Source organism: Ursus americanus, chromosome 28 (assembly GCF_024610735.1).
Source record: "Ursus americanus isolate L20-20 chromosome 28, mUrsAme1.1.p, whole genome shotgun sequence".
Classification (NCBI taxonomy): Eukaryota; Metazoa; Chordata; class Mammalia; order Carnivora; family Ursidae; genus Ursus; species Ursus americanus.
The window spans coordinates 6,203,160-6,346,947 of NC_142154.1; the positions used below are offsets into that span (position 1 = coordinate 6,203,160).

The window sequence follows — 143,788 nt, forward strand, 5'->3', positions numbered from 1 at the left end:
GCTTTCCAAGCTTCCCGGGTGGCCCAACTACGCGCCTGCTGCAAGTCCTGTGTGTTGACATACGGAGGGAGTGAGGATATGGGGGAAGCCACTCAGACCGGTTTTAATATCTAAGGATTTAAAAGCAAACTTTGCACGTGGCTCTTTTTCCTGAGCCGAGAGGTCAGAGCAGGGCTGCAAAAGCCCCTGTGGGAAGGCAGCAGCTGATGCTGGCTATCTGTCCCAGAATCAGAGCCACTTCCTCCCTGGGGCCTGTGCCCAGAAGCTGCCCTGTCTTTAGGCGGGTCCACTTGATTTCTGAAGGTGACCATATCAAGGACGGAAAGGATTGGGATCGGGGTTTGAGGGTGCATCTGTGTGGCTGGTCAGCACTGCCAAGCCCAGGAATGCTTTTGAAAACATATCCAGGCCCAACTCCGCTTTCCCCGTGGGCCCAGCAGTTAAGACACTCCAGTTGGAGCCGCACATTCTTTTCTTCTGGTTTCTACGCTGTCCCAGGAGATGATTTCTGAGTGGGAACCAGGCAGACGAAGCCAAAACCATTGCCCAAACTAACACTCAAACTTTGAAAAATATTCTTGTATTTGATCCTCTCAGTATCCGGAGATAGGCATTCTTATAATTTTTCCCATCTTACAGGTACAAACAACAACAACAAACACCCGAGGTTAAATTTGCTCAGGATCAGAGATCCGGGAAGTGACTAGGATGGGACCTTGACCAGCAACTCTGGCTCCAAATCCTTTCGGCCCTATCACTCCTCAGGCTTTGCATCAGAAGTTCATTTCTGGGGCTGGCGGAGGTGCGGGTAGGAAGGGGAAGAGGGACGATGACATAGAACTTCATTTACTCCCGGTCCGTTTCACCAACCATCATCAGATAGAGGAGGCAGTAACTCTAAGAGGAAACCAAACTGTCTTTGGTAGAGATGCTGGGCATTTCTAAATGGGGTAGAGAGCATGAATCGAAAGGAAGTTTCTGGGTGCGCACAGCCACAAGGAGAGGGGGGTTTAACTTAACCCCTTTGGGGTAGAGATTCCGCAGTTCAAGGCCAAACTGTATGGACTGTCTTCCTAACCGCACAAATACAGGTAAGCCCCTCAAAGCGGCATACCTGAGAGAGAAGTGAGGAGAGAGGCTGTCATTCACGTGGACACCCAGTTAAGTGTTTGGTCCTTACCATGGGCAGGTCTTCCCCCACAGGGCTAGAGCAGAGGGGCCCGCTGATGAAAGCTGTAATGAACTACAGCCCCGTTGGGATGGCGATTGATTGCAGGTGAATGTCACTGAGCCACAGACCTATAGGGTTGCCTCAGGAGAGGTTCAGCTAATGTGCCGACCACCTTAGCAAGCTGCCAGCATTGACCAACCCGACTTCCTGGACCTGAGATCCCTTCCGTATGGTACTTTTCATAGGTGGTGCTCTTTACAAGTTGGTTTTCTTGGATCAAAAGAATCTGGCTGTTTTGTGGGGGAAAGGAAGCCGGGGAAGCTTGCTTACTAGAGAGGGGTGCACTGGGGAATCTGAGAGTGGGCATTCTTAGGTCATGTTAATGCACATCCTCCAAAACCAACACTCCCCCCCCCGCCCCGCCCACCCAACTGGTCAGAGGTTTTGCAGAGCCAAGGAGGGAAGAAAACTGCGTGCAAAGCTCTTGGGCGGGAGAGCATGGACTAGTATCTCTCTCCTGGTGGGGCCGGTCCCTGGCCCTGGAAGACCCTTAGCTTGGATTCAGACAGATACAAAGGAGAAGAAACCACCACCATCAATCAACCAACCCAACAGAATTTTTTTCCCAACCCAATATAATCTTTGTATTATTTATTTGAGAGAGAGAGTGAGCAGGGGCTCGATCCCAGGACCCCGCGATCATGACCTGAGCCGAAGGCAGATGCTTCGCCGACTAAGTTACCCAGGTGCCCCCAACCCAACAGAATCTTAATTTAGGCGATGTTCTCTCAGTCTTTTCAAAGAACGTTCTTAGAAAAAGCATGCAAATCACGCATGGCAACTACCATTTCTGCCTCACCTCACATTTCCTCTGCAAGGTTCACTTTGGAGAGTAGGTGATTCCAGTGGTGGGCGGTATCTCACGCTCTGGCTTTCTTGTCTGGAGAGGTTGCATGTGTGAAGACAGCTGCGGGCTGGTCATTTCTTTGGTATTTGCTTGCAAGGCTGGGATAAAATCAGTTGTGATTAAGAACTTGGTGTTGTGCCCGCTTCCTTCAAGCTCACGTTCGGTGAAGGCACAGGAAGAATCCTTTTAGACAGAAACTCCCACTGTACAAAGGACACACAGCCACGCCACATTTTTAGCCTTTTATTTAAGTAAAGAAATTCCATTGAATCAAAGATAACAAAATTACAGTTTTTGTTTGTAATGATCTTCGTTTACCACCAACACACAGAATCAAAATAGAGCCAAAAGTCAAATGAGAACATAAAATGATCAAGGACACCGGTGTTTAGTATAATTTCTTAATAAAGGTAAATATCCTCATATTTAGAAAAAATTGCATTGCTAGTTGCAAATCTTAAATGCCCCTGTGCTGGAGGATCCTGTATTTCCCACCACCACCCCCCAAAATCCGGCGGCACGGAGGCTTTCAGAACACAAACTCAAAAACACGTGATTTTCAGGGCAGCATCGGATGTTTCAGAAAATCAAAGAAAACAAAATCAAGCTAAACAAAAACATGAGGAATGTGAGAGTGATGGGTCTCAAAAATCAATCTGGAAGCAGATCTGCCAACAGAAGAGTGCGGTTGAGCAAGTCCAAGCAGGGGAAGGAGAGATGAGCCGCCCCCACGCCGCCCCCCAGCCCTGGTGTTGCTAAGGCAGCCGCAGTGGCAGAAGTCGAAAGCTCGAGTACAGTGAAGGTCTTCCTGAGGCAGCGGGAGAGACCCAGACCATCCGGAACTGGTGCGGAGAGGTGACAGGACTCTACGCGGACTTGTGCTTAGGACAACGGAAGAGGCCAGAACAAAGCCAGACAAAACCTAAGTCCTACCCTCAGGATGGACCAAGTCCCCGGGAATGGTCTGGGAGAGAAGTGGCTGGCACGGGGACCGAGGGGGTCAGCAATTCTTCTCGGTGACTGGGGACTCCTCAACGTGGGTGGTCGGGAAGGAGCTGGCCTTTGAGAAGAACGGTCTTTCTACAGGTGCTAGAAGTGGACTGTCCCCCATTTATGGCAATAGATTTCTTGGCTAGTGGGGACCAGAACGGGGAGAAGGTAGGTTCTAGATTTCCTTATTAACTGACCGGAGTCAAGGTAGAAGACTTAACCCACTGGTTAGAAACGGACTCCAGCTTGTTCATTAGATACACGAACGCTCCCCCCACCCCACATACATATCAGGAAAAACCGTTCAGGGGGACAGGGGGAGGCTGACTCTTCCAGAAGGGGCAGCTGTCTACTGTCTGGGAGGCTGAGAATGGCTGGCAAGCCGGACTCTCCAGCCTGCCTGCCTCCCAGCGCCACTTGGGGGAGGATGCCTGGACTGCGGTGTCTGGAGGCCGCAGCAGCAGTGAGACAGGCAAGAGGGAGCATCGTTTGTTCTGGATAGCCTTCCGGTTCTCACGGCCAGCAGGGGCCCGCTCCCTTCCCCTTAGCTTTGAGGACAATTTGGCAAAAGCAATCCCACCTTATGAAGAAGGGGGTCCTTCCTTCTGCTTAGATAACAGCTTGGCCTCTAAATGCCACAGACAGGCCACATTTTGTGGCTTTTTGAAGCCTCCCAGTGATCCAAAGCGGCTGTGAACAACAGAGCGAGGCCGAGAAGGAAGAGAGGTGTCGGGGGACAAGACATTTGGCCAGTCCTGAATCACACGTACTGTTGGCGGGGGAGTGCCTGACGTAGCGAGGAGCACACAGGCCACATGAAGAGATTCTCTGGCTTTGCTGTGGCTTCGCTTCAAACTTCCACAGCAAGAGAACTTGAATTCCAGTGCCGCAACATCGTTGGGACACCTGGGGACACTCTAGGGGCAAGGTAAGGCTTTCTGGGCACAGAGAACAAAGCCAGATGATGCTGTGTGCGGTGCTCTGGTGGGAAATGCTCTTTCATAACTCTCCTGTCCTGCCTGGAGGACAAAGCCCTGAGTTCTCCTGACTCCACGTGACGTTTCAGGGATCTTTACTTGAGCTCTAAGAATCGATGGCACAGGCAAAGAAAAGCCCCTCACATCTCAGACATCTGCTTGCCTGGCAAACACAAACGAGAACACAGGCATTGTTTCTCTGGAGCTGGCAAAGGGGATCTCAAGTCACACAGTTACAAAGAGAGCTCTCATTCAGATGCCGGGCATCGAAGCTCAGCTATCCAGAAGGCTCGGCTCTAATGAAGACTGTGGTTTCAGAATGAAAGCCTGAGAGGGAAGGATTTCTGCCCTGGGAAATAGGACTGTGAATCTCAGTGCTCTGCCCGAGTCCCACGGAAGACTGGGGACATTCGCTTTGTTCCGAAGGTCAGCACCTGTCCCGGTCACAAGACCACCCTCGGGGAAGCAAGGCTATTGAGATGACAACAGAGATTCTAAAGAGAAGCCAGGCAAAGACACAGGGTTTTGGGTCATATCAAGGGTCTTCACTGGTAAAGGCTTAATGCAGAAGCTCCCTCTCTCCAAGTCCCCCCAGAGTGAGGCTTGACAGACCCGATACCACCCGTGAGGGCCCTGGAAGGCAGGTGGGAATGCCGAGGCAAACAATGTGCAAATAGATGAACGGTCTTCAAGATGGTCTAAGGTGAGGGCCCTGGGGCTCAAAGAGGTGAAGTGATTGCCTTCAATCCAATGTGAATTAGAGACGATGGGGATGAGAACCCAGGTCTCTTGGACCCTAGCTCCCTAACACCAGGTCAGGAAAGGAATGCTCCTCTTTCAGGCATATTTCCCTTACGGGATGTCACAGGGATCCCTGCCAGTGTGTCGTGCTGCAGAGGGGTTAAGAGAATCTAGTGACAGCAAACAACTTTCTTGCTTTCATTCTGCCCTGGAACCACTAGCGCAAACTCACAGCAGAGAAGAGAAGAGCTTTATCGTGGAGTCTGTTAAACTTCCTTCTAACGGGACGTATCAGGGAGACGTGACATCATTTTCTACATAGTCTGAATCTGGCTGGGGTCCGTTCCCCACTAGCTGTCTTCACATTGTTTGAGGTACAGGGAGCACGGCCAGAGGAAATGTGGGTGCTTTTCCTCTTTGGTTCTTCACGTGTTACCCCTGCGATAGGATTGTCTAGGTCTACGCAACCTCTGTCTGTATTCTGATTTTTAAAATATTCCAATGCTCTTTGAGAATTCGGCCTTGTGTTAGGCCAGAGAGGACCTTCACAGCAAGAAGAGCGCTCCCATTATCATCAGAAATGAATGACTTCAGGAAGAAAAGCAAAGAAAGCTGGAGGAAGGAAAAAGCTGACCTACATATAAACACCGCTCCCTTGTTTATTAGGCAGGTTTGCATCTCTGTAAATTCAATGCCTCTGTGCTTTCATTCAGGGACAAACAAGAATTTTCCTGTAAGACCGCCACGGTCACATTCTCATTTCCATGCCTGAGAGCCTGAAGCCCGAACAAAGGACTTCAGTTGATTTCATGTGAGCCAAAATGGAATGTGAGTGCCATTCAGAGTCACACGCTAGAAAGATTTCAGCTGGGAAGTGGCCCCCACAGTCCCGTGGGGTAAATTCTGGTCGTGTGGCGACAAAGGCCAGGCCCCAGGCCCTGCCTCTCCTCCACCACTGGACCCCAGGGACTTCTGGTCACCCACCAGCCCCCCAGTGTGCGACAACAGGACTGGCTTTTCTCTTCCTGAATGGAGCTGGTACCTGGCCACTACTCTGTCAGAACAGGTCAACAGATGTGACCTAAGGCAAAGCCAAGGCACCTCTTGCTTCCTGGGATGGTGATTCGGCCCCATTCAGTTATTGCTTCATTTACCTACTTTCACAAAGGGTCTGTAGGAAAGAAACAAGACTACGAATCTTCTAGATTACAGCTGTGCTGTTGGGTGGAGGGAAGAGCAACGGCGGGGAGGGGACCAGCTTCCAAATTGAGGGGGTAGATGATAAAGTGCCAATTTGTGCTAAAAGAACATGGAACGGAAATGCACTAGAAAAATAACAGCTGGGGGGGGGGAGTCACAACCATGAATTTGGTGTACATGAGAAATTACAACAAAGCAATGGCGGGGACCACGGAAGTCTCAATCTTTTGAGACAGCGGCTTTCTCAATGGTATTAATTAGGATGATCGGGCGATTGTCAGAACACAACTTCAGGTCATAGTCATAGTCACTTGGACCGTCATAGTCACTTGGCCCAACACTCAAACCACACCCACCTGCGGCCGTGAGGGGCATACTCTGGCCCTCAGGTGGCTCCCTTTACCCCTGAAACATCCACACAGACCCACTATTTCCAATCCTATCTGTCCTGGAGCAAAGGAGATGAAGCAAGGACATTAAAAAAAAAAAAAAAAAGTGTATCCAGGCAATTTCATTCATAGTTCCGTTTAGTTCCAGAGAGCAACTGCTGATTTTTCAAAGTGCAGGGTTTTTAGATATTCGAGTACCACAGGATTGGAGAAAAGGAGTACTTGAAACCTCGAATAACATTTTCATTTGAAAAGACATACTTTGGAAAGATCTATCCAACAGACTATAAATATAGGCTATTAAATTAAAAATCTGGTTTCAAAATAATACCCTTTTCGGTTGGAAAGATCTTTCTCCAAACTCAGATCCAGCTTTTGAATTGTTTGGTTATCAAAAGCCAGGGCTAGAAAGACTTGGGTTAAAAAAGTAAAATTATCATTGAATGTTTAAAAACAAAACAAAACCACCCAAAACACCTCTATGAAAAGGAGGGGCAGGAAAAAAAAAAGGCAAACGATGACATCCACAGGTGTAGACAAGGAGAGTAACTCCCAGGCTTCCCTGGAGGGACGTTCTCTCAAACCTCAGCAAGCTGCGTTTGTCATGGATCTCTAGAACTGGCAGCGGTCTCGGCCATCCACCGGGTCCAAGTCCCCCCTTTTATCGGTGAAGAAACGGAAGTTCAGAGGGACCTGTCCAGGGTCATACAGCCAGGGAAAAGCAGAGTCCGGCATCGCCGGAACTCTTCACTCCCCATCAGGCCCTCTCCTGAGACATCACGCTGCGGCCACTCGAGGGCAGCTGGACAGGACAGACACTGCTGCTTTGGAGGCCCCTGGGAGCTAAGGGACACGCCTACCTATACATTTCCATAAAATGAGCTACCTCGATGTTTCTCACTGAAAGGCCCTGCAGCAGAACGGCGTTTCCCAGATCTGCCTGGTGATGAGGATCACCGGGGGCACTTGTCAAAAATTAAAATCCCCAGACCCCTTCCCAGACCCACTGAATCGGCCTCTCCCAGGGGAGGGACCCGGGAGGCTGAATTTTTAACAAGTGCCCCCAGTAACTCTCATCGTTGGCAAAGGTGTGGGGAGACTGTCTTAGAAGACTGTAAAGGAGGAACCTGGCTCCTGACTCCAGGGAACTTTCTTGGCCACGTGAGGAGGACACGGCCGCGTGGGAGGCCCAGGTGCTTAGGCTCCCATGCTGACCGGCCTCTTCGGCATCAGCCTGGATGGGCGAGGGCTCACCACGTTCTACGTAATGACGCACAGGACCACCACAAACAGCATACGTCCTTCACTGCTCTTGGGGACAAGCCTCTTGATTGGCAAAGCGAAACTGCTGTTCAGACACATTTTTAATAGGGAAACTAGATGTAATTGGCTTAAAAGCAATCAAATGCTGAAAGTGGACAGGAGGGTGAGAACCCTGTCTCTTGTCACCATGGATAACAATGCAATGGAGAAAACCAGTAACTAAGCACAAAAATAGCCTGGAGCTCCCAGGGACGGCAGCCTACTCCGGCAGGGGTGTGCCTGGTGGGTCGTCCCTGCTGATGGCGTGAGGTCAGATCCAGGTCACTGAGGGAGATGGGGGACCTGAAACAGCCGGTGAGGGACGCGGGTTCCAGGGGAGGCGGCTGGACCGCGTCAGAGTCCGGGAGGCCTCACTCCAGCTCGGCCTCCACCTGCTCCGTGTCAGAGCACTGTGACTTGTTACGCTCCCACTGGCAGATGGCGTTGGCGTACTCCACCACCAGCTTATCCATCCACGTCAGGGGCTCAGGGAACAGCACGGAACCCTCAAAGAAGCCCAGGTGGCCTCCGTGCAGAGGCAGCACAAACATGACGTTCTCCCGTTTCTCTGCGGGGGAAAGGCAGCGGGTGAGTCACTGACTGGTTAGCTCCAGGGCAGGACTGTCCACGGCGAGCTGACCGGGGTGGCCCAGGCTTCCCCCACAGGTCCAGGTCAGCTAGAGGCCCTCTGACTCCTGCTCGGCCTTGTTCACCAAAGCGGGAGGGAGATCAGGTGGGCTGGGCAGGGCGGTGGGATCTAGCAGGTCCTGGAGCAGCAGCCTGGCTTTGGCACGGAGTGGGCACCAGCTTGAGAAATACTTAGAAATCTAAGTGGTTCTCAAACTTGGATGTATGTTACAGAGAGAGAGCGCGCACGAGCGAGCGAATCCAGGCACTGGTATTGCTAAAGTTCGCCAAGTCATTTCAATTATGTAGCCAGATGTTTCCCAAATTTCACTGCGCCTCCAACATCACGGGGCTAGCACCTTAAAATGCAGATTCTGCTTTAACAGCCCCAGAGAAGAAGCTGAGGTTTTGCATTTCTAACAAGCTCCCAGGTGAGGGCCATGCTAGAGGCTACGGGTGGGGGCCAGGCTTTGAGTACGGATTCCTCGAATTTACGCTTTTACTAGAGAACAAGGTCAATTGAGTGGAGTCGATGTTTTTTCCTCACAGACACTTATCTTTTAAGACTAAACCAGAACTTAAAGCTGCAGATTGTGTTTAAGATGCTTGACATATATGGAATGGCCATGCCGAGCGCCGCGAACCTGGGGCCTGACTTCGGAGTCCCTGTGTGGGTTAGCCCCGCATGGCTAGGAAAGGCCACTGTTGGAGATGTGGTCAAGTGGGCAGCTACGTGCGGCCGGGGAGCACCGGACACATCTGTCTTTCCAGGGGACAGACTGACAGGGGCCTGGCTGCTCCGGGCCTTGGAGGCGCCTCCTGGCACGCATGGTTCTGGCTCTGCGGGGCCCTTTTCTTGTCTGATCCCCCCCATTCTTCCTTTTCAGTTATTATATCATAAATTCTGCGGGACAGCATGAGAGCTACGGGTGTTGCTTTGGACCTCAGAAGGAAAGAGCGCGGCGGCTTTCTCTCACTGCTACGCGCGGCCGAGCGGGTTGCTTTTGAGCAGCCAGCCCACGGTTTGCTAGCGGGTTGACGAGAGCCGGCTTTTATCACCCAACACACCTGCATCTTATGCAACATCCACTCGGAGCAGGGCCCTGAGCTCCAGCTGGGCGTGGGGCTCTGCCTGCTGTATTACATAGTCCTCTAGCTTGGGGGAACCAGGAGTGCCCCCTGCTCTGGTTGATACAGGATATTTACAAGAGAAACGTAACCACAGAAGGCTACGGGGGGTATGGGGGGAGGAGAACGGGTCCCAGGGATCTGATTTGCAATGCAAGGTGCCCTTGGAATTCCCAAGTGTTTCCCTCTGCTGCCCACCCTTCTCATTCCCCCCTCAGCTCCTCTCCAGGGTGCAGCGAGACCCAGCCGGCCTGAAGCACAGCGACATTCCCATGAGCCATGTTCATGGGTTCTTTGCTTGTATTTTTATCCTCAAAGCAGATGGAGAGGCTATCTGTCAGAAGAAGTAGCAGAACTGGCTTTTTTTGTTTTGCTTTTCATGTCAGGTTTGAAGTCAAAATATCTCTTTAAGTCCAACTCTCAGACTTAATGGAACTCTAACCCTGAAACAATAACTTCAGAGAACACCAGGGGACTCCCCCAAACCCCTCCTGGCTATGGATATAAACTCTTTGGCATCTCTGGCAGCAGGACAGGACACGAGAAGGCTCTCTGCTCAAGCCCCATCACAGCCCCAGGACTATCAGGCCAGGCGGAAAGAGAACTCTGCCACGGGATGTCCTTCCCCATAGACGCCGGCCTCCGGGAGGTGACAGCGGGTGGAGGGGACAGAATTTACCATGGCAATGTGCTGAGTGGCTGAGGGAGCAGCAGGAAGGAACACTTACCTGAAAGAGATTTGGGAATGGTTAGGAGGCTTTCGTGCACCAAGGGGTCATCGGCTGCATTAACCAGCATGAGAGGCACATAAATCTGCAACAGGAAAATAAGGCAGAAATAAACGATCGAACCCCATTGATTCAAGGCTCAAATTCACTCCCGGCCATGTCTTTGAAGCAAAGGGAAGAGGGTCACTGCTCAGTTTGCTGCAAGGGTGGATTGAGGGTGCCTTGTCTTCCCGGGCAGCGGCATGAATCAGAGGCGCGCTCTCGTGGCAGCCTGGCAGGTGGACGCAGGAGCAAAGCTCCTGGTATTCTAGATGACCCCCACGCTCTGAGGGAGTGAGGGCAGGGCTCAATGGGGCTCACAGTATCTCAGGTTAGCCCATCTTTCAGAAAAATGATCTTACAAAGAGTTATGTAAATATTCATTCCGTTTATATGGTGGGGGAGGAAAAATGGGAGTGTGCTCCTCTCCAGACAAGGGAGACCTTCTAGAGGAATCTGAAGGTGAGAAACAGGAGGAAGCTGATGGATCCTGGGAAGCAGTCAACATCCATTTTAGTAAGACAGGCCTTTTCGCTTTAGTAGACGGGCTGATGGGGGGCACTCAGGCCCGGGCAGTGCAGCGGCTGGTTGTGCTGAGCTGGAGGCCTCTCCCGAACACCGGCTCTGGGCAGCTCAAGGGCTCTGTAGTGGCTTAAGGGAAGACGCCCAAAGCCTGAGGATGATGCTAACCGGGGGGCAGTATGACAGACGGCAGAACTGCAATTCACCATCACCTGCTTCTGCTGGGCGAGCGGAGGGCCCAACCACCAGGTGGACACTGATGGGGATAAATGCGAAGTCCTGTGTTTGAGTAAAAGGAGCGATGGTACAAAGACAGAATGATGAGAGACTGGTCTGGCGGCGGTGCAGGTGAAAACCACAGGGAGTTCAGGGCTGGCCGCAGGCTTCAATGACCCCACTCCGAGTTTACTGCAGCTGCTGAAAACTGCGCTCATATAAGCTGGTCTACCTGGTCAACAGACCTGTTCCTCATTTGGACACAGAAATACATCTGTTTTCCTCTGCGCTCACGATCGCGGCAGGAACCTTGAGATTAGTTCTAGCTGCTACACTAACGACATGCACAGGGGCCAAACACGGGGTCAAAGACCAGGACTGCAGGAAATCTACCAGATCTACGGGAGCCGAGCAGGAAGCGGGCAGAGGGCCGAGGGAAACATGGGTGTCGTGGTAATTTCGAGGGCTTTTACACAGACCCAGCAGCAGGCTAGTCCCGCTCTGCACCGAGGGGCGGCTCTGGGATTAATACACGGAGGTCACACAGGGACAGAGTTTGGTTCAGAAACGAAACCCAAGCCAATAGCTGCCGGGGTCCGAGCCCGATTCTGGCTGAGTCTCCACCAAGGACGTTGTGGAGTGTGCTCGATGCACGTGTGCGAAGCTGGAGGAAGGGCCACTGGTTCGGAGAGGCTGCTCGCTCCGAGTTCGCGCCGCCACTCACCCTGTGCAGGTATCGCATGCAGCTTTCCTCCTCGTAATATTCCTTCAGGGAGTTATAGCCGTGGAACTTCCTGCGAGACACACACACACGCGAAGGAGAAAGACAAAGCAATACTCGTCACGAGATCGGACGCTGAGCTGACTCGGCCACCTACAGGCTCTGTGACCTTAGCAAACTCTTTAACCCCTCTGAGCTGCTCCCTCTGTAAAATGCAGCAAGAGACGGGAACCTTCCTTCATGGCACTGAGACTGGTGGCATTAAAGTGAAAGCCAGCACAGGGCCTGGCCCAGAGGCATTACTCGGTACGTGCTATCCACAGTATTTATTAGCAGATGTTACACCCTTCGAGTCAGGATAAAACCAGATGTCACTGTAGACACTAGGAAACTGATATTCAAAGGCATTTACGGGAACTTTCTCCTCAACAGAATTCTTCCTGGCAGAGGAACCCCGACCACTGTGGACTGGAAAGTTAGCAATTCTGTCCACCCATGGAGCAGCAGTCAGAGATATTCAACAGAACCTTCCATGCTCCCGCACGCATGGAAGTCCAGCAATTCAGCTCTGCCCTGTGCTCTGTTCAGCCTGGAGCTCTGGAAACCTCTTTCTGACACACAATAGGGCCTCTGGTTTCTGCGTGGCGGTTTTGTTCTATTCTGACTGGGGTCTTCACAAGACCACGCCTCCCTGAAGCTGTGGATGTCGGGTGTCTCTGCCCAGGAAGGACCCAGAGAGCTCAGGCTGCACTGTGAGGGCCCCCTCGAGAGGAGCCATCAGCTCTGGGGCACCTGGGGCACCTGTCCTCATGAAATCAGTCCCTTGTGGTCTCAGTGGGCCGGGGAAGCGCTCCAGCCCTCCAGTATTCCTGGTGATGGGTTAATGAGCATCTGCCCAACTGGTCATGTTCATGGAAAATGCTACAATCCAGCACTATTCAAAAGGGGGGCTTTAGGGACAGTTGAGGAACTCTTCTCTTTGGGGCTTACACCAATTCAGAAGATGAATGGGGAATTTAAATGTTCCGTTTCTTATAGATACCACAATAAAGTCGCACGATCCAGTGAGGGTGAGCAGAATCTAGTCTCACCTGCTGAATGTACCAGTGATTTTATGGCTTCTGTTTTCTTTGTGTAACTGTTAACAGGCATATTTCAAAGTCACCTGGTGTAAGAAAGCTACTAAAATCCCATCAGGAAGATAAGAACCCTCAGGTCAATATCTGCTTACCTATTGGATGGACCCTAGCTTGCTTTAGACCATGCCTGAATGTATCAAATGGTCATTAAGTCAAAAGAATGAGGTTTTTTCTTTTTTTAAAAAAAGATTTTATGTATTTATTTGATAGAGAGAGAGACAGTATGAGCAGGGGAGAGGGGGAGAAGCAGACTCCCTGCTAAGCAGGGAGCCCGACATGGGGCTTGATTCCAGGACTCTGGGATCATGACCTGAGCCAAAGTCAGATGCTTAACCGACTGAGCCACTCAGGCGCCCCAAGGATGAGGTTTTTAAAGAGAACAGTGAGGTCAGAGATCAACGGTCGCTTTTTCCAGCTGAGGCTAAGCTCAGTAAGCTCAATCAGAAAATATGTGTACCAGGAAAGAGGACATTGTCAGGGTAGCAGCCTCGGGTGGCTGAAGGGGGCGGGCAGGTGAAGGGTAAAGGGACAAAGTGGGCGGGATTTGCGCAGGACACTCACAGGAGAGGCTTCCCGCCCCCAAAGAAAGACGCTCTTGTTTTCTTGCAACAGACAGCCTTCTTGGTCTATTTTTTGTTTTTTTATTTTTGATAGAGACATAGATCGAAGAAATATTTCCTTTTCCTGCCAATGCAGATTATGTGGTATCTGATCCCGGCCCCAGGGTCAGAGCACAGCAGGCAGGGTAAGGACTGTAGACCGTAGGGTGTATGCACCCCAGCTCCCCAGTTCTGGCTCAGGCCACACAAGAGTGCAGAATGAGTGGTGAGATCCTCTCCTTGTTTTCTAAGAGCAACTAGAAATTTGGATTTTTCTGTGCGAACTTCAGTTTTTAAACACTAGATACTTATTCAAAGAATAAAAAAAGCCCTGGTGGCACCTGGGTGGCACAGTCGGTTAAGCGACTGACTCTTGGTTTTGGCTCAGGTTATGATCTCGTCGTTCGTGGGATCAAGCCCCATGTCGGGCTCCACGCTCAGCAAGGAGTCTGCCTGAGTTTCTCTCTCCCTCTGCTTCTCCCCCCGGGGTGCCCTCCCTCTCTCTCTCTCTCAATAAATAAATCTATAAAAACAAAAACAAAAAACCCCTTAACACTAAAGTGGGCGAAGAAAAACCTCGTGCTGGGCAGTGCTGGCCTGCAGCCTCCCGCCGGGCGCCCCGTCCCCGGGCATGTGCACACCTCATCACGTTGTCATCGATCTGCATCAGGGACGTGGCCGTGTAGAGGCGGCTTAGGTCTGTGTCCTCCAGGCTCTGGGGTTTCTTAACATGGTCTCCAAAAAGAGCTTGCCTAGAATGAGACACAACAGCAGACAGAAGGAAAAGCAGACGATAAAGCAAATCATCATGCTGTACACGTGAAACATCTGACGATTTTGTCAGTTATACCTCGATAAAGCTGAAAAACGTTTTAAAGAACAGAAGATAAACACCGACAGCAGAGCCTGCTTCCCAGCCCAGAGGCAAGCCGGGAGAGTCTCTGAGAAGGCATATGGAGGCGAGTTAGAAATAGGTCCCTTCAGCCTTCAGAACGTCCCAGAGGTTGAGCCTGTAATGTCGACTTTTGAGTAACTGCAGAAAGATGGTTGTCAAGATCTTATTTTCCTTTTCAGGGGCAGCTAGACAGAAATCGGGTTTGAGCCTAGGTGAATACAGTTGACCCCTGAACAATGTGGGGGTGGCACAGGCAAAAATCCATATGGGACTTCTGGCTCCCCCCAAACCTAACTACTAACAGCCCCCTGTCGACCCAAAGCCTTGCTGAGAACAGAGTCGAGTCACACATATTTCGTACGTGACATGTATCGTCTACGGTATTCCTACCATAAAGACAGCCAGAGAAAAGAAAATGTATGGAGAAAATCCTAAGGAGGAGAAAATACATTTACAGCACTGGCCTGAGAAAAATCTACATACACACGCACCCACACAGTTCAAAGCCGAATTGTTCAAGGGTCGACTGTATTACAAACCCTTCACAGCAGGGGAGGTCTTAGGATGGGCTCTGCGGTGAGGGGTAGGTGGTCAGCCAAACTGTGGGGGGTCCTTCATCTATGGTTATGGGGGCCTGTCTGCACACCGGGGCTGACACTGCTCCTTTCTCTTTAGGAGCTGTTTCTGTCACTTCACAAGGAAGACAGCAGTAAACCCGTTGGGCGCTGGGGCAAGGCAATGGCTCTCCACGTCAGCTAAAAGGCTTACATATACGCAGGAGAGTCATCGTTTCCCTTAAGAAAAAGATCCATCTTGAGAGGATGATAATAAAGGTAGAGATTTAAATGTGCACATTGAGACTTTCATTCCCTGCAAGGTCTCAGGCACACAGCTGAAGGAGGACTGGGTTTGCGCTCTGGCCCCTACGGTGAGAAAGGTCATCACGGAAGCTAAACGTTCTGGTATCTACTCACGGTCGCTCTCAAAGAGGAACACGTTTCTTTAGCATTTTTTTCCCTCAAAAGATTATTAGGAAGATTACAGACCTACAGTTTAGAATTCACAGTTTAAAGTGGACCTAAAATTTCTAAATGTTTGGCTTTCTGTAGTAAATTTTAAAAATGTAAATACACCTAGGAGCACATTCAGAGGACTCTCTCCATTTCTTAAGAATTACATGATGGACCCTCTGGACTAATTAATTAGTGGCAAGACTGGGCCCTGTACCAAAACAAACGTTCTCTGGGAGGAGTTGCTTCCCATTCCAGAGGTGTGGAGAGGCTGACAGAGGCACTTGGTGTCAGAGGCTTGGCTTAGTCCCTTCTGGAACGTCAGTAAACCACTAGCCCCATCTGAACCTCAGCTGAGCCACGCCTGACTCGGGGCCCAAACACCACGAAGACAGTTTGCATCCAGTCAGCCCAGGGGACAGAAGTCTCCTTCTGTCCTCCACCCACCCGTCACGAGGGCCCAGCAGCTTGGCAGCCTGAGGGGCCTGCGAGCACCAGCCTTGCCCAGACTCCCTGTGAACCCCGCCCACAGGAAGCCCAGTCTGGGGTGCTTTGCTGGGATAGGCAGTACCCTGTTTTCTTTTAAGCACTGAAATAAAGAGAATAAGCAGCTGATCATTCAGTCAGATTGCCTTTCCTAGGATGACATCAACCCCCTCCCCTCACCGAAAATTGTATTGTTTGAGCGCCCATGATGTGCCAGGCTCTGGGGGAAATCAAAACCAGCCCGAGCCCTCCAGTGCTTTACAGTTTAGTTCAAGATGCAGGATTCACACTGGGGAAGCGACAGAAAAACCACTTGGGGGTGGAAGAGTTGGCTTCACGGAGGAGACCTGAGATGGACAGACATGGGCAGACATGATGGGAAGGGCATTGTGGGCAAGGCCCCAGTGGTGTGGGAGAGGCCAGAAGGCACATGGGCCTCCACGTGGCCCAGTCCAGCTAGAGGGAAGGCAGGTGTGGGGGCAGAGGGAGGGATGGTATCCATAATAACAACCACAACAATAAAAGCATCGCTAATACTTATTGGCCTCTATTGCACGCCAGGCACTGCTCTAAGCGCTGGTCAGCGGCTACCCCACTGAAGCGTTCTGAGCAGGACTGAGGGAAGACGAGCATGGGAGCGGCCCAAGGAGAAAGGTTCCTAAACCGTGACAGGCCACCCTCAGGATTGCTCCAACTGGGGAAAGAAGGGTGTGGAAGGGTTCCTCGTCTTGGATCTATAGGGAATCGTGAAGGCAGAACTCGATTTGGTGAATCTGGCAGCTCGGGACAGGTCTGTTTCTAGGCAAGTCACGAAGCAACCGGCAGAGAAGCGGCAGCACCCCTGCCTTCATTATGTTTTTCTGGAGGAACCAGAGCTCTGGCTTTCAGTGCCCATCTCCCGGAGAGCGTGGAGGGCGCGGTACCTGTGCGAGAGGATGATCTTCTTCATGTTGTCGGCCATGAGGAAGTTGTAGAAGCGCCGGCACTGATCCCACTGCATGAAGGTCTCCTGCGCCCTGAAAGAACGGCAGGCCAGAGTGAGAGACTGCGCCTGGAGGGACGCGCTGGCGCCCCCACCCCGGAGAAGGTGCTCGAAGCACTTCTACCCCGGAACACGGGTCTCTGCACGTGGACTCAAACTCTCCGTAGAGAGACCGATGGCGACACCAAACAGCCTTGCTGAACGTGAGGCCCCAGCGAGAAAGTTCTCCAGGGGCATAGGCTTTGGGGGGTGACAGTCCCGACGCCCTCCTCCAGCACGGCGGCCTTCTCTTCATCACAGAAGCTGCCAGAACTGGCGTTTAGACACCTCTATGCGGCCTCCTACCCTGCAGGAGGGTTTTTCTGGCTTAATAATGGGAATGTGTAAGGGGGGTGGGTGGGTGTGGAGACGCACAGTACAGGGAAAAATCTAAAAGAACTTCTTTCGTTGCTGTTTGAGAAGCAAAGGGAAATCCTACCATTTGAGCTCTCTCTCTCTTTTTTAAAAAAAGATATTTATTTATTTATTTGAAAGACAGTGAGCGAGAGAGAGCATGAGCAGGGGGAGGGGGAGAAGCAGACTCCTCTGCTGAGCAGGGAGCCCAAAGTGGGACTCGGTCCCTGGACCCCGGGATCATGACCAGAGCCAAACGCAGTCCCTTAACTGACTGAGCCACCCAGGCACCCCATTTGAGCTCTCTTTTGATTAGCCTTAGAACATTCAAGGGGCAAGGAAATGGAAGAAGTAGAGCGGTGATCCACTCCTTCTGGGCATGGCTGCTGGGGCTGGCACGACTTGGCCTACCTGACATGAGGGTCACCGCCTGACCCCCCAGCAGCGGCACTAGGCAGGTAATATTCTCCCCACTCTAGATTAGGAGACCACCATGGACTCAGAGACAGGCTCCAGGTCACACTAGGGCAGTAAGGTGTGACCTTCTCTATGCACCAGCACGGCAGATGTCCTCGGCCACATGGCAGGTGAGCAAATGACAATGTGCTAACCCCCCCGCCTGGCTCGGCCCTTCCCGCTCAGCGCTTCTTCCCTGCGTGTGAACCCACGGAGTCCATGCTAACCCCCACCTTGCAGACGTCTGATCTCAAGGCCTGCTTCCACTCTGGGAATGAATCTGGGTGTCACCATTCCTCCACAGAACCCATCGGTTTCATATCCCAGATGGCCAAAGAGGGGACTGGGTGGTTCATACATTATTTTCTAAAAATCCAGGGAGTTTTATAAAGTCATTTCCCCAAGGCCGCCACATTTCAGCTTTGGAATGGCAAACATTTCCTGTAATATCGTGGTTAAAAAATAAGAGGTAGTGGGAGGTTAAAAGTGAAAGGGTTTGTGGCTTTAATGGTCTGTGACATGCTCCTAAACCATGGGCTAGGCTCAAAGGGAAGACTAAGACTGCCTTCAAAGGTCAAAAGGCCGTTCTATAAATGCATGAGGGACTCCCCCAACGCTGCAGAAACAGAAAGGATGGGCCAGGTCACCGGGGACAGGACCTGGACTGAGGCGCACACTTGCCTCATGGTCTGAGAGAGAAGGGAGGTGGGAAGTCACCTGATCCGAAACCTGCTTTCTCTGCTTGCAACCCCTCCTCTGACCCTGGACCCAGACTGCCCCTTCCTCAGGGAGCCAGCGGTCTCATTGTCCCAGCCTTCTTTGGCTCTTGGCCGTTTCTGGCTTTGCTGACTTCCTAACTGCTTTGATCAGTATGTCCTGCTCCTGCGTATTGGAGGGGATGCAGAGGGAAGGAAGCAGGGGTGGGGGGAGGCGGTCATGCACGTAAGGCATGAAAGCATGTCCAGCACCACAGAGGATGTCGAGATTGAAGACACCGCAGGAGCCCCTCTGGGGACCCCCGGGGTGAGGATGCTGCGCCCACAGTCTCCCTCAATCAGCGCTGGCTGACACGGATTCCTAGCATGTCTGCTTTCCCACTCAGCATAGGCAGGGCTTTCACCACCTTTGGGTATAAAATTACGGAACAGAAACTTAATTTTATATTGGCTTAATAAAACCTAATCAAGAGTAATGTGCTGTAAATACATTCATTCCATATATCTTTTAAAAGGCCTGATTTCTTCAATACCAACAACAACAACATATGGAAGGAAATCAGGGAGGGGAATCTAGAGACTCAAAGAAACTTCGAGACAGATCAACAAATGCCATGCACAGGGATTATGTGGATCCTGATTCAAATAAGCCAACTGTTAAAATACTTCTGTGAGACAATCAAGGAAATGTGAACCCTGAGTAGAAATGGGATATTAGGGAATCATTCATTTCTCGGTATGATAACTCGGTACTGTGGTTATATTTAAGAAAAAGTCCTTAGAGTCCTTCAGTGCAAACTAATGACATATTTTCGGATGAAATGATACGATGCCTGCAATTTGCTTTAAAATAATTCAGTTTCTGGGAGAGTGGGGTGTGCATGAGGTGTAAAGGGAACAGAGCAAGAATCCCAAGCAGACTCCCCGCTGACCACGGAGCCCCATGCGGGGCTCAATCTCATGATCCTGAGATCACGACCTGAGCTGAAACCAAGAGTCAGACCTTCAACCAACTGAGCCACCCAGGCTCCCCAGGAGATGGATTTTTAAATCACTCAGACGAGGGTCCAAATGAAATGGGCATCTACAGTCACATTCAGGGCAATCCACTAGGGCAAGGAAGAGCCGAGCCAGCCGCTTCATGCCGCTGGGGGGCTGCTCAGAGAAAGCTCAACTTCTCAACTCATATTTTGCACAATGAGTGGACGAAGCATTGATTAAAAGGAACTGAAGTCAGAAGAGAATGAGCTGGGGAAAGAATTCAAATCTCCTGACTCGAGTAAGATCTCAGAGTGCTGAGGGGCTGTGAGAATGGCCAAATCGCTTTTCTGGGGTCTTCGAGAAGACACAGAGGGTGACAGTGGGAGAGAGGTTCTGTGAGACTGGGTGCCCGTGACTCACAGTCCAGAAAGGGACAAGAAGGCAGGCGTGCTGCAAATTAAGGCAGGTGATGACTTACAGGGTGTGGACGTAGGCAATATTAAAACACACCTTGAAAGTAATATGCTAATGACACTGCAAAACCATGGTACATTAAGTATTTTCCCAGAATTCTACCACACCAATGTAAGAAAACGGTTTTTATTTGGGGAGGGGAGTTTCTCTTCCAGGCTTTGCTCATCTACAATCTTTTTTTTTTTTTTAGTTTTTACAAATTTTTAATCATGGTGGTAAAAAACACATACAATTTACCTTCTTAGCCATTTTTAAGTATGCAGTTCAGTAGTGTTAAGTGTATGTACACTATTGTGTAATAGATCTCTGGAACTTTTCCATTTTGCAAATCTGAAAGTCTATAGCCATTAAAGCAGGACTTCCCATTTTCTCCACCCTACTAGCATAGTTTCACATAGTTGCCTTCCTCACTACATTTTTTCCCATCTTATTATCATTATTTTTAAGTAGGCTCCATGCCCAGCGTGGAGCCCAATGCAGAGTTTGAACTCACGACCCTGAGATCAAGACATAAGCTGAGATCAAGAGTCGGACGCTTAATCAACTGAGCCACCCAGGCGCTCCCCTCACCACTTTTAATATATACATTCTGTCATGTTACACATTTTCTTGATTGTTAAAAAATAAAATCTTCTTTGTTTGCCACTGTACCTTGTGGATCATAATTTGCGACCATCTCTCACGCTGGACATGGGCTGTTTATCTCTAGCTTGGCCCTACAAGAGAGTCATACCATAGTGGGGGCAAAACCAAGACTGGCCTTGAACAGTGTGGCTTCTGGGAGGAAGGACAGTGGAGCCTCTGGACCTGAGGGACCCAGGCAAGAGGGCTGTGGGGCAGAGAGGTCAGCTTGAGAGTACAGGCAAGAGAAAACCATCTCTGTACCCATCTCTGTACTGGGGAGCAGGCCCAGAATCCTTCACTGCAGCCTGGCTAGGCTTTGGGGCAGGATGGGGCATGGAGCTCAGACAAAGGTAGGGGTGGCCGCCTACTAATCCGTTCTCGGCCTGATCAGAATATTTTCCCTTAGGATGTACTTTAATAGGAATGCAATTACTAAATGAAAGGGTCTGTCGCACGCCCTCATTTTTCTGATAGAAAACAAATCAGCAATAAAAAACAAGCAAAAATCCCCAAGATGCCACGGGCAAGCCATTTGGTCAGCTTCACAGCCCACTGGTGGAAAAGCCAAGCTGTTTCCTAGGTTGGAGTTCTGCCCACAGAGTTTTGTCTACACTCAGCAGATTTTCCCCCTTGGCTTGGCTCTGATACAAAATTACTGATTGTTAAACTGTCATACAGCTCTTCCACTATAAACACAGATTTGATGAAGGGACAACTCTATAGAAGGACTTTATGAATGACATCTCTTGCTCTTGTCATAAACGCATCCACAGTCTGGAGTTTGTCCATTCAAAGCCAAAGAGAGAATATACACACCATTTGGCCAGAAACCTGGGGCCTGGCCTTCTCCATAACAGGAAAGCCTGCTAAAAACACTATGCTAAGACTCAGCAGCGCTCACACACCCACCCAGCCAGGAGCAGGACCACACTTAGGAAGATCTAGTAACTTCTCTATTGTCCTCGAAGGGGGTCCCTATCCCCCATCTGGGTCCTGTGCCACTGACCTCTCTACCTTCACTTCCTTTCCAAATCCCTCCCCACTGGCCTCCCTGCTGGACTGAGGACTCTCTCAGCATCATATGCCTAGTGTGTAAATATTTTATTTCATTTTATGAGTTTATTTGTTTATTTATTGAGAGATTGGTGGGGAAGGGCAGAGAGAGAGAATCCTAAGCAGGCTCCCTGCTGAGCGGGGAGCCCGATATGGGGCTCGACCCCATGACCCTGAGATCATGACCTGAGCCGAAATCAAGAGTCAGACACTCAAAAGACTGAGCCACCCAGGCGCCCCGCCTAGTGTGTAATCCCTTAGTGACGTGTACTCGGTTTGCTGCTTTGCAGACATCATTCCGTTGTCGGGAAGTACCACGAGGCCCTCAGACACAGACGATCTCCTACAGCAAAACTGCAATGAAATGCTGATATTTTGATCATATTTGGTCATTGGCAGATTCTGCAATGCAAGACTGTCGAGCCCATCCTTAGGAATGAAGAACTGATTTTACCTAAAACCGGTCCAAAAAAGCTTCCCTTCCCTTTTCTTTAAGCCCCCTGAGCGCAGGGAACTTTCCTGTCTTGTTGGCGATGTGTCCCCATTACCCAGAAGGGTGTCTAGCGGAAAAAACCAAATGAGTCATGGGATGGCTTAATCTGAGGTCATCTTCTGGGACCACTCCTTTTCCCTCCTGCCTGGCCACTACTCACTGGACGAATTCACAATCAAGAGCCTTCATAAGGAAGTTTCAAAGGATTACTTCGACCAGAGCTGGACTGAGTCTGAGCACACACATTTCCAGGCCTGCGGGCAGCGGTTCGAGCTGAGGGAACGAGGCGAGGTCCACTAGGGGCCCCGGACGCCCCTCTCAGTGGAGCAGCACGTCATGAACGTGAGCTTCTCTAGGCAGCGAGGCTTTGCTAACTACGGCAAGCGGGCGCTGGCTTCGGGGCCTCAGGTTGGCTCTGGCTAGAGGGCTGGCGCGCTACTGGGGTGAGAAGCCAGCGGGAGGGGATGGGTCACTGACAAGCGGTTCCCGGGACTCAGCTAAGAGAGATTTACCAGCAGCATGGACTCCCGTGCGGCCCCTGCTCCGCCTCGGCGAAAAGGAAGCCTGGCTGCCATCGTCCCAGTGCTGAAAAGGCTCATCGCCCTCAAGCCTTGGCAGGAAAAAAAGGTGACACTGGTTTACAGTAAGGCACTGTCCTTCGGTGAGAGGGTGTCGTTACGATGTTGAGGGCACCTGAGCCCCGGGCAGTGCCCGAGCGCACACACAGGGCGGTGGGGTCCCCCTGACCCGCGCCACCCCTTCTGGTGTGTTGGGCCACAGGACGTTAGTTCTTTGCGCTCCAGGGGACAAAGCTGCCTCTTTCTCTCCTCAGTGGACGAGGCTGATATGACAGTAGGTAATTCGGAGGCTGAAGATCTCTGAGGTCTCAAAGGGGGGTGGTGTGGACAGCGCCTCGTAGATTCTAGAGTCCGTGTTTCCTAACCTTAGTTCACCAAACGCGCATTTCACGCGCTCTTGTCAACAGCAGGTGGCGCTCGCGCAGCAAAATGAAACGCAGTTGCTGTTGCTTAAGATTTTGTGCTTTGGGGGTTAAAAATAAAAACAAACTTGTCCCACATCCTCCTTCTTATCAAACGCTGTGTTCTCTGAACACAAATCTGTGCTCACAGTGACTTCACGCGACTGGGTTTAGGAAGGGACTTGAGTGATTCCAATTTTATAGGCGATAGCAGGCTCGCTGAAAACTGGACCATTTGTCAGGTGAGAGCAGGCAGGGTTCTCATGCCAGGCCCTGCTCCCCGGAATCCTGTGGTAGGCCCTTTACTATCCCAGCGACCGGGCAGGGTGGGACTTCGGTTAACTCCGGTTACATAATGGCTATGAGTTGGGAATCGGGCATTTCTAGTCAGGCCAAGATAAAGGGACGTGTCCTTTCAGCTGGCTCTCCAGACACAGAGGGGAACGAGGGGGAGGATTCCCAGCAGGAGGACGAGGGACCAACCTCGTACCGTGACAGCAGAGCTGGAAGGGCTGCGGAGGTCCCCAGGCCCAATGGCTGCTAATGTGACTACATATCAGAAGTGACTTGTGAAATGTGTCCAAATGCAGATTCCTGGCCCCATGCCCCAGGTTCTTGAGTCTGAATCTCCAGGGCTGGGGCCCAAGAAACTGAATTTATTTCTAAGATGATCCCCCAAGTGATTTTTAATGAAGTGAAATAGTCCCCAGTTCACCAGACTGGTCTTTGTGACCCACTGGCCTAACCTACACTTCTTGTCTCACAGTGACTGAGGATAATGACCAGTTATTGACTTTTTACACACCTGTCGCATACGCGTTCTCTCCTTTGACGCCCAAAATGGTGGTACCGGGTAGATACTATTATAGCATTACTGTCATCCCCACTGTGCAGGTGAGGAGACTGGAACCCAGGCCTCGGCCCTAGAACTTGGGAAAGGTTCCATCGGGGATGCGTTTCAAGTCTTCTTTGGGGCACATTTAAATCCTCGCTTTGGCCAGCTTGGCGCCTCGTGCGCACAGCCTGAATTCTGGGCCTGCATTTGCCCTTTGGATGTGCTGGCTTCAAATTCCTGCAATATATATATTTCTGGAACTAACAGGCAGCCTCTACCTCTCAGGAAACGCTGAAACAGGTTGCAACTACACGGTGAGAGATACAGGTGAGGCCAAAAGGCAGGAATCACTTATTAACTATAAGGACTATTTAGCATTAGGCTGGATCAATAGGGGAGACTTTTTTTTTTTTTTACTTTTTTTTTTTTTTTTAAAGATTTTATTTATTTATTTGACAGAGATAGAGACAGCCAGCGAGAGAGGGAACACAAGCAGGGGGAGTGGGAGAGGAAGAAGCAGGCTCATAACGGAGGAGCCTGATGTGGGACTCGATCCCAGAACACCGGGATCACGCCCTGAGCCGAAGGCAGGCGCTTAACCGCTGTGCCACCCAGGCGCCCCTTTTTTTTACTTTCTTATGCAATTCTGGATTTCTTCAAGAGATCTTTAATAACTGGTCATACTCATTTGAAATATAGAAGACGTTATCGTGAAGAGTGAGTACGGGAAAAATGTGAATGCATTTGAAGAGTCTGGAGAGGTGTGTGTGAATGAAGGGGTGTGTGTGTGTGCGCGTGTGTGCGGTGACTCTTGAGAGATCTGGGACAACACTGATCTCCACGGGGAGGCAGAGCAGATGACGATGCCCTCCTAGGGCTCATCCTGTGGGGCTCTGTTGGCAGGAGACTAAGGGGGTGAGGTAAACCTTTATTCGCCGCGTCATCTCCTTTGTGGTGATGTCTGGGATGGCTACAGGAGATGGACACTTGAAAGTGAGGGCACAGACTAAGTGGTTTCCACAGACCCCTTCCCCATGCCCTCGGAGACTCAACGCTCCTGCAGGCAGGGGAGCTCTGTGATAAGGCCCAGCTCTCAGATGCTGGCTCTAGCGTTCTTCCGTAAAACCACGGTCCTACAAAACTCCGGAGCATGAACAGACTGAGTCAGCTCACAGAGACTCCACAGGGAAACTGCAGCTGTTATGGGGGCCTTTGGCTTAGTCAGTTACAGATCAGACCCCCAAATACAGTGCAGATCGGCCTTAAGGAGTCTGGTAAGACAGCTCCAGTGTATGACGTGAAAGCAAGACAGGGTGACTCCAGGACCCACACACCTCTGCTCAGTCCGCCACAGCGTTTCCTCTGGTCTTCAGAGATGTGTGCTGGTGTCCTGGGAGGGGGAGAGGTGGGGGCGCGGACATCACTCACCTTAGAGCGCTATACCCCTGGCACACGCTGACGCAGCACAGGACCTTCTCCTGGTTCGCCTGAGTCTCCCCCAAGTATTTGCACACGATGTTACCGCCCAGGCTGAAGCCCACGACGACCAGCTGGGTCTGGGGATACGTCTTCTTGATGTAGTTCACCATGGCTCCGAACTCCCAGGTGCAGCCTGTGGGCAGAGAGGTAAGGGCACACAATCATTTTAGGGGCAACAAAATGACTGAGCCGGAGAGAGAGCTGGAGGGTTCCTGAGTGAGTGCCAAGATGGTGAGAGAGAGAAGTGTGTGTGTGTATGGAGAGAGAGAGGGAGGGAGGGAGGCATATACACAGACAGACAGAAGACACTTCTCTTCGGTTGCCTGGAGAGAAGTTTCCAGATGCTCCTTGGTATAAGAGGACCCAGCCTTAGTGGTGCCCATGAGGGGTGGTACCATGTATCACACGTGTACGATGCTCTCCAAAGGTGGGTTGTGGAAAAACCTGTCTGGAGGGACACGGAAATCAAAACAGATACTCAGGGTGTACATGGGCACATTCGTTCGCACGCAGATGTGAACAGAAGCAACAGCAAAACCCTTTGAGATTAGTTTCTTTGGCTACAACACAGGATGCTATACCCCTGTGTACAATGACTCATGGTGTTAAGAAAAGAACCAAGTGGATGTTATTTACAGGACCTTCTTGTCAGCGTGGGGGAAGGAAGGAAAGACAAACTTCAGTCTGGAGGGACGGCCAGGATGCTCTATAGGATTAGGATAAAATGTCCTTGGTGACGTAAGGATAGAGCGCTGAGGGAGGCAGGCTCATTGAGACACACACAGAGGAGACCTCTGTGCGGAAAGGGCCTTGTTTGTCCAGGAGCATGATCTCAGTTGGTCCCGCTGGGAAACCCGCAAAGCCGTGTTCCGTTCTCTGCAGCTTTGCTAAGAGGAGGTTAGTGCCATCCAAGGGTGAAGGGATCTGTCACATTCTTCTAAGACCCACCCCAGGCTCCTCGGGGAGCCAACTTAAAATAAAACCTAACAGGGAAAGTTAGGGATGTTGGCAAGACATGTGCACGTGACAGACAGGCAATGAGGGACTATGGGTTTGCAGTGGAAACAGGCTGTTGACCTCAGCACCGCGTCAGAGGTCTGGCCATCCCTCATGAGAGTTGAACAGCTCCTTCCCTAACCAGCAAGCCATGGGGGATGCTGCCTTTTGCGCCTGGGGCAAGCACCTCTTACAGCTTCCTCTCATGGAGGGACACAGCCTCGGCAGGGTCAGCACAACCCCAGGCGGGGGTGGGGGCTTGGTGGTTCTCAAACTACAGTGGATAGAGGACCTCCTGGAGAGGACGCTGGACATGGGCAGCCCTGGGCTTCACCCCCAGATGAGCTGATTCAGGAAGATGGGGGCCAGGCCCAGGAACCTGCATGACTAGTTGTTTTGACTAGGTAAAACACGCATATGGCACAAAATTCAAATAACATTAGAGATGTGGTAACAGGTAATTTCTTATATTCTTTGAAAAAAAAAGTCAGTGGTAGCACACAGATTATTTCGTGCCTTGTTTACTTTTTCTTTTTTAACAATGTCTTAGAAACCACTGTGTAACAATACACAGAAATCTGCCCTATTCTTTTTTTTTAAAGTCCTCTCTACCCCCAATGTGGGGCTTGAACTCACAACCCCGAGATCAAGCATCGCACATTCCACCGACTGAGCTGGCCAGGCGCCCCCGCCCTATTCTTTTTTATTTTTATTTGACGAGGCATAACATAATACTCAGGAAAGTGCACGATGAATTTGTACACGCTTATAACCACATCAGCACTGCCCGAACCATGTAAACCATGGTTTAAATTACTTTAAACAAGTCGTTGTAGCTAAAGACTCGAAAAGGCCAATCTAGGTTTCTAGATTTTTCTCCAAAGCAGTGTTCTTCGACCCAATTGCACCGATCTGACAGCCCATTAAAATCACCCAGGGATCTTGTAAAACACCGACACTAATGCCTGGGCCCTCCCCAGACTCATTAAATCGAATCGTCCGGTGGGGGGAGCGGGTCTTTTACCAGACCTCCAGGTGCCTCCGAAGTACAGCCGCGGCTCAGAACCGCTGATGTAGGAAGAGGGACCGCTCCCGCTCCAGCAAATCTGGGAAAGGGGTTTCTGAAGCCTACTCCGGCTGGCCTCGAGGCCAACCCTGTGCACTTGCGGTAAGCAACCTTCCCATGGGGAGGCGTCACTCCGCCTTCTGGAAGCTTCCACAGCAGGGCTGTTGGCTTGGTAGCAACTTTCCGAGTATCTCCTCAAAGCCAAGTTTCTACAGGGGGAGAGTCCCCGCTCCACTCAACCAGGCATGTCCTCCAGGTCCACCAAACGCCCAATCTTTAAAGCCCCTAATACATACAAGAGCTTTCTGGTAACCTTTCTTGTGAAGAGTGAACCAGAAAAGCAGCATCAAGGTTAAGTCACGGTAAGACTGGAGAGCCAGCAGAGGCCCAGTGGTTCTCAAAGTATGGTCCCTGGGCCAGCAGCATCAGGCATGCAGAGCTGTTCAAAATGCACCTTCTGGTGTCACACCCCATCTACTGACTCAGAAACTCTAAGGGTGGGGCCTAAACAGAGGGTCAAACACAGACTGCTGGGCCCTACCTCCAGAATTTCTGACTCAGGAGGTCTGGTCTGGGTGGGCTGAGAATTTGCATTTCTAACAAGTTGCGGGGTGGGGGTGGGGGGCGATGCTGCTGCTGCTGGTCCAGGGACCACACTTTGAGAACCACTATCCTAGTTGACAAAAAAGGTGGAGGAAACCAATTTTCTGTTTCTTTTGTCTTTTAAAAGGACAGTTGTTCAAAAAGTTGCTTCCTGTCATTCAGACTTAAACACATGCAAATTCAAAATAGGAATCATTTCCCACTGCCCTTGCTCGAAAAGGTCGACTATGCCCCACACTGGATCTGAGGGGTGTGGGTAACAGACCCCCCAGCCGGCCCGCTGATGTGGGGGTGTACTCTGGCCCAGCCTCCAGAAGGCAACGTGGTAGCATCTATTAGTCCTGGTCCAAGCCCAAATCTCTGACCCAACAATTCCGCCTCTAGGGGCTTTACGCTGCAGGTGTGCAGAGGTATGTATGTATGTGCAAAGATACGTGAGCAAGAATGTTGATGGCATCACTGCTGGTCACAGCCAGGGAGTGGAAACTCCGTCAGCAGAAGCCCAGTGAAGTCGCTATGAAAAGGAACGAAGTTGAGTCCAACCCGAGGACAGGAAGTGACTTTGACCACCTCACGGACCAGGGCGGGAGATGGCACGATCTCGTGTGTGCTTGGGCTTTAAAGGGATTATATGCACACACCTCTCTGATTGAATAGTCACTGGAAAACCACAGCAGACAGTGACTTTCTGGAGGGGAGATTTGGGGACTGAGGGTGGGAGGGAGACACAGTTTGACTCACAGACTTTTGCCGTGCTGGAATGGTTTTATTACATACATACACTAGTTTTGCAGTAAAAATTCAGCTAGTAAAAAAACCCAGCAAAAATAAAGAATAAAAAAAATATGTTTCAATCCCTTTAGACCAGTTTCTGCTAGGCTCCAGATACCCAGCGTGTTCGTCACGCTGGAGCAAAGGTTTGTGGGGCTTGTGATGGGAACATTATTTGCCCACATGAGAAATGGTATCAAGGGACTTATTTTATTTTTATTTATTTTTAACAATTTTATTTATTTATTTGACAGAGAGAGAGGCAGCGAGAGAGAGAACACAAGCACGGGGAGTGGGAGAGGGAGAAGCAGGCTTCCTGCTGAGCAGGGAGCCCGATGAGGGGCTGGATCCCAGAACGTTGGGATCATGACCCGAGCCGAAGGCAGACGCTTAACCACTGAGCCACCCAGGCGCCCCAAGGGACTTATTTTAAATTGTTACTAAAATCTTTACTTTTCCACCATTTCCTTGGGGTTCTGCCTAATTTCATTCATCCCTTGATTATTTACAACTCTATGTTTTGTTCTAACATGGAAGGAACCTCTTCTAGGTGATGTGCTCCGTACGACAAAGATATTCTCAGTCTTGTTCCCCACTGTATCTGTGGGGCTAGGTGCTGGGTGGCCACTGGGTCAGAGTACCTAAATGAACGGATGAAAGCCTGGGTGCACTGTGTCCCAGGCCCTGTCCTAGGAACGTAAACACAGCGGAGCAAGCAGATCCGAAGGGATGAAATGACTTGCCCGACCTCACACAGTGAGCCGAGAGGGGAGCACTGGACTTTGCACCCACATCCAACCCCAAACCCAAGTCCTTTGCCTCATGGCACAAACCAACACAAGTAATGGTACCGTAGGGATTTATTTTTTTGTTATTAAAAGTCTTTGCTTTCTCATCATCTGATTCCTTTTAGACCTGTCTTTTCTTACAAATTGTATTTTTTAAAGATTTTTTAAAAAAAGTTTTAGTTATTTATGCAATCTCTACACCCAACATGGGGCTCAAACTCCAGACCCTGAGATCAAGAGTCACGTGCTCCCCCGAATGAGCCAGCCAGGCGCTCCTGGCCCCGTCTATCTTTACTCAGGTTTGAGACTAATTATTTGAGACCTAGAGCAGATGTTCAGATGTCACTGGGGCAGTTACAGAACTCAGATTTGCTACACTACCGAGAAGCAATTATAGCTAATCATGTAAGCACCTGGGGAGCCTCAATTTAATTAAATCCAAATACGCCTAATCTGGATAAAGGGCCAGCCGTGCCTCACGCTGGACAAGCTGTTGGGTGTTGTGGGAAGAGCTGCCATCTCTCCCAGGCAAGGGCACAGTGTCCACGCAGCTCCGGGATCCGCCTTCTGCGAGGCGCTGGGTCCTCCTGGGATTTCCACCTGATGAGTTTACCAAATACCCTCAGTGGCCAGGAGCCGCTCCCTGGACTATTCTACGAAAAGCTACCGCTATCTGTTTTCCATAAGAGAAGGATTTTAATGAGGCTCTGTGTATTTAATCCTTATCGGGATTAGCACCGGTAACAAGATTTGGGTATCTAATCTTGCTGCAGCTTTTAAAGGCAAGACGAAACCTGAGACGCTAACCTGGCTTTGGAGAGATGAGGACCACAGGGCCATCTTGGAAAGGCAACCTGCTGAGAACAGGAAAGACCTTTCCTTCAGCCTCACACCCCTCAAGAAAAATAAGGCTAAGGCTACCTGAAAGCTACTTTCACGAAAGCCTTTTCCCAGGGGCGCTAACATGACTAAGTCGGCTCGAATATGGGGATGCGGGCTCCGTGCTCCTTGTGGATGGAGACTCTGAGTCATCTCTATGTTCCCCGTGCCAGGCCCGGCCGGGAACGCGGTGGGTGTGCCACACGTTAGCCGCGTAAGAAGGAGGTGTGAATCATGCGGCACGAGGGCACACGACACTGGCCAGCATGACGGTGGTGTCTGTGCTGGGGACGGGAAAGAAGTAGCTCAGTATCTTTCCCACTAAGTGTAATCCAAGAGAATGATCTGGACAGGCTAACAACGTGGCTCCTGGCGGGCATCTGGGGGCCAGCAGCCCCCGTCATTTCTCAGAGCTGTGAAAGCCACTGCACAGCTGAGTCCCTCAAGAGGAAAACAGCTGCAGGAATAAAGCGAGAGCCCTCTTTGTGCAGCAGGTAAGCGGGTCTCGTTCTTATCTCTGAACCGGGTTTTCACAAACGAGCGTTTTTAGCTTCATTTACGCAGGCACAGAATACCTAACCTGCCCTCTTCGGGCTGGAAGTTAAGTATCCAGACCTGATCCTGGAAGCAGAACCTGTCCCTGCTTCTCCACAGTTCTCTGGATGTTTAACTGCCCCCCTCACATTCCCTAACGCTGGCCCCCTGTGATCATCTCAACGCGCAGTGACTCCCAGCATATGATCTCGCCAGATGGTTTACCAAGATGCTTGAGCTTCTGCAAATTCACCACCTTCACTGTCACGTTCTCTCTTGCTTCACCCATCTCCTCCTTCCTCCTATCTTCCCACCATGTCCTTCTGCCATCATAACACTCAACTGTTGCAGAGGCCACGCGACTCGTGATTGTCAATCTGGAATCACGAATACGACTCAAAATTGAGTCCACAATTCAAATGGTAGATACGGGAAGCTTATCGAAACATCTATGTTCATGATCTAATAAAAGATCTTCAGATGGACTGAGCAGTATAAAAACAAAATAGAAGTTCCTTAAAAAATCACTGTTTGCACCTCCTTAGGGCAAGATGTCTTGGATCGTGGGTGATCTCCACAGCATGCTAAGCAGGGTGGCCGTACCTCCTAGCTTGCCTGGGAGAGTCCTGGAGTTTGTCTGTCATTCTGATGCAGACATTAGTAAGGTCCTCTTTCACGCTCAGAAGTAACGCAGTTGGGGGGCGCCTGGGTGGCACAGCGGTTGAGCGTCTGCCTTTGGCTCAGGGCGTGATCCTGGCATTATGGGATCGAGCCCCACATCGGGCTCCTCCACTATGAGCCTGCTTCTTCCTCTCCCACTCCCCCTGCTTGTGTTCCCTCTCTTGCTGGCTGTCTCTCTCTCTGTCAAATAAATAAATAAATAAATAAAATCTTTAAAAAAGAAGTAACGCAGTTGGGATGCTAAATTATGGGGTCACCCCAGGTCCAGAACCTCCCTCCCTTCTAAGACTGAAATGCTGCCTTTTTTTTTTTTTTAAAGATTATATTTATTTATTTGACAGAGAGAGAGACAGCCAGCAAGAGAGGGAACACAAGCAGGGGGAGTGGGAGAGGAAGAAGCAGGCTCCCAGTGGAGGAGCCTGATATGGGGCTCGATCCCAAGACTCTGGGATCACGCCCTGAGCCAAAGGCAGATGCTTAATGACTGAGCCACCCAGGTGCCCCTGAAATGCTGCCTTCTAAGCGAGGCAAAGTTTTCTGGCCTTCCCCTGTGCTTCCAAAAGATAGTTTACAAAACAAAAATTTCCAGTATTAAACTCAGTGGGACATTACAGAACTCCTCCTCCAAGCAACAGAAGACAGTGGTGGGATTTCAGACACCTCTTCTCAGCTTGACGTCTGAGGCCAGAAATTCAAGCGTTTAGACATAAGGAAAGGGTCCAGTCCTGTTTATAAACACCCAGGGAAGGCAATTTAAATCTTTTGAGACCATGTTCAATGTCACAATGCCCCAGCTCCGTGTTTGGTCAGAGATGGGTATTAAGTTCTCGGGAGGCTTGTGATCCTAAGGACTTGGTCACCTTGTGGGGGCCAATGCCAGGCTGTTTTAATTTCTTTCACCTGATACAAAAGTGATTTTCTCTTTTATCCTCAAGATCAGATTCATGGTCTCTTTGTCACTTGGCTCAACTTCAGGAGCCATCTTGGAAATGGAGGTCAGAATGACCACAGCTGGACGATGCTGGTTTTTAGTTCTTTCCCAGCTGGCGGACTGGACGCAGCTGTACTCTGCCCTGAACGTGAGTCCTGGACAACTGGGATAAGGCATTTAGCCAAAGACAGAAAGAGGAAACAAAATGTTTCCTACATTCACTGGTCTCCTGCATCACCACCGACAGAAATCCTTACATTCCAAACAGTGCCTGGGTTAGAAAATCAATTCAGTCAATAAAGAGTCAGCCAACATGTCCATTGCTATAGTGTTTCAACTAAAGATTAGGCTCTTTAGAATAAATACACTTCAAAAAACTCTTCAAGACTTCTACATCTTCTATCATTTTTAAGTGTTACTTATTGATCTCGTCCACATGATACGGTTGTGTACTTACTTGGGCTGATCCGGTACAGTTCCCAAGTTCAATAAGAAATCTAAAAGACTGATAAATTTCACTCTTGTGGGTTCCACTCTTGTCATCCTAATGATTTCACATTTTATTTATGGTCAGATCTGCTAATGTCATTTCATTTAATCCAACTTAGTTTGTCACAAAAGAAATATTCAATATTTTCTAGCTTAAAAAAAAAATCTGTGAACTCTAGGGGCGCCTGGGTCAGCCGGTGAAGCGTCCAACTCTTGATTTTGGCTCAGGTCATGATCTCAGGGTCATGAGATCGAACCCTGCATCAGGCTCTGTGCTGGGTGTGCAGCCTGCTTAAGATTTTCTCTTTCTCCCTTTCCTTCTTCTGCACCTTCCCCCTGCTCTTTCTCTCTCTTAAAAAAATTATAAAAAAAAAAAAAATATATATATATATGAACTATATGCAGCAAGTGGTGAGGAATTTTTTTTAAGAATGAAACGAATTTTTAGAAGGCTAAAATACAGTGAAAAGAGCATATGATACAATAAAAACAACTTCCCCATAGTGACCATGAGAGCTGGCTGTGCACCCAGTAGCGTTGAGCTGGAGGTGGGTGACCCCAGCCCCGGGGCCCAGCGCCCTGAGCAAGGCCACTGTGCCAGTTTCAAGGCTGTGCAGTCAGAAAGCACGAACTACATCCTTTGAGGTCATCGCCGGAGCCTGTCTCTTTACAGAGTCATAACTTACAGCAGCACTCTCAAGACAGAAAGAATTCTCTGCTCAGCAAGCACAGCTTCTCAACGGGTCCTTGCAGAAGTTCACATGCAGTCAGCTGCAAGAGGCTGAGGCTGAGGCAGAGGCGAGAGCATTTGACTGCTGAAGTCAACGTCCGCCTTTTCTCCTCTAAGTTGGTTCTCAGAAAACACAGAGCGGAAAGCAGAAAAAGTCATTGCTATTTACTGGTATATGCCGGACTCCGTGCTACACAATTTATATTAATGCTAACTTTCTCGACAACCTGTGTGAACTAGGTGTTCAAAGCCCCATCTGCTGGACTCTGAAACACAGGCTCTTTCCTTACGCGGGCATTTCCTGAGCATCTCTCCTCAAGTGACATACCACCTGCAGGAGACGAATGTAAAAAATCACATAAAAATTGAAAACTGCAATCTGGTCCCTATTCTTAAAAAAGACAATGGCTGGTCAACGTTCTTTTTAGACAGACCTAGCCAAGAAGCTCGGACTGCTTCTCCTGTGCTCCCCGCCTCCCCATCCCATGGCGAGCAGCTCCTCAGCAGCCTGGGCGCTTCGAGGCGGCAGGCACTCCTCTTGCTGCCTACGATCTCCTCACAGGGGCTGGCCCCACGAATGTCTCCTGGAAGCCGGATGAACAAAAGAGCGGAGCCCGAACCCACCAGGCCCATCACTGTGGCCCTGAGAAGCTCCCGGATGTGCTTTTGCCTTAACCTAAAATGTGTCTGAGCGGGAACTCTCCCCTCGCTCCTGAGAGGTACCAGCAGGATGTGGACTCTCACACGGAGAGCCGATGTAGCCCCTTGTTCAGAAGCACAGCCGCTCACCAGCTCTGTGACCTGGAGCAAGTCACGCAACCTCGCTGGGCCTCGGGTGCCTCGTCTGTAGAAGGGGGAAGGCTCATTTAGTACGTCCTACCAAGTACTCAGAACAGGGCCCGCCGCACAACGAATGCCAAGTGATAGCTGTTCAGATAAACAGCAATGACCACTGCCACCGACGTGGGGGAAAAGTCTTTTGAAATGCTCAGCGGCCTCCCTGCTCCTGTCTAGTCCTTGTGAACAACACCCGGCATAGGAAACGTGCACCCCAGAGCCGGTGCCGACCGGGGTTGAGAACCGCACAGTCTGAAGGCTGGTTCTGCCACTTACGAGTGGTGGGCCCCGGGGAAGCCTGCGGAGTGGGGACGCTAGCGCCGACCTCCGGCTGTCAGCGGGGATTAGGCTCAGCGCGCCCTGGCCCCCGTCAGTCAGTGTGAGCTACACGGGAGCTGCTGTCATGCAGGATTTTCCTTAATGGCTTTATCCTTCAAAGGCAGCATGAAGGACTCTACGTCACGAGAACGCATAAGTATCCATTTAGGAATTTCTTCTGTTTGCGAGAGTTCTGTTTTTAACAATCTCTAATCACAGCAGCAGAGACGTTCAATGGCAAGAGACTGGTGCTGATGTGGTCTGGAACAATCAGTCTGATAAGAGGGGAAAGGTCCTCTAGGATGTTCTCGGAGAGATCTGAGGGGGGTGTGTAACAGGAAAAGAAGAATGGAAGGCTTCTTGTTAACACCCTCTTTAGTTTTCCTCTGGTCAAGGTCAGTCTCCAGTGGCCGTAAAGGCGTGTTTGCAGTGACTCAATGGCCCGCCATCTGCTCGAGAGCAGTGCAGTTTGCACAAGGGAAGGCTCTCGTGACCATCAGGGGCATGGGTTTGAGACGTGATTTGCCAAGATCACCTTACAGACAGTGTTTCATGGCCCTCAGCTCGGTCACCAGTCAGCACCGACGCAGCGAGCACGTTCTAGGGGCCGAGCAGCATTCTGGGCACGGGGAGCCACACCAGGGAGTACAGGGGATTAGAGAATGATTGGGGAGTGAGGGCAGGGGACAAGGACTCTCTGGGAAGGTGACATGTTAGTTGAGACCCGAAGAACAATAAAAAGCTAAGTGAGGACTAGAGAAGAGCTATCCAGACAGACCTGGGGCAGACCTGTGATCAATCGGCAGCCCTCAGGCCAGGGCCTGGTGTCGGCGGACGCTCTGCATGTCCTGGGAACCAGAGCCCCCTTAACGTCACAACCAGTCCTCCCCCACGGACGAGGCTGACATGGTTGGGGGTCTAAGGAAAGTGAAGGGAAGGAGACTCAAAAGAGGCTTAAGATGGCTCTGCTTTCTTTTACCTTTTCCACTGAAAAGTAGGGAAGGAAGAAAGAGGGAGAGACAGTAATACTAAAAAAATAATAATGATGAAATAAATAAAAGAGGCTTAAGAAACCTGTTGTCCACCTGCAATGTATGGAACTGATTTGGATCCTGAATCAAGTACAAAGAAAGAAGTCAGGTGGGGAAGCTGAACTGTTATTAAGGAACGCTGGTGTCTTAGGTATGACGGTGGCCTTGTGCTTATGTTCTTTTATAAGCTGAACCTTGTCCTCCCCAAATCATATGTTGAAGTCCTCACCCCTGCTGCCTCAGAATATGACTGTATTTGGAGAAAGGGCCTTTATTTATCATTTATTTAAGATTTTATTTATTTTTTTAAGAGAGAGTAGGAGAGAGCACAAGCAGGGGGAGCAGCAGAGGGAGAGGGAGAAGCAGGCTCCCCGCTGAGCAGGGAGCCCAATGTGGGGCGCGATCCCAGGACCCCGAGATCATGACCTGAGACGAAGGCAGATGCTTCACCGACTGAGCCACCCGGGCGCCTCGATAAAGGGCCTTTAGAGAAATAATTAAGGTAAAACAGGGTCATTAGGGTTGAGCCCTAATCCAACCTGACTGGTGTCTTTATAAGAAGTGGAGAGACCAGGAGACAGACGGAGGGAAAAGCACACACGTCGATGCACAAGACAAGGAGAAGAAGGTCACCTACAAGCCTGGGAGAGAAGCTCAGGAGAAACCAAGCCCGCCCACACCTTGAACTTGAACTGCCGGCCTCCGGAACTGCGAGAAGATAAAGGTCTGTAGTTTAGGCCACCCAGATGGTGGTATTTTGTGAGGGCAGCGCTAGCAAACTAAAACAGTTTACAAAGAGCCTGTGTAGCTTAGCATCATACACTAAAATAATCACAGATGGAAGGAAGGGCTCTCCGGGACAAGCTCCCAAAATAATCTTCGAAAGGGAAGGAAAGGGCAGGAAGGGGGTTGTGGATGAAACGGGATTGGCCCTAAATTGAGTAACTGTTGAGGCTGAATGGTACGCACACAGAGGCTCATTTTACTACTCTCTCTACTTTTGTATATTTTGCACATTTCTCCAACAGAAAGGTTTTTTAAAAACTAAAGAGGAAACATCTTCTAGGTCATCTGCCTTTCTGGAAAACTACTGGAGTACAACAAACTACAGGAATTTACTTCTAAAATTCTGATGAAACAAACTGTAGCAACAACAAATGAACAGAAATGGTTAACTGACTTTGAAACCCTTGGGGGGCAGAGCTCTGCCTGGACGGGCTGACTCCGCCCCGTGGATTCTCATTGTTGGGATCCACACTGCGCTCTTGCGAGGCATGCCATCTTCCCCCAGAGCCTGCTCCCTTCTGTTTATGAGCTCCAACCCTTGGGATCTGAGGACCCTGTTCAAAGGCTGCTCTTGGAAGAATCCTTCCTTCCGCAACACCACTGCTTGGCTACGGAGGCAGGCTGGTTTCTCTCTGCTGCTGCCTCACCCATCACCCCCGTGGCATGACGATTTACTAATGGAATGTATCTTGTTTATCTGGGCTGCAGAGAGCACGGCTAATCCCTCACTCGCATGAACAGATCTTCAAGTCTTTGAATAAGAATGAACTGAACTTTTAATGAACGGCTACGATGTTAGGCACTCAGCTGCCTCCTAAGTCCTTAGTAACCCATGTTTCATTGTACAATTGGAACCCCCATTTGGGGCTATTGAAGAATCTGGAACTGAGGTTAAGTCAGTGGCAGGGCGGGGGGGGGGGGGACCGTCTCTGTGACCACATGCCACACTGAGCCTACTCCTCTCTGCTCCTTCAGCCAATGCCCCCAGCTTGTGTGCGAATGTCTCCCAATCAAGTGTCCCTTCCCCACGGCCCCAAGCACGGCGCTCCTGGGGCCAGGGGAACTGGCCCTCCCACACCCAGTGCTTTCACTGGCTCTGAGATGATCCTGGACCCCGGAGCAGCCAGACCAAGGCTCTTCTCTTAGCTCTCCTGCTTACTGGCTCTATGCCTTGCCCCAACTACTTAACCTTTCTGCACCTCTGTGCACCGTTTCATCACAATTTCACTAAGTGTCCCGCTGGTTGCTGTGGAGATTCAAGGGATTGCATCTGTGTGAGACATCAGCACTGGGTCGGGACACGTTAAGTGCCCTCACTGGCATTTCTTGTCTTGTTTTTGGCAGACCGTGTGGTTAGATAGCACTCTCGAGTCTGTCTCTGTCTGGGGTCCTGAGTGAGGCCAAGCCATGCCTCGCCACCTTCAACCCGTGCAGACGGATTTTTATATCCAAGCACAGGACCTTATAATCATTCCCCGTTGTTTTCATTTTTGTAAGATTCTGCCTGTTTCTGCCTTTTGGATCCAACCCTGTCTCCCACATGCTCACTATTCTCCTGTATCTGAGTTATCTGTAAATCTGGATCTTCACCTACATCTTCAGGCCACCGACCAAGCTGTTGAACAGAAGAGTCTGTAACATGGTGTCTTTAGTCGTGGGAGTGAGTGCAGAGAAGCAGCAGGGCACGGGGCAGCCAGGCTGGCACAGAGCAGGTGCCCCCGCTCACGCTTCCCTACCCGCGCCCTACGTACGCATCGCCAGTAGCAGCACAAACCAGAACAACCTTGCTGGAGGACAATCTGACGGTATACAAATAGGCATACAAAACGTCGACTCTGAAATTTTCTAGTCCTGGAAATTCAGCCCCAAGTAGTCATTAAAGAGAAAAACAAATTCTGTGCAAAAGATATTTACAGCATCATTATTTAAAATGCTGAAAAACTCTAAATAAGCTAAATGGACTACAAAGAGGAATGGTTAGATAAACAATAACGGAGTAATAACAGCAACGTGGCTCTTAAAAAGATTAAATGTAATGACTACACACCTTTATGTTAGTGAATGTAAGATTATTTAAATTAAGTCACCACAGATATACACGCTCTGACTGCACCTAAATAAAAACAATGCATACACAGATGAAAGAATGGGAAGATAAACAAATAGAAAATTATAGCTATGGTGAGATCGTAGACGCAATTTTCAGTTGTTTCCCATTAAAACGCGTAATAATTTATTTGGTTATAAACAATCCCAGTGTTTGTGCATATTCAAACACATACTTTATGTGTTTATTATTTATGTGAAGGGAGATTTAAATAAGATCAAGAGCGGGCAGTCTGGAAGACAGAGCCTTAGCTAACACAGGACTTCAATTAAAGGCAAGCATTTGTCTCAATATAAGATCCAGTTCCTCTCTTCAAGGAACTTGGAATCCAATGAGTTGTTGATGTGCCAGATTTCCTTCCCACAGACATGCATGTGCCTCATTGCAACCCCTTCCCGCCAGTCACAAGGGTCCTGAGGGATGGGCGTCAGGATGGCACAGGAGTGCAGGGCATGGGCTATGGGGCTCCTGGCCCTGCTCTGACACCTACCTACCAGCAGGGGGCCTCGGCGAAGCCCTGCCCCTGCGACTTTCACTCTGTCTCTAGGAGAGGGATGAGCTGGGGGTGGCTCGGGTGCCCATGTGATGCGTGGCGTCATAAGTGCCCAGCCCACACCGGCTGCTGGTATAACCACGTGCCCCTCTGCCTCTCCAGACGGCCATCAATTCTGAACTCAGAAAGGTACAGCACGACAGAAGTAGCAGCACCCTTGCAGCGAGAACCATCAGGGGGATCCCACTTGGCCGCGCCGGGACTTACCGTAGGTGAACATGCGCGGTGAGGTCAGCTCAATGTTGGGCAAGGCGCCCAGGTGGTTGAGCACGGCGCACCGGTAGCCATTTTTCTGGGCATAGTCGACGAAGGTGCGGATGTACTGCTTCTCGCTGTGATTGGCAATTCCAGGGCAGATGACCATGGTCACGTCATCTACAGGGTGAAGAAAGAGATCCCGACATATCCCATGAATAGTGATGATACATGGCCACGATTACACATCACTGGCTTAGAAAACAGTAGCAGGGAACCTGACATACATCTTTTCACTCAGTTCTCTGGGAAGAATCGTCTTCCCTTCTAGCTGGAGTTGTCCGGATCAGTGCTTCCCAAACTATTTATGGTGAAGAGTCAGTTGTTAAAATTCCTGATCATGGACAGCTTGTTTTGAAAAATGTGATAAAAATTAATTACTAGAAAGATGAAAACAATTTAAATCTCAATTTTTTATTAGATTTAGCAGATACAAAATTACTCTGCCATACTTCTGTACAAGTTTCAAATCTCATTCTTTATTTCTGTGTGAATGATGGGACGAATGAATAGAAAAATACAAGGTAGTGTTTGCACAGACTTCTTTTTTTTTTTTTAAAGATTTTTTTATTTATTTATGTGACAGAGAGACAGCCAGCGAGAGAGGGAACACAGCAGGGGCAGTGGGAGAGAAAGAAGCAGGCTCATAGTGGAGGAGCCCGATGTGGGACTCGATCCCGGAACGCCAGGATCACGCCCTGAGCCGAAGGCAGACGCTTTAACGACTGCGCTACCCAGGCGCCCCATGCACAGACTTCTTAGATCAAGGAGTTTTACTTCCAGGTATTTGCCTACAGACAGCCCTGCACATATGCAGGACAAGGTATGTACAGTAGAGGTGATAACGGCTACAGAATGAACACAAGCTAAATGCCCAGAATCAGACATCTGGTTAAATAAATTATTGCACAGCCAAGTAATGAAATGTTATGTAGCCCTTAAAAATAATGAGAGACATCTTTACATGTACTGATAGGGAGAGCGCTCCAATGTGTATTAAGTGGAAAAAAAATGCAAGGTGCACAAAAGGGTTATGATATGCTGCCGTTTGCATGGAGGGAAAAAAGACATCTATGTTTAGAAATGTATCCCCTAGCTCTGGAATCATACATGAGAAACCTAACGGTGGGTACCCCTGGGGAGGAGCAGGGGTGGGGAGTAGGAGTGGAAGAGAGACTTCTACTTTCTCCGTATAGCTTAAAGGTACCTTTTGAATTTTCTATCACGACCATGAATTCCCTGCTGAGGGAGTGGCGGGTACTCTGAAGGACAAGGCAGGAAGGTGTGCTGGATTTACTGGGAAGGGAACACTAGTGAAGGGAGGCAGGGGCCATCCCTCTGAGGAGGTGACATCTGAGTTGAGACCCGAATGATGAGGACGAGGCAGCCGTGGAGGGTCTGGGGATGAGTGTTCTGGACAAAGGGAACATCAGCTAAACCCTCACTAGCTTGTCAGCAGCGCTGGTTACTGCAAAGAACTGAAAGGTACAACAGGTTTTCTGGAATTTCCTCCCAAGTAGTTATCCAGCTCCTGTAAAAACCAAGGTGCCTTGGGTGCCTGGGTGGCTCAGTCTGTTGGGTGTCTGACTCTTGATTTCAGCTCAGGTCATGATCTCAGGGTCGTGAGATCAAGCCCCGCATTGGGCCCCACGCTCAGTGGGGAGGCTGCTTGCGATTTTCTCTCTTCTGCCCCTCCCCCACCACTTGTACGTGTGTGCTCTCTCTCTTTCTCTGAATAAATAGATAAAATCTTCTAAAAAACCCCACAGAAACCCCAAACCTAGGTGCCTTGCATACTACAAAACTGAAAAGACATATCCTCCTCTGCTAGGAGCAGCAGTCATCCTAACCGCCACCCCAACTCCACTCGCTCGTGAGTCCTCCCTGCGAAGCTCTCTATAACGGCTGCTCACTATGGGGGCTGAACAGAGCAACGCCGAATTCCAGCAGCGACAGCAGTCGGAGTGCTTTCTGACAGACAGGTATCCCAGACCCTTGCATAAACGGACCCGAATGTGTCTTTTTGTCCATGGCAACCTATGCAGAGAGTGCCCGAGAGCCTCTGCTACCTGCTATTACCCAACAAACAGGACCAGCTTATCCTGCATCTCTGAGTTTTAGTTTCTTCATCCGTACAGTGGGAATAATAAGGCACCGACCTCTCGGGGCTGCTCTAAGGCTTAACTGAACTAACAGTGTCCACAAAGCACTTAGCAGAGTCTGGCTTCTATTGCTGTCATCAAACCTGAGGCCTGGTCCTGAGGGGCCTGGGCTCCCTGTGCTCCCTCAGCCCCTTACACCGAGCTTCTGTATTTCACGAGAGGACTGACAACTGCGTCCAGCAACGCTGTCTGAGGGGCCCAACCTGATGACTGGCAAGCATGTGATAGCTTGCGGGCTGCCCCTGAGGGAGGTACTGCAGCGGGGTCCTCCCAGCCCCCGAGTGTGATGCTGAGTCGGTGGCGTAAGTGTGGACACCGTGCTCCCTCACTGCCCAGTGTTCCCTTTCCTGTTGTGGCCCCATCGTAGACCTACGCTAGCTCACCTCCAACACAGTGCTCTGCCAAGGGCTCGAAAAGGTCAAAGGTCGAAGTGGCTCCGTCGGACATGGTGATGAACTTGCGGTGCCCGTAGGGGTGTGGCGACCTCACCCTTCCCATCTTCCCATACAAGGCTGTTTGGATGTGTCCACTTTTCCCCCAGATCAACGGTGGAATGTATCTAAGAAAGCAGGAGAGGAGAGGTCAATTTCCGCCACACTCCCTCAACGACGCATGGGAAAATTTTTGAGCAAACGTCTTTCGACCTATTTAAGTTCTTTTCGTGACAAGTTCTGTATACTAAGCGTAAATGTAGGATTTTCTTTGCCTTACATCCATGCCATGATTGACCTCCTTCCCCCATTTACTAGTACATCCTGTATCAGATTAGCTTTAGAAATCACCCGGACATGCTTATACAGACAGGATTTCAAATTTACAGTGTTAAGTAATTCAATATGAGTTATTTCTGTAATGTAGATGAAAAAGAAAGCAACTAATACATCTTGAACACATGCTACGTGACAGAGTCAGCCTCATTATCAAATGAGCTAATGTATATAAAATAGCTAGCACACTGCCTACACTCACTAAATGCTCACTTCTGTGCCTTCCCCGAACAAGATCGGCCGCAGCTACAGCGGTTCCCCTGCTAACCAAACTTGTTGCTCGCTCGTAAGCGCCTGGTGCAGGTGTTGTGGGGTGCACTGTACGCTCTGGAGAACGTGCTGGAAAGTGTAAGTATTTGTTGGCTTAAATGAAGGATAAAGGCTTGTTAGCTGAAGCAAGTCATGACGCCACCCTAACAACCTTCCTTCGTGAAAACGTGGAGTGACTCTGGTCCCTAGGAGTAAATGCAAAAATCCCCAACTAGTTAATTACTGGGAAAACAAGGTACTCTGTTACAACTAAGAAATGATTATAGTTCACAACCACAGGGCAGGATGATCCCGCTTCCTGAAACTGCCGCTGGTTTCTCTTGCTCAGCTTTGAGCCCAGGCCTGGTGCTTGGCCAGGATTTGTGTTCTATGTAAACTAGAGTCATAGAACATCAAATATGGCAATGACATCCATCCTTCATCCCTGTATTATATCATGGTGGTGAGCATTTTTTTTTAAGTTTTATTTATTTTGAGAGAGAGAGAGAGAGAGTGAGTAGGGGTAGGAGGAGAGGGAGACAAGCAGACTCCCTGCCGAGTGGGGAGCCTGACGTGGGGCTCAATCCCAGGACCCTGAGATCATGACCTGAGCTGAAACCAAGAGTCGGAGGCTTAAGTGACTAAGCCACCCAGGTGCCCCGGGGTGAGCATTTTCTTAAGGGTTTACCCTAACCTATTTCCCAACTCATGCCTATCATTTCTATCATACCAGTTGATCCTAAAAACCGTCTTTAAATTAAACCAGCTTTACTTTTTTTTTTTAAACTAATTCAATAAATCTCCACAAATTTAAGAGAAGTGAAGCTATCACCTTAAGCAAGCCAGTTCCCAGACAAACTTCCTCTGTATGGGTGGGGTGGAGAGGAAGATTATTTTAAGACCTTAGGACATGAAGCCATTTGCAAGCATGCCACCACAGGTGCAAATCTTAGTGCCGAGGACACGGCATTTGGGAAGCAGACCGAAGCGTTTATAAGAGATGAGTGGATTATGACAGCAAAAAGAGTAAGCCTATAAAAATAACATCAACTGGACAACTCAGTATTACGCAAGATTTAGATACAGCATTTATAAAAGGTTTCAGACAATAAAGCATGCATAGGGGAAGAAGAGTGATCCAAGAGACCAGATTCCTGGTTGCTCCCTGAGGAAAATTCAGAGATAATTTTGTTTATAGTATAAATTTAAAATAGAAACGTGCTGTGAAATATGAATTAAATTTCATACACTGATCTTCTGATCTTGTTCAGAATGCAGTATCATCTCAGAAAATGACGAAAGAATAAAATAAACTCTTCTCTTGGTTAGTCCCAGATTTCCCATATAATGATGACACCTGTGGTCATCCTGATGCTGCCCCTCCCCCGCCCAGATTCAGCGTCATGTCACCTCTCTGAGGTGGCCTCCAGCCTCCGCCTGCCCACGGAGGCAAAACAAAACACGTGAGCCCGGCCATCGCCGTCCACCGCACGGGTCCTAACTTGGCCTAGAAGGCCCGCCATGCCCTGCCCGCTTACATCTTTCTGGGTAAGTTCCGATAAACCTGAGCCACTGGCCGCCTGCACTCCAAAAAGGCACACCTCCTTCTGTGCTATTTTTATCCCAAGAGTCTTTGCTCAAGCTGTTGCTTCTGCCTGGAATATTCTCCTCTTCTCCTTGCACACCCAATTTTTCTGCTCCCCAGCTACTACCTGTCTTTCAAGACTCCCTTCCAGTTAGGCTGCTGGGGGAGCTGCCTTTCTCTATGCCCCCCGCAAAGCACCCTATGTATAGCTCCGTCCTGGGATCCAGGGGGCCTGATTGATTTGAGGGCTCTTTTCAAGCACATTCCTCCCCACCACATGCAGGAGCCAGGCTTGTTCATCTTTGTGTCTATCTCCAGGGTAAGCCACACACTGAGCCTGAAGGGAGGACTGCTGGATGAACAGAGAGCAGACCCACATACATCTCAGAAGGCACAGAAAAAATAATATGCACCCTAATGATGTGAGTTGGGCTGTAGCATGATTGGTGTTTGGTTACTGTCCCCTTTCCAGGCCACCCAGCACCATTCTCAGAGAAAATCCTGAGGGTGTGTATGTGCGCGTGTGTCCGTGTGTGTGCACGTGTGTCCGTGTGTGTGCACGTGTGTGCGGGAGAATACGTGACCACTTGGGGACTTTCTTGCTTCAGTGTGAGGTCAGTCGTGCACGTTGGGTGCCCCAAATCTTTCACTTTATGACGATACCACCTACCGATAAACCGCCATTTCAGAGAACGTCACAATAACACAACACCAGCGTTTACCAAATCGAATTTTTAGACAGCATTTACTGGGGCGAAGTTTTGCTGTGTGTTTTCATTTGTTTATATAAGTTATCCACAGGTCACATGAAAAAACAAAAATGAAAAACCAGAATGGGTGTAACTAGTAATATGGTTTGGGTCAAGGAGGAAACATGGACCAAAACAATAGAATAAACATAAAAGCACTTAAGAGATGCTGGAAAGTGTACACGGAGGAATCTGCTTTACTCTGGGTCTGGCCCTTCAGAGAGAAGCCTGGCAGCTTCTGCCTTTATCTCCTTGGAAACCTGGAGCCATGCTCTAGGGGAGCCGGGGCTTGACTGCCAGTGAGGAGAAGCATCCCCTAGGGGAGCCGGGGCTTGACTACCCAGCGAGGAGAAGCATCCCCTGGGGGGCTAGAGACACAGAACTGAGCGCTGGGTGTATTTTAAATCCTGAGCACCACCAAACTGTCTTCCAAAACAGATGGACCAATTTGCAACAGTTTTGCACGGAAGTACCTGTCTTCTTCACCCTCATCAATAATTAGCACTGTCAATCTTTCAAATTTTGGCCATCTTGATGGGCAAAAAATGGGTATTTAACTTCAATCTGTGTTTCTTAAGATGGATCCAATCTGTGGAAAACAAGTTTCTTATTTGAATTTGCATCTTCCTGATTCATATGTTAACTGGTCATTCCTATTTCTCTTATGTAAACTGAACCCTTTGTCCATTTTACTGTTATATTTTTTCTCTTTTTCCAATGGATTTGTAGGTACTGTTCTTATCACCTCTACACCATGGCATTTTCTATTATATGTTGCAAAGTTTTTCTCCCATTTTGTCGCATACTTTAATTTTATCTTATATAAATTCATATTTTGTGGTTAAATTTGTTAGTTATTTTTTTCTTAAAAAAAGAGAAATTTTTTAAAAGTAATCTCTCCACCCAGCATGGGGCTTGAACTAACGACCCCGAGATCAAGAGTCATACGCTTCTCTAACTGAACCGGCCTGGTGCCCCAAATTTGTTAGGTTTTTCTACTAAAACCTTTGTGTTTTGCATTTTGTTTTAAAAAGAGCTATTCTAGCACCCAATTTTAAATATATTCTCCAGTATCTCCTTCTATTATGCCTACAGTTTTAAAAATATATATATTACCCTTAAATCTGCTTATTTTTGTAAAGGACGTAAAGATCTAATTCATTTTTTCCTGACAGTTGGCTAATTAACTTTATACTGTAAATGGTTCATCCTTTCCCCACTGATTTTTAACTGTCATCTTTAATATACACCAAGTTCCCAATTAAATATTTGGATATTTTTCTGTATTTTCTGATTCATTGATCTATTTGTCTATCCTTGTGCCAATATGACTCTGCCTTAATTAATACAGCTTTATGGACTATTTCGAGTGTGGATAGTGCAAATTTTCACTTTTCTTTCTCAAAATTTTCTTGGCAGATTTTCGGCATTTTATTTTCCAGGTGAATTACAGGATTAGCTTGTTCCATGAAAATTTTGGAATTTCTAATTGTTAACACACCAAACTTATATATTACCTTGGGGAAAACTGACATCTTTACAGTTTTTACTTGTCCCATTAAAAAACATGTCGTATCTCTCTATTACTCGGGTATTTTTGTCCTACAGTAAAACTTTATAGCTTGCTTCATGTTGTAATACTCAGTTTTTATTACACTGATTTGCATGCATTTCTACATTTTTAAAAAAGCTATTCTTAGAGTTAGCATCTGGGCATGTTTTACTCCTAGCTCCCTGAAAGCAGGGGCGAAGTCTTTTGTACTAACACATATGCTAGTCTGTCCAATGTTGTGCTGTGGCCAGTGATTAATAAATGCTTGTTATAAATAAACGAATGTTACTAAGCAAGAAGCTAGACCACAAAAAATATAGAAGCCAGCATGTCCTGATCTTCTGAACCTATCTGTAAGCAACACCTGGCTATACTAACGGAATTGCCCGATGGGAATGCCCACAAGGGAAAATCAGGAACCCCCCCTCCCACCCATGTCCCTCCATATACACATACACAGTGCATTTGGGCAGATGGAGTTCACATCAGCAAGGACAGATGGTGGCTGGGCTGTTTTCAAAAATGCTGGAAAAAAAAAAAAGTTGACTAATGCTTATCTCTGCCCTCAATCTGTGAGTGACCAACCCATTCTTTCCTAGGGGACCCGGGTTCTTTGGTTGACATCAAACTACTTTGCAGCAGTTGGATCCAGACTTAGCTGTCATTCCCTCTGCTTCTCTCCAGCAGCCCTCTAGCACCCTGGCACAGGGCTGCCACACACATGGCATCTGAGACTGCGCCCCCACCCCCACTCCCCGCACACGGGTCCCTTTCAGTGAGCCAGACACTCAGCAGCAGCTACTCCTTGGCTAAAACTTTATGTTGGCTTCACACAAGATGCTAGGGTTAAGGTAACACAATGCAACCCCAACTAACTTAAGAAGGGACTGTGCTGGGCTGCTCACCGAACGGACAAGAGGCTGGAGGAGCAGGCTTGAAGAGGGCAGGTTCTAGGAAAGAAACTGGGGCTGCTATATGAATTGCTGGACCCCCCAGGAGGCAATGCCCCAGGAGTGGGGTGTCTCGAAGAAGGGAATTGGGGGGGGCGGGGCATTACCTGCATGCAATGGGAGAGAAGGACTTCCCCAAGAGGAAACATGTGCCCCTGAAGAGGAAGAATGGATGCTGGGCAGCCAGAAAGTGACAAATGCTCCCCACGAGGTTTGGGACTAGACTTGTCTTTGCTTCAAGAGGCTGCTTTAGTGCCCCTGATATCCCACAGCCCTCTTCAAACCACCATGTTCCCATCTAATTCCTCCAAAGTCTCTTCTTTCTGTCCTTGTTCCCAACGTTGGTCCCGACTCAGCGTTTCCCGTTAATTCCCAAATGTATTTACTTTGAAGCGTCTGCTTCACCTGTAACACGGTGTCGATCAGAAGCAGGCCCCTCACTTGCTCATATGATTTCTCTCATCTATGGAACATAAGAACTAGGATGATCGGTACGGGAAGAAAGGGATAAAGAAAGGGGGGGTAATCAGAAGGGGGAATGAAACATGAGAGACTATGGACTCTGAGAAACAAACTGAGGGCCTCAGAGGGGAGGGGGGTGGGGGAATGGGATAGACCGGTGATGGGTAGTAAGGAGGGCACGTATTGCATGGTGCACTGGGTGTTATACGCAACTAATGAATCATCGAACTTTACTTCGGAACCCGGGGATGTACTGTACGGTGACTAACATAATATAATAAAAAAACATTAAAAAAAAAAAAAAAGAAACAGGCCCCTCACTTGCTCAGGTGGTCTTTTTTCTCTCACACCCATCTTTCTGAAAGCAGACTTTATCACATACAACAGTTTGTGCTGTTTCCTTTAAAGGAGAAATCTAGAAAAGTAGAGTTTTTATGATTCCTGGGCAATGATCTTTACTGGTCTGAAAGTAGCACATTTCGTGCGACCCATCATTTTGCCCCGTTATTTCTTTGAGGTAAAATTCACAGAAGATGAAATTAACCACTTTAAAGCGCACGGTTCCCTGGCATTTGGTACATTCACAATACTGCACAATCGTTGCCTCTGTCTGGTTCCAGAACATCTCTTCGCTCCCAAAAGAGACCTCCTATGTGTTAAGCAGTCACTCCTCATTCTGCCCTCCCTCCCGCCCCTGGCAACCACTCATGTGCCTCCCGCCTCTATGGAATTACAAATTCTGGATATTTCACATAAATGGAATCACTGACTTTTTGTCTTGTGATTTTTCACTTGGCATAAAGTTTTTGAGGTTCTTCCATGACGTAAGATGGACCAGTACTTCATCCCTTTCTACGGCTGAATAATACTTCATCGTATGCACATACTGACCACATTTTCCGTATCCATTCATTAGCTGATGGACATTGGGTTGTTTCCACCTGTTGGCTATTGTGAACAGTGCTGCCCTGCACATTTGTATACAAGTTTTTGTTTGAATACCTGTTTTCAGTTCTTCTGGGTTTATCTAGGAGCAGAATTTCTGGGTCATATGGTCATTCTATGCTTAACTTTTTGTGCAACCTCCAAACTTTTTTCCATAGTGGCTGCACAATTTTACATTCCCGCCAGCAATACACGAGGGTTCCAATCTTTCCACATCCTCACCAACCTTTGTTTTTGTTTTTTTTAAATTGTTATAGCCATGCTAGCAATATTGAACATCTCTACTGTTTTGACTCTAGGCCATTTCCTTCCACTCTGTCTCTATTTCCATCTCTACTTTTAATATTTATCACAATTTAAAAAATGAATTTGTTGATAAATAAATACACACCATCAGTCTTGTTCACTTCACAATGGCTATTATCGGTAGAAAGGATTGAATTGGAATAAAATTGGCAACAGTCAAAACTGCATGCGGTATAATTTAGTACTGTCTAAAAATTGACAAAAGAATCCAGTCTTCAAAAAAATATTAGAATCCAGTTTTCATAAAAGCACTTAGACTTGCAAAATTTAACTTAGAGAATGGGACTTGGAAATAACAGCCATGAGAGAACTTGCTACAGCAGAAGCTATAGTCATAGCATATAATATGGACAAAAACCGATTCCAAGCTTTGTAGAAAAATTTAAATGGAAAACAAACCTGATGAAGATAAAATTTAACTGTATCATATTTAAAAAATCATCACGGGATCAAATTGTCTCAGTAGAATTTGTTCCAGAAAATAGCCTCTGAAGCGATTTAATGTTAGCCCAACTTTGATGAAAATATTTGTATTTTAAATGTCCTTGGGTTCAGCCCCTCCTGACTTTTCCTGACGGGAGTGCAGGTGGTTGTAACTTAGCTCACACTCTTTTCCTGCATGTTCCTCATTCCCGGGGCCAACTAAGGCAAGAGACTCAGGACCAACAAAGAAGATGATATGAGCTGGAGAGTAAGGAGTGGGTAGGAGAGAAGGTCTATAATGCAGGAGCCACTCAGGGTCTTTGGAAGGGTGGCTGGGCAGGCTACTTGCCGAGGAACTCCAGGGAGGCCACCTGAATGGTCTTGCTTTTACTCTATAAGAAGGAAACAAGAGAGCTCATGGTTTCATGGAGACAAAGGAAATGCAAGGGAAGAGTTACCATGCTCTAATGATCTGTAAGAATGAGATAGAGGCGAAGGCCAAGGCTGTTGGAATCTTACTACAGCATAGAAACATCACCTGGAGTGAAACGTGGACCTCTCCCTCATTAAGGATGTTCCCCCAGGCCCCTGAACAGAGGAAGTCAGGGGTGTTTGAGGTAGTAATTGTGGCTTTATCACCATGAATATATTGACCTCCTTCTATGAGCATGGAGCGTGATAAATTAAACTGCTATATTATTTCTCTGTAACACTTCACAATTTTTCAAAGTTTTTTTTTTTTTTGTCTGTGATCTCATTTGCCTTTGATTAAAGTTTGTGAAATGGCAGGTGTTGTTAGCCTCATTTTTCATGGGGACCCGAAGCCAGAGAGTTAATGGCTTGGCCCCGGTCACTATGCTAAACCAAGGGCAGAATTAAGACTTCACCTGGGTTCTTGCCCACTGTGTCCACAGTGATTACTTGGATGATAAAATAGGCACGATGAGGACAAGTAGATGTTGTCATTATAGAGGCTCCTATGACTCCATTAGTCATCCTTTAAAAATACTGGAGTTATCTAGAACCAAAGCACATGGGACTTCACCTATCTTAGTCAACAGCCAGCCTTCAGCTTTAAAAATATATCTAATAACATATGCATATTCTGTTGTCCATTTTTAAGGTCACTGCCAAGCAGGGACTTTTCAACAATATGGCAAGCCCTCGTTTCTTTTTTGTTTTTTGTTTTTTTTAGATTTTATTTATTTATTTGAGAGAGAGTGTGTGAGCAAGGGGAAGAGCAGACGGGGAAGGAGAGAGACAAGCAGACTCTGCGCTGAGCACGGAGCCCGATGTGGGGCTCGATCCCAGGACCCCGGGATCATGACTTGAGCCGAAACCTAGAGTCGGATGCTCAACTGACTGAGCCACCCAGGTGCCCCAAGGCCTGGTATTTCTTTCTTTTTTTTTTTTTTTAAATGTATTTGACAGAGAGACAGCAAGAGAGGGAACATAAGCAAGGGGATTGGGAGAGGGAAAAGCAGGCTTCCCGCCAAGCAGGGAGCCCGATGCGGGGCTTGATCCCAGGACCTTGAGATCATGACCTGAGCCGAAGGCAGACGCTTAACGGCTGAGCCACCCAGGTGCCCCCCTGGTATTTATTCCGGATATAGATCGGCTTATTGAGAAACAATGAACAAGGGTTTCCGAGCCAGAAGCCGACAATAAACAGGAGAAAGGACAAACACTCGGACAAAGTTCTAGGGCTCCAGCAAGTACAAGACAACAACGGTCATGGTGAAGGAGACCGTTCGGGAGTGACCCCTTCCTCCACTGCAGTGCGGTGAGGACCGACAGCTTGGTCCTCAAGTTAAAAGGCGAAACTATCAACTACAGTCAAATCACCCTGAACATCCCTGAGGAAGGAACACACTATCTCAGTAAGTGGGGCTCAGGCGGCTCTCCTCCAGGGCTGGGCAGGTGGCTGGGCCGGACTAAGCACAGACGGCACCTGGGGCTTGAGGTCAGGGCCGTGCTATGGAACAAAAAACCACGTGTTTCAATGCAAGGACACAGCAAGATGTTCCCTTTTGCAGAGAGGCGCACAGGCCAGCGGGGACTCGTGCTTCCCTGAGGCGGGAGGCCTGCTGAGGGGCCAGCACGAACGAAGTAGAGTATGAGAGTGTGCGTGTGTGCGTGCGTGCACACACACGTTCCTCTCTCGCTCTCTCTTGGTGTACAGAGTTGAATCTGCATATGTGAAATGTCCATGTGATGCAACTGCACTATATACTAGAAAAAATACCAGGGTAATATTGGAATGTTGTAATGTAATGTTACAATACTGTAATATTGTAATGTTAAAAAAAAAAGTAGTAAGGAATTCCTCTTTAATTTACACCCTGCCTAAATTCAAAGGCTTGGGGCAGAAGAAGGAACTCTCCACACAGAGCAATCTATCTGCAGGATTCCATGGGGCATCCACAGACACCTTGGCTGTTCCTCTAGAACTTACTGTCGAGGTTTAAAAGGTCACCCCACAAAATGAGGAGCCCTCTTCTCAAGTGTTTGTGACTTTAAAATGTCAGCATTTCTGACTGGAAGCCTCACACGTCCACAGGCCTTGACTTTGTTTCCTATGCAGGCTGCCCACTCTACAGAAAGGAGTCCGCCATTTTATAGTTGACCCTTCATGCTTCCTTCTCCTTCTGCAAGCCCGGACCAAAGGGACACTTCAGTGACTGGGCAAAAAGCAGAGGAGTTACACTGTCCTGGGAGCCTCACTTTCAGGCGGCTGATAGTGTCTTTGGCGCAGCCGCGGAGCAAGGAAGGCGCTGGCACTGGAGAGAAATGATCTCAGGACCCTTCCTCAGCTGCCAGAGAATATGCCCATCTCAAGAGGCCCTCCACGCTGCTCGGAGCACACACACAGATAAAGAAAAACAAATTTTCCATTTCAAGAAAAGTATCTGTCCACCGAGCAGAAAGACGACCTTTACTCTGACCAAGAAATTTGTTTTGAGAGTGACAACATGGACCAGAAAGGCCTCTAGGCTGGCATCGGGGACCAAACCAAAGACCTGTTATTGGGCCGGCCTGCCTTGGCCTATATGTTGTTCTGGCTCTTAGATATTGAGTCAGTCAAATTCAGAGATGAACAAGACACAGTGCCTGTCCTTGCTGGGTTCACATCTGGGGGCAGAAGCATGTGAGAAACACACAGACAACCACTGTCAGGGAGAGGAGTGGGCACTGGGGTCAGAAAGGCAGAAAGGGGTGATCTGATGGGGAGGTTCAGTCACATAGCTGAGAAGTACCAGTTTAACTCAGTGCATGACGGGGAGAGTTGAGGACTGAATGTCTGTGCCCCTCAACCTTCAACATTTGACGCCTTGCCCTGCGATGTGATGGTATGTGGAGGTGGGGCCTTGGGGGAGGTAAGCAGGTATAGATGACGTCGTGAGACTGGAGCCCCAAGAGGAGACTGGTGTCCCTATAAGAAGAGAGGGAGAGACCAGAGCTCTCCCTCTCTGCCATGTGAGGCCACGGCAAGAAGGCAGCCATCTGCAAGCCAGGAAGAGGGCCCTCACCAGGAACTGAATCTGTTGGCACCTTCTCTTGGACCTTCCAGCCTCCGACAACAGTGAAAAATGAATGTGTTGTTTAAGTCACCAATTTTACGGCATTCTGTTATAGCAGTCTGACTTGAGACAGGGCGTCTAAGGTCCTCAGAGAGCAGGGACGTTTCTGAGCATCCCATCTGTGTGTGTCAAGGACTGAACTAGTCCTGCCTCTCACGGAGTCCGCACAACAGCTCTGAGTGAGGACATCACCCCCATTGTACAGATGAGGAAAACACGGCCTTGACTTGCCTTGTGTCACAAGGTCCGGATTAGAGGACAGGTGTCTAGCTTCAGCTCAGAGTCTTTCTCACTGCGGCCCAGTCAAGACACATCAACTCCCTCAACCAGAGGCTCAAGTAATAAACATCTTTGCGCCTGGTTTTCTCTGTCTGATCATTTGTCTGAATGTTATATTAAATCGTGTTTCTCCCGACTGAGAATTGAATTTGTTGGAACTTCTCTTAGGTTTTCTTCACATACACTAAACAAAAGACCATTTCTTTGCTTTTACATGTTTTTCACAATTGTAACTGATTCCCTAATGTTAGTGAAGCTTTTTCGTGCGGGAGATCCATCTGGAGGGTAACTAATTTGAATATTCACATTTGATTATTTCTAAGACGAGGCCAGAATGTTAATAAAATCATACTGAGTATCTCCCCAAAGGTAATGAGACCCAGGAGAGAGGATGGGGGTGCTGTGGAAAGGCGAGGGGTGTCTGACTTGGGGAAGCATTTTTATCCGACATTAACGAGGGAGAATAAATTAATTAGGACGAGCATCAATGGGGGGGTGGAGGGCGTGCACAGATGAAGGAAAGCTTTGTGGCAGCTCTGAAAGTCAGAAAACTGAGCTCCGGCCTTGTGTGTGTGTGTGTGTGTGTGTGTGTGTGTGTGTGTGTGTGCGTGCTTGTGTGTGCACAGGGGAGATAAGGAAGCAGGGAAGGTGTAGAACCCTTTTGAGGTCAGGGGGACATTTTATAGATACTTATCCTGGGTCCTAACCTGCCAGAGCTTCCCCTCCACAGGCCTTGAGCCCAGGACCTCCTGCTGCTCCCAGCACAGACCCCTCTGGTCCCTTGGTGGCCTCTCTGCCCTCATCCCGCCTGGCTGACGAAGCTAGCAGGTCTGTGTGAGCCCACCCCGGTGTGCCTCGGCCTTCTCCAGACGTGGAGCCGACCGCGCGCCACACCACCCCAGTCCTGCTGGGGAGGCCACGAAAGGGCTTCATCATTTGCTTCGGGCCTTTCATTTCAAAGTGGCAAGTGGCATAGTCAGCTTCCCAAACACCCATTAATAGGCTCATCAGAAATCTGCTTTGCACACAGCATTTTCCCCCACTGGAGGCAAATACTTCTTCACAGCTGTCACACGTTACATTTTCACTGTCGTTGCTAGATGTTCTATTCCTGAATTGCAGGATGATGCGCAGGAAAATTCCAATGCAGAGATGTTTTGTTTCTGCCTCAAATGACCAAAAGTGGCCTAAGGAAACGAGAGAAATCAGCTTCTCTTCCTGGAACTGGTTTCTGAACGTGGGACAGAGGCCACCAGGCTGCGGGGGCACGTCTATGACCCATCCTGTATTCTGTGGGAGCTATAAAACATGAATGTTAGGGCGACTGGGTGGCTCAGTCGTTAAGCATCTGCCTTTGGCTCAGGTCATGATCCCAGCGTCCTGGGATTGAGCCCCGCATCGGGCTCCCTGCTCGGCGGAAAGCCTGCTTCTCCCTCTCCCACTCCCCCTGCTTGTGTTCCCTCTCTCACTGTCTCTCTCTCTGTCAAATAAATAAATCTTAAAAAAAAAAAAAGAATGTTAGAGAGAACAGGCACAGGAGTTACAATAAAACCGCTTAAAAAGAAACCACACTCTTTTGCTTCAAGGAAAAATAAACTCAGTTTTAAAAAGTTCAAAGAAAACCAGTTAGAAATCCTCAGAATTGTATTCACATGTTAAATGCATCAGATCCTATTATCTTTTTGCTCCATGAACAGCTTTTTGGACCGGCCACACCCCTCGAGATGGAGGCGCGATCCTCTTCCCCGGCCTGGTCTTGACACTGCTTTCAGTAGGCTGGTAGCTTATTAAGAGGCGCCTCCAGGGTTCCACCTGACAAATGCCATCCATGAAAGAGCTAGTCCCGTGAAGGGCCAGTAGGAGACCGTAGTGTAAACTCGCTGGGCTCACCGACACTTTGCCCAGAACCCGCTCCTTCCAGATCTCATGCCTCCTGTTGCTAAATTATGGATTTGGAAAACCTGCTTGTGCTGGCAGAACAGGACGTGTGCGGACGCACAGCCCGCTGAACACCTCTGTTTTGTCCCCGTCTTCCCCGCAGGGACCCCCTCCCATCACCCACACAGATGTCAACTGCCTGCTTTTTGCCCAACCCATGACTGCGTTTTGTCCACTTCTCAGCCCAAGGCCACCTCAAAATCCATGCCCGGCCTGGGCAGGAGGGAAGATGGAAGCCAAAATATAGTTTGTTACTATTCCCAGCGGGGGAAACGCAGACTCTCTAGATGTGAAACTTCAGAGTTTCACCGGAAGATCCACCTGGAATGTCCTCTAGCAACCCTTAAATCAAGAGATGACTTCGAAGAGTTAAAATGTTGGCATGCAACATCAAGCACGTGTCCTGCTTTTCTTCCACGTGCAGAAAATAATTCACAAAACGGCAAGCCGTGAAGTTGGAAAAAAGAGGGGTCCTGAAAAGCCTTAACAAAAAAAATATGCTTCTTTTGTCAGTAATTATTGATATCATTACTAAAAACCCACATTCAAAACCTGACTCCGTTCCCGTTCCGAGTTTGCGATCACGAGAAGGTAAGAAGGAAATTGTACAAGGCTCCTTCAGGCTCTGGAGAGATTGGAACAAATCAGCTTGCACTGGAAAACCCACCACTACAAACATGTTAATTCTCCCTAAATTATCTATAAGTTTAACAGATACACAGTAAAAAAAAAATCATATTTGGAATCAAACAAGCATTCTTAAAAGTTCATATGGAAAACTGAACGGGCTATAACTGCCAAGGAAATCCTGAAAAAGCAGAGTAGCAAGGGGGATTAGCAGCACCCGAACTGCCTACAGTAAAACATAGTTAAAAACTACAAATCTGCGAATGGTATATATTCAGGATTATCGACAGAATGGAACAGACTGGAAACGAGCCTAAATACATCCAAGGAATTTAGTAGGAGAAAAAGATGGCATTTCAGTAATTGGGGTAAAGGTGGCTTGTTCAATGAAGGGTGTTGGGTAAAGGGCAGCCTCTGATGAAAAAGTTAAGTTGGAGCCACACTTCACGCCAGGATACATTCCAGAGAGACAGAGCACTTCAAAACAGAGACTAGTACATACGTGTGCTAGAAAAAAGTGTGCGATTAAAAAAAAAAAAAAAACCCGAAAACAATAGTACAATGAAGGAATTTCTGAGAAAAACAAATCTCTGAAGCCAAAAGAAATAATCAAAAGATTTGACTATGCAAACATTCTTTTTTTTTTTTTTTCTAAATCTGCATGGCAAATACCACCATGGGCAAAATCAAAAGGCAGAGGACAGAGAACAAATATTTGCAATTCAAACCACAAAAGGCTAATTTCCCCAGCACATAAAGAACTCTCCCAGGTGATTGGGAAAAAGACCAATGACCATCAAGAAAATGGGCAGGGGCTCCCAATAGGCAGTTAGTAGAAATGGAAATAAAAATAGTTCTTTAATGTAAAAAAGATGCACGGTGTCTTTCCTAAGAGGACATGCATGTAAAAATCACAGCAGGAAAATATTTTTTATCTACCAGATTGGCAAATATAAAACAGTAGGAGAACCCCTTCTGTTGGCAAGGGGTGGCAGGAAAGAGATGCTTCTAGTCTACTCTACACGGACACGTGCGCATCATAACGTAAATGCAAAATGACGTTACAGCATTGTGAAAGGAAAAGGCTCGGGGCAAGTGAGACCTCTGTCAGCAGACGGATGAAACTAAGGGCTCCCCACTGTGGAATACCGAGCAGCCAGGACGTCCGTGGCGGAAGCGCTTTGTACAGTCGTGTGCAAGGGCCCCTCGGTGATGCTTCATGAAGAACAGCAAGGGGCACAAGAGTGTGTTCACAGTACACTACTCTGTGCAATAAAAGGAAAAGCAACATGTGAGTGTGTATGTGTGTGTAAGTGCTGTTTTGGCGTGGAATGATCAAGAAACTGGGAACACCGGCTGGAGGCTTACACGGGCTGGTTATAAATTGACTCTGATAAGCGTGAGAGCCCGCTGATGGCGAGGACCACGCGGCTGGAGAGAACAAGGTCACACCCCCTGCTGCTTGGGACAGCTTCTGGGAAACAGCTACTGCTTCTTGAGCAAGGTGAGCCCTGGGCTCAACCTACAAAGAAGGAAATGATGCAGGTGCTCTGGAGCTTCTGATGAGAGGAACACAGTTCCAAAGAGCTGAAAGGAGCAACTGTTGGTGGCAGCTGTGGCTGAGCTCTGTTGAAATGGCCGCCCTTTCCCACAGCATGAGAATGCAGAAAAATATTTCCTCAGTCAACAACTCCACCCCTGTGAAGACTCACAGAAGCTCAGGCACTAACCCTTCAGTCTTGTCCACACGACAAGACACAGCGCCGCAAGACCACAGAGATAAGCATGTTCTAGAAAGTTCTGCTAAAGCAAAGTCTCTCTCTCTTTGCACGTGAAGGACAAACGCGAAAGGCAGCGAACGGCTGGTGTCCCTGCTGATACTTCTAACTAGCAACGAACTGCACACGACTGTCAAAACTATGAAGGCCAAAATGTATGTTCAGAAGCTTCTTGATTTTATTTCGCATCGATTTGAAACAGCTAGAAGAAAAAGTTTAAAATTCATCCAAATCCTCACAACCCTTAGGAAACTAGTTTCATTTTTGTTTCCTTTTTACCTGTGCCTATTTGAATACAGAGTATTTAACATAGTTATAATAATAATATACAGATATATAATTTTGTCTTGTGCTCCCTCCCACTCAGTCCCTGTTTTCTCATACACGTGGTCATCATACTAAGTTCTAGATGACCACACACAATTCTACCCTGCTTATCAGCTAGTTTAGGGAGCAAACATCTCTGCAGCACTTTCTATGCGTGCATTTCATAATCTGACTTACCCCTTACAGCAAGTGTTACTGCTGGGAAACCCCCTTCATTTACGGACTAGGAGACCGAGGGTCCAAAGATCTAGTTAGGAGCAGGCCCTGCCTTTGAACCCAGGTGTGTCTGACCTGACCGCCCCCATCCTCTCCCAAGCATCACACCGCCACTGCCTCCAGTGTGGGGTGCGTCTGTGCCCAGTGTCTACTACCAGACACAATGCCGGGGGAATAGCTTCCCATATTTCGTTTCTCCCTTTCTAGATTTTTTTTTTATTTCTGCCAACATTTGTGTCCAGAGTCCAACAAGATGCCTCCTCACCTTTCTCTACTCCCAGTTCCTGCTTCTGAGCAACAACTATTTTCAAGTCTTTTAGGGTCCCTGTCACCCCACACTTGTCTCCGTATTGCCATGCTTGGCCTGCTGGCTCTTCCACGCCAATTTCTGTGTCACCTACTGCATCACCGCTGGGGAGGCTGTCGGCTCTCTTCCACCACCCGGAACACACACACAGCGTCTCCTCCTCTGCTCTTTTCAACCTTGTTATAGCAATATTTCTGGTTACGTTAATTTTCAGTGTTCACATAATTATGTAAAAGTCACAACTAAGTCATGTATCCTTTTTTTTTTTTTTGTAAAGCTCTTTATTTCCCCCCCAGTTTTTGCTTTTGGCATTTCCTCATTAGCTGAGCGCACCAACCGCCAGCTTATTTCCGAACTCTGAGCGACACTGCGTTTCGGCACAAAGGCATCAGGCAATCACTGGTTTCACCTTCTCCTGGAGACACCATCTGGGGAGCCCTCCCTCCATCCTGAGAGGCCCCTCGTCTCCTTCCTGCATCTTGGGCCCCAAAGCCACTCTTCCTTGGCTTCTTTCCTTCCTTTGGTGAAGGCTGGCTGGCTTTCACTAGCCCCTTGAGAAAAAATGAATTGGAGGAAAATTAAAAAAAAAAAAAAGGAAGCCTTTTTTTGAGACCAACTCTCCATGTCTGAAAGTGCCTTTATCTTACCCTCACACCAGGGTGAGTTTGGCCGGTACAGAATTCTGAGTTGGAATCCATTTTTACCTCAGGATTTTGAAGGCCTTGCTCCACTGTCATCCAGCGTGTGGTCTGCTGTTGACGTCTGGGGTCATTCTGACGCCTCATTCTCCTCCGTACGCTCTGTGAGCTTTGCAATCTTGCTTTGTTGCCAGGGTTCCAAAATGTCGTCAAGCGCCTCTGCTGGGTCCTTCTCATTCTCTGGGCTAGGATTTCAGAAGCTCTTTCAATCCGGAGTTTCAGGCTCTACACTCATGGGCCAGCGAGGGGATATTTCTCTGATAATTTCTTCCCTTGCGCTTTCTCTAGCCTTTCTCTGGAACTACTGTTATTTGGATATTAGATGTCTTAGGACTGATCCTCTGGTTTCTCTTCCACTTTCCATCCTTTGTCTATTTATTCTACTTTCTGGAAGAGATCCCTAATTTTCAACCTTGAATCCCTCTATCGACCTTCATTTGCGCTCCAAAAGCTCTTCCTGTTCTTGGAAGTTTCCAATTTTAGTCTCTTCCCGCCACACAGATGTGTGCCTTCTCTTCTTTCCAAGTATGCTCATTATGGGTTTTCTTTACTTTGGGCTCATTTCACTGTGTTTCCTCCACGTCCTTTCTTCTGCTTGCTTTCGATCTGTCTTTCGCGTTCAAGGCTTTCCTCCTAGGTCCAGCGACTCCTGGCTGTCTGCTCCTTCTGCAGGATGAGCTGCCAAAAAGCAGATGCCCACAGCCAGCTGACTACATGGGCAGACGTGCCCGCCTGTGGGTCCCAGCCTCCCTGGCAGAGGACCCTCCAATAATAGTATCTATGGGACTTTTCCCTGGGCCCGTCAGTTTCCCCCGAGGGGAAGCCTCCCCTCTCCTTGGGGAACCTGGTCAGGGCTGGGGCCTTCCATGTGCAGAATCTCCAGCCTGCTGTCTCAGTCTCTCTTTTTTTTTTTTAAAGACTTTATTTACTTATTTGACAGAGACAGCCAGCGAGAGAGGGAACACAAGCAGGGGGAGTGGGAGAGGAAGAAGCAGTCTCCCAGCAGAGGAGCCTGATGTGGGACTCGATCCCAGAACGCCGGGATCACGCCCTGAGCTGAAGGCAGACGCTTAACCGCTGTGCCACCCAGGCGCCCCCTCAGTCTCACTCTTAACCTGCCAGCGTGGAGGCAGAGCTATCACCTGGCTGAGTGAGAGGGGAGGAGATGGGGGGGGAGCTTCCCACCTTCCCACCCTTCTGCCCGTTTTCAGCTGTGTTTCACAGCACATCCTCAGAGGTACTGGGGCCTCTCGTTCGTGAGCCTTCAACTCAGCCCCAATCTTGTAGGGTTCTCACTCTGCAGGTCTGGGTTTCTGCTTTCTCTGGTTTTCTCAGTTAGTTTCTGCTCATTCGTCTGCTCTCCACCCATCTGCTCCTATCTCCTCTCCTGTTCTCTATGCTTTTGAGAATTTGCCCCTTTTTACCCTTCAGTATCACTTTAGTGGGGATTCAGGAAGTGGTGAATACAAACGTGTTCAATCTACTACTTTTAATCAAGACTTTTTAGCTTTTCTCTGTCTTTAAATGATTTCTCTGGGTTCAATTCGTAATAATGGAATCAGCATTTTAAACTCCTTTATCATCTGTGATTCATGTGTTCACTCAGTAAACATTCACGGAGCACTGCTAGGTGCCAGATACTACACTGGGCAGTGAGGACACAAGGTACAGGGGAAAGAACTGACTATGGGGTCCGGGAGACCAGGATCCAGTCTCAATTCCGACACTCTGCGACTCTGGGCAGGTCAATCACCTTGCTGAGCCACATTTACTTATTAAAAACCCGTGTGGAGGTGGGACAAGGAATAACAATACCCATTGTGCAGACTGTTTAATCTGAAGATGAAAGGAAACACACTGAAATCACTGACCTTGGCAGCTAAAGGACAGGCGCCACCCAAGTAATGACAGTATTTGTTATTTGTGTTGTTGTGAACAGTAACTTATTTTACGACTTATCAAGGGAGACAGACTCATGGAAAATCTTTATGCAAACGAACATGCTTCTGTGACGGCAGACCAGGTGCTCTGAGACAACAGAGAGGAGACGCACTCGCTCCGGGTGTGGAGGAGGATATCCAGGGAGCCCTCCCCCAAGAGGGGCTAGCTGTGTTCTCGCACATAAGGAGGCTGTGCAAAGGTGTGGAAGGATCCCAGGTAGAAGGATAGGCAAGTGTGAGACCCAGGAAAGAAACGTAAGGGGACCCGATGTGTTTAGAACACAAGGCGCGAGGAGGAGCCAGGCTGATGCTGGACCTCACCCTATGGGCAGCTTAAAGCAGGGCCACGACACCATCAGATTCGTGCATCAGAGGGCAGCTGAATGGCCTGTGAGGTGAACTAGAAGGGGCAGAGAATAGAAATGCGGCTGTGGCATCAGTCCAAACGAAGGATGGAGGCAGAAGCAATAGAATGGGGAGGAGGGGCACACTGAGGGGGGTCAGCTTAGGAGGTGGTGACTTTTGTCACCATTCTGCCCCAGGCCCCTAGTATTTCCTCTTGTGAAAATTACCTAGGCATATCCTGTACCCACTTATCTATGCGGTCCACCAATGTTCTAGCTAATACTACTAGTATAAAAATAGCTCCAGAGGCACCTGGGGGGCTCAGTTGTTAAGCATCTGCCTTCAGCTCAGGGCATGATCCCAGGGTCCTGGGATCAAGCCCCGCATTGGGCTCCCTGCTCCGCTGGGAGCCTGCTTCTTCCTCTCCCACTCCCCCAGCTTGCGTTCCCTCTCTCACTGGCTGTCTCTCTCTCTAATAAATAAATAAAAGCTTTAAAAAAAAAAAAAAAAAAAGCTCCAGGAGCACCTGGAAGCCTCAGTTGGTTAAGCATCTGACTCTTGATCGGCTCCGGTCATGATCTTGGGGTCCTAGGATTGAGCTCCATGTCAGGTTCCCTGCTCGGGGCGGGGGGGGGAGTCTGTTTGAGATTCGCTCTCTCCCTCTGCCCCTCCCCCCTGTTCATGCTCACACACACACACACTCTCTCTCTAAATTAAATAAATATATCTTTAAAAAATAAATAAAAATAGCTCTGATAATAACAGCTATGCTTACTGAAGTCTTACGCATGCTAAGCACCCTATGAATCGTTTCACACGCTAGCTCTCCTTATCCTCATACCAAACCTATGAAGTACTATGACCCCCATTTTACAAGTGAAGAAGCAGAGACTCAGTGGGGTGGGGTGGCTTGGCCAGTGGGGGGCAGAGCGGGGCTCTGGGTGGCTAATGGCTAACTTCCCCCTCCCCCAGCACCTCTGCCCTCCCCCTTGCGACCATGGTGCAGACTTCATCCAGTCTGGTTTTCTTCTCAGCCAGTTTCCTGTCTTTCTCCTTCCTTTCTTAGCTTTTGTTCCCACACCCATTTCTTTGGTGGCTCTGAGCTGACTTCTTTCCTCGCCCTACTTCGAAACAGTCAGCCTCAAAATCCCCTCATCATTCTGGCCCAGCTCAGAGGCCTCTGGTCCGCCCTTGCCCTTCCTGACTTTTTGTGCTCAGTGCCTTCCTTCTCTGGCTTCCGTGACGCTCAAGGCTCCTGGTTCCCTTCCGAACCTGTCTTACTGCCTGTCTCTGGCTCCCTCGCAGGCTCTTCCTTTCACCCTAACCTGCCACAGCCACCAATCTGCAGTCTCTCTCTGCCCTCTGCCTTCCTCTCCCGGGCTGGGAGCTGGTCTGGAACCTGCATGTCTGGCCTTCAGCTCACACCTGAGCTCTGCTGCCACATTCACGCCTGCCCACCTACTCATCCCACGGAGTGCCTGCAACTAAACCACTTTCCCTCAGAAAGCAGCTTCCCTGCGACTTCTCTATTTCTGTTCACCAATCTATTCTCTCAGCTGCTCAGTAACCTTAACATTATCTGTGATTCAGCCCTCTTTGCCAACACCCAAGGACGTTCCATTAGCCACCACACCTATGGATTCCCATTCTTTCCTAATGCCACAAGTGCTCATGGGATGAAATCCAAACTCCTCCTTTCTGGAAATGTGAGACCCCATGTGATCTGACCTCTTTCTCCCCAAAAGACCTGGGACTCTCAGCTATAATCAGACAGCTCTTGTCACACCACATCATCACAGGGACTTGGCAAGGAGCTGGCCAGGAAGCAGCTGTGGAGACCAAACTGGTGATGGGCCAGAGCACATAAAAAAACAAAATCAAGGGCCCAGTGAGCAAAGGGCAGAGAGAGTGGCAGGTCCAAAGACCACACAAAGTGCACTGAGAAGATCTTTAGGAATCACAAGAGAGATGGTCTGAGTGCAGCCAAATGAAGATCCATGGATCTGGGGGCAGTGGGGGGAGGAGCAGAGTGGCTGTGGGGTCAGGGCAAACCAGTGACAAGGGGGAAATGTGCCAAAACATTCCCCAAGTAGGCTGGCTGGAAGGCTGACAGGACAAAGAAAGAGAGGAGTGCTGGCCTGGAGAGCCAAGCTGGTTTTCTACCGGAAGTGCTTGTTTAAATGATCGATTCTGCTGGTTCCTGCTCACACTGACCTCTCCATCTTCTCTCATATTGCCCCACTCATCCAAACCAACTCATCTCACAGTCACTCAAAACCTCAACAACGAAGCCTCCACAGTACTCCCTCCCTCTTTCTCTAAACTCCTTTAGCATTTAACTGAATTGCTCGTTCTGACACTTCATCACATGGGTTCCTTCCAAAACTATCTACAAACATCAGTGTGCACTGAATGTGTGCGACGTGGCGGCCATAAAGAGTTCAGAAGATTTTAAGAGAGTCGCTCTCCTTAAGCCTCTCAGAATAGAGTTGGCCTGAAGAGAGAGACACACATGGAAAGAGATGGTTTACCTTCCTGTCGTCAGGTGGGAGCCACAGGGGCAGCCCAGGGAAGGCCTAGAGAGTTCTGGAAGAGCCAGCATGTGAGGTGGCCTTGAAGGACGGACAGGATTTTGATGGACACGGAAGGTGGACGTACGAGAAAAAGGATTATGCGTGTATGAGAAGGGATGGGTGTGATCTCCACACGGTGAACGGGCTAGAACAGCAGGTTATGAAAGAGTGATTGACTGACCCCAAAAATATATACGTCTATTTGTTCACTGAGAGGACTCTTCCTTTATTGAAATGTCAAGACGGAAAAGTCCTAACTGCTATGGCTCAGCAGATTTCAAATTAAAATATATATATACTGTTTCTCAGTTCAGATTAGAAAGGAATTAGTGATCAAGCTTTTGTGATCTGGCCCAAAACACCAGTTCAGGGTCTTGCCAGCAGGAGAATCTGGTGCGACAAGTCACAGAGATGTCAGGCTGGTTGTGGCAACGACATTTGTAGTCCGTGGAAAGGGGGAGGAATACGTGACCTGCTGCTTCTCATGGATCTCTCCCCTCCCAGGAGGCCACAGCTGGTTCTGGATCAACCCCTGACCTTCAGGTGAGAAGGTTTCCCGAATGCTCTGGGTGATGGCCTCTTTTAATGGCTACCTCAGAGGGAAGCCGTCTGGCTCGATGCTGCGCACCGGTGCTGACCTAGAGCCCTCACTCCATGATTAGAAACCAGCATGGGCAGAGACTTAGGGTGGTTCCAAAGCTGCCATAAGGGCTGACTCACTTCCGTGGTTCATGGCAACACTGCACCGCAGGCAGCCACCTTGGGCAGATAAACAGCTCTGAGCAGCGCATGGCCCTGGAGGACAGTCATCTGGGGTGGCAACAGGGAGGGCATCGCATTCAATCACACGAAACATCAACCCGTCAAGGATTATAGCTTTCTGTAGCAGTAAAAGCTTCGTTTCCTAGGATTTCATGGAGGGGCAGATCTCCTTTAGAAACCCCGGAAAATTCCTTCCTTGAGTAAATATTCTGCCACCTGGTAGACAGTGATCCTAAGGCCCAGCGCCCCCCCCGCCCCCGGCCCCCGCCAGACTCCATCTGCAGGGAAGTTATTGTCCAGACTGTTGAGGAGGACCGGGCTTCCTGTGTTTGAGCTTCCGACCAAGTGCAAACTGCAATCAGCTCTTAACCCCACAGTGCTGCATGGAAGCAGTGATCCCACTCACTCACCCTCTAGAAAACACTGTCCACGTTCCTGTCTGCATTATACTTTACCAATAAAGTAGATACTGTTCTGGGGCGCCTGGGTGGCTCAGTCGGTTGAACATCCGACTCTTGATTTGGGCTCAGGTCTTGATCTGGGGGTCATGATCTCAAACCCGCAATGGGCTCCATACGGAGCCCACTTAAAAAAAATTTTTTTTTTTAAGTAGATACTGTTCTATAGTATGAAGCGTACTGTCTGTCCTAATGACGGGAGACGAGCTGGGCAGCAGGCAGAGAAAGAACAGTTTGAGATCAAAATTGGGAACCACTGAATTTACAGGGGCAATAGAACGTGAGAAGCTGGTAAAAGGTGGCCACTTTTAGAAAATAAAATCAGGTCCATTTCCTGCTCCTGGGTATTGGGCCAATTTTCAGCCCAAGTGAGAAGGACTGCATATTGAGAAGGACCACAATGGGTCTGATCCCTGGCAAGTCCTATAAAGTAAATTTGGTTTAGTAAATAGTTTATGTAAAGTTAAGGATGATTGGTGGACAAAGATGGACCCCGGATCAGGTCTGGGAAAGACTGGAAGGGGGGGGGTGACTCAGCAATGGGACAGGTTTGCTCAGAGCAGAGGCCCATCTGCCCATCTGCAGGTGCGGGTCTAACTCCGTGTGATGGCGTCAGTGGTAGCACATGCCGCTTTTGCTTTTTATTTTTTATTTTTATTTTTTTATTTTATTTTATTTTATTTTTTTAAAGATTTTATTTATTTATTCGACAGAGATAGAGACAGCCAGCGAGAGAGGGAACACAAGCAGGGGGAGTGGGAGAGGAAGAAGCAGGCTCATAGCGGAAGAGCCTGATGTGGGGCTCGATCCCATAACACCGGGATCACGCCCTGAGCGGAAGGCAGACGCCTAACCGCTGTGCCACCCAGGCGCCCCCCGCTTTTGCTTTTTAAAAGACGTAGTAGAGCCCTGAAGAATAAACCCAGGCTAACAATAGGGCAATGCGTTGGTCATAAATTTTTGGAAACTGGACGTGATTGCTTTACGGAGGGCAAGACACCTGGAAGATGAGCCTCTTCCCAACTGAATTAAATCCAGGGAGTCTGGAATAGTTTCGATTCTGAATCTTTTAGATCTTTCAGCAATTCCTGCATGAAGGCACAGTCTCTAACAAAAACCTACAATCTCGGGGCACCTGGGTGACTTAGTCGGGTAAGCATCTGACTCTTGATCTCAGCTTAGGTCTTGATCTCAGCCTTGTGAGTTCAAACCCCACACTGGGCTCCACGCTGGGTTTGGAGACTACTTTAAAAAAAAAAAAAAAGAAAAGAAGAAGAAAAAGCAGCAGCAGCAGCAGCAGCTACAGTCTCTACCCGGGTTAGAGAAAATGAATGAATTTCTCCATAGCTGCAGCTTCATCATCTTAATTCAATACAAGCGGCCTCAAGGAGGACAGCACTTTCCTCCTGGCCTCCTGATAGGTGACCTGCTAGGGCAGAGACAGTGCAGGTGGGCAGCATCTACGAGTTCAATTAAACCTGGCCACTGGTGAACCAGCCACCTGCTCCCAAATGCATACGCATTTACCAAAACCTCACTCTCCAATGGCAGAAGACAGCGAGTAACAAGGAGGGGGACCAACTTATCTCTGTTAGGTACTTCCCCGGTTTTAGCATTGAAAGCCCCATGTTCTGGGAAAACCGTCAGTCCTGGGAATACCGGGATGTTTGGTCAGCGTAGGCACAGAGGACGGTATCTCGGGCTTAGTGAGTCTCATCTTGACAGTTTGCATTTGGGTCATTTCATTAGAAACACAAGCGATTTTAAGATGAAGTCACCCGAAAACGTGACCTCACTGATGCTGACCATCAATAATAGGTCTCGGTAAAGATGATCTTGAGTCTTTCGTCTTCAGGTGCTCTTTTACAATGTAGACCGCAAATGTGCTCTGAAGGTCTGCTGCCTACAGAAGGGGCGCGTTGGGAGCGCCACAGATCGACTTATCAATAGTTAATGGTTCACTACAAGCAACTAAGGAAATATTTGCACAGTTCTTAAAATGGGTAAGGTCAGGTCAATGGAATTAAGTCACTTGGCAGTTAGGAGTTTATCCTATAAAAAGCACAAAGCTTTAGTGTTCAGCCAAGGAGGAAAGGATCTAAATCCGATCTGGAATGTCTCTGTGAACAAGAGGGAATTAAGAGGAATTTAAGCCCAAAATAATGAAATTCTTTTCAACTTGAACTCACTATAAATATGCTGTGCTGGCTGCAGAATTTCCACCCGGGGGAGGCCTCAGGGGCAGCAATCTGACTGGAAGGGAGTGTGCGAAGCTGCATTTACACGTGTTTTATCGAAGACTGCAAACATCAGGTGGCTGTACCCAAGCCCCTCGCCCTAACGTCTCCCCTGGCACTGCCGCTGCAGATAGACAGCCTTATAAGGAAGGAAAATGCAAAGAGTGGAGGGTCTTTAATACCTCCACGTATTGCACTATCAGAGTGATCTGAATTAGTGCTTTTCTCTGTAGCGTACTTTTAATTATTTATTTATTTGAGAGAGAGAGAGAGAGAGAATGTGCATGAGCAGAGGGAGGGGGAGAGTGAGAGAGAGAATCTCAAGCAGACTCCCAGCTAAGCACAGAACGCCACGTGAGGCTCTATCTCATGACCCTAAGATCATGACCTGAACTGAAATCAAGAGTCAGACTCTTAACCGACTGAGGCACCCAGGCACCCCTCTAATTATTTAAACGTCCCTGGTACACAAAAATCATGTGTCTTGCACATCTGTGACAAATACAGTGTCTTTATATATAGGATTAGGCTTCTATTGGGGGTAGATAAAAGAAAAACGAATATTTACTGTTAGGAAGTAGAAGATGTATGAAGCAATAGGGATGGAACTGATACTGTTTGAGAGAAAAATCAAAGGCAGATCTGCTCTGCTGTCTCGGAATAATTAGGAAGCATAGTTGTGCAGAAACCAAGTAAAAAAAAGTGCCTCTGGCAAGTTTCTACAATGAAAAAGTTTAAAAAATGATCCTCCATGGGGCACCTGGGTGGCTCAGTCGGTTAAGCCTCTGACTCTTGATTCTGGCTCAGGTCATGATCTCAAGGTTGTGAGATTCAGCCCTGTGCTGGACTCCACACTGGGCGTGGAGCCTGCTTAAGATTCTCTCTCTCCCTCTACCCCTCTCCAACCCTCTCTAAAACAAACAAACAAACGAACAGTCAACACAAAAAACCCCCACACATCCTTCTTTAATACCTCCAACAATGGGATCGGAGGAGTAGATCCTCGGATGTTGGTTAACCAAGACTCATGGCAGGGAATCAAACATGGGGACTAATTATGAGGAGCACAACAGTTCAACAGGATTCTTGTTTGGAGTTTGCACTCCAGTGAGTGAGAAGAAACTGGGGAAAGCACAGAACACAAACCCCATGAACCGTCTCTGGAAGGGTCACGGTGTTTTTCTGCCATTCTCTTCCGAGTGTCTGAAGCAGCCTCAAAGAGGAAATGCCCAGGGAGGGGCACCACGCATGATCGGTTTGGAATGGGTGGGGCCCTCACCCCCACGTCTCAGGTACCTCTCACCCCCACGGAGAACAGTAACACCCAGCTCTTCTGAATACAGGCGGCAGCTGGTTGCAGATGACAGCTAGTACGGTTTATTCTCTAGGACAGAAAGGGCCCACAAGCATGTGGCTGGGGTTCTGATCCCACTGCTTCCCTTGCCCAGACCCTGCAGAGGCTCCTGGATGTCTCCTGTGCCCAGTGAAAGCACCTCACCGATCTGTTTCTCGGCTTGTCTATTAGGTAAGCACCCCACCACGCCCCTCCTAAATGCCCTCATCTTTAGCTAGACCATGACCCGCACACACAGGCTTGCTCAGGAGTGAAAAACCAGAAGCCTGGCTTCCCGCAGGGAATATATAAATTTCAACAGCAGGCTTCCAGAGATGGGGCACCTGCTTCCTATCTTCACTTCCTCACCAGGGCCTGGTGATGGAAGCTTCAACGAGGCCCAAGGGAAGGGTGGAGGCTGCAAACTGCCTTTGTGCATATCTGGGGTTGCCCTGCTTTCATTTAAGACCGAAACAACAATCCTGTGAGCGGGAGGGAGCAGTGCGGTTTAGGATGTGCTAAATGGACACAGAAGCCACAAGCTGGGGAAACACACAGGCAGGAAGAAGGAAGAGGGGCTCATTCTGACTTAAGAGGAAGGGGGAGAAATCAGGGACAGTTTCTCAGAATAGACGCTAAGTTTTTCTTACAGAAGAGGCACTTTTGTGGAGAGAGAAAGGAGGGGATTTGGGAATAGCCCGGGGCAGGAGCTCAGGAGGCCGGCACTCAATGGGCAGTGGGAGCAGGTGACCAGGCGGACAAGTAGGCTGGCGTCACCCTGCAGTGTGTGTTGGGTGCGGCCTGCTTGAGGAAGTCAATTCAAGTGGTATTGTGACACATGGGTGGGGTAGAGGCCGGGAGGTGACTCAGGACACTCCTGGAAAAGCCCGAGGGAGTGGTACTTACACAGGTACATACATATGCAAAAGGTCCTCAACTGTATACTTAAGGTTTGTGCATTGTACTATATGCAAATGATAGCTCAAAATACCCTTTGTATTTAGAGCACAGAAAGAGAGGGACCAGCCCATGCCCCTCCTTTAGATGACAAAACCCTTTGGGTTTTTCTGGGCCTCACACAGAGCAGGCTGGAAAATCTGGGAGGGGAGATGTGATTTCCAACTAATAAGGCATGCAGAGCTTTAAGGATAAAGTAGATTAATAAGAGATGTGATTGCAGAAGCTGACTTGTTGAGTGGGTCACAGTATCGCCTTTTCAGACTCTATCTCTTGTTTGTACTGAATGTAAAGTGATTGGCTCGTTGTCTAGCACAGAAGAAGTCAATGATGGAGGGGCAACTCCCAGAGAGTCTGAAGGAACACGGCAGGTTATTGGAAAAAAACTCCACCAGGACCTTGGAACTTCAAGCCTCTAATTCTTTATGTAAGCCATTTTCACAAAGTACGGCAATCTGTTTTCCCAACACGCCAGGAAGTGGGGAAGAATTGTATTACTATCATTATTCCTGTTTTGCAGATGAGAAAACACAGGCTAAAATATGAAGAAAAGAGAAACCAGCTACGCTGCTGAGATTATAACCTGTAAAGATTCCTCTCGAAAACAGTTCGGCAATATATATAAAATTCCTTAAACTGATCACATCTTTTTAAATAGCAAATATATTAACAAGAATTTACTCTAGGAAGCAATCACATCTATACAGGCCTCCACCACAGCAATGGTTATAATTACAAAGATGTAAAAATGGAAAAACAAATGCCCGATAAAATAGGAAAGTGGTTAAATATGTTATGATGCTTTATACGATGAAATGGCATTACAAGTTATCAATGGAATTTTTTACACGATATGTTTCTAATTGAAATTTTCAAGTTGCCAAACAGTTTGTATAGTATCAATCAATGTTGTTAAATAATAAACATGTATGTACAAAAGAGACCAGGGGAAAAAGGTTCTTTAAAAAACCCCAAAAGTCGAAGAGGGCTAGTGCCAGCTTGTCCTAGAACACGGGGGATGGAAACAGGAGAGGGAAGATACTCAAGGACCTTCTCTTCCGGTTCTTGTCCTTACTCTGTAGCCACGACCCCATCATCTAAGCAGACTTATCTGATGCTCGGTGATAACAGTGGTACTAGACTCAGGTTACTCGTGCTAATGGGCATCACGGGAGCTCTGCCTGTTTCAATTTACACAGGAGGAAACCAAGGGCCCGGAGGGCTGTCACTTGGTCCAGTTTTCCATGGCTAGTTTAGAAGTAGAAGGCCTAGGTTTCCATTCTAGTCCAGATTTCAATTCAAGGCTTTTTCTCTACACCGCTGCTGCCAAAAGCCATTAGGAAATTTGAATGGTTGACAGAATTTAGCAGCTATTAAAAACCAAATGTTAGAACATACATAGCACTGTGGGCAAGTGTCCACGGCATAGAGCAGGCCACCCAACACTATACAGACCCCTGATTTGGGCGGGTGAGAGGGAGTATCTGTAGAAGAAAAAGACCCAAAGGGATGATCACCTAAGTAATAATGGGATATATCTCTGAGTAGGAGAATTATAGATGATTTTCATGTGCTTTATTTTTCAGTTTTAGAAAATGAATATGCATTAAATTTTTAATTCAGAAAAAAGTGGGGATTTGTAGCATCATCTAGATTTTCTCATAATTTCTGAACCAAGCTTTAGTCTCCTTGTTCCACAGAAAGCAAACATGTCTTAAGAACAAAAAAAGTGAATCACTAGGTAAATATTGATCTGTCGCTAAGTGAACAAGAGACACATCATCCCATGGAAGCAAAGTTTTCCTCCAGACATTAAAAGATGCATTTCTAATGTATCTTTGGATAGATTATCTTAAAACAGAGTAAAAAACTAACTTTAATGCTGGAAGGGAGGGAAAAAATCTTTATTCTCATAACATGTTTTCAATCTTCACCTTTCATCGGCTTTTTCTATACCAGAACAGCAGGGGGATATGCTCTGATTCCACACATACGTCATAATAACAGGCAGCATTCAGTCAGGGTCATTGAGTAACACCATTAGCTTGCGGTAAATCAGTTAACTGAACTTTCTAGCCCAGACAATTGTTTGTGATGGCTGCAGACAGGCTTCCTCTAGGAAAAAAAATCTTCAGAGTCTCAGGAGAAGCACTTTTACCCATAACAGACATGTTTCCTGCCCTCGGCTTCAAATATATGGGAGGCTGTTACAGAAATGTGACACAGAGAAAGAACATCAAGGACAGTGGCTTCCGACAGAGTGATTAAAATAGAAAGAGGGTCACGTGGGAATTGGAAGGCCACTTTGGGGCTAGTCCTGCTAAAGACTCTCATCCCGGGCTGGCCCCTTACTGCTCTCTGCTCACTTCTCTCCTCTGCACCCTGAGAGGTGTCTGTCCACCTCCCCACAGGTAAGAGGGGGACGAATGCTGGGTTCCGTTACCCTCTCTGCTTCTGGGAAGTTTCCTCAAAATGAGAGGAAAAATGAGTCCAATCTCAAAGCCATTAAGAAGCTTAAATGAATAATGTCTACGAGAGACACGCAACAAATTTCAAATGCAGGAACGATAAGAAAAGAGGGTAACGTGAAAACATTCTGCTGATAGGCTAAATGAGTGCAGGATATAGTTATTCCTAAAATTAGAACCTAAAAAAAAAAAAGAGGTTAGTTGGGGCGTCTGGGTGGCTCAGTTGGTTCAGCATCCAACTCTTGATCTCAGCTCAGGTCTTGAGCTCAGGGTCCTGAGTTTGAGCCCCATGCTGGGCTCCAGTGTGGACGCTACTTAAAAAAAAAAAATTAAAAAAAAAAAAGAGGTTAGTTAAAAGATGGAGGGGAAAAAGTGAATCCTTTTGTCCTTTGATCATTTGTCATGTTCAAGTCAGAGCGCTTGGACATTTAGAATTTAGCTGTGTAAGTAATGTTCCAACATGCTCAAAGGAGGCTGGTCCTATTCTCAAAGGGATGGGTCTTGGAAGGAAATAGTTTCTAGGCAACTTGTCCCTTTGCACATACTTTCAAACCATAGCTGAGGCTGATCTCCATCCTCCCCTAATTTGGGTTTTACCAGGAGGGAGCTGGTGACTGGTTAATGACAGGGGTGGTGCAGTGGTGGACACCACCACGAGGTTCCAGGAGATCTGTGGCCAGGGACACACTTCCACACCAGGACAGTGGGTGGGGCCATCTCAACAGAGTCATGTGGGGCCATACCTTAGGCTCAGGGTGAGAATGTGCCAGGGAGGAAAAAGAGCAAAGAGAACTGTTAGATTTAATGTTTCTGAGGTTTTTTTTTTAAAGATTTTATTTATTTATTTGACAGAGAGACAGCCAGCGAGAGAGGGAACACAAGCAGGGGGAGTGGGAGAGGAAGAAGCAGGCTCACAGTGGAGGAGCCTGATGTGGGGCTCGATCCCACAACACCGGGATCACGCCCTGAGCCGAAGGCAGACGCTTAACCGCTGTGCCACCCAGGCACCCCTTCTGGGTTGTTTTTTAAAGGAAGACATGAAAAGAGGTAAAAACCTGCCATAATCAACTTTTTTTTTTTTTTTTTACTTTGAACAATTAGTATGGGATCAAACCGTCCGTGACATTTATTTCTGGAGCCCAGACAACAGCAGCCCTTCCATGGCTTCTCCTAGTTACTCAGGAACCCATACTGGGTAGAACTTTGCATTTAGCTACATTATTAACTTACATATTGACCCAACACTTTCGCTTTGTTCTCTAAAAATGAGATAGCCAAGGAACTTGGGTCTAGCTGGGTCCCACTCAATATGAGAATAGGTGCAAATGTCACTTGCCCATCAGGACTAGTGAATTCTCTAAATTAAGTACTGAAGAAAGATGCCGGCCGATGTGGAAAGCATACAGATTCTGTGAACCCCTGTTAGGTGAGGAGCTTTTTCAGTGCAAACACTGCTGAATGAGAACGCTGGTCTAATGCCCGGTTGTGGGCTACTCTACCCCAGCGGTGACGTGAAGATCCCCCAGCACGGGCAGTTCCAAAGTCAACATGATGACATTTACACCGTACATGGCACTCCCCACAAGTATTAGGCAACGTGACAGAGTTAACACATCACTCTCCACTTGATAATAACTTTTGAGTCCCGGCATCGCTGTTAAAAGTAAACAAACTCCATGTGAACACCCCAAACACCCAAAGCAATGATGGCAGCTCTTTGCCCCTGGCTAAGAGCATGTAAAAATCAACTAGACAACGGCACAGGATAAAGCAAGAACCCAAACTCTCAGATGTGTCTGCTGCCCACTTGTCCACTCTTAGAAGAGAATCATTTACCTGATGTCACCAACCCCCTAGAGGGGGTGAAAGGTTATATCAGGAGAGGGGGAGAGCTCCTCCTACTCTCCACTGAGTTTAGTCCTCAGGCTGAAGGGACACTGCTTAGTAAGACAGTTCTAGAAGCGGCTCCCATCCTAAGCCACTCCCGCAGAATGGCATAAAGAGGCACAAACAGGGAAGCAGCAATAATGAGCAAGGAGGAAGGAATTCAGACCCAGGAGAGTAGGGAATGCTTCGTGCCCCAGGCTTGGCCTGAGCCCTGAGGGAAGACAGATTTATTCAAAGGACATCAACATGGAAAAATTTAACCACACACCTCTTGAAAACAGCGGTGACAGGGAGTGTAGATTCCCGTTACTTCACCACTATGTTTCCTCTCACAGAAACAGTGCCCACCCTCGCCACCTTGAAAATACAGTCCTGAGGCTTCGCAGGGAAACCCGGGTCACTCGCATTTCAAGTATTCTCTGAGCCGACGTTCAGTACATTTTTCAGTAACGCAGATGGAGAGTACCCAACCAGTACATCTGTGCTTTTTTTTGCGAATTAATTCTATTAGGTAAGGATGGTTCCTCTGCCCTAGGACTGGCAACAATACACTTGAGAAAGGGCTAGAACACAGCCTAAGTTTTCTGTATCTACCTAAAAATGACGACTGCTTTCTGCAAGGCCCATGCCATGGATGCTGACACCACCGTGTGGAGGAAGGGATGTTTCCAGGCAACAAAGAGCTCACCCTGTCCCCTACCCTCCAGGAGTCAAGCACCAGGTTTGCACTGAGACTGTGGCTATTTTAACGCCAGTGACTCGACTTTACATGGATGCCTTAAGGACACAACGTGGAGAAGATTCTTCTTTGAACACTGCACCAGCCCAGCAGATCGGCGGGTGGGCATAAGCAGGTGTGGGGTCTACTCACTCTTTGGTCAGAAGAGGACAGGACTTGAGCAGAAAGCGTGAGAGCCCCGAGTCCTGGAAGTAGAGGTCAGGCGGGGCTGTGGGGCTCTTCAGATTCAAACAGCGGACGATCACATACAACACGGCAGCCACGGCAGCCAGCTTCACCCCGTCAAACACGGCCGGGAGCTCGGGGGTCTCTAGCATGGCATTCATCTTGACCTGCGGAGCAAAAGCACACGTCTAGGGTTAGAAGTACAGTGAGGAGGGGTGGAGCCCCCCACACCAAGAGGCAAAGCCCATGGCAACATGTCGCAATTGGTGTATGTCCATAGGGCCACCCACAGGGTGATTCAAGCCCCCTCAGTGGACTGGCAACAACCCAAACCACGAACAGTCTCGTGCACTGGTAAACTGGGTAAGGTTTTGTTTTGTTTTAAACCGAATGAGCACTTCTAAGATAAGCAAATTAGAAAATGCTGAGCATAGCATCCTTCGGCAGCAGGAGAAAGAAGTCCAGCCAAAGAGGCTCAAGCTGGACTAGAGGTGGCCCACTGGCTTCCGTGGGCTGGCAGCCGGAAGTGGCTCTGCACCAGGTGTGTGTGAAGCATCATGTTTACAGCCTGGGACAGAGACGTGCGCGGGACCGCTACTGCCCGCAGGTGTGACCACACTGCCCACCGCAACCCCCCCCACCCCCCACTGTCAGAGCAGGAGGAGACAAAGCAAGCTGGGCCTGACTCTGCCATCTGCTCCTGGTGGCGGGGGAGAGGGCAGCCCCGGTGCTGGAGTCAAGTTCCAACTCAGCCCAAGGGACAGCGATCCTTGAGCCTGGGTTTCAGGCGGTGTGAAATGGAACTTGGCCAATTGCTTTCCTCACTGAAGGTACCTGACAATAACCATTAGTCCAAAATCCAGACCAAAATTAAAAATTGGGAGTGCAGAACACATGTATGCAGGCCTGGCTTTTCCCCAAGCTCTCCTGCTATTTGATCTTGTGAGGTAGCTTTACCTTATATACAACACACACACACACACACACACACACACACAGCCCTACACACACCCCTTCCAAACACACAAAACCAAACATCAACAACAACAAAAGCAATAGCAACAAAAATCCAGTCTTTTCCTTGCTGCTTAGCAGCAAAACAGAACATTAGCTGTTACCTTAAAAATCAGCGAAACCACGAGCTTAACGCAAAGAAGAAAATGGTAACTCACAGCCAAGGTAGCTATGGCAACAGCTTCCCTGGAACGGTGTCAAGTAGCCTCTGCTAAAAACAGTCAGCATGAGAACTCTGGTGGCCCACAGTGCAGCCAGAACGGGCAAGACAAAACAATCTCCCAAAAACGTGTGTGGGGCATGACCAAATGAACTCTCTAGAGACCTTCAGCGAGGCCAGTGGGGTCCGAGAAACCCTTTCCTAAGGTCAAGGTGACGTTGGCAAACACGGGACCGAACACGCTGCCGATGACCTCTGGCAGATGTTCCAACTGAGTGAGGAAAGGCAATCAAAAATCAGGGCTCAGCTAGCCTTCCACCATCGGGGCAAGAAAATAATTTTAAAAATGTACCCAACTCGATTTTGAATCAAAATATACTTTCAACTATATCAACCTTTGAACCTTTATGATCTGACAATTGCCTTAACACCTAACTTCTGGAGACGTGTCACCGCACTCCTGGGGCCACGTCCCCTAAAGCCTGGCTACTTATAAACCCCCAAAACAGGATTCTTCACTTGGGGTCTGTGGGTTCCCTATGGAGTTCTAGGGTCCAGGAACCCCCCGAAATTATATGTGAAGGCTTGTGTGTATGTGGTTTTCTGTGGCAAATATCTGCAGATTTAAAGATTTATTTGAGAGGGAGAGAGAGCGAGCGCGCAAGCGAGCACATGTGCTCTGGGGAGGGGCAGAGGAAGAGAGAGAATCTCAAGCAGACTCCTCACTAAGCACAGAGCCCGACATGGGACTCTATCTCATGACCCTGTGATCGACAATCTGCAGATTTAATCAGGTTCTCCCAAGGGGCGTGTGGCCTAAAAATGTACACGGCACCCGAAGTATTCCATGGGTTTCCCCTACAGCTCTGGTCTCCCACCTTACGGGAGCCCTGCCACCTAAGCCAGTCAAACCGACAGAGATAAATATCCAAGATGCTGCTGTTCGTTAGTATGGATTTTTAAGTCTAGTGAGTGAAGGGCCCCAAACAAGATCCAGCAGGATTTCCAAATCTCTCTGACATGACTCTGGTAACCTGCTCTTTCCGTCCCCTTTGTTGGAAAGAGAACCGAGAAACGCAGCAGGTGGCTTTCCCAATTTCCTTGTTGGTCAAGAATTGAAATTTTATGGAATTAAAAAAAGAAGTCCCTCCCTCCCTCTCCACTTCCTCTCACTACTTCCTAACATAAGGGGAAGTGAGGAGGAGAAACAGAAATAAAAGTGTGGCCCATACATACCTATGTCCCTTGTTCCTCTGCTGCAAATACGAGCTGTCCTTGAAGAGTTGCACAGCCGGGCCGCTCAGGTCAGGTCTCTTATTCAAGTTAACCTAAAAGCTGAAAAGATCAGATGGTCACATTCTAAAGGATGAGAAAGAAGCAATTTAATTAAAATAAAAGCACAGTCTAAATGGCTCTTCATTTCCAGTCTTTGGGGAGAAAGACCATTTCTTTCATTAACACATAAGGCCACACTCTTGGCCACTTGGCCATCTGAGCAAAGCTGCCAGGGGACGTCTTGTGGAGCCATACACTGACAGGCTCTCCGCTTTCCAGGATGAGTTATCTGCGGCGTTCAGAACTCTGGCTAACGCAAACCCATAGGGTTTTCACACTTTATCTTATAACGTCATCTCCAGAAACGCCTGAGCGGTATCATCTGGGCGATGGAGGAAATAACTTATTAGCAAGGCCTGAGGTCAAGACAGCAGTGGGGGACGCACACCTAGTCTCCCAAACACAGAGCAGTGACAGATGAAATGTGAGCTGGAGAGAGAAGGATGTGAGCACGGACGGGCTCGGAAGCCCGGCCCTGGGAGCAGAACAGCGCTGAAAGCCTGGAGTGGGAAGCCACAGTGCCTGCCAGGTCCGGATTGGGGCTGGGGGCCGGGGGCTGGCTGTGGAGGGGGTGCCAGGAGCTAAAAGTGCTCTCTGTGAGTGGGGACCCAGAGCCGGGCCCACTGTGCTGCAAATGCATGGCTTCCAAAGCAGAAAACAGAAAGGGGTGGGGGTGGAGGGGACAGCTGGTGTTTATACAGCACTACCTGTATGCACCAAGCCCTGTCTGTGCTATTTTGCCCATGCCATCCTTACTGCACCCTGTGGAGCCAGCACTAGCATTATCCCCATTTCACAGACGAGGAAACTGAGGCATAGGAAATCCGAGGGACTTGCCCAAGGCCACCCAGCTAGTAGGTCGAGAAACCAGGATTCATATCTGGCTTCAGAAGCCCTCCTCTTCACCACCATGCTGTGCTATTTGTTAAGGAGGAAAAGTAAAGAGAGAGAGAGAGAAGCAGGCAAGAAAGAAAACCGATGGGACAGAAGACACAGAGGAGACACGAGCGCCTCGCCCAAAGTCACACAGTGGTGAGAGCAGAGCTGGGATCCGGGCCCGGCATTCTCTGCTTCCGCCACATCAAAACGACTCAAAAGGAAAGGAAAGCCACTCGAAGGGGAGACACAAATAACCCTCAGAGTACTCTTGTTCAACCCCAAACTTTTATTATTTCTTCATATGCAGAGCCAAATTAGCCACAGAAGACCAGGCTTTGTTGAGGTGGGGACCAAAGAGCAAAGTCTCCAGCCACATCACAAGGCACTTGACCTTTCCGGGGCTCGGCTGCCAACTGGAAAACAAGGATTGAACAGCCCAAAGACCCTAAATCAGCAGCCCATGGGATAGCATTGTGCTTGACTAGCATTTAAAAAAATTAAGTTCATTAGCTGCCAAGTTATAAACACCACGGGACTTCAGATAAAAATCTGAATTTCTGGTTTCTCTTGAAAAAAAAAATCGGAAGATTTGGCAACACGGAACTTGCGTTCTCACTTGGCAACAATGGATGGAGCTGAGAGGCGGCTGCCCCCTCCAGACTGGGCCTGCGACCTTTGCACTGCCACAGTTCCCACCACTCCCTATCGTGGTCCGCAACAGCAAAAGCCCCCCTCCAATCATTCATGGTGCTGGAGTGGTTCCTGCGGCCATCGAATATGCGACCCTTGGAGAAGCCTGTGTTAAGATCCCTCTGGCCCTGAATAAGCCTGTACTGACCGAATATTCAAAACATATACTAATCAGCATATTTATAAATGCTAAATTCACAGAAAAAATTATGGAAAGACAGAGTGGTACATAAAATGGGATACGTTTTGTTGTTATTCACGCTGATGTTTATCTACACCTTGAGTTTTTCCACAAACCATTTGAGACGGTTTCAACAAAACGCTGAATGGATATGCATGTAGAACAACCCAGAAACGTGGCAGATGGCTGACTGCTTCCCAAAAGTCTCTCCTTCTTCCTAGTAACAGAGACCTGTAAAATGGGCCTGCCTCACTGGAAAAAACTATAGCTCCCAGCTGCCCTTGCAGGTAGATGAGTCCATGTGACCAAATTCTAACCAATTCTGAAGGTGCTGGTCTGATTTCTCTGAAGCCTCCTTAAAAGGCAGGAGGTTAACTCTTCCTCCACTCTTTTCCCTTCATGTATCCCTGGAATGCAGATGATGTCGCTGCAACCCCAGCAGCGATCTTGGGCCATGAAGTGACCTTGAGTTTGCTCTAGGAGTCACATTAAGAGGACTGCATAGTAGAAAGACAGAAGTCTGGGGTCCCTGATGATTTCATGGGACCACCATGTCAGACCCAGACTGCCTGCCTACCTCTGGGTGTCTTTTATGGGAGAAAATAATCCTTTGCATGTGTAAGCCACTGTTACCTCTAGACTCTTCTAGTCTGCAATTTTTTTAAAAAGCTATTATTTATTTATTTATTTATTTATTCATTTATTTATTTGAGAGAGAGCGAGCGTGTGAGTGGGGAGAGAAGCAGAGGAAGGGGGACAAGCAGACTCTGCACTGAGTGCAGAGCCTGATGTGGGGCTTGACCCCGAGACCACAACCTGAGCTGAAACCACGAGATGGACGCTTAACTGACTGAGCCACCCAGGCGCCCCTAGTCTGTAATTTCTAACGATACAGATGGAAATATTATATACTCAAATCTTTCTGGATGCTACAATCACTGGGCCATTAGAGGACAGGTAATTTTTCTTTTTTCTTTCTTTCCCAAAATTCATACTGATAATACCGTTCTTAGAAAAAAAGCTTTGGGGGCGCCTGGGTGGCACAGCGGTTAGGCGTCTGCCTTCGGCTCAGGGCGTGATCCCGGCGTTATGGGATCGAGCCCCACATCAGGCTCTTCCGCTATGAGCCTGCTTCTTCCTCCCCCACTCCCCCCGCTTGTGTTCCCTCTCTCGCTGGCTGTCTCTATCTCTGTCGAATAAATAAATAAAATCTTTAAAAAAAAAAAAAAAGCCTTAAAATAGCAACTAACAAAATCTAAGAAGGAATTATGAACATCTAGACAAGAAAAATACCTCTGTCAACACACACAACAATTATGGATGTGAGTAAGCCTAGAACGGACCTGAGCTTTCTGACTACAAAAGCAAAGAGGGAAACCCAGTCAAACCCCTGGCTCTCCAAAGTGGAAAGAAAGGTAACGTGTATTGTGCTCTTATCCCAGAAAGCATGAAGATACGAAGGGGAAGCAGGGCTTTTCTGGCACAGAATCACTAAAAAAAAAAAAAAAAAAAAAAAAAAACCAAACACGGCTGCGGGACTTTATATAAGGGGACCTTGAGTGATGTGATAGGCAATGTCCTCCTACAACGTTTTTTAATAGCAAATGCAGTAGAGAATTAATTTCCTCAACCCTCAAAAAACGCCAAGGGTTTTAAATTGAATTCAGTTCAGCGAAGGCAATCCTATGACAGATTTGTAATTATTACTGTCCAAATACGCACCCTTGATCCGAGGCTTGAACCTCAAGTCCCAAGAAGCAGAGCAGTTCTACCACATGTCCCAGGGCCACCTCCCGTCACCTTCAGTAGCTCAAGAACCCAGCCACCTACTATGTGCCCAGCACTAGGCTACATACTGAGTTGGACCACAATGAAGTAGATTTCTCATTTTAACTGGGGAGAAAAGAAGTTAATTTTTAAAAAAATTTTTATTTTAATTTCAGTATAGTTCACATACAGTGTGATATTAGTTTCAGGTGTACAATATAGTGACTCAACACTTCCCTACAACACCCAGTGCTCATCACAAGTGCCCTCCTTGGTCCCTATCCCCTATTTCACCCAGCCAACCGCCCACCTCCCTGCTGGTCACCGTCACTGTGTTCTCTACAATTAAGAGTCTGTTTCTTGGTTTGTCTCTTTCTTTTTTTTCTTTGTTCATTTGTTTTGTTTCTTAAATTCCACACGAGTGAAGTCATATGGTATTTGTGTTTCTCTGACTGACCTTTCACTTAGCATAATACTCTCTAGCTCCATTCATGTCGTTGCAAATGGCCAGAGTTCATTCTTTTCAATGGCTGAGTAATATTTCATTGTATATACATCTATACCACATGTTCTTTATCCATTCAACTACTGATGGACACTTGGGCTGCTTCCATATCTTGGCTATTACAGATAATGTTGCAATAAACAAAGGGGTGCGTGTATCCCTTTGAATTAGTGTTTTTGTATTTTGGGGTTAAATAGTAGGGCGATTAGTGGATCATAGGGTAGTTCTATTTTTAACTTTTTGTGGAAGCTCCATACTGTTTTCCACAGTGGCTGCACCAGTTTGCATTCCTGCCAACACTGCATGAGGGTTCGAAAAGAAGTTTATCTTAAGGCTATTTCTACTTTACAAACTTGGGGACAAGAATAAATTTGTCTAGGAAAAAATTAAGCTGGGAAAGACTTATGGAGCAGCTAGGTCTACAACTGGGACTTGAGTATAGGATTTAGAAGAAACATGTAAGTGTGAGAAAGAGTGTGTACGTGTGTATGTACAGTTTATATGAATTATAAATACATATTTAATACATATATTAAATACATATATGTGTGTGTGTATAAAACCAGGCATTAATTAACTGGCAATTTCAGAACAAAACCCTTGACATTCATTTTAATTTATCTTGCTGCATTTGATTTTATGGTGTTCTCTCTTTCCAAGTTCGACCTGCCACAAAATATTAATATTCTGAACTTGTTCCAGACGTAACAAAGTAAGCTGCCATTGTACTATTTTGTGTGCCCCCTCTCCCTTTTCTGGGCTGGCAAAATCCGGTTAATATGAATATCAGGCAGCCCAGGTGGGGAAGAGAAGGCACACAGAATAGCAGGGGGGCTGGGTGTGCGCAAGACGGAAAGGAAGCATTGCCCCAACCCCCCCCCCCACCTCCACGTCCTCGAAAGGAAGGGCTGGGCTCACCGCATACCAGAGAGCCGCACACCTCTCCTTCTCCCACCGGTCATTTTATAAGTGGATGTACTCATAACATGCTGTGATTGATAGTTAAAATTCCACGTGTAGTCTCGCATTAACAAGGAAACCCAAGGTGCAAGGTGCCGCAAATGCCCACCCATAAAGGAACCTTCAGCAGTGCCTTAGTCTCTAGGACGTGCTGGACTAGTCTTTCCACCAATGCGAGGGCCCAGGCGTCCCACTGCTCTCCCATGGCTAAGGGTATTATTTTGAGATGGAGACACAGATGCAGGGAGAGATGGGGCCCCTGGGCTGGGAGAAGCTCCAGCCTTCGGGTTCTGAGACCTGGCCTGCCCTGCTCCTTCCTAGCCAGTGACCTTGAATAAGTCACTTAACCTCTCTGGGCCCTAAAGCCCTCACCAGTAAAATGAGAGGATTAGGTTAGAAGTAGATGATGCCAAAGGTCTCCTACAGCTCAAAATTTCTGAGATTCTAGGGATAGAACTGCAGTCCTTGGCTAGAGAGCACAGGAAAAACTCTGTGTGCTCCGTAACAAGAGACAGCCCCCCGCCTGCCAGCTTACTTTGTGGCCCATTAACAACCAACCTCCCAAGAACGACAACCCTCATGGCCTTGGTTCTTCCTTCAAGTAAGTTAAACAGTTATACATTTTCAGCTGTGCCATTTATGCCAATGATTCTGTCAAATTCCTTCCACCTGCATGGGTGAGCGATGATTTCAGCCTCAGAATATTAATGTTCACTGACGATACAAAACTTACAGTAAGGAAAGAAAGAAAAAACCGAGCAGAGACCTCAAACACAGAAAATTCATTACATGGTGTAATGGGATGCACGGTGTCCCCCCCAAAATTTACATCCTCCTGGGACCTGTGAATGTGACCTCCTTTGGAAATCAGTCCTTGGCACATGTAATTAAGTTACGATGGGGTCACACTGATTAGAGTTGGCCCTAACTCCCTGACTGGTGTCCTTGTAAGGACCGGGAAGTTTAAACAGAGTCACAGACATGCAGGGAAGAACTTTTAAAGGTGGAAGTAGAGACTGGGGCGGAGCATCGCCCAGACAAGGAATGCCATGCATTGCCACCGACCCAGAGAAATGAGGAACAAGGCATGGAACAGACTGTCCCTCCGAGCCCTCGGGAAGGAACCCACCTTGACGACACCTTGATTTCAGCCTTGCTCAGAACTGTGAGAGAATATGCCCAAATTACCTCTCAGGACTCCGTAGCTCCCCCCCTCTGTCTTTCCAGGCCGAAGAGACCCTCTGCCACGTCCTCTTGAAAGGTTCCTTGTTACCCAGACAAGCTCCAGCCAATTCGGACCCCAAGCAGCTAACTGACGAGAACACTCACAGGCTACTTTATTGACACAATACAAATGGATTCTGTGCACAAATATTTATTGGCTTGGCTTCTTTGCCTCTGTGATTCAGCTGTCAGACCTCCCTTTCCTCTCCTAGTACCAGTGACTTCTGGAAGCCCTGAGACAGGCATCTGGGGAGGGGGTGTCTCCCACCCCTGGAACCCAAGAGGACCTGACGAATAAGCTTCAGTACTTCTGTGGGTCCCACGGCAAAAACCTCTTAAGGAAAACCAAACCGAAGCAAACTCCTCAAGAATTCCTCTATTCCCATTGGACTCTGGTGTGCGTGGGGATTTCGTTTAGCACCGGGCCCCGCAGTGAGATGGCCCAGTGTCAGATCCTGGCCCCACCAGTTGCGGAGCTTGTCCTTGCTGCAGGCTGACCGCGTTGACACAGAGATGGTATTTTATAACACTCCTGGCAGACGGTAAGTGCCCCCAAATATTTGCTGTGCCATCAGCACTACTAAGCTCTCCTCCAGTTTTCCTTAGTAAACTCCCCGATCTGGCAGAGGTTACCCCAAACGATATTCTTCCCCACCTGACACAGAGGTACAGTGAGGGGTTACTTCGATGACAACAAAGTAACTGGCTGGCTGACTGGGTGGGCCTCCTCCAACAAGTCTGAAATTACCCCCAGGACACACTCTTCTTGATTCTTCTAACCCGGAACCATGTTAAACTTAGTGAATCACTGGATAGTAAATGTTCTTCACCAAGTTTTGTTAACAGTTCCAAGATGCGTTCTTGTTTCTGTGCTAAAAGGGGTTCCGGCAGTGCACAGCCCGGAGCCCTCGCTCTCGGGCTGGTGTGTGTGGGGGTCCCTCCTTTCCCACAAAAGGGGCTGTCTCCTCACCCCCACCCCTTCCTGCAGGTAAACCTACTCTTGCCTGGCTTGGCTCTGCTGACACACCTCTTCAATGCCCTGAAATAAGAACCTAGGCCAGCCCTGGAAACCTCTGACAGGCTCTGCTCCTCAAAACAGCCCCGTGAGTAGTGTCAGGAGGACAGCAGAAGGCCACAGCACACTGGTGACGAAAACCTCACGTCACCCCAATCCGTTGGCCTTGGTGGTGGCAGCTTAGAAAAATGTAGTTGACCCTAGATGGAGAAAGCAGGGAAGAAGAGGGCCAGTTTCTCCCCCACTTTATGTGCCATTTAACTGAAGAAGTCAGAGCAGTTAGAGAAGAAAAAAATAATAAAATAAAATAAAATAAAATAAAATAAAATAAAATAAAATAAAATAAAATGAAAAGCAACTCCACAGCAGGAGAGAAACAAGCCCAGAGCAGAGAAAAACCCAGCCATCCACTCACTGCCACGGGGCTGGGACGAGTCAGAGGCATGGCCAGAAGGCACCAAGGGACATCCGGGTCTACCCAGAACTGTGCCCTTCAGACAGCCTGGGCTGACTCAGGCCCCGTTCTCGCTCACAGTGAGGTTTCAATGCCTTGGGTGAGCCCCTCTGCCAGCACCTCACAGAACCACCTCTCGGCATGTGCCTATTCTCCCAAGGAAGGTTCTGTTGGAGGAGACCTCAGGGTAACCACCTCAAGCCCGAAGTGATGGAGAGCCCCGGCAATGATGGGGCCAATCCTGTTTCCAACAGATGGCACGAGAAGTTTACTTATTTCTGAATAGTGAGCACTGCAGACCTCGACTCGATGTCCTTCACAAATCAGACAGGGTGGCCATTTGGCACGCTGTGTGATGGCGCTGGGAAGTGGCTGAAGGGAGGGACACAAGGCCGCAAGGAAGGAGAAAGCCCCTTGGTGATCTAGTGAACAGCTCTCACAAACCAGGTGTTACGAAATGAAGGGCCTATCTGAAGTCACACACAATTTGAAAAAAGAGAAGGGGAGGAATTTACAGATAACTCAATACATTTATGTTAACATTGTTCTCAGTCACGGCCACAATTCAGGCCTTGAGACTGCCTCTTTGTGTGAACTCACTCATGTGTTAACTGTTCAATTTAACCATATTCTTCCACAAAGTCATAGGGTCGCACACGCAACCTGCTGAAATTTTGGAAAATGTCCTACAAGTTCCTGGTAAGAGGAAAGTTACCCTATGCGAGCAAATGCGAACCTCACATTTAAATGTCAGGAATGGCTACTAACCCACGAGTTTTCCCGAAAGAAAATCACTAACCTAAAAATAGCTGGAGATTGAGTCACAGTTAAGCACGCACATTTAACTGAGCACTTTTACAGGTCCTTACTCAAATACAGACAGGAGGCTGGCCTCTCCCCTTAGTGAGCAACCCTGCTGAAACAGTGCCCTCCTTCCCACTGGGGACGAAGGGGTAAAGCACTTGGGAAAATCGCCAGCAAAACTGTTTTCTCTCCCACAGGGAAACCGTTCAATCCTTACCTGAGAACAAACAAAAAATCATAATCCAGGTGTTTCCTCTATGGAGAGCCTAGAATTTCCTAAAAGGACAGACACTTTAATGAAGATATCCGATAGCTGTATGCATCGTGTTAAAACACCTATACTCTAGGGCGCCTGGGTGGCTCGGTCGGTTAAGCGTCTGACTCTTGATCTCGGCTCAGGTTTTGATCTCAGGGTCATGAGTTAAAAAACAAAACAAAACAAAACAAAAACTTACGCTGTAAGTAAATTCTGTAACATCAAAAGCAAATCTCAGTTTGCCAGAACCCAAGAAACATAAGCGCCCAGTTTCCTGGAGTTTTTAAGAGAAGGGTACAATTGAAGAGCCTCTCTGGATTTATTACACAAAAGAAATTTCCTGGGAACAGTACGGCTCCTGCCCAGTCTTCTGTGTCTGCAAACAAACTACCAGAAGAAGGAAACTGGAGAAAATGGCGGGAGGGCAAGACCTAACTTGTGCCTGGCACTGGCCTTGACTGAAGAGGGAAGTTTCACCCAGAGCTAAAACAGGAGACTTACAAGCTACCCTCAGACAGAAAATAAAAGTAACTGGGAATCCCCATTTCTGAACATTCTGGATTCCCAAGGCCCCTAGGGCCAGAGCAGAGCACAACTACCTGGCTAAGACATCCAGACTGCACACCCCACAATGAAAGCATCACACATGCAGCCCACGGTACCTCTGGCATTAGCCCTTCACCATGCAAGTGTCAAGAAGTAGACGTGTGAGAAGACCTGACCAGCAGGTCAAGCCCCTTGCCCCTAGGGCCCCAAGGGAGAGAGACTTTGCCCACTGGGCTACCTCACCAGCCCTCCAGCTCCTCCTGGCTCTGTTTTGATGATGAATTCGGTTAGTTGTGGGAGTGAGAGCTCCTCTCGGGGCTCAGCCACCAGACCCTTTAACACAGGCCTAGAAAGCAGGAAAGGTTCTGGGATCTTTGCCCTTCCAAGGCCAAAAAGGTTCTGGAGGCAAGGGTATACAATGTGCATGCATCTTAAAGCATGCTTAACTTATTTCTGTTTTATAAATACCTCAGATGCTGTGAGTAGAAACAGGATCTCATGGCAGCTTAAAGCAGCAGGCCTAAAGGTCACATGGATTTCATTGTGACAAATGCCCAAGGCTTAGAAGACAAACTCCACTGGTTAAATGCTAATATGAAGGACTGACTCACACTCAGGCCCTCGGGCTAAAAATGAAAGAAAGGATATTGTGAGAGAGTCACCACCTGGTACTAAACAAGCCAGCCCCTCCATGGAGGCCCTACCTAGCTTCTGCCACTCAACGGAGCCTCGTCCCCAGCTTCTAGGTCACAACCCAAGTAGAAGGACCCAGAGGTGCTGGATTCTGGCTGCGAGAAGAGGGAAGGGATTCCATTTGTGTCTCCAGACCAGTGGCTTCCAGTGGCATCTGGAGTTATTCTCTCCTCTAAACATGCTGTGCTGTGCAACTCCGGGCAGATCACTTGCCCTCTCTGGGCATTTTGAAGCTTACCCTAGGAGCTCATGAGCTATAATCAAACAACAGATTTTAGAATCGGACAACCTGGGTTTGAGTTCAGATTCTGCCAAATGACCTTGGGTGACCCTGAGTGAATGATCTAAGTTTTATGAAAGTTTGGTTTTTCTTCTATAAAATGGGAGAGGGGAGGTTAAACACTACAGGTTATTAAGGGAAAGTAATTAATGAAATTAAGTAGGTTAAAAAAAGCTTTATGATTATGAAATATCCACAGATATACTCAAGATAAAGTTTGTAAAATGTCTTGAGCTTTTTAGAGGAAAGCTGCCTTATTAAATATTTCAAGATTATAAAAATGTTAGTTTTAAAGCAATAGCTAGGGACTTTAGATACATGAAGAGCATGGAATTGGTCCCCCAGGCTGTCCTGAGCTTGGCTTTATCAGATCCTTTACCGATGACACTGAAATAGCTAGAAAAATAAAAATTCAAAAGTTCTAAGACAGGAAGAGTTGATATACTTTGAGGTCTCTGCTAAATAGATCACTTTTCGAAGTAAACAGACAGAAGTGGGTTCACACCCTCCCATGTTCTGTCTCCTCCTGCATCCAACACAAACATCTCACTATTGTTCAGGCCTCTCCCAGTCTTGCCTCCTCCTTGGGAAGCAAGCTTTCTCAGCCTTCTTTAAGGCCCAAAGGCAAGTCCCAACGCTACCGCGTCACCCAGCCGCCTCCTCTGGTTTTTGTCTAAAGCTTACCCGTATCAGCCACGCATCATCTCAAACTCCACCTTGGGCTACCACCACCCCACGCCACAGGAGAGGTCCACACAACACTGTGTACCGTAAGGTACGTGCGTCTCAGCCACTAGCTCACTTTACAGGGAGGAAGCTCCTCTCCTGGGCTTCCCCCATGCGCACGTGTCTCCTGAGAGACGAGGAACCAGCCATCAAGGAAGATTCTTTCATCAGAAATGAGGGAACTGCTTCTCCATAAATGGAAAAGAGAGTGATCCCGTTTCTCAAAAACTGATTTATCTGTAAATTGGAAGCACCCTCATGGATAAAGCGGTGGCTTGTAAGTGAAAAGGACAAAACTATCCCCCTCCCCCACCAAAAAAAAAGTGTGTTGATACCACGGGGGTGGGGAGGATGTTATGCAAATCCACACCCCTCTTTTGACCTTCCACCCTACGCCCCAAGGGTACCGAAGGCATTAGCTTCATTCTCAGCTCGGTGCGGACTGCAAGGGCAGTATAAAACACGGCATTCAGGGAATAATTGGGAAATACTGCAACTCCGTGCGTATTTAATTAAGTACGGGATCCTAAAGAGCCAACCACAAATACTAGAGGAATCCAAACAAAGGAAGGAGAAGGAAGGAGGTGGGCTCAGATAGCGAGGGACCCATGGGAAGAGGGGGGACATGAGAGAAGATGAGAAGCAGGGTCGGGCGCAGACATCAGGTTGGGCTCTTGGGCTGAGCCAGCCAAGGTCCAAGAATGCCGGACAGTCAGGAGACAGGCAGACAGGGCAAGAGGGACGGGTTTGGGAGCAGAGGGAGTGAGTCATTGTGGAATGAAGCTTCGGGGCTTTACTTACAAGGAGAAGATGGTGCCACACATATCTGGCTGTGGCCGCGTGCGCTGCGTGGGCACACTGAGGGTCTGGGGGCACGTGGCAGGAGGTGTGAGAAGCCTTTATTTAGTTGGCTCCGTGTCACCCAATCCAAGGGACGTTGGACAAGCATTGTCATTTGCCATCTGACTATCACTGCAAGCCCTCGATGGCATCCAAATCGTTTTTCTTTTGTTAAGAATAGTTAACACACAGGGGCGCCTGGGTGGCGCAGTCGTTAAGCGTCTGCCTTTGGCTCAGGGCGTGATCCCAGCGTTCTGGGATCGAGCCCCACATCAGGCTCCTCCGCTAGGAGGCTACTTCTTCCTCTCCCACTCCCCCCGCTTGTGTTCCCTCTCTGCTGGCTGTCCCTGTCAAATAAATAAATAAAATCTTAAAAAAAAAAAAAAAGAGTTAACACACAGTGTTAACCACGCAAAGAGTTTTGTATGACCCGCTGAACTACACAGGAACCTTCATTTTGGGGGCCTTCATAAGGCCCTAAAAATCATACCGTTTCCCACCTTTGCATTTTGCAAACACCCTTTCATAACTAGAAGATTTCGTAACTAGCCTCATCTCCCCATAAAAGTAATGATTCATATTCCTTTTGTCTCTGTTGGGGACTCTGGTCCATGCCCTTCTAATTCAATCCTCATGGAAATTCTACACAAGTTTAAATGTAATGGCGTTGCGCATGCGGTGGGGCACTCCGTACATATGCACTGGCTGAGTCCGTGGGAAGGCCTAACGCCTCACCATTCTGATCCCTCGAGCAGAATTTTCTCACCAGGAGATTATTACACTAGGCTGAAAGGTACAGGTCTTCGTGAGTAACTGCCACATTACTGTGGAGCAAAAGAGAAAGCTCAACGTGACCCGGGCTGTCAGCAGCTTTTGGATATTTTAAAGAACATCTTGGAGTTCAGGCAAATAATTATCCATCTAAATGAAAGTTTTCCCCTTTCCATCACTCAGAGAAGCTACTGTGTGATACCATATTTCTTTTACTGTTTCCCCTTGTTTGTCTAAAGCATATCTTAGTAGGTTCAAAGAGCTATAAATCAATCTACTTCAAAAACTGGTCACACATAAAGAAAGAGAATCCAAAGCCCCAAACGGGCTGTTTTAGGTAGCAGAAGGAAAGGTACCCAGAGAAAAGGCAGACAGAAAGCTACTCGTTGATTGCTGGCAATCAGCTAAATACCGAAATACCATTAGAAGACTCACAATTTCTTCTAATTCTTCCAAAACACCCAATGCAAAACTGTCTATGGTATTTTCCAACACACATGAGCTTATGACATAATCCAGAAAATACAAACTTGAATACAATTAATCCTAGGTTAAGCTAGATTGAAATGTTGGTGGAATTTTTTTTTAAGATTTTATTTGTTTAGGGGCGCCTGGGTGGCTCAGTCGTTAAGCGTCTGCCTTGGGCTCAGGGTGTGATCCCAGGGTCCTGGGATCGAGCCCTGCATCGGGCTCCCTGCTCCACTGGGAAGCCTGCTTCTTCCTATCCCACTCACCCTACTTGTGTTCCCTCTCTCGCTGGCTGTCTCTCTCTGTTAAATAAATAAATAAAAGCTTAAAAAAAAAAGATTTTATTTGTTTATTAGAGAGAGCGCACAAGCAGGGGGAGCAGCAGAGGGAGGGAGAAGGAGAGTATTCACTGAGCAGTGGACATGGGGCTCCATTCCCAGGACCCAGGATCCAAAGGCAGACGCTTAACCGACTGAGCCACCCAGGCGCCCCGGAACGTTGGTGGAATTGTAACACAGGGATCCTTTCTGGCATCGATGGAAAATGGTGAAATCCCTCCTCAAATATCTATGGTGTCTGAAACAAGTCTGTGTAAATAGGTCAGGACGATTGTTGTGACAAAGATTTCTACTTCATCGAGATGCTTTCTGTGGGTGTGCGCTGACGTCGGGGTAGAGGCCACTCACAGCAGGGTGGAGAAATTCACAGGCTTTGGGGCCAGACAGACCCGGCCTGAAGGGCAACTGTCCCACTTACTGATGGTGTGACTTCGGGCAAGCCTCTTAACCTCTCTGCATCTCAGTGTCCTTACCCATTAAAATGGGGTAATAAGAGTGTCCTGCTATTACCATAAAAACTAAAAAGGCAAACACAGTGCTAACTCCGCAGTGGTGTCCTCACCAGAGAAAGCAGAGGAGGAGGGGCTGGCTTCATCTAACAAGCTAGAGAATCACAGTCCGGAGCCCCACGTCTGGCGCGTCAAGCCTGGTAAGTCCAGCTCCCAGACTTGCCTGTGAGCGATCATGACCGATCCAATCTAACCATCTCCTACGGGGACAAGTGGGTCCCACGTGTACACACTCCTGTCCCCTTTCCAAACCATGCGCTTCTCTGTCGGCCACCCAGAGAAAAGATTAAGTTTGCAAACCACAGGTTAGGGTTTGAAGACCCTCACCCCAGGACCCGGTAGTGCACTCTGGCTGGTGTTAAGTCACTGCACCTTGAAAATGAAGGGGCAGAACCAGATGATAGGAAAAATGCCTACTTGCGTAGCTCTACGGTTTATCAAACACTTGTGATTTAAATACCTTACCTCAGTTATTCCTCAAACATGTCACGAAATACCCCGAAGTTGACAGTAGAGACCAATTACATAATGTGCTGTTTACAAAGTGCGTCCTCAGACATTACCTCATTTAGTATTCGCAATAGTTCTGTGAGTTATTATTAGCGTATGCAAGGAAACTGAGGCCCAGGGACCCTCCCTGTTCGAGGCCTGGGTAAGGTTCCAGGAATATACAGGAATATAGAGAGGCGAGGCACCTATCCACCCCAGAGGCCCTTTGAGGAGCTGAACGGATCCTGACTACTTCAGCCCCATTGATGGATGCTCTCTGAGCCCTCTCCCATCCAAAGAGAGCCTTAAAAAAAAATCTGCCGGGGCACCTGGGTGCACAGCAGTTGGGCGTCTGCCTTCGGCTCAGGGCGTGATCCCGGCGTTATCGGATCGAGCCCCACATCGGGCTCTTCCACCATGAGCCTGCTTCTTCCTCTCCCGCTCCCCCTGCTTGTGTTCCCTCTCTCGCTGGCTGTCTCTATCTCTGTTGAATAAATAAATAAAATCTTAAAAAAAAAAAAATCTGCCTTCCTCTTAGGAGCTCTTTGGTGGCAAAGATAAGATTTCTCTGGCAACATCCAGCTTTCTATGTAGAGTCAATAAATAGACTGATGAGTGATATTAATGATAGACCCAAGAAAGGGGCTGTGTTTTCCAAATTGGGGAAAATATCCTCGGCTATAAGCTACTTGGCATTTCCCATCATCCTATTTAGAAGGGCACGTTTTTCAATGTCATTGACAAGAGAGGGTGACCGTCTTATTTACACGACCAGAATAGAGAAGAGCATAGCAGCCAAGGCATCTGGAAGCGGAGAAGCTGAAGTCCACGGTGGGAACACAGTGCAGGCCACACAGGGAGCCCGCTGTGAGGAGCCGGAAGCTCAGCAGGCATTGATGGACCGTGGCCTCCGGGCCAAGCGTGGGCTGATGGTGGGGAAGAGGGTGCGCAGGCCCCAGGAAGGGCTCGATAAATGTTTGCTGACCAAATGAAACCCTCGAGTACAATCACACGCTCCTAGGAATATTGTGTTTCCCTCAATTTTTAGGGAGAATAATGTCATAATTAGATCCCTGAGAAAGTTGACAGGATGAAGCATGATGCATGTGGAAATTTGCTAAAACACATCATTCCACAAGAAGTGAACAGAAGCAAGGATCAAGACAACATACACAAAATGCTGCCTGTTATATAAAAAAGAAAGGGGGGGGCGCCTGGGTGGCACAGCGGTTAAGCGTCTGCCTTCAGCTCAGGGCGTGATCCCGGTGTGATGGGATCGAGCCCCACATCAGGCTCCTCCGCTGGGAGCCTGCTTCTTCCTCTCCCACTCCCCCTGCTTGTGTTCCCTCTCTCACTGGCTGTCTCTATCTCTGTCGAATAAATAAATAAAATATTAAAAAAAAAAAAAAAAGAGGGGCGCCTGGGTAGCACCCAGTCCGTTGAGCACCTGACTCTTGATTTTGGCTCAGGTCATGATTTCAGGGTCATGAGATATGAGCCCCCCATCGGGCTCCGTGCTGGGTGTGGAGCCTGCTTAGGATTCTCTCTTTCCCTCTCCTTCTGCCCCTCCCTCCCTGCTCGCACTCTCTCTCTCAAAATAATAATAATAATAATAACAATAATAATAAAATCTTTAAAAGAAGAAGAAAAGCATTTCTGACATTTTAAAACAATCGGGAATTTGACCTATCTGTTCAAATAGACGAACCAAATGATAGTTGATTGTAAAGAATCACTGTTACTCTTTAAAGTGTAATAATAGTTTTATAATCATGTTTAAAGGGACCCTTATTTTTAGGTGGTATCATGGAAATATTTATAGATACAACAACATGATGTTTGGGATCTACTTCCAAATTAACATGGGCTGGGGAGTGGCTAGGAGAACAGAGGAGTCGGGGGGGTCCTGAGTTGATCACTGTTGAAGCAGGTGATGGCACGTGGGGGTTCACTATATGATTCTAGTTCTATATATCTTTCAAATTCCCATAACAAAAGCTAATGAATGAATGAATGATTATTTAGCTACACTACAAACAGTCTCCCGTAGTCACTGAGGCTCAAGTGCGTGCCCAACTTCAGAGATCATCAAGACTCCTTTGTCCTGGGGCGCCTGGGTGGCTCAGTCGTGAAGTGTCTGCCTTCAGCTCAGGTCATGATCCCAGGGTGCTGGGATCAAGCCCCGCATAGGGCTCCCTGTTCAGTGGGAAGCCTGCTTCTCCCTCTGCCCCTCCCCCTGCTTGTGTTCCCTCTCTCGCTGCCTCTCTCTGGCAAATAAATAAATAAAATCTTAAAAAAAAAAAAGACTCCTTTGTCCTTGGGATGATTATGGTAAATAACAGTCATTCCCAGTAAACAGTCGCAGGCTGCTCCCACTACAGTGAGCAGGTCGTGCAAATCTCAACAGAAAATAAACTCCAAATTTAACTCCACAACTCAACCAGCAAAAAGAACCAATGAAATCACCTCTGGAGGGCTCCCTTCTACTAGTGTGGACGCTCAGTGCCAGCTACACGTACAGACAGGCTCTCATTGAGGCAGGACACCAATGAGGCAAACTAGCTCCGCATTTCAACCCAATTAATATTTCCAAAGTGCTCGCGCATGGAAAGAGCTGCGCATGACACAAACATGACTGGCAACCTCAGTCTGCTCCACAGAGCTTAGGGCTCCTACGCTGGGGTTTTTTAAACTCAGGTGCTAGATGGCCCCCTCTGAGGGGAAAAAAAAAATAGTCCTGCCAGCTCCCCTGAGGGCTTTTGATTCAATTCTTAAATTTTTGTTAGTTCTATTCAATTATTATTTATCATACTATTTCTTAAAATGTACAAACATAAAACTCGGCACAAACTTCTTTCTGCACTTTTACAATGATGGGGACCGAGACATATGTACAAATAAATACAAATAATATTGTTCAAACGGTAAAGATCAGATTAACTGCATTAATACAATGAGGCTGATGCCATTTTTAAAAAACTTTTTAAGTGTCTTTATTTTTAAGTAATCTCTACACCCCCCGTGGGGCTCAAACTCACACGAGTCTGAGATGGAGAGGCACAAGCCCTTCTGACTGAGCCAGCCAGGGGACCCTGATGCCATTTTTCAGACTGGAAATCCCACGACCATGTCACCGTGTTCCTGGCCCCTCCTGGGCAGGTCCTGTGGGTGAGCACCAGGCACAGTGTGACAGCTGCATTCTTGGGTCCCCCCCTCTCTGCTGGGAGCGCTGCTGCAGCCTTCATTGGCACCGGGCTTTGTGCTATCCCCTGGCTGCCCCTGACACTACTTATCTTCTCCACCCTAAGTCCTTCTATCCTCTTCTCTGTAGCAGTTTACCTGGCTCCAACTCACGGGAAATTCACACACAAATGGGGGGCACTGAAGCCGTATGGCTAGACCCAGACACAATAAGGGATAACCCGATGATCCAGGACAGGCTTTTGAAATGCTTCCAATTATTGTTAACATGAAACCAAAAAGTCTGAATGTTCTTAATTTAAGGAGAACCCAGCGGATCTCTAGGACATATCCTTGACTTGGGATGGAATGGTACGGTGTTAGAGTAGAGCAAAAAGTGCCGTGGGGACGCAGATGAGAAGTCACAATCTATCTCAGAAACAATATGAGCCACCACCTGACATGGTAACTCGAGAATTTAATAAGTTTAAGCAGATGCTTCAAAAGACTGATGTGTAAATTCACTGGAGGGTCTCAATTCCAATGAGTGGCTGGCATCCTGTCCCAGCCTCCCCCTCTCCTTGTCCTTAAGAACCGCAACCTGGCACCGTAGACATGAACAAATCAAGACCCCACGGCGCACTGGCTCATATCGCTCTGAGGTGCTCCGACTACGGATCAACAGGTGTGGTCCATACCACCTGAAAACACCGGGCACAAACCCACACCAAACACTGCCACGACTAGGCCAGCTGTGGTCTGGTATCCCAGCAAGATAACAGCCAGCACTGCTTAAGGAAACCAAAAAAGTAGAAACTTCCTTGAACAGAATCCTCTTCTTCAGCAGCCCCCCGCCACAGCACCATGACTCCATCCCCACCTGCTCAACCTTTTGATCAATTAACACATGTTTGGTGTTAAGACATCTTTTCCCAAAAGATGGCAACAACAGGGGCACCTGGCTGGCTCAGCTGGTGGAGCCTGCGACCCTTGATCTCGACGAGGTCGTGAGTGTGAGCTCCACGTTGGGCGCGGGGCTTACTTAAAAATAAACAAACTGGGGGCACCTGGCTGGCTCCGTTGGTTAAGCATCCGACTCTTGATTTCAGCTCAGGTCATGATCTCAGGGTCGTGAGATCCAGCCCCAAGTCAGGCTCTGTGCTCAGTGTGGAGTCTGCTTGTCCCTTTCCCTCTGCTCCTCCTTGTTCTTTCTTTCTTTCTCTCTCTCTCTCTCTAAGATAAATAAATAAGATCTTTAAAAAAAAAAAAAACAAATAAATAAAAAGATGGCAACACAGGAGATGACAGGGCTTTTTTATTTCCTTCTCTGAAAAGGGGAAAATTTGGCAATCCCATGTTGGACTTCCTTTTTTTTCATGCTCTGACATGACTAAGGGAACAGTACATGAATACACGTTTGGACTGACTGTGTACAAATGGGGCGATTTTCAAAGCTTCTGTTTTACCCCCAGGACACCGGGAAAGGCATAACTGATAAGGCCACTTCCCTCTCCTATCACATAGCACAGTATCCGTGGTACAACTGGTTGATAATGTGGACACCCAGCACTGAGCAAAGACCAGAAAGCAGTGACTCCAGATTAGACTGGCTAAGACCTTGGTGGTTCAATTTGATTTCAAGGTGACTCTTTTTTTCTTTTTTAAAGATTTTATCTATTTATTTGACAGAGAGAAAAGGAACACAAGCAGGGGAAGTGGAGGAAAGAGAAGTGGGCTTCCCGCTGAGCAGGAAGCCTGATTCAGGGCTCGATCCCGGGACCCTGGGATCATGACCTGAGCTGAAGGCAGACACTTAACGTCTGAGCCACCCAGGCGCCCTCAAGGTGACTCTAAATTAGACTCGGAGGTAAATGAAAGCACGATGAAGATTAAGGCACATTTCAAGAAAAGAGGGAAGCAGAACAACAGGCAAGATCTGGGGGCCACAGAAGACCACAAGACCATGTTTAATTCTGTGCAGTTATATAAAACATGAATGCAGCCATAGAAAATTCAAATAGGAAGAACCCCGAAACCCTCTTCTTCGAGTCACCGTCACAGAAAGCTTGGCCAGGCCATATTGGGTTCAGACCTTGGACATGGTAAAGTGGTTTAGAGAATTTGGGAAACACTCCTAAGAACAACCAAAATCACATTCCCAAATGTTGCTTTAGGAAAGATGCTTCACAGAGGCGCAGGTGGGAGAGCTGGTTTTTCCTGGAGGAAAGGGGTGGGGCACTGAACAAAGCTACCCAAACAGGAAGGGCAGTGGTGAGGTGCAGGGTTCCTTCCCAATGCTCTGGGGCAAGGACCAACGGAGCCAGCCCCACGGTGCAGGAGCCGGGGTTGATGTGACAGAGGTGCTGGCAATTCTAGTACATTCTGCCCAGAGGGCAAGGTGAAGGGCCCGAGGTCCACTGCTCCTCATTCTCCAATGCTCCCACTCTCCCACCCTAGGATGACCTTTAAGAGGAGCACTCCACCTCACCTGGCCTCTTAGGCTTAGAGCGACGATGGGATGTAGGGAAGAAAGAGAGTTGCCCCTAAATAGCCATAAAATGCTTTAGGATCTCCATGCGAGGCTGATGCCTAAGTAAGACTGGTTCTTAGCATCCTTAGAAACGGAAAGCAGACATCCAAAACAGACCACCTTCATAAAAAACGACACCGGAGCTCTCTTTCCATACTGCCAAGAAACATTAAGTGGAAAAAAAAAAAAAAGCAAGGTTCCAAATAGCATGTATAGCATGCTACCATGTGTGTGAAAGGGAAGGGGATGATAGTGATGAATTCGCTAATGGATATATATAACGTCCTAGCTGTGCACGGAACACCCCTGGAGGATGCGGAAATCAGGATCATGGTCGCCCCTTAAGGAACAGAAGTAGGTAGCCGGAGTCAGGGGCGGACGGAGATGTGTTTACTGTCTCGCCTTTTGTGCCTTTCGAATGTTGTCATTCGTCGTGTAAATGCATCACCCATTTTTAAAAATTTGAATGAAAAACATGAAAAACGTGTTCAATGTAAAGGAAAAACAGAACAGTCCTTATGCAGCAAACGGAACACACCTGTTCATCCGGACAGCTGTTTTCCTGGCGCACACCAGATGCCCCGTTTGTTGAACTTAATGAACCTCTACTTAAAGGCAACAAAAGAAAATCAGAAACAGGGCAAACCCAAGGGTATCGATGTTGCAGTTCTCTAGTAAGCTCTTTACCTGTCTGCTATTTCACTATTACAAAAGATCAGAAAAGGGGACCTTGCAAGGGGTCCAGTGCCCAAGCTTCACGGATAACAACAGGCGTGATCATCTGTCCACACCAGCCATTTTATAAAAAGAACACGTTTAATCCAAAAAACATGATGCCCTGGAACCCAGACCACAAAAATAAATATGCAGATATGAAAAATGATCCTTCGGGGAGGTGACATCAGCACGCACACAGCGTTGACACAAAAAATAGCAGCACAGGGGTTAAAAATGTCCGTGCCTGGCCCAAGAGGTTGGGACGCAGAAAGCTGGTATATAAAATTCTCAAGCCAGACCACATCCAGAGGCAGCCTGAACCCCTTGGGCTTTGTTTCTGGGGACAGTTTAGTCCAAAATGGAACAGAAAGGCTTCAACACCTCATGCTCGAGTCATCCACACTCTCAAATTGGTCCAGGAGTACTCAAAACCCAGGCTGCAATAAACACCGGGCTACTGCGAGCAGAAGACCACAGCAGGAATTCTGCCACACGAAATTCTATTATTTTAGAAGTCTCCCTGCTAGGGTTTTTCAAAGAACCAGGATTTAGGCAAAAAAATAAGACTCCACCCCTGTCTCCCATAGGACCAAAGAAATTATCTTGTGTTCTGGGCAAGGGGAACCACTAGACTCTTTGCGGGCTCTGTTGGAGATGACCAGGACAAAGGTTTAAGTGGAAGAATTAAGGAATAGCAGCAAACGAGAAGCAAGATGTTAAGGAAAAGAAAGCGAGGTAGAGAGAAAGGGGCCCATATTAACACACAAAGAAACTAAAACAATTATTCTAAAATGGCTGAGCTCTATAGGATGTCCAGAAACAAAACCCCCAAACTCAGAATCAACTCTCAAGAAGGTGCCATCAATGAATCTGACAGTCTGTGGTTCATCCTAGGAAACTCACAAAAACAGATAAGGGAAACCAAAGGCGACCGGATTCCTGCTGGAAACAAAGGTGACAGGTATCTTCCAATTAAAAGGCAACTGGCTGGCAACCCGAGAGAAGGTATTTACCAAAGCCGTGAAGACAATAAAGGAAACGAAGCTGTAAGGAAAAAAGAAAAGAAAGGGAACTTTTCCAACTACAGCGAGAGGAAAAGCTGTTCCATTGTACTTGCCATCTCGTTTATTTCAAGCTCGAGAAGAGAACAGACAAACCGGTGAAGAAGCTACATTCCCAGCGGAAATCAGTCACACACTTGTGTTCCTGCCAGGCAACGCGGGCGCTGCTGGTGCTCCCCCTGCTCGAATGACTAAGTGACTTGCTTAAATGCATTTGACACACGATCCTTGAACTTCCGAAAAGCACTTAATACAGTGGCTCATGAAATCTTAATCTAAAAATGTTCACCCATTTATAATCAAGCTGCATCACACTGACAAATGGGCAGGAGGGCCAAACAGAGGGAACTGATATTTGGAAGGGTGCTGTGAAGACTGGTATTATCAGGGACTTTGTTTATCACTTTGGAGGATTTCTTTCCCTCTTTTTAAAGGGAATAAGAGAGATTTGTCGTCTGAAAGCAGTGCAATTACAAGGAGAGGACTAACAGAGAAAATGAAGGACATGATTCAATAAAAGAAAAATTTTTTTAAAATGCAGTGTGGCTTAGACAACTCCACAGACGTTTGTGCGACAATGAAATCTGGAATATGTTTAATGAATTGGGGGCAGGAGACAGGAAAAAAAATCAGTTCTTGATAGAAAATATTGCGCGATAGATGTGGGGGGAAAAAGCATAAAAAGGCAACAGAACATCCTATTTGGCAAATCGATAGTGGTTACTATGTGCCAGATATAATAACTCATGCAATCCTCAAAACAACCTTCCAATCTAAGTACCATCATCATTCTTGTTTGATAGGGTGAGCAAACAGATGCATGGAGAGGTTAGCTAACTTGCCCAAGGTTACAGCTTTAAGAAGTAAGGTTAGGATTCCAATCTGAGCACTCACACCAAAATCTGTGCTCCTAAACTCTCTGGACTCCCCTAGAATTTAAATACCAAGAATGCAAGTAAAATACGAGTCACGCACTGGCTAAATCCAGGGTCAAGAGACCATCCCTTAGTCATGGCTCTGCAATGACCAGTCAGCCCTGTGACCTCTGCAGGCCTTAGTTTTCTCATCTGTGCACTGAGAAGATGGATTAGGTGAGTTCAGGGATCTTCAGCTCTAAAACGCCCCCAAGTCCCTGCTGACCATCCACAGTCTACGGCCTGGTCTGCTTTCTGACTGGTTATTCAAAGATTAATTCATCCTGAAACAAGCAGCAAGTTATGTTCAGGTTCTTTCTCTGCCTCCTGACCTTCAGAAGATTACTATGTCCTCTCCATTCAGGCGAATGACAGGGAGTAATGAAAGGGGTACTGTATGGTTTCTCCTTTGGACTCGACTTAATGCGGTTGTAACGAAATGGCCCTGGAAAAGCTCGGGGAGCAGACCACATTAACTGTGCCAAACCTACAGTCTCCCAGGCCCCTCTCTTGAGCCTATTCTTGGAACCTGCCCTTGGATCTGGTTACCGGAATGCAGGTGAAACTGACCCACCTGGAGAGGGGCAACCAAAAGAGGAATTTGGGGGAGATTAAGAAATGCAGTCCAGGGTAGTTCTAAATACAGAGTTTCATGATGGCCAAATATACCTTATCTTCTTCGTATACTCCATTCTCTTTGCTGACACTCAGTCTTCAGAGTTGAGACCACAAAATTCATTATGGTGAATTCAACCCCCAGCTCCCAACTAACAGACCCCCAGAAACAGCCTTCTTAAGCTAGTCATTAAAGGTCACCCAGAGTGCATCTGTAAGCGGAGAAGGGCCTTACAGGTGGGTCATGCAGCCCTCCTGTGAGAGTCTTTTCTAAGCATCCCTGACAGGTGGCTGTCATCTGGCCTCAGCCTGGACACCTCCAAGGTCAAGACACCGGCTGCCTCGCTGGACAGGCAGCCGCTTACACTGCTGGACAGCTCTCTGTGGGTAAAGCCCACGAAGCGCCTAGAACAGTGCTTGGCGTGGGGCCAAGCTCAATAAGTGCGCTTCCGACTGGGTCAAAAGCTGCCTCCTTACAACTTGAACCCATCGGTCCTTGGTGCGCCCCTGGAGCTCTGAAACGCAGAGGTACCCCCGGATACCCGGAGCTGTAATCAGGCCCCTCGGCACTCTCCTTCCAGGTGCGGATCCCAGATCTCCATCATCAGGCCTGGGTCAGCAAAACCCCCTCCTCAGACCCCAGAGGTCCCAAGAGTGAGCACCGATGGAGGGATGGCTGGCAGGGAGGCCGCAATCAAGAATGTCCCCATCCTCGGTACCCGGGGTAGGAGGGGACAAAGGGCTTTCAGAAAGGCGTATCCCACCCGCTGCGGTCCAGGCTGCCTCCCTCTCCACCACTAAGCGAGCGGGCCCTCGGGACCCCTGAGGCGCCAGGTGACAGGCCCCGGAGGATCAGAGGCGCAGGCAGCGGCGCGATGGGCCGAGCCACGACGGGAACCTCGGGGCTCAGCGGTTTGGCCGGACGGATACCGGGCGCGATCCCGGCTAAGCGGAGTTCGCTCCGCCGTGGTTTTACCTGCGCGTGGTTGACTACCGCGGCCCAGCTTGCTCCCAGCCCGGTTGCTGCACCTCCGCGGCTGCCGGCGGCGCTCATGGAAATGCAGCCGGAACCCCTGGCCAGTGCAGCTCCCGCCGCTACCGGCCCCGCCCAAGCAACTGCCGCCACGCCCCTGACGACCGCTTCTGCCACGCCCCTGATACAGAACCCGACCGCTCATTGGGCGGCCCAGCCGCTGCTCTGCGAGCCCCGCGAGCTCATTGCACCCGGTGGGCAGCTCATTGGTTAGCGGAGATGCTCCTCAGAGTGGAGGCGGCACCCTCGGCAAAGAAGTCCTCCACAGTTGGTTACCTTTGGCGTCTTTAGCCCGTGGGCTGAGACGCTATTGGATAAGGCCGGCCCGGAGGGGGCGGGGAAAAGGGAGGTGGGCGAAAGGATGGGTCGTGTTTGATGTTGATGGGGGCGGGGTGCGCAGAGAGAAGCAATTGTGACTGCGAGCTTGTTTTGGGGGCTGGGTAAAGGCAGGTGTCTTGTGAAGTTGAGAAGAGGGAGGCCGACTAGGTAGCTCAGCTGCGAAGTCCGCCGGCTCCAGGCGGACCCACTAACTCACCTGTAGCCAAGGATACAGCGCACAACACCGGTCATGATCGGGAGAGAGGAGGGGGGGATAGTGAGTCACCGAGCCGCATGAAGAGGAAAGGATGTGGAGACAGCAGCCTCTGGCTCCTTCCAGCTGGGTTAGGGTGATGGGGACATGCAGGGCTGTGTGGACCTGTCACTGTCCCACGGCCCTTCCAGCCTTCAAGATAACCCTAGTCCAGTGGACGCAGCCTGGAGGAAAGTAGCCTTTAGAGTCAGACCTGCTGTTGACTTAGACTAGTTGCATGGTCTTGAGGAAGTCACTTAACCCTTCTGCATGCACCCTGATTTCTTTGGCAACTGGGAGTAACAATAGTAGTTGACAAAGAGATTAAGTAAACTTGGTAAGCACTACTAGTGCCTGGCACTCCGCAGGCGTTAAATCAAGACTGGTTCGCCATCCACTCACCTCCAGGGGTCCATGGAACTCGGCCCAGTTCTAAAATTCTATGAGCCTGAAACTGCTTTTGCAGTGGCATGTGCTTTACCAAGAATAGACCACTTGACTGACTTGAAATGCAACCCCTTTTAAGGGTGGACAGAGCCAACCTACCAGGGCACCATAGGGCTGGAAGAGAGAGAGAGCAGGGGATGAGATGGGAGGAGCATTTAGTGAGAGAAGGGAAGTATTTGTAGCAATGTTAAATTTTTTTCCAGCACATTTCAGGATTATGACAAGGAAAAAATGGAATTTTCCTCCTCCTGTTCAGCCTTCCAAGTGTCCAGTGGCTCAAGTTTCATGGAGGATGACCAAATAACCCTTCGAAGGCTGATAAGCACTGAGCCAGAAACCACTGCATAAAATCTTTCAGGGACTCCTGAAGCCCATCCCCATTCTGAAGGCGTGGAAGTCCTAGAGTGTGAACAGAAACAGCCTCTTTGGCCTGAATTTAGCCCCAGACCCTTTGGGTCTGCCTTTGAGAGAACCCACACCCAAGGTGTTCCAGGGCGAAGGAGGAGAAAGAATCTTTTGCCAATGCTGTATTTTTCAGTCAGTTGCCACCTTACCATAAAAAAAAAAAAGTTTCACTTCAGTAATTATTTATTCCTCTATATTCTCTTCCAGCTTGGAAAAGAAAAACCCAGGCTTCAGTAGGACCCCCAGGGTTCTGACTCTTGTGTAACACAGCTTGGGCTACCAGAAAAGAACTTTAAATCTGTCGCCAGTTGTGTGTGTGTGCGCATGCGCGGGCACGCACACACGCGCATGAAGGCACACTTGTTTCTGCTCCATTTTTCCAGTTCTCCTGTCTTTAAATAGTACTGCTTGGTGGTCATACCATGTCTGCACACGTGCTGGGGAAACTGGCCTGTCCCAATGCCGGTCTACTCCTGCTTCTGTCTGCTAAACGAGACTGAGATGTCTCGTTAGGTCCGGCAAGGCATTCAAGTGGCTCCCAAGATCAGGGAAGATTTCTCTGGCTTGATTCAGAGCCACAGAAAGCATCTGTTAGGGGTAGATTGCTCTACTGGTTGGACTTTTTCCCCCAGGTCAGGGGCACAGCTTCAGCCAACAGTTCCAGAAAGGGACATCCATCCAGTTCAGGAATTCTAAAACACAACTGCATCACAAAGGCTCAAAAAGTTGCACGGGGGCAGGGGTGGGGGGAGCGCCTGGGTGGCTTAGCCAGTTAAGCTTTGGATTCCTATTTCGGCTCAGGTTATGATCTTAGGGCCATGAGGTCAAGCTCTGGGCTGGGCATAGAGCCTGCTTAAAAATCTCTCTCTCGCTCTCCCCCCTCTTAAAAAAAAAAAAAAAAGATGCCCAGAATGAGCCCACTTAAGACCCTTTCTCTAAGGTGATCATTTTTTAAGTCCCTCAGAAGCGGGGATCACTCAGAAGTGGGGATCACAGAATTCAGGATTTGTTTTCATCTACACTTCATTTTTGAAAATAGTTGTAGATTCGGGTCGCCTGACTGGCTCAGTCAGAAGAGCGTGCAACTCTTGATCTCAGGATGGTGAGTTCGAGCCCCACATTGGGTGTAGAGATCATTTAAGTAAATAAAATTATATAAATAAATAAATAGTTTAAGATTCACAGCAAAATTTGGTAGAAAGTACAGAAAGTTCCCATTTATCCATCCCCCAACATAGGCAGGATTTTTTTTTAAGATTTTATTTATTTCAGAGAGAGAGAGCACATGAGTGGGAAAAGGGACAGAAGGAAAACGAGAGACTTTTAAAAACTCAGACTCCGAGCTGAGCACAGACCTGAGGTGGGGTTTGATCTCACAACCCTGAGATCATGACCCGAGCTGAAATCAAGAGTTGGAAGCTCAACCAACTGAACCACCCAGGCGCCCAGAATTTTTTTTTTTAAGATATATTTATTTATTTGAGAGAGAGTGTGTGTGAGCGTGCATGTGCCAGTGGGGAGAGAGGGAGAGAGAGAATCTCAAGCAGGCTCCCCACTGGGTGTGGAGCAGATGTGGGGCTTGATCCTACAACCCCAAGATCACGACCTGAGCCAAAACCAAGAGTCTGATGCTCAACCGACTGAGCCACCCAGATGCCCCACAGGCAGGATTATTTTTTACTAGCAATATCTACCAGCCGGTGAAACTTTTCCTTTACAATATCCTTACCAAAAGAGGGTTCCCAGGACTGGGTTAAGGTTTTTGAGACTAGACCTCATCACCATAATCAGTGAGAGGGAAATGGGAAAGGATGTGCCGAAAATGACAAAACAGTGCTAAAATCTGCAGCGTGGATGCTCATGGAATTTCTCAAAGGCCCTGAGAGCATCAGCTCTCAGGAGTCAAAAATTACTACATTCTTTTCACAATCAGCGCTGCCTGTGTAAAGTCTAGGAAGGGAGGTCAGAGTTCTCCATGGCCAGACTTCCTGGCTAGCTTCTCACTGATAATGGAGATGAAATGTGTTTAGAAGTTCTAAGTCCCAGTATACAATCGTTGCATGAGGACAAACTATGATGAAATTCAAGGGTTTGGCTTGTTTTGTTATTGGAAAAATCTTCCCACTCACTGTTTAAAACTGATGAATAGCCAGTTTATGTTTTACGTTCCTTCCTTAAACCTGCATGTAAAGTTGTCTATAAAAAAATGCATAGGGTGGTTTTATGCCCAGGACAGTCTTGGTTTAGGCCTATTGCCCTGGAAAATTTTTAATAGTGCCTCCCCTTTCATTTTAAATGGTCTCAGTTTGGATGATAAATGATACGGTAGTACTTACATACATAGCACCTAGCACTGAAAAGGCTCATAAAACACACTCTCACACACACACAGGTGAAAAGCTGTTCCAGCCTTATAATCAGCTACAGACTATCAGACAGGTGTTTGGCTAAAGATGACTTCTTAGTCACCATGCATTCCTCTTCTTGACGTCATCTTTAATTACAGTAATAAAAATTGAGTTCCTTATGCTATTAACTCAAAAGGAGTCAATAAAACTTGGGCATTAAATAAGTGCATTGCACACCCCTTGCTGCATAATTTCATGCTATTGAGCTATTTTAAAACTGTTTACATCCTACCAGAGATCCCTATTTTGCTTTTCCATATAAGGAATTAATTAACAAGAGAGTAAATATTTTTACTGCACAAGACATATAGTACTAATGAGATAGAACAACAAACCAAAGTCCCATCTCAATGCAGGACAAATACTTGAAGAGGTACCAAAAAGACTGAGCAGTGAGCAATAGAGCCTGATCAACATGGTGAACATTTATGCAGAGGAGGGAACAATTTCTTCTGATTTAAATTCTTAGAGATTTGAACTAGGCCTTGAAGTTGGGGTGGGGATGGGGTGGCATTCCCGGCAGGTGAAGACAACAGGAACAGAGGCCTCTAAGTGGAAAAATACAAGTTGTTTTGTTTGGAGCAGAGTCCAAGTGGAGAGTCAGCAGGAGAGAAGATGAAAAGGAAGATAGGGCTAGTGATAGACGGTAGTTAAGGCCTTCATCTGAGTTCATAGCTTCATCTCAGCTGCCTGAGTATTTGGACATCAGAGCACAGTATATAGAAGGCTCCAAGCATCTGCATATTGCCTTCATACTTTTGAACCTATCTCTTTCTTACCTGGTTATTATTAATTGTTTCATTGAACTCACCTACTTTTTAAATTAAATACCTTCTTCCGCCTCATACTAAATCCCATGGTTCTCAACTGGGGGCAAGCTCACCCCCAAGCCAGGACATTGTTGATATCTGGAGATGTTTTTTGGTTGTCACAACTGAAGAGAGGGCTGCTAGCATTTAGGGGGTAGAGGCCAGGGCTGCTGCTGAACAGGACAGCCCCCACAACGAAGAATCATCTGGCCCCAAATGTCAGTCGTGCTGAGGTTGAGAAACCCTGCACACCTAAGCAGTAATGTCTGTGATATTACAGGCTTGACGTGCTGGTTATATTTTATTCTACTTTGCATGAAAATAATTTCATGACTATTAACTTTTAAAATGTTCTTCCCTGTGCTACTTGATTCAAACAGATATTTGTACACCCACGTTCACTGCAGCATTATCCACAACAGCCAAAAGGTAGACACAAGCCAGCTGTCCATTGATGGATGAATGGATAAACAAAGTGTCGCATATATGTACTATGGAATATTGTCCAACCTTAAAAAGGAAGAAAATGCTGATGCATGCTCTACCATGAGTGAACCTTGAAGATATTATGCTAAGTGAAATAAGCCAGTCACAAAAGGACAAATGTTGCATGATTCCACTTACATGAAGAACCTAGGAGAGTCATTTTCATGGCGACAGAAAATAGAATAGTGGCTACCAGGGACTGGGAGAGGGGGTGGTGATGGGTACAGAGTTTCTATTTTGCAGGATGAAAACATTCTGGCATTGGTGGGTGGTGATGGTTGTACAACGATATGAATATGCTTAATATCACAAATTGTACATTTAAAAGTGGGTGAGAGGGCAATCTTTATATTATGTATATTCTACTGCAATAAGAAACGTTAAGCTTTTTCTCAAGATCGACTGTGATACAGCTCAACCCGCTTTTGAAAACATGAGGCCTAGCTCACAGTAGATGTTCAGTAACGTTTGTTGAATGCAATAGAAAGGAGTCAAATTTACCTTCCTCTAAACTGTAAGAAGCAATTGAAGAACATGTGCTTTAGAAGCAGAAAGATCTGAATTTGGGGGCGCCTGGGTGGCACAGCGGTTAAGCGTCTGCCTTCGGCTCAGGGCATGATCCCGGCGTGATGGGATCGAGCCCCACATCAGGCTCCTCTGCTGGGAGCCTGCTTCTTCCTCTCCCACTCGCCCTGCTTGTGTTCCCTCTCTCGCTGGCTGTCTCTATCTCTGTCGAATAAATAAATAAAACCTTTAAAAAAAAAAAGAAAGATCTGAATTTAAATCCAGCCTGTGGCATTTATTGGTTGTGTTCTCTTGGGGGAAGTGGACTAAGACGTTCTGAGTCTCGATTTCTTCATTTATAGTATAAAGAAAAGAATGCTGAAAACATCTCATAATGTTGGGAAAATGACATAATGTGTGTGAAATGCTTAATTACAGAACCCAGTATATTGTTTGTGCTCTATGAGTGATAACTATTGCTATTATCATTATTATTTTTTAACAGTTTTATTGGGACATAATTCACATATAATACAATTTACCTAAAGTGTACAATTCTTCGGGTTTTCATATATTTACAGAGTGTGCAACTACCACCAAAATCAATTTTAAGAACACTTTTATCACCCCAAAAAGAATCCCCTTATCCCCTAGAAGTCACTCCCCATATTCCCCAAACACAACCCCCACCAGCTCTAGACAACACACTCCTCTACTTTCTGTCTCAATACATTTGCCTATTCTGGACATGTCATGTAGATGGACTCATACAATATGTGGTCTTTTATGACTGGCTTCTTTCCCTTTAAATAATGTCTTCAAGGTTCATCCACATGGTAGCACGTATCCATATTTTATTCCTTTCTTTTTAATTGAGTTGTAAGTGTTCTTTATATAATCTAGATACAAGTCCTTTATCAGATACATGATTTGCAGAGACTTGCTCCCATTCTGTGAGGTGTCTTTTCATATTCTTAATGCTGTCCTTGGAAACAGAGAAGTTTTTCATTTTGATGAAGTCCAGCTTACCTACTTCCATTTGTGCTTCTGTTGTCGTATTGAAGAAAGCTTTTCCTAATCCCAGATCCATGAGGACTGACTCCTATATTTTCTTCTAAGAGTTTTCTAGTTTTAGCTTTTACATTTAGGTCTATGACCTATTTTGAGTTAATTTTTGTGTCATGTGAGGAAGATGCTCAACTTCATTCTTGTGCATGTGAGTGTCCAGTCATCCAGCACCATTTATTGAAAAACACTTCTTTTCCCATTGAATGTCACACTTGTCAAAAATCAGTTGGCCAGAGATGTATGGGCTTCCTTCTGGACTCTCAATTCTAGTTCTCTGATCTATATGTCTCTCATTAAGTGTAATACTGTCATGATTACTGTGGATTTTGTGGCAAGTTTTTAAAAATTGGTAAGTGTGAGTCCTCCAAATTTGTTCTCCGTTTTCAAGGTTATATTGCCTCTTCTGGGTCCTCTAATGAATTTTTCTTTTCAGTTATTGAACTTTCTGACTCCAGAATTTCCATTGGTTCTTTTATAATTTCTCTTTACTGAGATTCTCTCCTTAATGAGACACTGTCATCAGACCTTCCTTTACATCTTTAAACATGGTTTCCTGTATTTCTTTGACCATATTTATAACAATTGTTTTGAAGTCTTTGTCGGCTAAGTCTGACATCTGAACCCTCTCAAAGGTAGTTTCTGATGCCTGATTTTTTTGTTGTATATAGGTCATACATTCCTGTGTCTTGGCCTGTGTCATAATTTTCTTTGAAAACTGGATATTTTAGGTAACCTTGGAAATAGATTCCTCCCCACACTGGGACTTGCTGCTGTTTGCTTGCTTACTTGTTTAGTGACTTGGCTGGACTAGTCTAGTGAAGTCATTTCCTTCATAGAGTATTCTCTAATGTCACTCTTCAGAGGGTACAGCCTTGGACATGTGCTCAGTGCCTCTGGGATGACAGTGGTCTTAACAAGACTTTGTCTCTTGGGGCGCCTGGGTGGCTCAGTCGGTTAAGTGTCTGACTTTGGCTCAGGTCCTGATCCCAGGGTCCTGGGATCGAGCTCTGGATTGAGCCTGGTGTCAGGGTCCCAGCTCAGCAGGGAGCCTGCTTCTACCTCTCCCTCTGCCCCTCCCCACACTTGTGCTCTCTCTCTCTCAACTAAATAAAATCTAACAAAACGAAACAAAACAAAACAAACCCCAAAACCAAAAACCCCACAAGACTTTGTCTCTTTACCTGATTTCTCTGTTAAGCTATCTGCCTCCAGCTGTTAGCCTCCACCAGCTGCTGGCTGGTTACTCTACTGGGTTTAACATTGTCCTGGGGCATAAACTGCTCTGCAGTCTTGTCCAACTAAATCTGGACCCCTTTCCAGGGGTAGTCTTTGAGGCTTATTCTAACCAAGAGGGCTCTCCATAGCTGTGTCTTTCCCTAGTTCTCTCCAGTATACAATAGCCAGTCGGCGGTTTAACTTCTTGCTCAAATGGAGCTCCCAGACTCCTCTTAGCTGTTTATCAACAAAATTTCCATTGTTTTTGAGAGTACCCAATGCTTGACGTTCCCCACACTGTATTCCAAATAAAGTCAGTTTCCTTTGAGCTTTGGAGCTCTCTGTTCTTATGGCCTGCTTCTCCTCCTAGGCAAAACGACTACTCCAGAACATGGGGCACGTGGGCAGGGACAGTGGCCTTCTTATCTTAGAGTGACAACAATGCTTTATGAACAGAGTGCTGGACAAGGGCAATAGACTTTACTCTTGTTGGCTTGCCATCCCCCCCGCCCCCAGAATCTCTACCTTGTGAGCAAGCTGGGGCAAAGGTGATTGAGGCCCAGGTATTTTCAGCCTGTGATATCTGGGATAGAGATTATGCCCTATGAGTCAGAGCTAGGTAGAGGCAATGAGCACCAGTCCTCTCAGCCAATCTTGCTTGGAATAGAGCTTTTGGGGCGCCTGAGTGGCTCAGTCATTAAGCATCTACCTTCGGCTCAGGGCGTGATCCCAGCGTTCTGGGATTGAGCCCCACATCAGGCTTCACAGCTGGGAGCCTGCTTCTTCCTCTCCCACTCCCCCTGCTTGCGTTCCCTCTCTTGCTGGCTATCTCTCTCTCTCTCTCAAATGAATAAATAAAAATCTTAAAAAAAAAAAAGGAATAGAGCTTTTGCATATGAAGCTGGACAGGATGAGAAAGGCTGGCAGCCTGTCCTTCTGGGGGGCGCTTCTGAGAGCGGAGGGAGGAGGGAGCCCTGTGTTCTTGGCTCCCAGGCGGAGCTGGGACAGGAGAGGGGAGAAGAGGTTTGAGAATCAAATGTCACTGACTCTCATTGTTCTCACCGAGATTTAGTGACTTTAATTGAATAAAATTTATTTTTTTAAAAGATTTTATTTATTTATTTGACAGAAAGAGACAGTGAGAGAGGGAACACAAGCAAGGGGAGTAGGAGAGGGAGAAGCAGGCTTCCCGCCAAGCAGGGAGCCCCATGCAGGGCTCGATCCCAGGGCCCTGGAATCATGACCTGAGCTGAAGGCAGATGCTTAATGGCTGAGCCGCTCAGGTGCCCCTTGAATAAAATCTCTTAATTTGCTGCGTGCTCTTTTTTTTTTTTTTTTAAGATTTTATTTATTTGAGACAGAGAGAGAAAGAGAAAGCGAGAGAGCTGAGAGAGAGCACAAGCAGGGAGGAGGGGCAGAGGCAGAGGAGAGAGCAGGGAGCCTGATGTGAGCTCCATCCCGGTACCCTGGGATCATGACCTGAGCTGAAGGCAGACACTTAACCAACTGAGCCACCCAGGCTCCCCTTGCTGTGTGCCCTTAAGACCATTTTCAGAGACTGTGAGTTATGGTTTTGGCTTTGGTTTTTTTTCTTTAATTTTCACCAGTTACCACTGTTTCCCTGTGGAGAGGGTTCATGGAGAAACTCATGCCACCATTCCAGAAGTGAGGCGCTCTGGTGTGATTATTTATCCTGAGGCAGTAGTTTAATCAGTCTGGTGGCAATATTCAGGGTGATGAATAAGTAGGAGAGACGGGCGCCAGGTGGAAGAGGCGGCAGGCTACTACACTGGCTCAGGCATAAAGCACTAAAGGTCTGAACGTGTCGGAGGGAGTAAGGACAAGAGTGGTGTAGGAACAGGCAGATTCATCAGGATCTCCCTGCAGATTAAATCTGGGGTGCGGGGCGTGGGGAGGAGGGAAGGGTCAGAGAGGACTCCAAAGTGATTCTACTATGGAAGAGGATGGGCGCATCTCATGTAGACCTCTTGAGGTCGGGGTAGCAGATCTACTCGAGGGAAAGGGCGAATAGTGCATGTGACCAGGAGAGTAGGACTGGAGAGTAGGCGAAAGGTCGAGCTTTGTAGACAAGGAATTTTGCCGTCACACGTTTTGCATAACACTTTGCAAACGGTGCCCACACACGAGATAGCAGAAGTCATGAGAATAGATAAGTTCCAGAGCGAGAGAAAAGCAGACCAGGTCACCTTAAATGTGGGAGGACAGAACTCTTGGCAGGTAGGAGTGAGGGAGATTGAGAAGTTACCTCAAGAAGGGTAGAAATCATGAGAGATAACACTAACCCTTACGAAGAGCCAAGCACTGTTTAAAAAACTTGACAGGTTTTCTTATCTTTAATCCTCACAGTAATGCCACAGGGTTGGTATCCTTATCCCCATTTTACAGATCAGAAAACTGAGACCAGAGAGTTGAATTAATGGGCTCACACAGGTGGTATGCAATAGAGCCCAAATGAAAACCTAAGCAATCATGGACATACATAGCATTCATTCCCAAGCGTGCACCCAAAGAAACACGCATATGCCAATGTCCGCGGTGGCGCTATTTGTAATAGCCTGAGAATGTAAACAGCCCTCGTGTCCATCAGCTCTAGAATGGGGATACACGGATTGTGGCATCTTCCTATTCAAAGGAATATGATGCAGCAGGGAAAATGAAAAAACCCCTTTGCTAGAGGCAACAACACAGACACAATGTCGGGCAAAAGAAGCCAGTCACAACAGAGACCGTGTTGTATGAGCCTACTTATATTAAGGCAAAACGAATCTATAGTGTGAATAAGCCAGGTCACCGCTGTGGGGTAGTAGAGACTGGGAGAGGGCATGAGGAGGGGGTCCAGTAATGTTCTGTTTCCTGATCTGGGTGGTCGTTATACAGGTGTGTTCATTTATGAAATTTCACCAAGCTGCACACTTACCAGTTCATGTACTTTTCTGTGGATAGATAACACCTCACCACAAAGCCTGCTAAGACAGAAGAAAGCAAAAGGGAACGAGCCCATATGATTCGAGGACAAACCCTTTCAACCACGGAGCTGCCAAGATAGCAGCTGTCCTGTTTCCTCTTCAATGAATGAAATGCAAAGAAAAATGCAGAGGGGAGTCCATAAAATTATACACTTAAAAGAAATTCAAGAGGCAGATTGACCAAATGCAACATATGGGACTTGTTAGCATCCTTATTAAAAGAGACTGGGAAAAAATAAAAATAATGAAGCAGAGACTGAGCACATTGCATCTCAGATGACATTAAGGTATATTAATTGTATTGTGATGATTTTTAAAAGGCTTTATATTTCAGAGGTACATATTGACGTGTTTATGAGTGAAATGATGTGACATTTGGGATTTGCTTCAAAATAATGTGGGTGTGAGTGTAGAGATGAAACCGGATTGGCCAGGACTTGATCCCTGTTGAAGGCGGGAGGTGGTTCCCTGGGTGTCACTGTACTTACTTTCTCTCTACTTGGGTGTATATGTTTGAACATATTTTGAAATAAGAAGTTTTTCTAAATAAAGATTTTGTTCACCTATTTGACAGAGAGAGAGTGAGCAAAAAGCAGGGGTAGCAGCAGGCAGAAGGACGGGGAGAAGCAGGCTCCCCGCTGATCAGGGAGTCCGAAGTGGGGGTTCGATGCCAGGACCCCTGAGATCATGACCTGAGCTGAAGGCAGACGTTTCACTGACTGAGCCAACTAGCGCCCTGTAAATAAGAGGTCTTTTTTTTAAAAAAGTAGACAACTAACATTCAGTGTGCCCGCAGTCATTGATGTCCATTGGCTCCATATTTTTAAGTTTGTATCTCCACTGAGATGGACGGAGGAGAGCGCAGGCCCGCGGTCACCGATACCAGGGGAGGAGGGAATGTTCTTGCGGTGCCCATGGCTATGGTTCTGCTTCTCCCCCCACTGCTCCACTGGAATGGTTCTGGCACAGGTCACCATGACCCCCACTCACTGCCACACCTAGCAGTTGGTTTCTAGCCCCCCTACTTGACTTTTGGGTGGCCCGGGACTAGTGGCAGGTGCCCCTGCTTTTCCTTGCCTCCCTGTCAGTCTGCACTTCAGACCCTTTTCCCGAGGCTGACCCAGCCATGCCTTCAGTCCTCAGGCCTCTACTCTTCTCCCCCATACACTCCTCCCAAGTGGTTTCGTCCCCTCCTAGTAGCTCTAGTTGCTGCCAGGCTGTCTTTCTGAAATGCAACTTTGATCACCTGATTCCCTCGTTAAAACCCGGGAGCGGCTTCCCATCCCCCAGTGACCATGTTCTAACTCTTTGTAGAGGCCCAGGAGGGCTTTCAGCAACTCTTTGCACCCCCACCTCCTTTCCAACTACCTCCCAGCCCTTTTCCTCCCATCCCCCTTCACACCTTCCATGTCCACCGGTTACATCACCGACACTTCTGGAATGTGCCATGCTATTTCTTGCTCCCATACCTCTGACTCCATCTGGGATACCTGCCTGCAGACTACCTCACCTGGAAAACTCTACTCATCCTTTGGGACTCTGCTGCAGGGTCATTTCATGGGGAAAGCCTTTCCTCATTTTCCTGTGGAGTTCATTAATTCATTCAATCATTCATTAATTCATTCAAAAAATATTTATGCTCGGGGCCCTGTGCTAAGCTTGGGTGCTGAGGTAAAGAACCCACATAGCTCACACGGGACGTCGTAGCTCTTATCTCACCAATAGTATTGACTTCCTTATATAATAGTCACCAGCCACTCCTATACCTACACCCAACCTCTGCAGGTCAAAGATAGTGGCTCATTCATCTTTACTCCCCAGGGATAGTAGGCATTAAAGGTGTTTGTTCAGTTGAATTAAAGGAGAACAGTCACTGAGAAAAGGCCTTTGGGTTTGACTATCCAAAAGCTCTTGATAATCTTTGGGTGTCTACGTGGTAAAGTTCTGGATCAAGGGTAGACAGAATAAGCCCCTTCCCCCCTGGAAACAAGATGGCAGCAAGACTGAGTGATGGGGGTGTTCAGAGTATTTTAAAAGGCATTGGGAAGAGCCAGTAGGAAATAGACTTCAGATGTTGCTGAGGGCCGCCTGGCTGGCTCAGTGGGTGGAGCCTGTGACTCTTGATCTCGGGGTCGTGAGTTCAAGCCCCGTGTTGGGTGTACAAACTAACAACAAAAATAAGATTTTTTAAAATAAATAAATAAATAAAGAAATCTTAAAAAAAAAAAAGTACAAATTCTCTAGGTATCCCACCTGGGTTTCAAATTCATTAGGTTTGAGGTCATGCCTAGGTCCCTTTTTTAAACCCCCTCCCCCCGCCCCATAAATCTGATGATCAGTGAATTTTAGCGACTACCCACTGCACGATGCTGCCTCTCTTTAGAAAAAGGAATTTTCTGAGTATTCTTTTCCAAGGCACCTCAGAAGGTTGCCTAAGGTTGCCAGATTTGACAAGTGAAAATACAGAACATCCAGGACAACTTGAATCTCAGATAAACAGGAAATCAATTTTGGTGTAAGAATGTCCCAAATATTGCTTGGAATATACTAGTTATAATTATTTTAAATAGTAAAAAAAAATTTTTAGTTTCATGTATTTACTCGTAACAACATTTAAATTCAGTAAATTTGGTCAATTTAAATTTGGTAAAAATTGCTAAAAAATTATTATTGTTTAAATTCAATTTAAGCTCGAATGGAACTGGGTGTTCTGAATTTTATCTGGCAACCATACTCACAACAGTCCCGGAGTTTCAAGGAGAAATTTGGCATAACCTTAGGGAGAGGAGGAAGAGGCAGAGCTTGCCAGGACAACAAGAGATGGATGAATGAATGGGTGAATATAAAAACCACTGTGTCACGCCATCTCTGTCAGCTTAAACTAAGTTATGCCCAAGGCTGCAGAAAAAGGACTCTGATGTCTCAGTGGCTCACAACCCCAAAGGTTTATTTCTTGCTCACGTTACATGTCCATAAAGGCCAGCTGCACCCCTTCTTTGTTCTGACTAAGGCTCATGGGAGGCTTCAAACTAGGGCATTCCTGGCCTCATGGAAAAGGGATAAAAGAGAATGGTTGGCCACAGAATGATTCTTAAAGCCAGCGTGACCAAATGTCCCATTTTGTCCAGGACTAGGGGTTCCTGGGACACAAGACATCAGTGCTAAAGCTAGGGTAGTCCCGGGCAAATCAAGATGGTGGCCACCCTAATAAAGCTTCTACTTGGAAGGGATGCTGGTCACTTGTGCTCACATTCCATTGGCCAAGAGAGTCACATGACCAAGTTTGTCATCAATGGGGCGAGCACTTATAAGCCTCACAGAGAGGGGCAGTGAATATTTTTATTACTAATACAATCTTCCACAAAAAGCCAGGTGGGAAAACCTCACAGTCCCCTCTTTAGGAAGAATATAGAACAAGAAGGATCTCCAAGGTGGCAGAGCCAAGGGCCATGAAGGACCAGAGCCTAAGGATCTCCCCTCTCCCTGGGAGCAGGACTAGGACCTCATCAAGAAACACTCCTCACACCCATGATCGGTAACAGCCTAGGGGAATTTCAAGATTTCCATAGACCAGTGACTACTATGTTCCCCATTCTTTTTTTTTTTTTAAGATTTTATTTGTTTATTTGACAGAGAGAGACAGCGAGAGAGGGAACATAAGCAAGGGGAGTGTGAGAGGGAGAAGCAGGCTTCCTGCAGAGCAGGGAGCCCGAAGTGGGGCTCAATCCCAGGATCCTGGGATCATGACCTCAGCCGAAGGCAGATGCTTAACGGCTGAGCCACCCAGGCGCCCGTATGTTCCCCATTCTTTCCTTTCTAAATGGATTGGGATTACTCCATCCTTGTTCTTCCTCTGTCCATCATAAGGAATGGATACGTATCTTTTTGTTCTAGATCTCCAGATCTAGAGAAACCACATTCAGACTTGATGTATTATGAAATACTGGACTTAAAGTCTGGTGCCATGGTTAGATGAGAATTTAAGTTGTCTCCTGAGAGGAGTGAGTTTATTTTGCAGAAAAGAGGGAAACAAATACTTGCGACCAATGGGGAAAATAGGGGTAGATTATGTTATTATCCAAAATATCTGTTGCTCCTCCAGGGCTACTTCCTTTGGGACCCCTACCTGTATGAGGATTATATCTGCAACCCCACTGACCTTAGGCTTAGCCATGTGACTTGCTTCGGCCAACAGAATGTAAGTAGAACTGACACAGGTCACTTCTGAGCCAGAGTTTGAAGAGCCAGCCCGGCCCACCATCTTCTCTTTTCCTTCTGCACTGAGATTAGCCATGTTCCAGACAGAGGCTGCTCCTTCAGCCTGGATCCCAGAGCAGAACGGCAGCCACTCCACAACAAATATGTAGCACGAGTGCGAAGGATGTGTCTGTAGATGGAAGCCACTGAGATGTTGGTGATGTTTGCAACCACAGCATAACTAAGCCAATCCTGCCAGGTACAAGAGTAAATGAGCAATATCGCCTGAGAATACCTCTGTATGATTCTGTTTTTGCAAAGTTTGCAAACAGGCAGAGCTGAATAGTATATTATTTAGGAATAAACCTGGGGTGGCAAAATCATAAAGAAAACAAGAGCACGATTAATGCAAAATTCAGGGGGTGCCTACCTTTGGTTGGGGGTAAGGGAGACATACAATTTAAGAGTTCTAAACTATTCGTGTTATATTTTCTCCTTTGTGTGTGAATTATAGAACTTAAAGAAAAAGAAAGCAAAGGCACGGCAGATTGTGTTTGCCAAAGATGGACAAATAACTCCGGTCTATGTGTTCTTTTAGAAACTTGCCACTCTCCCACACCTTGACCCTGGGCAACGGTATGACCGCCTCCATCAATACACTTATGGCAGGAGCAGTGCTGTGTAACTCCTGAAACTGGATCGTGAAAATGCCATGCACTTGTGCTTTGCTTTCCTGGACACCTTCTCTTGGATCCCAATGACCAGCTAGTTCGCGGAAGCCCAAACTAGCCCATATGGAGAGACCACGTGTAGGTGTTCTCTGGCTGACAGCCCAGCTGCAGTTCCCGCCAACAGCCAGCATCAAATGACCGGACATGTGAGTGAAGACACCTCCAGGTGATTCCAGCCCCCAACCATTGAGATATCCTCAGCCTTCTAGTCTTCCCAATAGAGCCCCCAGACATCAGGGAGCCAAGCCACCCCTGCTAGGCCCCGTCTTAACTGCTGACCTGCAGAATCGATGAGCACAATAAAATGGTTATTTTATGCCACTAAGTTTTGAGGCCGTTTGTTATGGCGCAGTTGATAATTGACACGGTTAAAACACGCACACACGTTTTGAAAACGGTTTCAGTTCCATACCATAAATCTCTCTCCCGGGGCCCTCCTAAAGTGAGGTCGTGTATGTTGGGTCCCATACTGCCCACAGAATGTCCTGCAGGGGGAGAAGACAGAAAAGACCCCGAAGCCTAGGGCCGGGGTCTTTGAGAAGGAAATTCTCCCTTGTCCATGGTGAAGGAGGTGGAAGGCTGCTCAGTAGGTGTGGCCGGAGAGCTGCCCAGAACTGCGATCCTTGCACTCTCTCGCTTACTCCTTTACAAGTTAATTCATTCACCCAACAACTGCAGGTCACCTAGAGTGCGGAGCCCAAGGAGCCACGCGTGGTTTGGCCTGCCTTGGTGGTCTGGACCCTCAGAGCCAGGGGGTGGGGGGGTGCGGGATGGACAAGCAGAGAGAGTTCACTGCGGGGTGGTTAGGTGTACAGGGCGCGGTGGAATTCCAGCCAGGTTTTCGGGAAAAGAGCTGAGGCCCCTCAGTCACTTCAAACCTCCCTTCTTTGCCAAGAACCGACACCATGGCGGGAGTAGAGCAGAAGCTGCGGACCTTCGGCAAGTTCACCCCCGGCTGCGCGACCCGCGAGCGGCTGCGGCTCACAGCGCCTCCCGGCGGGGCCGTGGCTGCACTGCCCAGGCGCCCCCGGACAGCCCCCCGCCCCAGGAGCCCCAGGTGGTGAAGGCGCACCTGCAGACGCCCCTGTGAGCGGCTGGGCAGCCTGGTAGGCGTCTATACCCGCGAGACCTTCGACCAGGTGGAAATCCAGCCTGGAATGATCGGCCACTACCTGGGTGAGTTCTCCATCACCTACAAACCCGTGAAGCACTGGGGCGGGGTGGGGGTGGGGGGTTGGGGGGGTGGGCATGGGAGCCCCCTTCTCTCCTCCCGCCTCACCCCCTCAAGTCTCCTGCTGGGCTAACAAAGGCACAGACTTCTCTAATAAAACAAAAGAAACCTCCCTCCTCGACCTACAGAATCTGGAGTGGAAAGAGTTGTGAATCTCAACAACTTTTGCCTATTTATTATTCAGACTCCAAACTCCCTGAGCCCTGTGAGCTCACAAGGGCCGAGCTGCATTTTCCAGAGGGCAAGGCATCCGGAGGAGCGATGACTACCGACTGCAGCTGGGCGTGTCACCCGTGACCGTGTCCTCAAAAGCTCGGCTGCGGGACGCCAGAGGGAAACACTTCATCCTGGGTTTTGCTCAGTCTCTCCTGGCCTGCCACCAAGAGGTCCCACTCAGTGGCTCAGCACAAGTGTGTATCCAGCACTCCTGTTGTGGATTTGGCTCTGGGAAAGGACTCCGACACCTCCTGTTTACTTGTCTGAACAGAGAGTAGTGTCCTGCCATGCCCCAGAAAGGATACAGGGCAGGAGGATGGCTTGCTGACAAGAATGCCCAGGGTAGGGGCGCCTGAGTGGCTCAGTCGGTTAAGCGTCTGCCTTGGGCTCAGGTCATGATCTCAGGGTCCTGGGATTGGGTGGCATGGGGGCTCCCTGCTCAGAGGGGAGTCTGCTTGTCCCTCTGCCCCTTCCCCTGCTCACGCAGGCACTCTCTCGCTCTCAAATAAATTAATAGATAAAATCTTACAAAAAAAAGAATGTGTCCTCCAAAAAGATATGTTCAGGTCCTTACCCCTGATACCTGTAACTTTATTTGGAAGTAGGGTCTTTGTAGATACAATCAAGGTAAGGTGAGATCACACTGGGTTCGGGTGGGCCCTAGATCCAATGCCAGGAGCGTCAGGTGTAGAGATTGCTAAAAAAAAAAATAAACTTAAAAAAAAGAGAGAAGGGAAAGGAAATTTTGGATAGAGAGACATAGGGAAATAGGCCCTGGGACGACAGAGGCGGGGGCTGGAGTGACGTGCTGCTAGCAACACTAAGGACGGCCGGGAACCGCCAGAAGTTATTAGGCGGGGCGAGGTTCACGGAAGGGAGCCATCCTGCCCGAACCTGGATTTTAGCCGCCAGGACTGTGGCGAGTACAGCTCTGTGGTTGTAAGCTGCCGGGTTTGTGCTACTTTGTTACAGCCGCTGTTCCTAACTAATACACCCGGGGGAAATGTTGGGTGTTGCACGACTTTAACCCTTTCCAAAAAGAGAATAAAGAGCATAGTGGTTACACACAGACACTTGACACAGACCAGATCCGAATTCCAAATTGATCATTCACCAGCCAGTGGCCTTGGATGCATGACTGAACCCGAGTTGCCTTATATGCAAAACTAGTGAAATTTGTTTTTCAGATAATCTGTGTAGAGTGCCGGGAACACGGCCAGCGTGAAGTAAATGGTAGCAAACACTAGCACACTAGCCCAGACTCCATGCTCTGCGATCACCAAGGGAGCTTTCCTTTTGCACAAGGTCTTGCAATAGGACAGAAGCAAGAAGGAAAGGATTTGCAGATGTCTGAGGATAACTGAAACTATAGTCTGGATAGGAGGGTGAGGTAAAGGGGGGACTAAAACTTCTCCAAATAATCATGAAAAAGCCTATATTCATTTGGGATAGCAGAAATTGTAAGCTGTTGTGTTTTTGGGTTGTTTTTTTTTTTTTTTTAACATTTTATTTATTTGGGAGAGAGAGTACAGAGGGAGAGGGAGAAGCAGACTCCCCACAGAGCAGAGAGCCCGACGTGGGACTCGATCCCAGGACTCCGAGACCATGACCTGAATCGAAGGCAGATGCTTAACCGACTGAGCCACCCAGGCGCCCCGCGTTTTTAATTAAATGTCTCCTCGTTGTGCATTTTAAAAAATGGTGTCTGAGATCACTGTTCTTAGAGACGAGTGTTTGTGTATTTATTTTGTCCAAGAGTTATCTACAGGTGGTCAGGAAAAGAATCAGGAAGACCTAAGCACTACCCGAGAGGAGGGGTCTCCAAAGTGGTGAGCTGGGGATGCCAGAGGCCACCCTGGGCAATTCTGCTGCAGCCCTCCAGCATAGTGTTCCTCTAGACCCGTTATTCAGATTTCAGGAAAATATACTGTGGGAAATTATTGTTCCTACGGATTTGCCCTAATGGTTGGATGGGAATGGGGGTGGAAGGGATTCTAAAGTGATACCAACCTTGGGTGGGGGTTCTTTGAAGGAGGTGGAAAATCACACCAATGTTGGAGGAGGGGTTCTCTCAGAAAGAATTATATATACATTTTTTTAGTAAACTCTACACCCAACATGTGGCCAAACTCATGACTCTGAGATCAATAGTTGCATGCCCTATCGACTGAGTGAGCCAGGTGCCCCAAGAATTAGATATTTTAAGTCATTAAAGAAAGGCCAGGAACCATGATAGCCCTAGCACCCTTGTTCTTTTATCCTGTAAGCGCATATTAGAATCTAGTCTTTTGGGGCAGAGGATACATACCCATATGGTAAAATGATGGAGAAAAACATGGGAATGATTAACACAAACTTCAGGGCAGTAGACCCTCTGGGGGTTGAGAGACCAATAAGATGGGCCAGGGCCTCCAGGGGGCTGCTGTGGTTCTGAGAATGTTCTATTTCTTAAGCAGGGAGTGCGGGCACAGAGATGTCCGTTTTATTATTATCCTTCAAGCTTTGTATATACATTATATCCTCTCATATGTGATATATTTCTCAACAAAAATCTGTAACAATTGTTCATCACCAGGAGGTTTATTAAGTAAAAATTTTGAAACAATCAAGTGTTTATTATAGCGATCTGGTTAAATAACTTATAGAGTATACTGTTTAATAAAATACTAACTAGCCATTAAAAATAATACTGTAGGGGCACCTGGCTGGCTCAGTATGTGACTCTGGATCTTAGGGTTGTGGGTTCGAGCCCCATGTTGGGTGTAGAGATTGCTTAAAAATAAAATATTTAATAATAATAATAATACTGTAATCTTACTTTATTGATGTGAGACAATGTCCACAATACGTTAAATGAAAAAGGCAGCTTAAAATTACTTATGTACCAAGTGCCCATTGACAGATGAAGGGTTAACAAAATGTGTACACGTTGGAATATTTATTACTCAACCTTAAAAAGGAGGGAAAGTCTGACACAGGCTACAACGCGGATGAACCTTGAGGATATTACATTCAGTGAAATAAGCCAGCCACAAAAAAACACATACTGTGATTCGATTCATATGGATCCTTAGAGCAGTCAACTTCACAGAGACAGCAAGTGGACCGGTGGCATCCAGAGACTGCGACGGGAGGGGAGGAGGGAGTTAGTGTTTCGTGGGGACAGAGGTTCAGTCTGGGAAGACGAAAAAGTTCTGGAAGTGGAGGGTGATTTAGAACAATCTAAATGTACTTAATGCCACTGAACCGTGCACTGAAACGGTTAAAATGGTAAATTGTACGTTTTGTATATTTTGCCGCAATAAAAGACAGCTATATGTAGACTATGATTACCTTCCTCCCTCCCTCCCTCCCTGTGTGTGTGACAGAGAGAGAGACAGAGACAGAGAGAGAATGTATAGGAAAATATCTGGCAGGATTTATATTAACATGTCCGCAGTAGTTATCTTTTGGTGTTTGATGTTCAGGTTACAAATGATCTTTATTTTCTTCCTTACACTTCACATTTTCTATATATTATGATATTCGGCTATGAGTAAGTTTTACTTGTGTAATCAGAACAAAATAAACCTGATTTAAAAAGAAAGCAGGGGTGCCTGGGTGGCGCTGGCGGTTAAGCGTCTGACTTTTGATTTCGGCTCAGGTCCTGATCTCAGGGTTGTGAGATCCCGCCTGGAGTCAGGCTCTGGGCTCAGTGGGGAGTCTGCCTGAAGAGTCTCGCCCTCTGCCCCTCCCCCCACTCACTCTCAAGCAATCAATCAATCACTCAAATCTTTAAAAAGAAAGGGATCCCATGTTCTATCAAGAAACATTGTGACTGACATAGTCAAATGAACAAGATTTAAAAAAATTAAAAGGAAATGATTCTCCAATCAAAGTGACTCATCCAGGAAGCAGTAGAAATCAATAAGGGGCGATGGGCCAGCCTTAGATCTCTTCTTCGACCTAGTCATGCCCATCTTCGGAAATGACCCCATTCTCCTCTTGCCAGCCTGAGAAGCAAACCACCAGCCCGAGTCCATTCCTAAATGGGTTTTTAAGAAAATCACTTCCTTGACCTCCTCCAGACTTAGCCCTGGTGCCCATCACGCCCAGTCTGAACGAACCACAACGCTGCAGCCCCTAAACACCCTTCTTCACAGCTGTGCTTTTTCTTGGACCTCAGTATGGCCTCGGGACTCCACTTTCCTTTCAGCTCTGGGGTCCAAAAGACTTCCCTCTTCCTATTTGTGTCCTTTATCCTCCAGAATTCGTGCTCAAAAGCGCAGGCTTTGGCGGTCCCTGTGAGCCTCAACCTTGAGAGTTCCGCCTGTTCTTGCTCCTAACTTGCTGGTGTGGCTTTGGCCTTAATACCTGGTGGGACTTAGAGTTAGGGCTTGCAGAGACAGCCCCTTACTCAGCTGGTGAGTGAAACCTTCCAGAACAACCATTTGGCAATATGTAAGAAGGCCCTGAAAATGTTCATAGCCTTTGAGACTCTGACCTTCTAATTTCATTTCCAGGAATATCTCCTTCGGAAATGAAACTGATGGACAAGGATTTATGCAGAAATATGAATCAGATCATTTAAATCAGCAAAACAATAGAAGCAACTTAGATGTCTAAGCGCAGAGAATTGATCAAATCATGGCTTAGGGGAATTATGGACAGTTGCATAGCCATAAATATGTTTGCAAAGTATTATTAACATCATGGAAAAATACTCTTGATCAGAATTATGTGTTTGGTATGACTTCTAGTGAAATAAAAAAGGCAGAGAGCAAAAATAGGAAAGAAATATGTCAAAATATTGATAATTTGCCTCTGGGTAGGGAGATTATAGAATTTCCCCCCACCATTGGTCTTTAGACTTAAAGTTTTTAAGTGTTCTACGTGAGTACAAATCACTTTTAAAATCTGAAAAAAAAAAAAACTCCAAAAGACTTCTCACATGTAGAAGAAAAAATAATTAAATTACACTTGAACTTGGTATCCTAGTGTGCTATGGTGATTTGTAATATGAAACATATATTTGGTCATCCTCCATGGTTCTGGCACAGAGCTCCTAAAATCATTGGAATTTCCTAAGTAATGAAAGAGGTCAAAGTATCCTGTGTGTGTGTGTTAATGAGGTGACTTTGGGAAGCACCTAAGTGTGGGGACTGGTTTCCAGGGGACCCAACCATGTCATCAGAGAGTTGGAACTTACGGTCCCACTCTCCAGTCTCTGGGGAGGGGAGAAGGGCTGGAGATTGAGTTCAATCACCAATGGCCAATGATTTACTCCGTCATGGTAGCTAATGAAGCCTCCATACATACCCAAAATGAGGGGATCCAGAGAGCTTCCAGGTTGAGGAATCAGAATGCTTCCATGGGCAACCATGCCAGACCCCAAACTCCACAGGGACAGAAGCTCCTTTGTTTGGGACCTCGCTCTAAGTATTTCTTCATCTGGCAGTTGACTCGTATCTTTTAATATCCTTTGTAATAAATCGATAACCTAGTGGTAACCAGGTTTACTCCTGAGTGCTGTGAGCTGCTCTAGCAAGTTAATAGAACCCAAGGAGAAAGTCATGGAACCTCTATATAATAGCCAGTTGGTCAGAAGTACACGTAACAATCTGGACTTGTGATGGGCGTCTGAAGGGGAGGGCGGTCTTATAGGACTGAGCTCTTTACCTGTACAATCTGAGTAGATAGGGTCAGAGCTGAGTTGAACTGTAGGCACCCAGCTGGTGTTGGAGAGTTGCTTATTGGTAGTAGGGAGACCTCCACCCCCTCGCTACATATACACACTGGACTTTGAGATCCAGAACCTTTTACCTGAACTACAAGGTTTCCAGGTCTATCATTGAGAACTTATATTTTATCTTTTTGTTGATGTAGTGGGAGGGGTTCCTATTCCTTTTGGGGTGGGGCTGTGGGCAAATAAGCCTGCAGGTTTTTGAGATCTGTGCTCTCCCTTACAGATCTCCAGTATAGAGGAAATGGCTGAACAAACCCTTTGTTTGGGGGAGTTGGAGTTGAAAAGCAGGCCCTGGGGTTGTTCTCAGGGACCGGAAGGTGGGGCAGGATTGCTTTGCTCAAGCCACATGCCTCTTGGAATGGGAAGGGCTGCCTGAATGTCTAAAACACTGGCAACCAAGAGCCACAGCATTGGGAGCCTGGGAGGGGCCCCCAAGCTCATGAAGGAGGAGGAGGCTGTGTTCCTTTGAGGGTTCCAGGGGGGCTGGCAGGGGACAGTGGAGTGTGATTTCCCTACAGCGGCCCCTGTGGCTGGGAGGAGGCATGGCAGCTCTGCAGCAAGAGACTCAAGTTCCCCCTTTCTCATTAAGAGTAGAGTCTGGTGGACTTCCTTTGTGGCAGATTCCTCTCTGATGGCAGCCTGCCCTCCTACCCCGTTTCTGCCCCAGTGCTCACCATCTCTGGGACGGTGTCTGTGACTCTTCTGCCATCTTGCATACCATAGGCTAACCAGTCACATTTCTCAAGCCCATCCCTACAGGAGAGTCAAATTCTCCAGCTCTTATGGTTTGAGAATTTTTCCCCCTTTAACTTATCCAAATCATTGTATGCTCAGCATGGTGACAAGAGACCCAAGGTTTTCTTCACAAGTTGTGTTATGACCATCTGACCAACCTTATAAATTTCAATCAGATTTGTGGGTTAGGGAATTGGAACAGGAAGTCATCTGTAGGGTCCCCCAAGGAGAAAAATAAAAGCCAGCTTGGGGGTCCTCCAGGTCTGGGGATGGCAGGTGGTCAGATGGTGCCAACTTGCTCTAGGACACATATTTTGTTGAGGTTGCTGGCAGGGGCCTGGTCTGGGTAAGAGAGGGACCCTCTTCCTGAATGCCTTAGCCATATGGGTACTGGTGGTGGAGGTCCAGGGGCTCAAATGAGGCTGAAGGGGTGTGACCAGGTATAGCAGAGAAGGGAGCCCCTCCGAACAAGGGGAGCATGACCGGAGGTGCCGGAGAGAAGAGAAAATTTCCATTTGGCTTTTCGAGCTCCTTGTCATGTCCCCAGAGGACAGCAACTTGGCAGCTATCCACGTGCCCGATCCCTAGTCTTTCTTCATGAATTTTTTATTTCAGGCAAAGAGCCTTATCTCTCACTGGAGCTGCCTCAGGAGCCTGCTTTCCCATCAGCTGGAGACTGGGCAAATGAAGAGTTGCATTAAGACGCAAATTATCTGTCCCTAGAGAAAGGAAGGGCACTCTGTGCTTTTGAAAGGACGTCTCCTAGCCCCCCACCCCCGCTCCAGTTACTGTAGGCCTCTATCGTCCGTATAAATGTTAGGTTGCTATTTGTACCGCAATATGGTTGAGGGCTCAGCGAGAAAGGTTTTGGGGGGCAGCCACCGTGGTCTCACCTGTAGGGCGAGGTCTTTCCTAATGTGCCACCCACTGAACACGAGGGGTAGCCACAGCAGAACCGAGGACCCAAGGGGGGGCTCGGCCTCTCACGATTCAGATTTCTGGGAGTCCAGAGGTCTAGGGGCATGCCCAAATGGTGGTGGGGTTAAAGATGTCCTCTCTCCCTGCCCCAGAGCTAGAGGGGCCCCTGCTCTGCATCTCTTCAGCCTCATCCCCCCCCCGTTATGGGTTGAATAGTATCCCCCAAAAGGTATGTTGAAATCTTAAACTCCACTACCTTAGAATGGGACCTTATTTGGAAATAAGGTTGTTGTAGACGTCATCAGTTCACGTGAGACGTGGACGCGCGAGGGCAGAGCGCCTCATGAACACAGAGACAGAGACCGAGGTGCTGCGGCCACAAGCCACAGAATGCCACGGATTGCCAACAAGCCACCAGAGACTGGAAAGAGGCAAGGAAGGATTCTCCCCTGTGGGTTTCACAGGGAGCACGGCCTTGCTGGCACTTGGATTTTGGATTTCCAGCCTCCAGAGCAGAGGAAAAAAAAATTTCTGTTGTCCTAAGCCACCCAGTTCGTGGCACTTTATCGCAGCACTAGGAAACTAACACTCCCAGCCTAGACTCTGGGTACCTGAACCCCGAATTCCTGCCCAACTGGCACCACCCCCTCTTCCAAAGCCTGCAGGGGCCCCTTCTCTGGGTCCATCTGCCCCGGGGTGGTCCTCACTACCAGTGTGCATGCCCTAGGTCCTCAGAATAGCCAAGGGGTGCTATTAGTGCAGGTGATGGTATGAATTGGTTACTCTATGTGTGGTGTGTGTATAATTATTATCGGTTATTAGTGTAGGTGTGGTCAAAGATTATATGTATGGGCTGGAGTGCCCACAGCCACGCATGTGAAGGTGCTCACATTGTGGGAGGATCGGGGTGATTCGGGAAGAGAAGGGATGGGTCAAGGGCTGGAGGTGGGGAGTCAGGAGCCAATTCTTCCCAAGCCACCATATTCTGACATTGACCTCTAAAGAGTGAAAAATCCTCCATCTGTACCTAGTCTTCTAGGTTGTTATGAAAGGGTATTAATGTCAAGCTGGGAAGAGGGGACATAATTTATTTAACAGCTTATTAGCTTGATTGAATAACTTAAAAGTCTTTGGACACAGAGTACATGAGAGTACTTGTCCTCTTGCCCAGAGCTCTGCAGATGGAGTTGACCTAAAATTTGGAGCTGGGGACCATGGAGTCCTAGTCCCCTGGTTGAAATGGGCTGTGAGCTGCAGAACATGAGCGAGACCTAGTGAGCTAGAGTTGTAGCCCATGACGCCCTCTGAGTCTGTTTTCTTTTTGTTACTTCTCAGCCTTCAGGACTGTCGCGTTGGAAAGTTCCAGCTGGTGTTTGCAGTTTCGCCGGCAAGGCAGGGAGGGAAGGCCACTGTGGCAGAGGGAGCAGTGCCACCCTGAGGCCAGGTTGGGAATGGCAGCAAGAATCTCCGAGTGACCCCCAAGGAGGCTTGCCTCTAGACAGGTGTCCTCTAGACAGGTGTCCTCCCTGGGTTCACAGCCGCAGCTACGTTAGAGATTCTACTTTTTGTTTTCTTACCCAAAATACCATTTTCCCCATAGAAGCTCCCCAGGGGACTCTCAGCTGTTTGCTAATGGTGAAAATCAATCCTGGAAGGTGCCAAGGAATGCAGCCCCCAGCTTCCCAATGGCCCCTGGGTAACCCGTTTTCTCCCCATCCCCAGAGACCCGCCCACCACGCTAAGCACCAACAATTTAGAGATGAATGAAGGGAAATAACTATGAGGAGTTTAGGGGAGCTAATCTGGGGACAACCTCTACAGCAGAACTCGCATGCTTGCAGAGGGGGCTATATAGCTCTTTCCCCCTCCACTGAACATTATTTTAAATTGTACCAACTACAGATTAAACTGGATTAAGTGTGTGCAGAAATGTTAATGCCTATTTGCCGTCTTCCCTGGCATTGCCCTCACATCAACCCTGACAGGCAGAGATTGTTACCATCCCCCTTTTACAGACAAGGAAACGGAGGCATGGGGAGATTAATGACCTGCTCAGGGTCAGGGAGGAGTAAGGGGCATTGCTGGATCTGTCTGATTGCGGTTTTTAAATTTTTTTTTTTTTCATTGCACTGTGCTGCAAGCATTTCTGAATGGATTAAACATTCAAATTCCTCCCGTAATCCCTGCACTGGGGCATGGCGTTCTTTTTTTCTGTTACTTCTTAAAATGTCTCCTACTACATTATTCAAGTTGCAAAATGAATACATAGTTACTGTAACTAGTCAAATATCTCCAACACCACCTCCTGGGGTGAACAATATTAACAGTTTCCTGAGTTATTTTCCCCCATGGAGATATGCATAGATGCAAATATGGAAAAATGCATATAGGGGTTCCCCACCTCCGTTTACAAAATTTAAATTGAAAGCAAAAATCACATTATGCAATTAGTTTGCAACCTACTTTTTCAATTAACAATATATCATGATCACTTGTATAAATAATACTCACCCATCTCACCCCTACTAGTAGTCCAAAATTTCATCATACAAATGTGCTGTAAGTTATTAAACCACTCTCCTGTTGGCGGACATCCAGGTTGTCCCGGTGATTTTTGCTATTATCAGTAATATTGTGGGGCACCTGGGTGGGCTCAGTCAGTTAAGTGTCCAGTTCGGTTTCAGCTCAGGTCCTGATCTCAGGGGTGTGGGATGAAGCCCTATGTTGGGCTCTGCAATCCGTGCAGAGTCGGCTGATGATTCTCTCCCTCTCCCTCTGCTTCTCCCCCCACCATGGGCACATTTCTCGCTCTCTCTCTCTAAAATAAATAAATAAATAAAATCTTTAAAAAATAATATTGCGATAAATATCTCTGTAAAATGCTCTCAGAAACTAGTGCTTCACTCTTGTGGGATATATTTCCAGCGGTAAAATTGTTAGCTCAAAGGGCATGAACGTGAAAACTGGGAACAAGCTAAATTTCTAACAACAAGAGATTGGTTAATGCACATCCCACACAACGGAACATCGCCTGCAAATAATGGCAAATTTTTGTTGGTTTTGAAAATGTCTAGGGGCGCCTGGGTGTCTCAGTCGGTTCAGCATCTGGCTTCGGCTCACATCATGACCTTGGGGTCCTGGGATTGAGCCCCATGTCGGGCTCCCTGCTCAGCGGGAAGCCTGCTTCTCCCTCTCACCCCTGCTTGTGCTCTCTTGCTATCTCTCTTTCTCTCAAATAAATAAATAAAATCTTAAAAATTTTTGAAAAACATTTATTAGACGCTAGTTAGACAAGAGCCGTAATCTAAACCAGCATATATAGTACTACCTTATTTTGTAAAAGTACGTGCATAGAACAAAAGACCGAGAAAGGAGGAACACTGAAATAGGCACAGTGTTTGTTTCTGAGTGGTGGGGTCACAGGTGACTATTTTCTTGTAGTGCCTTGTCTGTGTCTCCTATACTTTTTACAGGGATCACGTGCTGTGTGTCATAATGTCGTAACGTGTTAGGCTCTCTCTGGTTACAGGGAGGCAGAGGCCAGCTCGGGCATCTCACCTGGAAGGGGTGAGATTATCCCAAGGCTCCCCAGGGGAGTGGGTGAGGAGGCCAGGCATCTGGGAGGCTGGCCCATTATTCAGGATAACAGGGCTCTGCCAGCCCCCCAGAAGCAGCGGGGTGAGCTTCTTCTCACTCTGCACGGGTGCTGGGGGATCGTGCATGGTTTCTCCATGGCTTCTGCGTATGGAGCTCCTGGTTTCAGCGCCTCTCTGCCACCTGTGTTCCACTTCTCTGAGGGTCTTGCACTTTTTTGTTTTTAAGATTTATTTTTTTATTTTAGAGACAGAGAGAGCGAGAGCATGAGCAAAAGGGGCAGAGGGAGAGAATCCCAAGCAGAATCCAGGCTGAGTGTGGAGCCCAATGTGGGCCTGGATCCCATGACCATGAGATCACGACCTGAGCCAAAACTAAGAGTCAGACACTTAACCAACTGCGCCACCCAGGTGCCCCCCCCCTTTTTTAAGATCTTATTTTTGAGTAATCTCTATACCCAACGTGGGGCTCGAACTCACAACCCTGAGATCAAGAGTCGCATGCTCTACCAACTGAGCCAGCGGGGCACCCCCCATGTACTTCCTTTAAACCCTTTAAGAAATCCCATCTGCTTGGGTGGCTGGTGTTGGGAGCGCGTGCTGGGCATAGCTCCAGGGCAGGCCGTGTCCTGCCGCCGGCTGCCTTCGTTGGAGACCCCTGGCCCAGCTGTAACAGAGGTGATGGGGTTGCGCTAGATGTTACGTTATCGATTACCGCTGTAAAGGCTGTATTCCTTTCTAGCACTGCAGTGACAAAGTAGCACAACCTTAACAGAAGTGTAAAACGTCACGTCCTGGGGGCCAGCTGTCTGAGGATAAGGTATCAGCAGGATCGGGTTTTTCTGCAGGCTGCGAGGGAGAGTCTGGTCCATGCCTATCTGAGTGGTTAGCTGGCAGTCCTGAGAATTCCTTGGCTCATAGAAGCATAAACATAATGGACACCGTCCTCTCGCCTGGCATTCCCCCCGTGTGGGTGTTTGCGTCCACATTCCTTCTTTTTATAGGGACACCAGTCATACTGGATTAGGAATTAGGAAGTATTTACATCAAACAGAACTGTTTTGGCCACTGTAAAATTCTAAGACTAGCCCGGCTGCTGATTTGATAGCAATTTTGACCTTATTTCATCTCTCTGTCCTGCAAACTGACTATTCCTTTAATATGTAATTATAAATGTATGTCAGCGGGTAGCTTTGTTATTGAATACAATTAAAACTAACCTTATGCCTTTTTAAGTTTAATCCCTTCCTAAACCATACCAAAGCACAGACAAGAAGACCACCTTGGCCTAAGGCAGGTCCAGCCACCCAGAAAGGATTTGTGCCACAGGCTCCCAGCTCTCGAGGCCTGATCTGGGGAATAGCTCTGCGTAATCTTGATGAATAACCCTGTGGGGTATATCAGCTTCCATGCTCTGGCCTGAGAACCCAGCCTCCATTTACGGTACTGCTCCCATGGGAAAATGCATTCCGAATTCCAAACAACTGATTTGTACATGAACTTTCACTCTGGAGGTTAGAAACTGCCAGAATGTGTTCTCTTGTGGCTCAGTCTCCTGACAGCTTCCCATGAGTCCTGTCCCTGTCCTCCTCATGTCCCACCTCTCCTAGACACACACTCAACGCTCCCACGGTGTCTCTTCCGTGAAGCCTCAATCGGATCTCTCTTCCTCCCTTGAAGCCCTGGATCCTTGGGCCTGGGCTACTTTGCTTACTGTGCCTGGGTTGTAGAGAAACGTCCACACGGGTCCTGACCTCTCACAGGAGCTTAAGATCCTTGAGGATGAAACGTATTTGCTTCATCTCGTATCCTTCCAGGAAGAGCCTGGGGGATGCAGCATTTATGAAGCACCTACTGTATGCCAGGCTCCAACACAATGCTGTCCCGCATTCTTTCCTTTCCTTATCCGTCAGCGCCTAGCCTAGGACCTGGCACATCGCACATGCGCAGTAGCTAACCCTGAAATGGACGGAAAACCCCCTGCTAGGCCAACTTTCATGCAGCCTCCCTTCCCTCAGTCTCTCTCCCTCAACATGCTCTCCCAAGCTCCCTGACTCATGAAGCTGAGGGGACCGGGCAAGCGGCAGGATTAGCTCCCTGGGGAACTGTCATCTGGTGTCTCAGGAAAAGCCAGCCCCTCCCCTCCGCCTCCTGCCCCAGCAGATGGGCCCCAGTGAGTTTGCTGGGAACAGGAACAGATTGGATCCCCAGGACTCACATTGTAAGAACAGGTGCACTGGGTAGAAATCTCAGGCTGCAAACACAGGTGCACATGGCGTTAACTTTGTTTTTCATAAATCGACTATTCTGCTGAACTGGGGGGACACTTCATTGCAGTTCTCCTTGGAGAGGAGTTCCCTACTGCCCTGCCCCCGCACCATTGCTGCACTCCGGCCCCCAGATCTTAGACTGTGCCAAGCCATCTTGTTGGACCAATTCCACATGGTTACTGCTGAGATGTCCATATTCCCGGCCCCCTGGGCCCTATGCCCCCAAACTCCGCAAATTCCATCTAAACTAGCTCCCACTCCTAGATATACTCTCCTGCCGTCATTTCCTAGGCTTGTGCATGAAGCTTCTGAGGTCTGTCAGGGAGCCGGGCTGGGTCTGCGCTGCTCCTGGGACCTGGGACCTCTCCCTCCTCCCAGGCCTAGTGTCCATCCGATGGAAGGGGATGCCCAGCTGCTTTCACCTTTCTCCAAGACATTTTTGTCTGCCCCAGGAAAGCCTCTCAAACTCGAGGACTTAAAATAGACCTAAGGAGACAGTCAAGGCAGAGGACTGGTATTTGGTGACCTTTGTTTTCTGCCCGGCAACAGCCTTGCCCAGAGACAATGAGCCAACTTCCTGTACATCTGGAGGGGTAGCAAAAGTAATAAATGAGGAGGGGAAGGGAAAAGACTCATCGATAAATATATCGAAATATTTATCCCGACCTTGTAGATTGCCCCTGACCTCAACTCTTTTGCCAATAGCAATCGTGCTTTGATTTAGGGTGCCAGGAATAGCTCAGGCAGGGTGGACTGTCGCTTTCTCAGGGACTCCATGTCTTACTGCTGTTTGTCCCCAGCCATGTCACTCCGGGCCATGCTGAGGGTGTTGTGAAGAGCCCTGGGTTGCATCCCAATAATCAGCCAAGCACGAATGCAGATCGTGGCAAACTGTGCAATGAGAGTGGGAAAACCAATGAGTTCAGGCAAGTTAAGAAAGAAGGGATGCATTTCCAGGAAGGGAGTAAGCAGGAAGTCTTCATGGAGGAAGTGGCTTTCAGTGTGAGGATTTGGATGTACACATTGAAGGAAACAATCCACGAAACTACTGGGCAACCTACGGAATGGAAGAAGATATCTGCATACGACATATCTGATAAAAGGTTAGCATCCAAAATATAGAAAGAACGTATAAAGCTCAACACCCCAAAAGCAAATAATCCAATTAAAAGTGGGCAAAATACGTGAATAGACATTTTTCTAAAGAACATATGCAGATGGCCGATAGATGTAATAGGAGGCAGGGCAGCGGCAGTGCTGGCTGGGGAGCAGGGGTGGTGGGGTGCATTGCACCCTGAGTATTTGCTCCAAACACAGCAGCTTTCCAATTTTTAAGCTAAAGTGTTGACCTGGTGAAAAGACGTTTGAGGGAACAGAGGAAAAGCAAGACCATGGGATTATGGCGAAGGTGTTCAAAGTCTGAGATGGTATCACTGAGTGGTTCTGAGCAGGCTTGAAAGCCAGACTGCCAGGGTTCAAATCCTGGCTGTGCTACTTACCAGCTACACGTCCTTCACCAAATTACAAAGCCCTCTATCGCATGGATCCTTAGCCGCAATGTGATGATAGTCCCCGCGGGGGGCCTGGGTAGTTCAGTCGGTTAAGTCTGACTCTTGATTTCAGCTCAGGTCATGTTCTCAGGGTTGTGAGATCGAGCCCCATGTCAGATTCTGCCCTCAGCGTGGAGTCTGCTTGAGATTCTCTCTCCCTCTGTCCCTCCCCCCTTCATGTGCGCGCGCTCTCTCAAATAAATAAAATAAAGAGGGCATGCAAATGAGTTAACACCTGTAAAGGGCGTAGACTGCTACCCAGCACATAGTAATGGCTCAGTGGATGTCAACAATGTTGGTGATGGTGGTGGTGGTGATGAAGATGATGATGGGCTCCCCTACCAACCAAACAGCCTAGGGGACCTCTGGCCCCAACCCCCACCCAGCCTCACCCCTAATGTTGGACCCCAGCTATGCCTCTGATTCCAGGCAGGGCAAGATGCTTGTGCCCTGCCAGGTTTCAGGTCCCTTATTCTGTGACCGTCTCACTGCTACCAAGCCCTGTCTCTGTTGTCTGTCCCTCAGGAGTAGGGACCGGGAGAGGCGAGCCCTGTGGATGGAGGCAGAGGGTTTTGTGTGGTCAGCAGAGCAGGCTGAGGGCAGAGCCGCTTCCCCAGCAGGGCGTCGGCCCTTGCCCCAGTCCACCTTCACATGCTTTGGCTTTCTCCTCCATGACCTCCTTTCTCTTTAGTGACGTCTCCCCAGAAGCCCTGACAGAGGCACAGGCTTGACCCGGATCTCACAGCCAATGAATGGCCAAGACTGGATTCCAACTCAGGTAGTCTGACCTTAAACCACTGCACTAAGAGCCACTGCAGTGGGTCCAGGTTTCAAGGAAGTTCCAGGAGTCTTGAAACCCTAAGTGGTCTTGCCAGGTCAATGCTGATGAGCCCAGACAGAATTACCAGAAGCATATCATAAATAAATTATAATAAAGCAGAATTCAAGCCCAAACTCAGAAAAAGCAGTTCTTTCGATTGCATTGCAAAACACTCCAAAACTTTGTTGACATCAAACCACAAAACTTGGGCACCCACTGGCTCAGTCAGTGGAGCATGTCTCTTGATCTCGGGGTTGTAAGTTCAAGCCCCACATTGGGTGTCGAGATAACTTAAAAAAATAAACTCTTTAAAAACAAAACATAACAAAACAAAACCTACAACACTCGTATTTGCTTATGATTCTACAACGTGGGCAGAGCTTGGCAGCAGCAGCTCACCCCTGCTCCACATGGCATCATTTGGGGCCACTCCACGGAAGCTAGAAGACGTAGTTCCAGGAGCGTGTGTGTGCTCACGTGGCCGGAAATTGATGCTGGCTGTTGGCTGGGGGCTCAGCTGGGGCTGTCAGCCCAGGGACCCTCTTCCTGTGCCCCGCCCCGACATAGCTACGTCAAACTTCTGCAGCATGACAGCTGGGTTCCAAGAGGGAGCACCCCAACAGGACAAGCCCAATGTACAAGCATGTCTCACGTGTCTGCTGGCATCATCCTGCTAATGCCCCATTGGCCAAAGCCCAGAGTCAGTACAGAACAACAACACACAGGCATGAACACTGGAAGGTGTGGCTTATTGGGAGCCAGCAAAGTGACAGTCCACTTCCACTTATTTTTCCTAAGGTTCACCCCCTCCCAGCCAGCCCCCCCAAATCCTTGCCCCATCCACTTCCCTCTTTCTCCCCTCAGCCATTGTCCCTCTTCTCTGAATTGCCCCTTTTGAGCCAACAAACCACTTGAGTCACAGCTGTCCCCAAACAGCTTCCCTCAGCCTTGCTTCCCCTCAAGCTATGGCCCTGTCTCTCTCCATTCCTCCTCTTTCTAAATTCTTCAAAGAGCTGTTGATGCTGGAAGCAGAAAAAGTCACCTAAAGTCAGTTTGCTGCATTTTCTGAATATTCTGATTTGCTCACTTAAAAAATTCCTTTAATATCTTCAATGAATATGAATATATACTTCTTATGAATATATTAATAAATGTATTCAATATTCGTTTCATGAGTATAAGTAAAAGAAAAATATATTCATAGGAGGCCTAAACTACGCTATAGCCCTTAGCTTTCAGCAAGCTGATGTTCCATAAAAAATATACTCATGTTTTGTTGAGAAAACTCTCTTCAAAATTACTTTTTTTAAAATAAATTTGCCAAAATTGGCACAAATCCCTCAATTGAAAAATCTACCCATCCTTCCATCCATCCGTCCATCCATCCATCCATCCATCCATCCCTCCCTCCATCCAACAGATATTTACTGGATGTCATTACGTACCCAACACTTGGGACAAATGTGATCAAACACAGACTTGGCCCAGGCCCACAAAGATCTTACAGTCTAGTAGGAGAGACAATTGTGACTCCAACGATCATTTAAAAGAAACAATGAGGGACGCTTGGGTGGTTCATTGGTTAAGTGACTGCCTTTGGCTCAGGTCACAATCTCAGGGTCCTGGGATCAAGTCCCATGTTGGGTTCTGGCTCAGCAGGGGAGTCTACTTCTCCCCCTCCCGCTGCTCATGCTCTGTCTCTCACTCAGTCTCTCTCTTTCAAATAAATAAATAAATAAATAAATAAATAAATAAAATCTTAAATAAATAAATAAATAAATAAATAAATAAATAAAAGAAACAGTGCAATTTCAAGTATGACCAGTGCTACCAAGCAGAGGCACCCAGTGCCCTGACAGCCTGTATTATGGGGTTTGATCTGCCAGGTGAGGTTGGGGCACTGTTCTCCTTAGGAAGCACTGCTGGCGACTTGAGCTGATGGATAAGGGGTTAACTAGGTGAGAAGTAGCAAGTGGAGCTTCCAAGCAGAGGAGAAAGGCCTTTAGGTGGGAAGAAGCATGACAAGAACAAGGCCCAAAGTCATCTTCAGTCTTCAGTAGCATCTCTACCTCTAATATCCCTTAGACGTGTTCCTCAGACACTATTCACTGGCTGAGCCAACAAGTGTTTCCAATTACTTCTCGCATACTGTTTCCACTACAGGTGTAGTTAAAGGTGACCATGTGACATACTTCCAGCCAATGAGACACACACAGAAATGTCTGCTGAAGACCCCTGGAAAGGCTTCTGCTTTCCTCTTTACTTTTCTTTATTTATTTTTAAAATATCTTTTTCAAATATTTCATTTTTAAGCAATCTCTACACCCAAAGTGTAGGGCTCGAATGCACAACCCGAGATCAAGAGTTGCATGCTAGCCTACCACCAGAGCCAGCCAGGTGCCCCTGCTTTCCTTTTTCTTACCTTAAACATGGTTGTGACATCTGGAGCCACAGCAGCTACCTTATGACCATGAAGAAACAAGCAGCAGGGAAAGCCAAGAGGATCACAGAGATACTTGCTGGTCCTGACATCACTGGGCCACTAACTAAACCCCAACATCCAACCACCTCCAAACTTCTTATTATAAGAGAAATAAAGCCCTATTTGTTTAAGCCATGAAAGCCAGGTTTTCTGTTCCCTGCAGCTGAGTATACTTGATACAGGCAGGTTTCTATCCTTGGCCTTTTTCTTATTCAACAGACTCTTATAAGGCATTCTCGTGGCTCCATGTATAGTCTATATGTCCAGACACCCAGATTTAGACCAAAGCCCTACTTTTCTCTTGAGCTCTGCTCATGTGTATCCACATCTCCTCAGGCCTGTGTCACAGACCATGTCTGGCATTTTCACTATCAGCATCTTTGCTGCAAGCATTTTTGCTGCATAGCTAATTGGCTGCAAAGCAATTTTGCCATAAAAAATAAAAATCACAAAAAATAAAGAGGGGCATTCATTAAAAAGGACATAATGAAACATGGAAAATGAACAACAAAATTGAAAAGACTATTGGGACATACAAAATATTTGAATACATTCAAAATGTATAGTGTAGATTCCTGGCAATACTGTGCAAATAACTGATTTTATTTTGTGGACTGTACTTAAGCACCTGCCTTCAAAGCCTTTCTTTCATAGTTTAAGAGTCTTATACTTTTTCTCCCTTTTGCTTGATTTGTCCCCCTGATTTGGCATCATGCTTTTCCGTTATTCTCTAAAATGTTTCCTTTATGAAGAGACGTATCGGTTTCCAAATACTAGGATGCATATTTGTAACTGAGCTTTGTATTATGTCGTGAAAGCCTTTCACACTGTTGTTTGTCCTTGGCATAGTGTCAAATGTCCTGATAGACATTCCAAAGTCCTGTGGGAAATGCTGGTTCCATGCTCTGCACCACTGCACAGACCATTATGAGGGCTAAGATTTATATAATATAAAAATGGGAGCCAGCTCCTTTAGGGGTGCCTGGGTGACCCAGTCGACAGAATAGCCCACACTTGATCTTGGAGTTGTGAGTCCAAGGTCCATGTTTGGTGTAGAGATTACTTTAAAAAAAGGGGAGTACTGAGTCAATGGAGAAGAGAAACTGTTAACCAGTTGATGAAACCAACAAACTGTCAACAGTTATTTCTTTATCTTTTATGGCAAAATTGCCTTATGGCCAATTATGCCATGAGAATCTTGCAGCAAAGATGTTTACATTGAAACTACCTTGAACCGTTATGGGCAACTCAAACCCAATAGGTCCCAATATGAATTTATATTTTCTCCAAAACCTCCTTTTTTTTTCTGTGTCTCCAACTTAACTGACTGTCTCACTTACTATTCACACATCATTTCCTCACCGTGCCCAATGTCTTCCACCTCTTTTTAGGTTCTTGTATTTGAAAGGCAGAAGTTCAGCTGCTGTAACAAAGACCCCCAAGTAACAGGGACTAAAACAAGATAAAGTTTATTCCCCATCACATAACCATAGTCATCTGGGAATAAGCAGTACAGGCTGATCTGGAAGTTTATGGTGGCAGAATCTAGCCTCCTTGCATGTCATTGTTCTGCCATCACTAAGTCATCTTCCTTAGCTTGGTCCCAGATGACTTGCCATCACTCGTAGATTACAACTAGAAGGCAGGGGAGGGCGCCTGGGTAGCGCAGTCGTTAAGCGTCTGCCTTCGGCTCAGGGCGTGATCCCGGCGTTCTGGGATCGAGTCCCACATCGGGCTCCTCCGCTGGGAGCCTGCTTCTTCCTCTCCCACTCCCTTGCTGTGTTCCCTCTCTCGCTGGCTGTCTCTGTGTCAAATAAATAAATAAAAAAATCTTAAAAAAAAAAAAAAAAAAAAAAAAAAAAAAGAAGGCAGGGGAGAATTTACAGGTGGTTCTTTAATGAGACCACTAAGAGATTTTGTATATTACTTCTTCCATCCCATTTACTGGAACTTAGGCACATGGCCACACCTTGCTGCAAGGGAGGCTGGGAAATGTAGTCTTTATCCTGGATAGCTATGTGCCCAGCTGATGTTTTCAGATTCTATTGTTCTTATAAGAAGGGAAGAAGGGATAATTGGAGACAACTGCTAGTCTCTGCCACTTTCCCTATCAACTGAGCTGGGATTTTCCTGTAGCTTCCTCACCAGTCTCCCTGGTCTTTCTCTCCCCAGTCTGTCCTTCACGCCACAGCCAGAAGAATCTCTAAAGCTCAGATCTGAGCTCTTCTGTACCTGATTTAAAAACTCTTTGGGATGCTTGGCTGGCTCAGTCGGTAGAGCATGTGACTCTTGATTTTGCGGTCATGAGTTCAAGCCCCACGCTGGGTGTGGAACCTACTAAAAAAATAAATAAAAACTTTAAAAATTAAAAAAATAGGGTGCCTGGGTGGCTCAGTCAGTGAAGCATTTGCCCTCGGCTCAGGTCATGATCTCAGGGTCCTGGGATCAAGCCCCATGTGGGGCCCCTTGCTCAGTGGGGAGTCTGCTTCTCCCTCTCCCTCTACTCCTACCCCACTTCCCCCAGGTTCCTCATGTGCTCTTTCTGAAATAAACTTTAAAAATCTTAAAAAAAAAAAAAAAAACCTCTTTACCAGAACTCAGTGCTTACAGGTTGAAATCCAAACACTTAGAATAATATGCAAGACCATTTACAGATTCAGAGGTTCCAACTTGCTTTTCCAACCTTGCTCCCTATTATGCTTCCTTTTCCTTCACCAACTCCACACTCAACCTCACCTTTCTCAGCTCCCAGCATGCCCTTTGGCATTTACCCCTTTGACGTTTTAATCACACATTCCCTTTGTTTGCAGTGCGTCTCCTGCTTTCTCTTCTTCAATACATCTCTTATACTTCAAGACCCCAGTGGAATAGTACTCACTCTGTGAGTTCTACTCTGGCTTTCATCCCTAGGGCATGTTAATTGCTCCCTTCCTTACGCTATAACAGCATTTGGTATACACCTGGAACAGAGAACACATCAAAGCATAATCTATCATGTGTTTGTGTCTTTTCTATTAGAATGCAAACTTAACGGGGCCAGGAATTCTGTCTTCAGAGCCTTGCTCATGGCAGATGTGAAATACTTTTTTTTTTTAAAGGCCATATTTGACATGGAAAAATTCCCCTCAACACCCATCAGGGGGCAGACATTCCGATTTATTTATTTTTTATTTTTTAAAGATTTTATTTATTCATTTGACAGAGATAGAGACAGCCAGCGAGAGAGGGAGCACAAACAGGGGGAGTGGGAGAGGAAGAAGCAGGCTTCCAGCGGAGGAGCCTGATATGGGGCTCGATCCCAGAACTCCAGGATCACGCCCTGAGCCGAAGGCAGACGCTTAACAACTGAACCACCCAGGCGCCCCTCCCTTTATTTTTAAATTCTCTCAGGTCTTTTTAAAGACTGAAGATCTGTCTCACAATATAGACAATAAACTTGAAGGGGAAATAATACATTTATGTATTTGCTTTTATATATACAAGATATCTCTGGAAATACCCACAAGAAACTATCACATTTCATCAAATCTAAAGTGTCATCAATTGCAAGATGTTTTGTTGTTTTGTATACAACAAAGACATAAAAAGGACTGCCAAATAGAGAGGCAAAAGACTCAGAATAGCCAACACAATATTGAAGGAGAAAAACAAAGTTGGAGGATTGACACAACCTATCTTCAAGACTTATCATAAAGCTACAGTGATTAAGACATCAGGATAGTGGTGGAGGGAATAGACAAGTAGATCAGTGGAACAGAATACAGAGCCCAGAGACAGAGCCCCACAAATATAGTCAACTGATCTTTGATAAAGGAGCAAAAGCAGGGGCGCCTGGGTGGCTCAGTCGTTACGTGTCTGCCTTTGGCTCAGGGTGTGATCCCAGGGTCCTGGGATCGAGCCCTGTGTCGGGCTCCCTGCTCCGTTGAAGCCTGCTTCTCCCTCTCCCACTCCCCCTGCTTGTGTTACCTCTCTCACTGGCTGTCTCTCTCTCTGTCAAATAAATAAATAAAATCTTAAAAAAAAAAAAAAAAAGGAGCAAAAGCAATACAACAAAGGAAAGATCACCTTTTCAACAAATGGTTCTGGAACAACTGGACCTCACATGCAAAAAATTGAATCTAGACACAGACCTTAAACTCTTCAGGAAAATTAACTCAAAATGGTTCATAGACCTCAATGTAAGAGGCACACCTATAAAACCCTAGAAAATGCCACAGGAGAAAATCTAGATGACCTTGGGTATGGTGATGATTTTGTAAATATAATGCGGAAAGTGCCATCCATTAGAGAAATCCTTGATACTCCAGACTTCATGAAATGTAAGCGCGTCTGCTCGGTGAAAGACACTGCTGGGGGGAGGAGAAGACAAGGCACAGACTGGAAGAAAACATTCACCAAAGACAGTTCTGATAAAGGACCATTATCTGAAATATACAAAGAACTCTTAAAACTCAACAGTGCAAAAACAAACAACCTGACTTAAAAATGCACAGAAGGTTTGAAAAGACATCTCCCCAAAGAAGATATGGGATGGCAAATAATCATATGAAAAGATACTTCACATCATAGGTCAGGAGTGAAATGCATATTAAAACAGCAATGATGGGGCGCCTGGCTGTCTCAGGCAGTAGAATGCGCGACTCTTGCTCTCGGGGTTGTGAGTTCGAGACCCATGTTGGGTGTAGAGATGACTTAAAAATAAAATCTTAAAAAAACAAAACAAAACAGAACATCACAACGAGGTACTATTAGAATGGCCCAAATCCGGAACACTGACAACACCACATGCTGACGAGGATGTAGGACAACAGAGATGCTCGTTCGTTGCTGGTGGGAGTGCAGAATGATTGGTACAGACACTCTGGAAGGCAGTTCAGCAGTTTCTTACAAAACGAAACATTCCCTAAACATATGATCCAACAGTTGTGCTTCTTGGTATTTACCCAAGGAATTGACAATTTATGTCCACCCAAAACCCTGCACAAAGATGTTTATAGCAGCTTTATTCATAATTGCCAAAACTTGGAAGTAACCAAGATGCTCATCAATAGATTGGCTTTTTGGAAAGCTCTGTCATATACCGACAATTCATCTCAAGGTTATAGTAGAAAACAAACAAAAGAAAACAAACCCTCTAAATCTTCTAAGCCTTTTGCACAAGGGCTGTGAAATGACTTATGTCCCTTGTCTATAATGTTGTTGTTGTTATTTTTTCTTTTTCTTTTTTGGGTTTGGATGGATGGGTGGACGGAGGGAGGAGGTTTACATTTACCCTTGTTAAATTGGATGCTGTTGGTGGCAGCCCATTGGTCTAAAACTTCAGTCTCAAACTCTTGCGGGCATCAGAGCCACCAGGAGGGCTTATTAAAACATGGATTTCTGGGCCCCATTCCCAGAGTTGATTCATTAAGTCAGGGTGGGGACCAAGAATTTGCATTTCTAACAAGTTCCTGGGTAATGCTGACGGTGCTAATCTGAGGACCACACTTCCAACATGGTCTGGCTAGCCTGCAGAAACCCTTTGAATCATGATGCCATCCTCCAGATATTAGCTGCCCTCCCAGCCTGTTTTCTGCATCTAAGTCATGATAAGAGGTTGAACAGGGTGAGACTGAGAACCCAGCTTTGCAGCAAGAAGCTTCAGGCTGGCCTGGATCCACGTGTTGGTCCTTGTAGGATATGATGAATGTCTATCATCGAGAAGGCCAGTAGCCACCATACTTCTCAGCCTGTGCCTTTACCCAGCTTTCTAATTTGTGCCTTTCTGACGAGGGTGCAAGTCATGTGTATTCTTGTTTTAATTTTGTATTTCTTCAGTATCTAAAACATTTGAACATTTCTCTTTTTTTTTTTGAACATTTCTTTAAATGTTTGCTAATTTCTGAAAAGGATCTATTTACAACTTTTGTCCATTTGTCCTTTCAAGTTCCTAGAGGATTATTTATTTATTTATTTATTTAATTTATTTATTTATTTAGAGAGTGGGCAACAGGAGGGGCAGAAGGAGAGAGAGGGAGAGAATCCCAGGCAGGCTTCCCTCCCTCCCTCCCTCCTCCCTCCCTCCCTCACTCCCTTCCTTCTCAATTTATTTAAA

General features: G+C 47.6%; 1 protein-coding gene and 2 long non-coding RNA genes across 5 annotated transcripts; 1 reads left to right on the forward strand and 2 right to left on the reverse strand.

Moving 5' to 3' along the window:
- Window positions 1-587: 587 nt before the first annotated feature.
- ABHD2 (abhydrolase domain containing 2, acylglycerol lipase) lies at window positions 588-102,397 on the reverse strand. Of its 2 annotated transcripts, XM_087856650.1 has the most exons (12): window positions 102,270-102,397; window positions 77,783-77,881; window positions 75,340-75,539; window positions 42,153-42,328; window positions 39,560-39,727; window positions 25,202-25,385; window positions 16,711-16,803; window positions 14,038-14,148; window positions 11,662-11,731; window positions 10,161-10,245; window positions 2,031-2,176; window positions 588-1,114 (listed from the first exon to the last, which is right to left on the reverse strand). In XM_087856650.1, the coding sequence occupies exons 3-11, from the start codon at window positions 75,531-75,533 to the stop codon at window positions 2,052-2,054; spliced, it is 1,206 nt and encodes a 401-aa protein (XP_087712776.1). In that variant the 5' UTR covers window positions 75,534-75,539; window positions 77,783-77,881; window positions 102,270-102,397; the 3' UTR covers window positions 588-1,114; window positions 2,031-2,051. The 2 variants fall into 2 exon arrangements, with proteins under 2 accessions (XP_087712776.1, XP_045668964.1); XM_045813008.2 differs by lacking the exons at window positions 588-1,114; window positions 2,031-2,176 and adding an exon at window positions 2,309-8,245.
- On the reverse strand, window positions 59,068-62,113 carry LOC148107552 (uncharacterized). The gene is made up of 2 exons (XR_015722102.1): window positions 59,515-62,113; window positions 59,068-59,361 (listed from the first exon to the last, which is right to left on the reverse strand). It is a non-coding gene; the product is annotated as an uncharacterized LOC148107552 (long non-coding RNA).
- On the forward strand, window positions 69,147-71,042 carry LOC123802365 (uncharacterized). 2 transcript variants are annotated; one of them, XR_006782510.2, is made up of 3 exons: window positions 69,147-69,348; window positions 70,427-70,540; window positions 70,634-71,042. It is a non-coding gene; the product is annotated as an uncharacterized LOC123802365 (long non-coding RNA). The 2 variants fall into 2 exon arrangements; XR_015722104.1 differs by having other exon boundaries at window positions 70,432-70,540.
- Window positions 102,398-143,788: the final 41,391 nt, after the last annotated feature.

What these genes read in the sequence shown, in the direction of transcription:
- ABHD2 (XM_045813008.2), bottom strand. Translation starts at nt 75,533, where the DNA reads ATGAATGCCATGCTAGAGACCCCCGAGCTCCCGGCCGTGTTTGACGGG. An exon ending in ACCGCGCATGTTCACCTACG is followed by an intron (nt 25,386 to 39,559) that starts GTAAGTCCCGGC and finishes CTCTGCCCACAG; the next exon opens with GCTGCACCTGGGAGTTCGGA. An exon ending in CAGGGGTATAGCGCTCTAAG is followed by an intron (nt 16,804 to 25,201) that starts GTGAGTGATGTC and finishes CCGTTCTTTCAG; the next exon opens with GGCGCAGGAGACCTTCATGC.